Here is a 141,678-nt window from a genome sequence, read left to right as displayed (position 1 = left end):
TTTTTTTTTTGCCCTTTTGGCTCTGGACTCATATTAATGTTGGTAATTTGCTATGTGGATTTTCATGTTTGGGTGAGATGAATGTTCGGAATTTTCTAAATTTTTTTTTAGAAGTTTGAGGGTTCATATTTGTATATGGCTATAGGAACTACAGTGGAGTATAAGATAAAAAGTTTATTTTCTTAAAATTATATAGTGGGGGGAAGGTGAGGATTAGGATTTAGTTGGATCTATTTGTTTTTTTCGGTTATTGACTTATTGTGATATTAAAAGTACAATTTCATTGTTACCCCTAGAACACTGAAATTGTAATTTACTTGATAGTTGTATTTGTGATTCTCTTTGTTTACTGCTTAGGCTTTACGAGGACAAAATAATTCAACACATTGCCTAAAGCGTAGAAAAGTTGTTTTTCATTATCGATTGGCAACCCCTCTTGTTGTTGGTGTTGTTGTTGTCCAGCACTACTATGCCATAGCTGAATAAAGTTTGCTCGATTCATTCCTCATCAAACAGTTTCACAGTATGCAACGCACTATAAAGAACAAGTTACTTGGTGGTTCCAATTGTTTATGTTTTTGATTTTCCATCTCTTACCCTTTTGTTTCTATTTTTCTTTATTTGGTTCCTCATTTTGATCACTTCTTCTTTGTACTTTAATAAATTGAAAATTGTTTCGTTGTTTCTACAGTTGGGCTTAACACTACATCTGATAGTTCTTGGCTTGATTCGGTCGGTAAGTGCTCCTTTCTTTCTACAAAGTAACTTACATACTTCTTTTTTTATTGAACATTTTAGTATGAAAGATAATTGTAAAAAAAAATTCAATGCTACTAGGCATTCAAAGTTTAGAGCTGTGTTTTCCCATGCTAAATTCTAGTGATTGTTTAATTATTGGAGAAATGACAAAGAATATTTTGAAATTTCAAGTCGAAACTGAAAAGCTGAATTAGAAAGAGTGAAAATTGAGTAAATTGCCTGCTGTTAGTTTTTGTTAGCGTTTGTTTATCCTATTTTAGCTTTGTATATTTCACAAGAGAAGAATTGAGTATATCATCTATACACATTATAAATACATGGTAATTGTCGTTGTTTGTAAATGTTCTGTGAGAAAGCATCAAGTGCTTGTTTCATGGTAGCTACGATGTTTACTTGCCTTAAATCTAGTTATGTACTTTATTGTAAATATTTTATTTTAGTCTCTCTTTTTTACGGGTAAGTTTCTCAAGATTACCACACAGATTTTAAATTATTTGGTACAAACTATCTTATTTTTCTTAAAACGATACTAAGAGAGAACATAATGCTCTGCTATATTGTTCTGATCCTCCAAAAATGTTGTTGCAACCATGTCGGATCATAAAAAAGTGTAAAGTTTTTGAAGAATCCGACACACATTCAATGATCTTTTTGAAGAGTACGTCCTAGTAACATAGGTTCTCTGTGCTAAGCAGTAACTGAAAACTAAAAAAACAGCGGAAGTGAACTAACTACACAGTGCAGTTGGCGGCTAGGTAGTATATAAAGAATGACTAGCACTGTTAGTTCTATAGCTGACATGGATTTTAGTGCTTTTTTGGTTTCTCCCATTTTTCAAGTTAATGTCATTTGGGTGATGCATTTATCTTAATAGAGATTTATTTTTCATGTTGAATTCTCTTACTTAACGCAACTACTATTGAATATGGCAAGCTTTTATTTTGTGACATGAAAATAACTGATAATATGAGCATGAAGCTACCGAATTTTATGATAACATATGTTAACTAGTGCATAGAGTTAACAAGCTGAATGGTTGAGTTAGCTAAACCATAAGTGCAGTCAGCTAAACAGAGTGCTGAGCTGGCAATAGTTAGTTACAAAACAGGTTTAGATATTTTTGTATCTGTGAACTATTGTACAAGTATAAAAGGCATAGTGGTACAGATTCAATGTAACAGAGTTCATAATATTCAATACAATTTCTCTTTCTCTTCTATTCTCTCTGTAAATTGATCTAAGAATCAACCTCCTTTCATGGAGTTTTCATGGTATCAGAGCAATCGATCTGGATTCTGAGTTCATAGCAGCAACTATCAGGTGCTCAGATTCACCATATGTTAAAGGTGAATTGAAAGGAAGCATCAAAAGTCAAGCTAGCTCAAATGACGAATGGAACTACAACTGAAGGTACTAGCACTGGAAATGGAGTTACAAGCCCAGTCACATTTCCAGTGATTGATCACAATCATCCACTATTTCTTCAACACACAGACACTCCAGGTAGTTCTCTAATCTCTCTTCAGTTAACAGGTTCGGAGAACTATGCTCTGTGGAGTAGGTCGTTTAGAATTGGTTTAGTTGGGAAAAGCAAGTTAGGTTTCGTAGATGGAAGGTTTCCCAAATCTATGTTTGAACCATTATTGCATGATCAGTGGGAGAAGTGTAATGCAGTAGTGTTAAGTTGGATTATGAATGCAGTAAGGCCAGGACTTCTGAGTTCTGTTGTGTACGCATCTGATGCACGCAAAGTCTGGCTGGATCTAAGAGAAAGGTTTGATACTGTTAATGGATCGAGAATCTTTCAATTGCATAGAGAGATTCATACATTAGTTCAGGGTACTATGTCTATTGCTGAGTATCACTCTAGGTTAAGAGATCTATGGGATGAATATGATTCTCTTATGCCTTGTCCTAGTTGTCCTTGTCCTGAGTCAAAGAAATTTGGGGAGCATTGTGATTATCAGAGGCTATTGCAGTTCTTAATGGGACTGAATGAGTCCTACTCCCCTCCTAGGAGCCAAATACTCATGATGAGCCCTATTCCTACTCTTAACAAGGCTTATGCATTGCTCATTGATCAAGAGAGTCAGAGGACTCTGGCGAGTTCTGTTTCCACGATTTCAGGGCTCATTGAAGGCACAACATTGTATTCTCATAAAAGTAACACCTACACAAGTGGTGCAGGAACTTCTAAAGGTCCTTTTCCTGGTGGATCTGGTGGTTCAGGTGGGGGATATAGTGGTGCTAGTACTTTAGGTGGAGGTTATGCAAGCAACTCAGGAGGTGGATATAAGGCTAAGAAACATCTTCTCATATGTGAACACTGTGGGTGCAGAGGTCATTCCAGGGATCAATGTTATCGAATTGTTGGCTATCCTGCAGACTTCAAATCTAAGAGGAAACCTAGTGTGTATGCAAATCAGGTAGCAGCACCAAATGAGCCTGGACAAGAAATCAGAACAAACTCCAACAGCCATACAGTACCTGTTGCAGGTCCACCTAATGGAGCATTTTTCACTAATGATCAGTATCATCAAGTTCTTCAACTACTCTCAAAACCTGGTGGTGAACCTATCATTGAATCATCTGTCAATATAGCAACTGCTGATGATACAGGTAGCTCTTCTACAACTATGTCTTGTAGTTATGCAAGTAGAAAATGGATAATAGATACTGGAGCCTCTCATCACATCACTTCTAATCTTGATGTACTTGACAAAGCTAAAGTGGCCTCTGATCATATTGCCAGCAGAGTTCACTTACCAAATGGTAAAGCTGTGTCAGTATCTCATATTGGCAACACTAAAGTGTTCAAAGATCAATTTATATCAAATGTCCTATTTCTTCCTGAGTTCAAGTTTAATTTACTCTCGGTCTCTAAAATCACTAAGGAATTACAGTGTATGGTAGGATTCTTCCCTGACTTTTGTGTTTTCCAGGACCTCTCCACTGGTCAGGTGAAGGGGATTGGTAAGGAAGAGCATGGCCTTTACATACTAAATGAAGGACCACCTAGCACTCCAAAGAAGCCGGTTAATGATAGTAGAGCACATGCTAATTCTGTAAAGACTGCATCTAGTCACATCTGGCACAAGAGATTAGGACATGCTCCTATTGATGTAATAAAAAGGCATGAGTCTCTTAGATACTTAAGTAATAAAGATCAGTCTCATTGTACTGTATGTCCTATATCCAAGCAGACTAAACTTCCTTTTGCTTTAAGTACTCATAAGTCCAAGGCTGTATTTGAACTCTTGCATTGTGATCTTTGGGGTCCTTACAAAGTGCCCACTCATAATGGGAAGAGGTTCTTTGTTACTATTGTGGATGACTATAGTAGATACACTTGGATTTTCTTAGTTACTTCTAAAGCTGACACCATCGTTGTAATCAAACACTTTCTTCTTCAAGTACAAAATGTTTTCTCTACCACTGTCAAAACATTCAGGACTGACAATGGTTGTGAGTTTTTCAGTAAAGATTTTCAAACTCTTATGTGTGAAATGGGCATTATACATCAGAGTACTTGTGTGTATACACCACAGCAGAATGGTATTGCTGAAAGAAAGCACAGAACTATTCTTTCTATGGCCAGATCTCTACGGTTTCAGGCATCTATACCTCTGAGGTATTGGGGTGAATGTGTCACCACTGCTGTTTATATCTTAAATAGACTTCCCTCCAAGTTACTAGCCTATAAGTCCTCATTTGAAATGTTGTATCTCCATTCTCCTGCTTTAGCTCATATGAAGGTGTTTGGCTGTTTGTGCTATGCTGCTTGTCCTAAAATACCTGATAAGTTTTCATCAAGAGCCATTCCTGCTGTATTCATGGGCTACTCCTCCACACAAAAGGGTTATATCCTATATGACATTCATGCTCATTCCTTCTTTGTTAATAGACATGTGGTATTTCAGGAAGATATATTCCCGTTTAAACATCTACATGCCTCTACAAATCCAATGTTTCCAGTGGTTGAGTATGTTCCAAGTGCTTCTGAATGTATGCCCTCTCAAACTGAGACCACTGATGTGCCTCTTATGAGCTCTAGTTCATCTTCACCTGATGCTATACCAGTTATGTCAAACCCTGTGGTTCCTGTTTCTCTTCCATCTACTACTGGTGTACCCTCTAGGCGATCAACCAGATCAAGTAAACCACCTTTGTGGTTGCAGGATTTTGTCACAAAGTCTAAGAGCAATACTTGTACCTATTCACTGGCCAATCAGATTTCCTATGATCACTTGTCTCCTGCATACAGACAAGTCTTGAAAGCCTACTCAGCTCTTACTGAACCAGTGTCCTTTCAAGAGGCTGCTACTGATCCTGCATGGGTAAAAGCTATGGAGTTGGAAATTGCAGCGCTAGAGAGTAACAAAACCTGGAGCATAGTTGACTTACCACCTGGCAAGAAGCCCATAGGCTGCAAATGGATTTATAAAATTAAATTTCTAGCTTCAGGAGAGGTTGAGAGGTTTAAGGCCAGGCTGGTAGCTAAAGGTTTTAGTTAACAAGAAGGGTTAGATTATGGGGAAACTTTTAGTCCAGTAGCAAAGATGGTAACTGTGCGATCGGTGGTGGCTCTTGCTGCCTCTAGGGGTTGGTTTATCTATCAAATGGATGTCCACAATGCCTTTCTAAATGGTGACTTACACGAGGAAGTATACATGGTGATTCCTAGTGGGTTTGCTAGACAGGGGGAATGTCAAAAGGTCTGCAAACTACACAAGTTTTTATATGGGTTAAAGCAAGCTCCTAGACAATGGAATATGAAACTAACTGAGGCTCTAGTTCAGATGGGGTTTAAACAAAGTCACTATGATTATTCTCTCTTTACAAAGCAAATTGGTGATGATGTGGTAGTGATATTAGTGTATGTAGATGATCTTCTAATCACTGGAAGCAGTCATGAACTGTTGTGCAGAACCAGACAAGATATTCAGAAAAGGTTCAAGATGAAGGATCTTGGGGAGCTAAAATTCTTCCTAGGAATTGAGTTTTCCAGATCCAGTAAGGGAATATTAATGACACAAAGGAAGTATGCTTTAGAACTTGTGTCTGAAACAGGCCTAGGGGGAGCTAAACCAGTTCACACTCCGTTGGAACTAAACAAGAAACTCACGACTGTGCAATATGATGAACTGGTACCTGGTTCAAAGACTGAAGGTGATGAGCTACTCACTGATCCCACACAGTATCAAAGGTTAGTAGGCAGGCTTCTCTACTTAACTATGACCAGGCCAGACCTTGCATTTACTGCTCAAGTACTCAGCCAATTCATGCATAGTCCTAAGCAATCACATATGGAAGCAGCATTGAGAGCAGTGAGGTATATCAAGGAATCTCCTGGTCTAGGATTATTAATGCCAGCAGAACAGACCACACAACTAACTGCTTATTGCGACTCAGATTGGGGTGCATGTCTAGAAACTAGAAAGTCTGTTACAGGCTATCTAGTGAAGTTTGGAGGAGGTTTAATCTCTTGGAAGTCTAAGAAGCAAGGAACAGTCTCAAGAAGCTCAGCAGAAGCAGAGTTCAGAAGCATGGCTACGTGTGCAGCTGAAGTAACCTGGATAATAGGTCTATACAAAGAACTGGGAGTCAGTTTAACACTTCCTGTCAAGATGGTATGTGATAGCAAGGCAGCCATTCAGATAGCAGCCAATCCTATATTTCATGAAAGAACAAAACACATAGACATTGATTGTCACTTTGTTAGAGAAAGGATTTGTCAAGGGATACTACAAACTGAACATATCAACACCAAACATCAACCTGCTGATCTACTAACTAAGAGTCTAGGACAAGCACAACATGGACTGCTAATGAGCAAGCTTGGAATGAAAAATGCCTTTCAACCATAAGCTTGAGGGGAAGTGTTAACTAGTGCATAGAGTTAACAAGCTGAATGGTTGAGTTAGCTAAACCATAAGTGCAGTCAGCTAAACAGAATGCTGAGCTGGCAATAGTTAGTTACAAAACAGGTTTAGATATTTTTGTATCTGTGAACTATTGTACAAGTATAAAAGGCATAGTGGTACAGATTCAATGTAACAGAGTTCATAATATTCAATACAATTTCTCTTTCTCTTCTATTCTCTCTGTAAATTGATCTAAGAATCAACCTCCTTTCATGGAGTTTTCAACATATTAAGTAGTCTCATGAATGCTTTAAATCAATATCTACGTACAATTATGATCATTGATCCTTGAGTAATCTATAAGGATTTATGAGAAAAATTATATCAAATAGGTATCTTTGAAAATCCAGTGATTGTTTTCTTGGACTAGACATTTTGATTCCTTTTTCACCTTGTGTAACTAATTTATGTATTAATATTGAAGTCTAATTTGTTCTACTTCTTCATTCCACCTGAAATCTTGGTGAGTTTTTTTGTAGCTTTATTAAGCGTCCGCCAAAGTAGATTTTCTTTTTTCATCGTCTCTTTTCACAAAGTTTGGTGAATTATTGTGTATAATTTAGTCTTTTTTGTCATCTTTCTCTTGTTATAGTTTTTGATTCCTTCATATACTTTGTTAAATTTCATTTCTTTTTATATTCTGTTAAGCTTGGAGTAGAAAAATGATTGATTTTTTTGGTATGTGGACTTGGCTAAACTAATTTGTTCAATTTGATTTGATTTTTCTTGTTTAGTTTGGTTTGATCTTTTTCGATTCTTAGGCAAGGACCTATTAGTAATATAAGCAACACTTAATAAAGCTATATTATTGTTCGGACTCTTCAAAATATCAACAGACATATATTTGATACTTTGTGCATCGTGCATTGTACTAAGCTATACTTGTACTGAATTTTTGTTTTGTATTTGCATTTGCTTTGTTTCAGTTTGTTTAGTATATAATCGTGATAATATATGACGATTGTGGCGTGTGTAGTTTTCAGAGAGTTGTACATATGCATTGTAGCACGGCCTAGCTGCGTTGTTTAAAAGTAATATATGTGTGTATCTACTGCATTGTGCTTATTGTCTATAGAAACTTCTAATTTATATGATTACAACCTCACATAGCCACTCTATTTATACTATTTTTTGATAGGTGGATATGTAATTTATAAGAGGGATGAGCATGCATAAAGAAATAGTTACAAATTCGGCAACATTCTTTACATATTGTTATCTCTTCCTATGTAATCTCTTTGTTTTGTTGTCATATTTCATGCACACTGACTAGAGTTTGTGTTTGGAGATGCGAGAGCAGGTTGGGTACGTATAGGGGCTAATGATCGATGATCATATGTACTGTATGGGAGTGATGGCTCTTACTACTGCTTACCTTCCTAGAGTTCATCATGACAAGTACGTATTTTTATTAGTTCCTATTTGTACTTTTAGCTTCTATGGTACTTGGTACATTTCTGTATTGTGTTTTCAGTAAACATTTCTACTTTTTATCTTATTTTATAGCTATATGAAATTAAATAAGACTGATAAATGATATCTTCTAGTAGCATCTTCTCATGGAAATTCACAAAAAAAAGTAGTTATCTTGAAATTGGATTAATTCTCCAATTATTTAGTTTTTTTTTTTTTTTGGCTACTTCCGATTTTTGGACTCAATTTATATGTCATATTGATTAATTAACTTTTGCTTTCACTCTTTTTTTTTTTTGTTGCTCTGAATAAGCATCCCTTGCTACACAATTAATTGATAGTTTCTAAAATGATTTTAATTGATAGTTTCTACTTGTGAAAAAGAAGTCTTAGTTTCTTGAATGAAAGTTGTACATTCTTACTGATAATCATTAACAAGAGTTGTGTTATTCATTAAACTTGAGTTGAAGTTAGTTTTTGATGGATATTGCATGAATTAGTTGTGGTGTTTCAGGTAATAATAGCCCTCTATCTTCTTCTTTTTGTTGAAATGATAAATGGTCAGTATAGATGTATTGTCCAGCTCTCTCTCTTTTATTCTTTATAGTAGTGGTATAAGCTTGCATGTCAAAAGTAATTGATTGGATTAAATTGAGATCATCCTGCATATGATAGTTTTATCCAGGAAGAGATTTTTTTATGCTATATCTTCTGGAATAAAATTTGCCACCAAAGAATACTCAACTTCTTTGTAATTAAAGGTATACCTAGATTTTTGAAGGCCATTTCTTCTAAGGAGAAATCCAATATATATATATATATATATACTTTGTTTCAGTGTAGGGAACACTCTACCAAAGAATACAAGTACTATGTATATGACCAAATGACCTTTCTGCTACAATTTTTAAACAACGTTACAATTCAACTAGTTCAAATGTAACCAATTATGCAAGTCTTACAAATGACAACTGGGTAAGTTTACTTCATAAATTAATTCACTTTTTAGTAAAGTTCTCTACTAGGAGTAATTGTAAAATTTGATTTATATTTGTGTAATTTATAATTTACTTTATTAAATATTTATCTTTTATTTGCAGGATGATCATGCATAATTCAACAATGTTGTAGTACAAGGATTATTGGAAGATTTTTTTTTAAAAAAAAAATTACTAGTAGGATTAGAACATAATGACCATGCTTATATTATTTTTTCTACAAGGTATATGTTGATACACTCAAATTACACCTCCCTAAAGAAGTATAAGCGATCATTATCAAGTAAAGAACCCAACTTGGAGGTTGGGGTCGATTCCACGAGGATTATGGTTTAGACTTAACTTTAACCCACAATTATATTCGTTCAGTCAACGTATTTCCGAAACAAGTAATTAAAGGGGGGGGGGGGGTGTGAAACAAATTCTGGAAATTATGTGTATAATCAGTGAGCAAGATTTAAACTTTAGTTGTTATCAAGATGAGTGAGAAACTGGGGTGTACGTGTTCCCCATAAGCTCATAACGCGGTAATCCTAGTAATAGTAATTCTTTCCTTGTGTATTACATGCAAAGTGATAAGTTAGGTATCTCTAATTCCTTGGTTCAACAACTAGAGAATTTCACCCCGCACCTTGGTCCGACTACGTGTGTATAATTTACTAACCCTTATTTTTACCTCATATTAGACATCGCATCAATGTATGACTTAGTTTTCACCCTCGTACCAAGTGACACTAGATTATTAAATAGTATCACACTAAATCTATGTTGATAATTCTTTTCTTATTAACTACCTCCTTGGTCCGGCAAGTAGCAACAATGCGAGTTTTAACGTTGGCCACCGTTAAAAAGGCTTGTAAACGAAAGAATTATCAATGCATGCAACAACACTATTCGAGAATTACTTAGTTATTATTCATACGTTGTTAATTGCTCATGGTTCTCACAACCCTAGTTGTGGATTTAGTTACTCATAGTAGCAAGAACACAATTAATATTTTTAGATGAAGAAATCATGAACTTACGTAATGAGAAGAATAAACTCAGAATCTCAACTTGAATTTCAAAGCCAAAATCTTCAAAACGAACTTAAGAAATAAAGAATTGCTAAAGTTGCAAGTTTTCTAGCCAAAAACTAGAACAAAAGTAATGAAGTCTAACCCCCAAAAATGCGGTTTACATGCCCTATATATAGAAAAAAAGTCTCAACTAAAAAGGAAACGAAATAAGGAAATAAAGTTTCTGGACGCGGTTGTAGTTGACGACACTGACCTACGGACCGTGGACTTAAGGCAATTTTCCAACTCCAAAAATCAGCACTCTCAGCCAGAATCGACGGACTAGTAGGACGGACCGCGATTCAATCCACAGTCCGTGGTTTCATATTTAGACTTTTGAAATCAAGTACTGGAACACCTTTTTCTGATTGATTTGACGGACTTGCAGGACGGCCCGTAGGTCGACCTACGGTCTGTAGTTTGAGGCTGTGGTTCCACACTTGGTCAAGAATTTTCTGATTTTTTCTTCATGCTTTGCCTGTCCATCTACGATCACCATCTACAGAACGTGACTGGACCTACGGTCCGTGAGTCACTTCCGTAGATGCCCTTTTCTGCACAATTCTTCAACTATGTCTCATGTCCGAACTTATTTCCTGCAAACATGATAAAAAGACACATTAATACCAATACAAAATGTCCCTAGACACACATAACTCTTAAGTGAAATGTATTAAAAATACCGTAAACTCACGGTATATCATAAGTAGAAGTATTTAGTTTTCTGATAGTAAATGTATAGTACATTAATATTATGTATTGACTTTTGCAAATTTTTATAATTTTAAATTAAAACATGTGTACATTTTTAAAAATAAATAAAAAATTGTATTGTTTATGTAGCAATCACTCACAAATTGTTGCTAAAGGTGTATTGAAAATATTTGATTTATTGCAATAAAATTATTGTTGCCAAATGTCTTCCTAACAGATTACTAACTATTGTTTTGTCAAGTGTTTGCAACAACTAATATTGTTGGTAAAAAGCTAATTAGTGGCAACATTAGATTTTGTTGCGAAAATATATATTAGCCACAACTCTACAAATGTAAGGTAACAATTTTTTTTTTTGCATTATTCAGTTTTTGGGAACAATATATTTTGTTGTCGCTAAAACTTTTCCCATCAGCGTATATTGCAACAATATGCAATAATTTTTTTATTGTTATCGAAAGTACTTTTAGCAACAATATCCAATATATGGCAACCAAATTTTTTGTTGGAAAATGTCTTTTTTCTTGTAGTGATGGAGGCACTTTTGTCATAGAGATCTTAATATTTTTTGCCAGACAATTAAAAAGATTTCACCTACATAGCCGCAATTATTTATACATATATATTAATTATATTGACAGAGGCGGATCCACTTTTGAGATAGTGGGTGCACATGTATCTGTTAATTTTGATTTTATATATTCCTAATTAAAGATTATATAATTAAATCTGCACCTTAAAACACATAAACTAAGTTGGTGTAGTGGTTCAATACTGTTTATCGTGTTGCACAACTCGTACGTCTTGAGATTGATCCTGGGTGTTGTATTTTCTTTTTGTCAATTTTCTTTGCAAGATTCAAACTAGCATTCTCAAAGTGGAGTCAAGACCATCAAATAATAGACTGAATTATGTTACATTTTATTTCATTTATATATATATATATATATATTTATTTATTTTTATACTTATTTGACAATATTTTCTGATAAAGTATCGATACTCCAACTAACCTGCATCAGCTTTAGGTAGTGCCCCTATCATTAATATATCCTTGGTTCGACTTTGATATATACCTATTACTATATAATAATTGTAATGATTAAAATTTACTGGGCACTTTGATAGGCTGTGGTATTGAAAGTGCTATCTATACTTTTAAAAGATGAAATTAACATTATTTTCTGTTGAAGTATCGATACTCCAACTAACCTACATCAGCTTTAGGTAGTACCCCTATCGTTTACATATCCTTGGTTCGACTTTGATTATATACCTATTACTATATAGTAATTGTAGTGATTAAAATTTATTGGGCACTTTGATAGGCCGTTGTAATGAAAGTGCTATCTATACTTTTAAAATATGAAATTATATAAATAAGTGAGAATTTTTATGAAGAATATAATGATTTGTATTTTTCAGATAGCTTGCATAAGAAATTTAAAATATCTCGCATAAAAAATTTGAAAGAGCAACCGTATTCATGTACGATTCATACCAAATCGGATAAATTGTCAAAGATGGTCATTGCATACATATAATTTATTTATGAGGAAATTTTAGAAATAACAAACATAATAGACATAATAAGGCTCTGTAGTTTTGATAATTGCGCTTCATAGCTATAGTTATGTTTGCTATGGAGGCTGCAGTTTGTATATTTCTTCCCATTTGTATATCTGGCTTGCGACTATTCAAATAGGATAAGTATATACAATTATCGTATTTATACATTTAGGAATTTTTTCAGAATTCTATTTGTATATTTTGTTTGGCAATATACAAACATGGTAATTTATTATGATTTTTTCATAAATCGTATAAAAGTAGCTAGAGTAAGCATATACAAAATTCTGGATTTACACCATCAAGAACCAAATTATACAAATTCTGGATTTTTATACAAATTAGGCGAATAGCAAGAATTGGAAAAAACTGTAGCCGCGAATTATAATTTTCTTAAACTGTAGCTATAGTACCTAATATGAGCTAAATATTTGTTATTCAGCATAATTTTCCCTTTATTTATTTATTTATTGGCAACAATAATGGAAGACGATACTAATTTGAACTATGCAAATTATCTGTCTCGTTTGGGCCGGATGGCTACGTTCCTTTTCCGCCTTGTCATCATTTATGATATTTCTCATGCCAACTATTTTATGTTCTTAAAAAAACCATATTGAAGTCATAATATATAAGTATATACTTCAATTTAATTTGAATTGGCAAATAAATACTTTAATTTTGATAGTATACGTTTTGAGACCTCTTGAATTTGATTTTTGCTAAGAATTAAACATTACAACTCGTCCTTATTGTGTCTCTTTGACACCCGATGTTCATGTAACACATAAGTTTAGAAGGTATCTAGATAATCATTTTATGAGTTAAATGTGACGTACTTGCCAATTGAGATCAATTAGTTCGAGTGTCTATTTGATAAATAACATGTTTGTCTTGAATTTGTTGGAATTGGCAGTTCATCTATACGATGTTCTTAAAACTAGTGACTCCAGTTGCAATTCGTTTAAGCTTTTTGCTTGAGGAGATCTCTATAAATTTCATTTAGGTTACTCAAATTAAAAACCTTTAACTGAAGTTTTACTCATCCGTTTCTGTGATGCTTTTTTCTTTTTAGTTAGTTTTTTAAAAAATGTCACTTTATTATACTTAAAAACAATTTCACTTTTAAAATTTTCTTTTATTCTTAATAAAATAATATACAAGTATATATCTGAAAATTGTTTTATATTTTTTTTTCTCAAACACTGTGTTAAATATAATAAAAATGTCACATAAATGAGACGAAGAGAAGAAAGTAACATTCAACCACATTTCCCAAAGGAAACTATGTTTGATTAGAACAATGATATTTTTGTACAACAGAAAAGTGTACAACCTAAAAGCTCAGTTTGGATGGCTTTGCCGTACAATGATTTCTGACAATGTCTCATACTCCAGTTACGTAAAATATATGCAGTTTATTTATTTATTGAGAAAATGGTCTAAAACCCTTTCAATCTATACCCAAAATTCTAATTACACACTCCAACTTTATGAGTGTCCTATTATCTCCCTGAACTTCATATTTTTCTATTTTTTACACACTTAAACGCTGACCTCAACACATAAATCAAATACATAATGCAACGTGATTGCACGCGTCGGATCCCCCGCCTCTTCAACTCCCAATTCCTGTTTTTTCCCCATTTACCTCCTAAAACGTAGAAGACCCAAAAATTATCCTTTCAAGTTTTCATTTGCTATTTTTGATGAATTTCGAGAAAATTCAATATTCAAATTAGAGACCTAAATAAGAAATTAGAGCAGATTACAAACCCTAAATTCAAGAATTGAAGTAGAAATGAACATAAACAACTAAACCCTACCTATTTTTGAGAAAAAATCGTGAATTTTTTATACTAGGAACAAGGGTTAATGGTGGGGAAGAAGAAACAATGGTTTATTTAATGGTGGGGAAGATGACCATTGGAGAAAGAGAAAATTTTCGTCAAAATTTAAGGTGTACTCACCTTCTAACGCGCCTAGAGGAGGTGTTCTCACCTCCTATGACATGTCAGCGTTTAAGTATGTAGAAAATAGAGAAATATGAAGTTCAGGGGGGTAATAAGACACTCGTGAAGTTGGAGTATGTAGTTGAGATTTCGAGTATAGGTTGGAAGGATTTTAGACTATTTTCTCTTATTTATTTGATGTCTGTATTTACATTATCATTCGATTAAATATTTTGATTAACTTTTACCTATAACAAATTGTCTATAAAAGTTATATTATGTTATATTAAAAAATAGAATTATTTAAATTATATTAGGATTTTCACAGAGTCGCTATAATAAGAAAATAATTAAAGATATAACTACAGATATATTCCACAAATTTAATTTTGTAATACTGATCTATCCCTTGTGATTTATGTTGTTATACTTACCTCTCTTATTTAGAATAAATACTTTAGAATATATATCCTAAAGTTTGAACCAAAAAAATGAAACTTCACGATAGTGTTCTAAAGTTTGAATTGAAAAAATTGAACTTTAGCACGAAAAATATTGAGGTTCCTGAAATTTGAGGAAGCGGGGTTTTAAGAAGAAGTGGATCTTGCCTCCAATAGTAGCTAAAATGGGCCTTCTGAGCCCAATAACATGTTTTGGGAAAATTACGTGGTAAAGACAGTTTTTAAAATTTAACTACATAAATAATCTTTTTTTTTTAATATTACAGAAATAATTTAATTTAATTTATTTATTCTTAAGTATTTATCAGTTTTAAGAATAGAAGAGATAATTATCATACCTAATATTATTTAGTTTTCATCTCGCTTTTTTCTTGTTATAAGCGTTGCCAACAATCACAAAATGTTCTTTAGTTTTTACAAATTTATAATTTAAATATTTTTCAGATGATATATTTAAGAGTATAAAGTTTAAAGTTATTATTCATTTATTTTCATAAACTTTATATCTAATCTAAGTGAGACCAACAAATTGAAACGAAAGGAGTAAAATTTAGCCAACTTGCTCCATTGAAATTTGAATGAATATGAAATTTAAGAAAGATGAGATTTATTTATAACTTATGATAGTGTTAGAGAAGTGACATGTTCAAACGAGAAGTTTAAAGTTGAATAAGTATTAAATATTTTAAAATATTACTACTTCTTTAAAGCAAATTAAAAAGAAAAGAATATAATAGAGAGACATCGTAAACAGAGTAAATCTACCACCTATCATTTCTTCATAATAGGGAAGGAATAAACTAGAAAAGAAATTGAATCAAAATTTAATTAGTACCTTGTACAAATTACAGTCAACTAAAGATACTGAGGGAACTAATTAATTTGTTTTAACCATTTTTTTTTTATTTTCCTATCAAAATAAAGATACTTAACTAAATTTAAATTTTGAAGACCAGTTTTGAGGCCTAGTGTTTTCAAATCATGTTGAACTTGTGCTCGAAAATCTGCGTAACTGAAGGGGTTGTACTTTGTGCTTTGAATGATAGTATCTTCAGCTGGGAACACAAAATAACCAATTGATATTCTCTCCTTGTGTTTATTCACCTTCACTCTATGCTTCACACTCATATATCTATCATCACTCATTGCCTGCAATTTCACCAAAACCCAAACACAACTTAATAAGAGTTCATGTTTTACACGCAGATAGCAGTAACATAGTCAAATTTTTTATTAAATGGTTCAAAATATAATGAAGAAGACACGTGAAAAAGTCAAGGAGATTCAACATCAATAATATATGGACAACCAAAAAAGAACAGAGGGAGTATAATTTTTTTTTAATGACCATGGAGAGTTCGGGCCAACTTTTGCACACCTTTGAGTAATAAGTTTTTTTTTTGTAATCGTGGTGTCTAAATCAACTTTCGCACATTTCGACTAATTTCACGGGATACTTATCACCTTCCACCAACAAAAAGTACTAGTTAACTCAAGAATTTCCTAATATTTTTTGTCTCTACTTAATTTTGAATTTGAAACCTCGGAATTCTGAACCACTTTATTGACCGTTAGTGCTGGGCAATAAGTTACATTTGCTATCAGCCAAAAAATGTACTAAATGGTCTTTCGCTAATGTAAATTCTGACTCTTAAATCAATAAAAAATTGACAAGTTAGTGTGTTTGGTAAAAACTCTCTTTTCTCAATAATTTTAAGAAAAATATTACTATATGATACAAAACACTCTACTATAGGTTAAATTGCCAGTTCACTAAATTGTACTATAATGAGAAAAGGATTTAATTAATGTTATCATAGTCCGTGAAACTCTCTTTTTAAGGAAAATAATATGATAAAAAAAAGATAAAGGTCTGAAAAATATCTCAACTTTGGTCGGATTTGCTGTTGCGATACTAAACTTTCATGAGGACCTATTACCTCCCTAGACTATTTAATATCGTATTTTAAACATATATATTTGCCTACATGGACATAAAAAATAATGCAAAATTATAAATAGTAATATGTCCATGTGGGCATATATATATACCTTTAAATACACTATTAAATAGTTCAGGGGGTAAAAAATACGGTATTAAATAATCTAGGAAGGTAATAGATCCTCATGAAAGTTTAGTTCGCAACAACAAATCCGACCAAATCACACCCTTATCCAAAAAAAAAAACTGTATAGTATATGTTAAATTGTCAGTCCACTAAATTAATCCATGATGAATACATTAATTAATGAGATCATGGTTTGTAATACTAAATCTCATCGTATTCTGACTTCCTTTTTAATTAATTTCCGGAATGTACTTTATGATTAAAAAAGACTATACAAGTTAAAACGCCAGTCTAATAAATTATACCCTATAAGATGAAAGTTTTCATTTTTTTATACAATATTTTATGATTAAAAAAAAGACTGCAACATAAAATTATAAAACCCAACCGCTCAACTATATAACCTAGTAATTAATGAGGTGAGTCAAGAATTACGAAATCTCATATGTCTAAACCATGATGGAAATAGAGAAATGGAACTATGATTTTTAGGTTATGGATTTATATATATCATAATTTTTGTTGTTTACTCGATTCTTAATGTATTATTTATACATATCACATAATTTAAAAATAATAATAATACAAATACAGGTTAAAACCTAGACTATTAAGCTCTACCAAACCCCTAGCTAAGGTGGTGGCTCCATTCCGGTAGGTATTTATTCATACTTACGCTGGTGGGAGGTACCACCTTAGTAGGTACCTCATGACTAAGTTGTTTAAACTCTCTAAAAATATTGTAGCACTCATGTCGAATCTTTCAAAAATGTACTGCTTTTGAAGAATCGAACACACACCTTATATATGACCTTTTTAAAGAATCCGAGCAACATAGACCTCAAACACTATACGTTTCTTAATAGAAAGACTAAAATGAAATGCATGAAAAATCTAGATTGTAATCAATTAACCAACTCTATTATAATATCTGCATAAACTTCAAATTCTAGATCAGCGATATGAAATGATGAAAGAAATTAGAAGGTACGTACCTGCAACATGTCACCAATATTGACAATAAGAGTATTAGGGAGAGGATTGACATCAATCCATTGATGATCTTTGTAAACTTGAAGTCCACCAACATCATCTTGGTGAATTATAGAAAGTACTGAGCTATCTGTGTGTGTGTCAATTCCCCACGTTCTTTCTGGCTCTAGGCATCTTGGGTAACGATATACCCTTAATAAACCAGTCTCTATGGACATATAATTAGACTCAAATGGTCCCAAAATCTTGAATATTTCTGTAGCCACCCTAGACAGCTCCTTCCCATATTCTTCTAGCAAGCATCTGTTAATGTAACAAATACTTTATTTTAATTAATAATTTATGTACTAATAAGTTTTATCAGGTCAAATTCATGATCTCTAACAATAGATAACTCAGTATATGGTATATTTTTCACTAATCTTGGTGGACATATATAGTTACCTAGTATCTATTGTTAATGGGAAATGGGAAGTGATAGGTATCCGTGAAATTAGTCGATGAGCGTGAAAATAAAACTACTCCTACTATTTTTTCCAATGAAATTTTCTACTGAAAAATGTTTGGTGGATATCCCTCAAATATTTTAATTGAACTAGTAAGAAAATAAAAATATAGTGCTTAACACCAAAAAATTGGAAGCAATCCACTATTTTGTGAAAATATATTTTTTAAAATGTGTTTTTTATTAAATTGATTTGATTAAAAAATCATGTTTGTAGTACCTCCCCTCCCTTTTAGTTGTCATGTTGCGTTTTTGAAAAGTCAATTTAATTAATTTACAAAATTAAATTAAATTATATAGATTTAATTTTTCAAACTAAAAAATTACATATTTTAAAATTATATGAAAAGTACTATCAATATTCTTATCATTTAATTCAAAAAAAATAAAATCATATCAAATAAAAATGGACGAAGTAGCATATAGTTACCGCCAAAGGTAATGAGAAGAGTAAAAAACAACCTTTTTGTTATTTTATTTTTACAAGATATAAATAAGACAGGGCACACGTTACCAAGCAATTACACGATATGTTTGTTGTTGCTTGTAACTTTTGAGTAATATATGGAGAGTGGCTCCGTGAAAAATGGCACTAAGGATAAGGTAAAGGTTTAAATTTAACTCATTTTTAAATATAAAAAATTACTGTATTATTTTGTTACCAGAAATATTAGTGCGAGTATAACTTACAAGTAACTTTGAAAAGGGACAGGCCCACTAGGAAGACCATCTATATTCTATCATTGAAGAGAAAAATAAGGGAAAGTAGTTATAGTTTTTAAAAATTATATAAAAATATTATAAGTTATAATACTTAATATTTTAATATATTTTATAAAAATAAGTACGTACATCTTTTACCTATCCAAACGGTACACCCTCTTTGCGTTTGTGACTGCACACTCTATTTTAATTGGCGACCATCAAATATGTGACACAATGTAGGACAAACAAATCAAACAAATTTAGAAGAATCATACGCTATTGTTATATACATGCATATATCATCAAGTATGATGAAATCGGAGAGGAGAGAAAAGATCAGCTGTATATCAAAGATAAATCGAACAACAACAAGAATTATAATAAAGCGACATATACCTTTTTATTTTTTATTTGAATTTCTCTAAATATAAAACGGTCTTATCTACCATTTTAATTCAGCATATGACAGTAAAAATAATTTCAGATCTTTGATGATAACTATATGATGGTAAAAACATCTACTTTTTAAGTAGAAAATGACAGGCAGAGCCTCATATAAAAAATTAAAGCACAAGTTACGGAGTAGTCGGCCGAAAAAAAGATACGTCCAGAAAAAATGGACGTAACACTATAATTAATTAATTCATTCATTTTTGTCCACTATCAATATTTAAAATTTTGGTTGCGTCCACCACTGTCGTTATCTCAGTCTTTTTCTTCAAAAATTACTGATATCACTTTTTGCGATATTTTTATTGATGGCCCTTGAATTATATCAGAAAACACTTTAATAAAAACAAGGAAAAGGAGGTCGAATGTGAGGGAGGGTTACTCCCTCACATCACAAGCAGGGGCAAACATAACTTTTTTGGCTTTGAATTCATTTGAACTGTGTGCAAGAAAAAATAAAAAAATAAAAAAATTCATTTGAACCTATATAAATAAATATATATAAAAAATATTAAAATTTTAATAAATAAGAGTACTATATCAAAATTTATAATTTTATCATTATAATAAAAATTAACGTTATAATTTTTAAAAATTGAACGCATTATGATATTTAAATGCTGAATCCACGTACGGTCACATGCACAACTTATTTGAGACCGAAAATGAAAATTTGGAGAGAAAAAAAGAGCTACTATAAGTTTCATAAACAAGAATAATACGTATAAAAAATCATTTTCAATATTTCAGCTTGTCTTTAGCTAAAATAGCTGCACCATTCTGTTGGCCGAATTCCGTAATTTTATCTTCAATTCTATAAGCAGCATATGTTTTTAAAAAAATCATACCATTGTCCATATGTGTAAATATTAAATCCAGTAATATGAATTATGATCCATAGTTTTAGTACCATCCCAAACTGGGACGGGCCGTCTATTATTAATTTCTTATATTAAATTTTTTATCAAATACTATATATAAATATTTGATTTTGAACTCGATTGTTATTATATATTCTAAGTAAGAATCATAAACTTCAAATTCAGTTATACGGCCCATCATCATTGAAAAGTCTCACTGATTTAACTAACTGTCAACTAGATCAATAATGCAATATAGTACTCATGTAGGCTTTGATTTTTCTAGAAGTCAAATTTACCCAAAAAGAAAACAAGAAGCAGAAGATGAGAACCTGAAAGTTTCGAGCAATAAATCTTGATAGTGAATATTTGATAATTGAGCTAATGAAACATTGAATCCTTCCATCCATTGTAAGCTCTGGTTATTATTTTCTTGTGCGCCTTTTTTTGGCGCTAGTGCGGCGCCAGAGGGTGATAGAGCAGGGGAGCCCCAAAAATAGGAAATGGGGCTAACAAAATTGCTGCTGCTGGTGCTATTAGCAAAAAAGGCCTTTTTAGTTTCATAGGGCAAAGAAAAGAGTTTTTTAGCATGTTCTTCAACTTGGTTCAATAAAGTAATTGGAATTCCATGGTTCACCAATCGAAATAATCCCCAATCTCTACAAGCTTCACTGATTAAATTTCGATCTTCGTTAACATCTTGATATTTTGTTGTCCTTATCGTTGGAGTTGTGCATTTGAAATAGTCAATAACGGGGATATGAGAGTCTAATAAAAGTGACTCTGTTTCATCAGAGTTGGATTCTTGAATTTGGGGGATGTTTGGTGGTGGTCGAAATAAAGGAGGGTAGGATTCAAAGTAATAAGATTGAGACATATTGTGTTTCTTGTTTAGCCAACTTAATTGCGTAGCATCAAACAGGTATTTTTATAAGCGGATTTTGGAACTTAGGCCATGGTTTTATAGGCGGGGAGGAGTTACCGATACCCTTTGAATTTTAATAAATGGCGTCATATGAAACCGCTAATGAATTCTAGCAATATTGACCGTATTAATAAAAAATCGAAAGAAAGTGTTTAAAATATCTCTTAACTAATTTTTAAAACACTTCTTTACTTGTTTCTTATCTAGATTTTTTATTAAGAACTTTATGCTTCTACAGGAGATTTAAATAGCAATGTTATGCGTGTATCATATATAGGAAAATATCTACGTGAAAATTTAATAACATTTTTTTATCTTAATGGTTAGTTTTAGGGCAATAGACCAAAATGATCATCTTTTGCTATACTTTAAGGACTATTTTAATAAGGTGATATATATAAAGGATCAAAATACTTCAACTCCGACCATTTTGGCCATTTTCTCGCCATTGCTAGGTAGAAAAATGGGTAAATTCTCGACAAAAGTGGACAAGCCTGTCCCATTACATCTACACGTGGACATGGTCCCTAAAAAAAGAATTGTTGTCCTTTTATATAGGACAATTTCCATATAAAAATATCAGAGGTCGTAGAAACAGAATTATTAATTTTTTACAGTGTATGGTTCTGTAACTTCCAACTTGGCGCTCTTAGGTAGCCAGTTAGAATTATACATATATTAATAATATCGGGATGAATTATGAATAAATTTATATATTATTTTATACATATCAATATAAGTTATGAGTGAATTTTATGTATATACATATATCTATGAGTTATTTCAACTCATTTTCTATCCTACATAAAATAAAATGTAGATTTCTCATAACTTATACATGTATTAGTTATGCAAGTTTCTAGATTGTCAATCAAACATCATATTAATTGTATACATGAATAACATATTTTCTATCTACACATCAAACATCGTATAAGTTATATAAAAACAAATATATGAATAATTTATTTCTGATTTAACTACCAAACAAACTCTTACTTCTCGAACTAGTATAAGTTCAAACCAAAGTTAAAGCTTCAAAAGTATTGAGATAAGTTCCTTCTCTTCTGAAGAAAGAGAATCCTTCAACTATTATTTTAAAAGCTCAAAATTTCAGTGAAAGTCACTTGACGATAAGAAGAGAAGTTCTGCCTCTACTTGAGTTAAAGGTTGCTCGTCGCTTCCCCTTTTCTCCCCCTAAAGCTCTTAACTCAAATCTCAATTTAAATGGCACAACTTCTTTTAGTTTGTGAGCTAAAACAAAATACTACTTTTTTATAATTTAGAAACAATTTAATTAATTTTACGATTAATTTCGAATCATATATATTTATAATTTATTTAAATTACAATTTTTTTAATTACTAGTAATTAAATTTATTATTAAATAAAAAGATATCATGTAAATTGAGACGATAGGAGTATCTGTCATTTTATCACAAGTGAATATGTATGTGAGGGAAATTAGAAGTAAGGTCTGTGTTTGTGTGTGTGTTTTGTGGTTTTAATAATTGAGAGTTTCTATGAGTTGTAATTATCAATCTACTCAGCTCTTCCTTTTTCAAGGACTCAGTATATAATGAAAGATTCCGATACGAACACTGAAGTCGACGTGTCCTCTAAATTTGTGCATTCATTTCATCCACATGGGTAAATCAAGTATATGTTCAATGGATTGAAGTAAAACTTTTTCACAGAACTTGTAGTGCTACTGCATCTTATGTGTGGTTCTTTTTTTTTTCATCTTTTGTTTGTACTTTTGGTGTACGTTCAGTAGCGGATCTAAGATTTTAAGGTTGTGGGTGCTCTGAAATTAGCAGAATCAAAAATATAAATTTGTATGTGTCTCTAAGCTACGAGTAAATAGTAAAATTGAGACGGGCTCAAGTCATCACTCTACTATTTTTGTAAGAAGTGATTTTTAGCGATAGTGTATTATCGGTAATTAAGTTTTAGAGATAATTATTAGTGAAAATTATATTTTAGCATTCTTTATTAATATCGTTAAAGTCTATAATGACATTAGATCTAATTATAATTAATTAATATTGATAAAGACTCTAACATTCTTAGTTAATATGCATATTTATTGCCGCTAAAAGTTGTTTTGTTATAGTTAGATCGTATAATATCGTCAGGGGCGGAGCCAGCAGTATGTCAGGGGTTTCATCCGAACCCTTTTCGGCGGAAAATATTACTATTTATACTTGGTTAAAATTATCTTTTATGTATATACAGTAGATGTCGAACCCTCTTCGATTAGTTAGTATGTTTGCTTTTTCAGATTTTAAACCCCCTTATTAAAAATTCTGACTCCGCCACTGAATATCATCTATTTTAAATCACATTTGCACACTTTTCACCAAAAGATCTCACCTTTTTATGAATTTCTACAAGAACTTTATTAGCATATAGTATTACAAAAATAAGATTTTATGATTGATTTAAGAGTGTTAAAGTTCCTGCTTTAGTTTGTCACCTACAGGGGCGGAGTCGACCGTAGAGCTACGAATTCAACAAATATGATTTCAAACGATGTATTTGTATTAATTTAAAAAAACATATATGTATAAATAATTAATTTATAATCGAATAGATAAATAACTCAAAACAAATAAAGTAAAAATTATAATTCCGACTAATCTAGTCCCCTATTCCAATCTCCAATGTGAAAAATGGAGATGAAGAGAACAAAAGAAGAGTAATTTTTTATGGGATAAGAACCGCAAATAGCTATATGATATAATTAAGTTCTAACTATTTGACTATAATTAGAATCTACTTTTTCCCTCTATTACCAAGAGGATCAATTTTTGGATAATTATTGGTCTGAATTATTTGATCGTCTAGTTTATAAAATAAATTATGTATTTTTTTTACTAAATATGCACTTATATACCATATATACACTAATGATGATATTTCATTCATATTGATAAACTAATTGACTGAACGATTCTTTTATTTTTTTTCAAGCAAGTTGATGTAGTTGAATCCCAGATTCTTGGGGTACAATTGTCTAAGTGCAATTAACATGGATTCCAACTAGCTAGCTTAGTGGCCCAATGTTATACATATATGTGTGCTTGGGTTTACCCTACTTTTCATTGAACTTGTCAGAGAGAATCAACTTTTTGGACAATTTTCTCATCTTTAAAGCTAAATGTCCTCCATTTATAAAACAATTGGGACACAGTCCTATATATTATCAAATACATGTATGGATGCTCACAAGGGTTGCTTTAATTTGCTGGAAATAATAGCATTACAAGTCATCAAATTTATTCTTAATATAACAGATAAGGTTACCTAAACTCAGAAGATCAAAATCATTGCATTTCTTTCGATCTTACTTTGATTGTGTTTTATTTTTTGAGTCGATAGTCTCTTGGAAACATCCTTTTCTCTCTAGAACTTATTTATAGAATTATACCGAATATGTTACTATTATATTGTTTTGGTAACAAATTAGACCTGGCTTTGTCTAATTTGCTAACATTTGTATTAATCATATGCCCAAATGAATTAGAACTTTGAAGAAAAATAATGATTAAAGATTTTTATCATTTTGTCCATATTGAGTTGGTCTTGTATAGTTGGCCCACCAATGAATTATTCCTTGCAATATAGACAGGTTTTGTTGGGCTTGAGGTACGTTGTCGGTTTTGATGTTTAATCTTGTTAGAAAAAGTAATTTTGAAAAAAAAAAATTGGAAATACTTTTTAAATGTTGGTCAATTAAAAAATATAATTTTAATATTGGCAAAAGTAATACTATTCTCTAGAAATATCTTTCACATTATAAAAACTTTGTCAAAACGTACTATTAATTTCACTATTTAATTTTACTTATGTTTGTACATCTCCTCCCATATAAAAGAAATTTATTCAATTACTTTGAAGGTTAAAATTAAGTTTAATCGATCAATAACAATAAATTTAAAAAAATAACCTCTCAAAAATGAGCGATTTATTAGAATAATCTTATAAATTGATTGTCTTGCACAATTAACGTCCTTATTCCGCTTGCTGTATGAATTAAATTTCAAGTTTAATAAATTTTGATAATACTTTTCTATGAGATAAGTTGGGTTAAAAGTTTAAAATTACTTATTTCAAGGTTATTAAAGGTAGGCTGTTGATGATAAAGGGCCATAGCGTGCAAATAAATCCGACAAATGATATCCTTTTTAGAAAGGCCAAGTGGCCCAGGCCCACTCAACTCACCTGGTGCGATTCAATTTTGGGTCGGCTAGTAATCCATCACTTTTATGGTGAGAAACTTTCACATATAGCAAACAAAATTTATATTTGTATGCTATAGCAAACTTTGCATAATTGCGCTCTATAGCAAACATAAATATGTATATTTCGCTATACATATACAAAAGAAAGCAGTTGTATAATCTGCTTTGGTATACATATACAAAAAGATCAATTGTATAAAGTGAGAGAGACGAGTGAGCGAGCGAGATCTGGGAGAGTGGCGAGAGAGGGGAGAGGGGAGAGAGGAGAACGAAAATATATGTATATATACAATTTTCACGCATTTTATACATTTGCATTTTTGTATAAAGTGAGAGAGGGAAGTGAGAGAGCGAGATCTGGGAGAGTGGCGAGCGAGATCTAGGAGAGGGGAGAGAGAGGAACGAAAATATATGTATATATACAATTTTCTCTCACTTTATACAAACACAAACGCACTTTATACACTTGCGTTTGTATAAAAAATGAGAGAGGCGAGGGAGAGAACGAGAATGGCGAGGGAGAGAACGAGAATGGCGAGCGAGATTCACCAGGAGAGAGGTTAAATAGCAATAGTTTGCTATGGGGTACAATTAAATCAAACTATATTTATAGCATTTAATTTGAATTAATAGTTTGCTATTATATACAATTTTCCCTTTTATGGTCCCGTGTGCTATAAGAAAAGAGAATTTTACCTAAATTCGATATTGTAAAGAGCTAATTATATTTATTTTTTTAAAAAAAAATTATGATTTTTTAAAATTTAGTAGAATTTGGATACATCCCAAAATGTTCCCGATACATCACATCTAATTTTGAATACGTCGCGTCTCAATTTCAGATATATCACTCAATGTCACGATACATCACGTAAAGTTATGTATCCAAGAATAATAGAGAGTAGGATTTTTTGTGATTTTTTCAAATAGTTAACTTTAAAAAATATGACAAAATAAGTTGTGTATTAGAATAATTTTTCCAGCAAAGGCGAATCTAAGTGAAATCCGATTTTTTTATATGAAGAAGTTAAGATCAACTTTCAATCAGTGCATCGCTCAAATTTTTTTTTTAAAAAAATTTGTAAGTGTCTTCAAATAAAACTAAACATATTTTAAAATTCTATATATAAAATATATGTCTTTAGATAAAACTAAATATATTTTAAAAATTATATATGGAATTTGTCGCAAGGCACTTGTCTATAGTCCAATGTGTATTTAAATATGATTTATGAACTATCACATTATAATGGAAGCATACTTGAAGAATATCAATGGCAAAAAATTTTATTACAAAAAAAAAAACATCAAATTAATGATCTTTTTTGTTAAGATATCTTTTCAAAAAGTATTTCACTCATCAATCAAACATTACAAAACATTTTTAAAAAAAAATACACTTTGTAAAAATGACTCATAATTCCAAAACAAGAGGAAAGACAATGTCCCATGAGACTTCTCTTTATGTTATTTATTTTGAGATTTGAGAGTGTTATTTATTTTTATATGTTTAAGTCTTCACAAACGTGTATATATATATATATATATATAGTTATTTGATTTATATTTATATTGAAAAATAATAAATACCAAAGCAAATTAGTTCAAATAATATAATCATAAAATAAGTTCAAGGAAATGAGAGTCCTAAATACAATTACTAGCTACAACCTTAAATTAACTTTAGTAACATTAATTTGATATAGTCTGTCTACTGTTGTGAAAACTTTTAATATGATGGTGCTTAATTAGTACTCTATTATTCTTATAGTAATATTTTTTATATTTTGCATGAACTACTTTTCCCATTTCTGACTTTTGATTCCTATTATTTAGTTTGCACGTAATGCTCACATGTTCCAATAGCAACCAAAATTTAATTTTATGCATGGAGTATTAATCTATTTTCTTCCAGTTTATGTAACACCTTAATTTGCTGTCTGAAGACATCAAAACAACTTTGGAGCTCTGTTTAATTTTTTTCCACTCTAAATTGAATAAAAAAAGTTTATGACTTAGTGTTGTAGTAACTTGGAATTGAAGCAACGCCCATACTTTTATCACTTACAAAACAAAATTTATGCATGTTTTATCTCATTGTGTCTTGTACATTATATCGAATCTCACATCGATAAAACATGAAAGATATAAAGGATATATAGAAACACTAGTGGCATATTTTAAAATAATGCAGGCACAGGCTCAAAGCTGATATTATCACTAGTGGATTGGACGGTATATATGTATAATGAAAATCATATAGTTGATCCCAATTTATCTGAAATTGAATCGCAATAGTTGTTGTAGTATCATGATATCCCTAAACAATGCCTCTATATACATGCAAAATTTTAAGGAAAGAAAATTTTGTTATAAATATGTAGCTTTCTTTAAAATGAAGAGAAATTTAAATAGATGGTTTTATTTTGAGTAAAGGAAGCTACAACAAACTCGTTGACCCAAATTTGATGGATTAGATAATTAAAACACATTATGATTTCCAAACAAAGTCGTGGCCACGTAAAGCTCACCAGTTGCTAATTTATGTCAACTCTTCAACCAGAGGCGGATGTAGCACATCTATATCAGATACTTCTGAACTCAGTATTTTTGATGCAACGCAAAAATTTATAGGTATAAATAAACCAAAATTATATTAATAAATAGTATTTATGAACTCCTAACTTTAAAGATACGGTGGGTTCAATATTACTAAAAACCTTAAATAATAAACTCATAAAATTTAAATCATGAGTCCGTTCCTGTCTTCAACAGCCTTATAAATAAAGAAGGTTATTTGGGTTCTCATCATCTTGAGATGGCGGCTGGTTTTGGAATTCGACACTACTTGTGTATGATGTTTCTTCTTTCAATTATATTTTGTGTTTCAGCGCGAAATTTCATTTCAATCTCAGGTAATATATATATACACCCCTTCTTTAATTATGATTTATTGAAAAAATAAACTTGCTAGCTTCATTCCAAGCATATTGCATGTAATCGATTGTTAGAATCAATAGGTCTTGAAATAGTTGGTTGAATTTTTTTTGAAATATATCATATCCATCTTATCGGACGGTCATAATTAAAAATTACTCCAACTTTTTCGCCTTAAAACTTTATTTCGGAGCATTTAACGGAAAACCTGACTTCCCCAAAAAAAACCCGAAATTCTTGATTAATGGAGGAACAATATCACTTTTTTGTTCAATCAATATAAGATACCAGATTGAGATTTATTTGAGTCGTATTTTAAAAGCCTGGCCCATGTCTAATCTATTGATGGTATGATTATAAAAGTTTGTCATTTAGGGTAGAAAATAAATTTTTTAATATTAAATTATGATGTTTTCATATATCGTTTGCATGCAGATGATGAGATGACAATGTTACAAGTGCAGATGAAGAGGTCACTGCTTTCAGTGCAGCTAGATGATTATGGTTCACCTTCTGCGAACCGCAATCACTATCCTGGCAAGCCCAGCAAGTCCAAAGGTGGCCGTGGCTAGTTCATGCCCTGAACTATAATATTTAATATATATTTTATATTAGTTTATCTTAACTAGTACAAATAAAATGCCCAAAATTTGTAATGCAAATGTTACTACTATATTATTTCATATTCTGTTACTCCTTATTTATAAATGTTATAATACGGATTTAACTATAATATTTTTAAGTGTTTATGGTACTTATGAGCCTATAAGATTAACAATAAAGTGTCCTATGAGTTATTGAATTGATATGTGAAGATATTTTTTATCACCATGGAAATATTTTTGATTATTAGAATTTAGTTGATAAGTCCATTTCAGGTGTCGGGCTTGGTATTTAATAATAGTATAGTAATCAAAAAACTAGTTTCTATCATGAAATTTTAAATTTTACTGGTGAAATTAAAATACAATATTTTCATAGAATTTTATTTATTGAATTTAAAATTCCAAGATAGTGATTATTTTCAAAAATATGACGGAACTGATGAGTGGGTGCAATTTTACGAATAATGGGCTTAAAGAAGCTTCATGTTTTGGGCCCACTTTAGAGGCCCAAATATGCCTGAAATAGACCCATGCCACTCGTATAATGGGCTCAAAGATTAGCTGGACATTAATCCAGCTGGCCTGTAATTTGTGGAGTAAAAATCAAAGCAGGTGTTCTAAAATTTATTTCCTTAATTAAATTACGAAATTAATGCAATTTCAGAAAATATTTTCCTAACTTTTTAACTCTTATGCGTAACTTCCTAATTTGAAAGATGTATGAATAACAACAACACATTATGTGAAACTTCATAAATAGATATGACAAAATAGAGTGTACGCAGTCTTATTTTTACCTCGTGAGTGAAAAAGTTGGTTTTCCGAAAAAATTATATACACCAAATAAACACGTTAATTTCCGAGTTCCATTTCAAATAATATGGGAGTTCTCACTTTAATTATGTTAGGGCTCAATTGGCTTAGTAGTCCTTAATGAATTTAGGGATTATTTTCATGTATACCCTATTATTTAGAGGAATACAATCTTGTTAAGTTAAGGCACTTAAATATATTATGATACCACAGTAGTGCAATCTTGTTAAGTTAAGGCCGAAAAATCAAGTATCAGAGTAAATCTTATAGAATTAGGTCATTATCAAAGTAAATTCAAGATTAAAAAAATTATACTCTTAATCAACTTAATCAAATATCGTATAAAGTTAACTTTTTGAAATCTCATCTTATCCTATTAAATTTGCAATTACTTTTTCCATCTCTCAAATAAAATAAATTAGTTCAACATTGAGATAATTTAATTTGTGCACAAACACCCTTAGGGGTTGTTTGGTTGAGAATAAGTTATCTCAGAATTAGCTATCCCATCATGTATATGAGATCAATTTATTTCATCACAATAATATAAATAGTGAAATAAGTTATTCTAAACTTAACAACCAAACAAGACATCATAATTTTATTTCAAAACTATTTATCTGGTCCAAAGTCCATATTGCCGGCCATAATTTAGCAAGTAAACGTCAATCCATTATCCAATAGATAGGATCGGGCGGCTCTATTTAATTTCTGTATCTTTTCCTACTTTTGACTTTTGAAGCCAATTGACTAATTAACAAATTGCAACTTGCTTTGAACTGTCTCCAAATATTGCATCACATATTCATTGCACCGCCTTTTCTTACCTTTTCACAATCTCTGAATTGGCCTGCCCTATCTTTTAGCACTTGGAATTTGGCATGATTTTGCACTACAAATTGTCACCTTTCTTCCTGTCCTTTTCTTATCTATTTATTCATCATTCAATATTGATTCACTTAATCCAAACTTATGTTATGTAGGGTTCATATAAAACGATTAATTCAAACTAGTATCGCGTATTGTGTATAAAACATTTCTTACTAGAAATTTGATTTTTTTATTTCTGAGCCCTTGAAATAAGGAGATAAGCTAGTATATAAGTTATAGATTCGACTGAATAAGTACTTTTATCCAAAATTCATCGAATGTGTACAAATCATTAATTTAGAAATCAATAATATAAAATTACTAAAATTTCAAACTCATTGCCTCTGCTTGAAATGAGACCTTTGAGATTGATATTATTCGATGGTTCAATCTTATCTATAATAAATCATAGACTGACAATTATGCTTTCTGAATAATCAAATTTCATCTCATTGTACACTCTTATTCAAACAAATTACAAACCATTCAACTATAAAAAAAAATGTAGGACAGTGTAATTTGATAACTTGGCTTTTGAATCAGAATAATTTCATTTGTATCATTATTCATTGCCATGTTACATAACCTATAGTGATGAGATTAAAGCAGACATTAATCAAAATTCTGAACTTAAAAATAAAAAATAAAAGATACAAATATTTGAAAGAGCAGAATTTTTCCACCCTGCCCAAAGAAAGACCTTTCTCTAGCCCCCTCTCTTTGCTTATCATTAAGAAAAAGAATTCAAAAAATTGCAAAAGAACTTGTTAGATATTACTCCATGAAAGAATGCGCGCGAATCCAATCTTTTTCAGTATCAATGCACAATCTGCTCCTGCTCCATGTATAGCTGGTCTACCCATGTTGGCATCGTCTCAGAACCTCGACTAGTATTCAGACGATACTGTTGATCTTCCATCATAGCCAATTGTCTCGAATCCGGGGACTGAACCCAAGAGACATCAGGCTCAATGGAATAGTCTGAAACTGAGGCTTCACTTGTAGTAGGAAACCTACTGCCACTGCTCCGTAAACCAAACGAAGCAGATTTTCTCAACTTATTGAGCTCTTCCTTCTGGATGCCCCAGTCCAATTTACCATCAGGTGAGCCCCAGCCTGAGAGGTTAGAAGGCACAGCGGATGCATTTGGAAGACGGCCTGCACCACTTCGATCAATGAAACTCTGGCTTCGCCTGGCAAATGCAGCTGCCCTTGAACTCAAAACTGCTGTTGCTGCAGCATTAGATGGATCAATTCCATATGAAGATGATGTCCTAAAAGACGGTGAAGATTGACCGGAAGAATAGCTTGTCATATGTTGCTGGTTCATAGTCTGTCGCATCTGCATAGCTTTGGGAGATTGCAGCTGGGGTGATACAGCATCAAGTGATAGTCCTTGCAGCTGAGACAATATCTTGGCATCAAGGTTTGCTAAGATATCATCAAGATTAGAGGGGTTCAATCCACCATGCCTACTGAATTCACCGTTTCGATCATTTGAAGAAGCTGCAAAAGCAGCAGCTTTGGCTGAAGAACTATTCCACCTGGATGGCAAAGAAAGAGCAGATAACTCATCCATCAGCTGATCTTGCATCAGATAACCATTACCTATCTCCATGTCTCTGGCATTGATTGCGCTTTTTAACCGACTAATAGGCAGCTGCAGGGTTGGAGTTGCAGGGCTGGACTGGCAGGGCCACAAAGATCCACTCACAGAAGAAGCTCCTGCAGAAGGAGACATAGGTGGAGTTGAAGTAGGAGGTATCATAACTGATGGAGAGCCGAGGGCTAGTGGAGTAATTGATGTGATATCCAATGACGATGCGCCACTGGAATATGATCTAGGGGAAAGAACAGCAGACCCCGTGGAAGGATACAAGGGGCGAAGTTCTTCAGGTTTGTGGGCAAAGAAGCATACCCTCCTATTGCAATTTGTTTCATCCTTGCACATACGGGTCCGGTATTGTGCAGGGTGAAGCCAGCACTCAAAAATACCATGTGCATACTCGCAAGAGTCTCCCCTTTGGCATGTCCCCTTGCGAAAGTCTGGACAAGGGACACAACTATAGTGGTATTTACTAGGGTCACGCCTTCTAGCGTTTTCACCAGGGTGAACAAAGGGGCACTCTGTCCAATCATGGGAGTATGCTCTTGAGCATGGTTTCACCTTAAATATGTACATTCTAAAGTCATCAGTCCCATATATCCCATTCTTTATGTCCGGAAGAGAGGGATCGACAGGATATTCTTTCTTCTCGATCCCAAATTTAGATACAGTTGGAGTCAACAACAGTTGTTCCTCTGCTTGTTCAGAAATGATCTGATCAATCACCTCGTCGCTGCTGCATCCTCCGAGCAAGTGCTCCAGTATCTTCCTCCTAGAGTTGAGGCAACAACTCTGACCAGAGATCAGGTCAACAGCTCGTTTCCCGTTTGCATCCACCAAATCCACATCAGCAGAAGCATCAAGCAAGAGCTTGACAACCTCAAGCAAAGCTGCAGAGCCACCAGAAATTGCGCAGTGAAGCGCAGTAGCCCTATCCGAACCACAAGCTTGATTAACATCAACACAACCCTTCTCAAGCATATAATTCAGCACCTGTTTGCAGCCAAAAGTAGCAGCAACCATAAGAGGTGTCCTCTCCTCATATCCCATCCTCTTTACACCAACTCTCCTAACATACCATAATCCCACCTCATTGATGTCATGGCCTTCCTCTTCTACAGCCTTTTGGAAGTTTCTAATATCATCCGAGGCCGACAACTCGAGCAAAAGGGAGAAATCAGGGACAAGTTCTTTTTGCTTCTGAATTTTAGCTTCCATGGCTAATTCAGTAGAACAAACTTGACTCCTAGAACCACTACACATGAATAGGGTCTGTGCTTCTCTACAAAATTTAGTACAAGAGAAATTTAGTACAAAATATTATCAAATTTCACCAATAAAAAGAAATCTGCAGCAAGCATAATCTTCCTACTTGACCAATGGAAATGAAATTTCAAAACCCCATATACTACTACTCAATAACTAATAAAAGCAATAAAAAATCCAAACAACCATAAAAATGTTAATCTAACACATGAGCTGCTCTGAATACTAGTACAGAGGCATGTTTATCAGAATCCAGTTCCAATATTTGAGCAGTAAAGTCCAAACCATGCGAATTTACAGCTACTGCGATCAATAAAGTAAGCAATTTACAAACAAGAATCTCTCTTGAGATCCTAGTCAGGGTGGGTATAATAAAAAAGAGATAATGGTCAAAAACACACCAAACCTGTCATTTTTCAAGAGCTTCACATCCAACCATAAGTTGTTCTCTTTTTCTATCTGAATTATCAAGTTATAGGAATTAAAACACGTCTCGAAGCGGACTAGGCCAACTATCAAAAGTTCCCTTTTTCTTACATGAACCATCACCATCTTCTCGACTAGGTGTATTTTAATACCATAGATAATGATAATTCAATTAGAAAAATGGACCAACTGATAACTGGAGCGTGAATACTAGTTGATCACAAACTCAATAAAAACGAAAAGAAGTCAAGAACTATTACAGACAGGGCCCAGGGGACGGACGAAAAATTAGTTTTCTAAACATGTATACATATTAATTTTTCTCAATTATTAACACTATCAGTCGAAATTTTGACTTCGCCACTAAAAGGTTCCATAAGTAGTTAATACTAATATTTGTATACATAAGAAGAATGAAATAACGAGAAAACATACCTCAAGTCTTGCATAGAGAAATATATAAAGGAGGGTTTAGAACCCCAGATATTGTGGAGAGAGAAAGGAGCAACACACGAACAAGAAATGAGTTGCTAATGAGGCAACTAGAATTCCTCCTTTTAACTACAACAAAAACGTACGAACCGTCAAAGAGTGGGACAGGTGGAGAGAGAGAGAGAACGCAAAAATTGAATGTAAAATTATTAAATAAAGAAATTTGGAAAAAAAATATTTTTTTGTTTTTAAGTAAATAAATAATTTTCAAAAATTGAAGTTGTGTTTGTCGATATATTAGAATTATTTTTTTGATTTTTTATAAGTAATTTGTGAAAACATTAAACACCTTTTTGTTATTTCTAAATTCTTTAAAATCAAGTTTAATTTTAGAATTTTTATGATCAAACTTATCTTGCGAAGTTCAGTGACCTCGTGATCTCACTTTTCCTTCAAATGAAATGAAAATGAAAATAGAGATGAAATGCAAATGCTAAATGAAATGCAAATTCAAAAAAGGTGGGCGTTGGGCTGATGGAAATTGGAAACTAGACTCCCACGTTGACTTCATTCTCACTTTTAAAAACTTTTACAGGTCGTTTGGTAGAGTGTATTAGCAAAAATAATGCATGTATTAACTTTATGTATTAGTTATATTTTGTTTGGTACACTTTTTCATACTATGTATAACTAATGCAAGCATTAGTTATATACTCTATTATGTATTATGGAGTGTATTACTAATACCATGGATCTTTAGGTATTAATAATACAAAAAAAATTTAACACTTGCATTAGATTAACTAATAACAAAACTACCTTCTAAGCCTTTATTGAAACATTTTTCAATACTTTTCCACGGTAAACTAATGCTATTCTCAAAACGTAAGCTTTGCAAATTGCAGTAAAAAGCCTATAGATTATTGCATTTGTTAAGATTTTTGATACAGAGATTATCTTTTTTAATAAAATATTTTTGAAAAATTTAAAAATGTTGCAGCTCCCTGTGTATTTCAAAGTCAAAACACAATTGACAAAAGGGGTTATAAAGGGGCACAATACAATAGAGCAACTGCTTCTAATAATAACTATTATTATTATTATTATTATTATTATTATTATTGTTATTATTATTATTATTGCTCCTAGGGAACGAGTTGATCAAAAATGAATATTGAGAACTTGAAATAACTAGTTTGCTGGTGATTGACTTTGAGGCAAGGTGAGGGTTAAACGATGAGGTATTCAAATGACTTAAATTATCAACGTTAAATGATTATCTTGAAGTGTAATTATGAGTTTCAATTTATTTTTATTACACTTTTGACATACTTCCAATCATAGAGTGTGATGAGTAAAATTATTATAATAAGTTATTGGTTTTGTGACTCGAGTTCGTAATTTATAGATATCATAGAGAACTTTATCATTACTCAAGTGCTTCTCTGGATCCTTTCAATGTCAATATGTGGTGCACACACAAAAATAACAATAAAAGTTTGAGTTTTAAATAAACCTCTTTGCCAATTTTTCTCAAAAATATTTTAAAGTAGTACTAAAAACTATTTATTTTATTTTTTGGGGGAAAAGAAGAACTAATGACGTTTAGCAAAGAATTTTATTGTGATTGTTTTATTAAAGAACCATGTTGCAAAAGAAAGTGCACAAAATAAAAGAATGTGGGGATATTTTTGTAAATAAATATTTTTTTAATAGACTTTATACAAGATTTGCTATTTCCAAAACATCAAACCAAACAATGTATAAGAAATAATGCAACCATAACACAAATATAAATATAATCGAACTCTAATATAGAAAATGAACATGGAACAAAATTTGAAAAACTCAGTTCAATTTTCGATGACTCTAACCGGCCGGATAGGATTGTTAGTTTATTTAGGCGGTCCAGGAGGAAGACGTATGGAACCTTAGTTCCTTAAATAAGAGTATCTATTATCACAATTTAAAAAGAATAATTATCTGAATTTTATATAAGAAAGTCCGATGATATAGATGGGTGATGAAGCACTTTGGAAAAGTAGTACACAAGTAAATTTACGTGGAAGATATATATTGTGTTCATTTGGCATGGTCCACACCTAGTCCCAATTTTGATATGCATGAACACAATTCCAAATTCGAAAGTTTAATCGAGAATTTTAATATGAAATTTTTAAATTTTAAAAAATAATATTTACATATTTAAAATATTCATAAAAATACTAAAAATCATGATAATTATATTTAAAATATTTAAGAGTCCATTTAACTCTCTAAATTTAAAACCTAACATATTATTGAAACGGTGACAGGATGGAGTATATATTCTGACGTACTCCCTCTGTTCACTTTTACTTATTTACTATTTTAAAATATATTTTTATTTTTACTTATCATTTTTCATATAAAAAACAATTATTCTTAACATTCATTTATTACTCAAATTATTTCACAAAATATCTAAGGCTTTTAAATTAATTAATATATTAAAATATTTATATTAATGATTACTTTTTAAAAAAATATATAAAGTTGAAAGTGTACAAATAGTTGCCTCGAGTGGATCATTGTGACAAAGATGCGCACTGCGGAGACGTGGAAATTATCGACACAAACACACAATGACAAACAGATTGTCGACTTTGGAGGCTCCAATTATTTTTTCTTTCTCTAGAACCTCCCTTTATTTTTCAGTTTCGTACAACACTATTAGATTTTTTTTATTAAAAATTTATTTTCCTGAAATTTGGAGAGTAAAAGTTACATTATCATAAAAAAATCTTTATTAAAAATTGATGATAATGATAATAATAGTAAATAGGAAAAACTTGTCGTTTATGATGCGAATTCGGTAGAATTATGTCGTTAACCTTGTATTTGTCTTAAAAAAATATTTTTATAATGTATAAATTACAAATTTAAAACCTAGTAATGTCAAGGGGTTAGAATAATCCATACACTTTTAATTTTAAATCCATCTATGTAATGTTAGCCAATAATATAGTTTCTTTTATGAAATTTTTGGCACGAAAAAATTGATTGTAAATTAATAATAGTGTTTGTTAGAGGTTTAGAGCACTAATCTACTTATAAAAGTTAAAGAGTTGAGACAATTGTAAATATATATAAACGACTTTAGCTCAAAAGTGAATGAAGTTATTATTATTTTTTGCTTTCGCCCGATGTCTAGAGTCCATATTGGAGCTCTAACTAAATTTTGATTGGGTATTATAGAGTTTACTCAAATTCGAGATCTCTGATTAAGGAGGAAGCAGTTCCAGCACTGCACCATAGAAGTGAATGAAGTTATTTTTGTCCAGTTTGAAAAGAAATGTTTTTTTCGTGAAGAATATTATATAGCGATCAAACATTAGAAAATGACTTATTTAGTGAAAAATTAGTTAAGCATTTCTTCCATTTTAATTGACGAGCACAATTAATTTGACTGTCTTGTCAATATCGCATTAATTAATCTAAAATATTAATCTCTGTATTCATCCCTAATATTGTTTTAGATTTAACTGTTTGGAGAGATTTTTTAGCTCAATCGTAAAGTTTGGTTCTACAGGTAATTAACTTTGCATCTTCCAATTAAGGAAAGTGACATTAGCACTAACTAAGCTCCTCCACAAAATCATAGGATATTTATGAACCTACTTTAAAAAGAAGGGCAATAATATTGTTCTCTATCTAAGTTTGGTCGATCTCTTTGTTCTATCGAGTACATATTGGATAAAAATCTAAGTTAGGTCCCTTTGATGCCTAACATATATAATGAGTAGTGAATATGCAAGATTTTTATCAACGAGTTCAACATATATTATATATAAAAAAATTAAATGAAGAAGCTTTTGATGAATTTGACTTTATCTTTATAAACCCTCATCATTATTTCCTTTAAAATAGAAGGGCTATTACATTATTATTTACTAAGATATGTCTTGAATATATATGTATCACCTGTATTTTTATTACTTTGGGTGGAAAAAATCTAATTTTTTTTTGTGGATTGTAGTTGAACAACTGAAGTTCAAACATTTTTATTTATAGGAAGAATCATTTTCTAACCTAACTGTGAGTATATCTTTAAAAAAAAATTGACTTTGCTATTCTTTGTTTCCTATATTGGTGAACTACGAGGAACTGTAAGATCAGTGAGAGTTTTCTACATATAATAATATTTTTAGCACTATGATTAATTATATGATATGATTGGACTATATTAAAGTTCTGGGAAAATTACGCGGTTAAGCAAACTTATACTACTTAATTACTCATCAGAACTATAGTTTGCTATAATTACCACTCGCGACTAATTATACATTAATTACGTGGGCTGACTTTGAGTTTGTATAATTAGCCACGTTTGTATTTGTATAATTCGCCAAAATATACAAATACATATGTATAATATACAATTATCTAACCGATATACATATACAATTCACCTTTCTCCCACTCTCTGCCCTCTCTCGCTCGCCTCTCTCCTCCCTCTCCCAATCTCGCTTGCCATATATACAAATGCATTTGTATAATATACAATTATCTAAACGATATACATATACAATTCACCTCTCTCCCACTCTCTGCCCTCTTTTGCTCGCCTCTCCCAATCTCGCTTGCCATATATACAAATACATATGTATAATATACAATTATTTAACCGATATACATATACAATTCACCTCTCTCCCACTCTTTACCCTCTCTCGCTCGCCTCTCTCCTCTCTCTCCCAGTCTCGCTCGCCTCTCTCCTCCCTCTCCCAGTCTCGCTCGCATCTCTCCTCCCTATAACATGTAGCTATGAATTGTAATTATCAAACTATAGCTATGAAGGGTAATTAGGCTATTTTTGAGTGGCTATATGTGAAAGGTCCTCTATACAATTTGTGTGTATAGGAGAAAGAAGTTGAACCCAATCAATACAGTGCCTTGGATTAGTATTACTGGGCTTTTCATGTTTAAATCCAAAGGAGTGGGAGCACTTAATTCAATTGGGTTTTTTCTAATTTAACCATTTGGCCATATTTTATTGTGAAAATTGAAAAAAGTTGTTTTAATTTTCAAAGTGAAAAATAAAAAACTCCAATTTGTATTCGTGATCATACACATTCACACAATTCTAGTTTCAAATTTTATTTTGAGGAGTGAAAAAAGTGAAAACCACTTTTTGGTGTTTTTCAAATTTCTGAAAATTCCGAAATTCAATTTGAAGTTGAATTTTGAAATTTATGGCAAAACAAAGTATTTCGGAGTTCAACACCGAAAAAAAGTAAGAAATTCTATGGCCAAACACTAAATTGTGAATCTTAGATGAAAAAATTGCAAAAATATTTTTGACCCCGTTTAATAAACTTTTTTTCACTGTCCATCGAGTATAAGTTCTAGTCATAGTATGCACATAAGTTAGTTTTGTCTATGAAACAAAAGATCGGGACATTTCAATGGTATAATGTACGTCTATTAGTCATATTTAACTTGTGAACAATTGAGCAACGTATACAACATTTCTCTATAAGACACAACTTGTTGTCAATTGAGAATGTTCACTCACTCTGCATTCAGTACCTTTTGGTCCATATGTTACAAGTGGTTGATTGACGTTTTTAAAATCTAAAATTAGAGTATAGGGCCAACAATATTATCTATGAGCCACAATTCCATCTATAGTCTTTGCGTTTCCTTAACTATTTACACTAACTTTCAACTTAAACAGATTGGGATTAATTAATTAACGGAGTACTGAAGTCGAAACGCATGAGAAGTTTTACTGATCTGTAGACATCTCCTCTGCGATTATACAATGGAACACATCGAATCCCAGTCCTCAGCTCAGAAACAGGCAAACATGTTTGTCCTGCAAATTCATCTTCACCAGATGGATCATAATCTTTAACATCAATCCGAAGCAATGCTAGTTCTGGTACACGAATTGGAAATTCAAATTCTTCGTTCTCATTCCATATTGGTATCCATTGATCGTTCACTGTCTTTGTTTTGCGCATTTTATTAGTATCCGCAGGTACTCCTACCATTCCAACCTACATAAAAATTATCTCAATTTGTCAATGCAACTTTTGTTACCATGAAGACAAATGTTCTTTTGGACAAATTGTCAATGCAACTAGAAATGTTGTGCTATTGATTTATGCAAAGAGTTTTAACTTATATATACCGAGTTACTAACTATAAAAACTACTCAGAAAAATCAATCTATTTGATATACAACATACATGCTACATTATCACTACGCGTGGGTGAAAAAATTCTACATACTGCTAGTGTAATCAGGAAAAATATCGCAATTGAAATAGCTTACCCTGACATAGAAGTCTGGAGGGGAGCAATAATCAAAGTGTCTAAAGTGGAAATCTGCACGCCAACCTTCTCCCATGTATATTTTTACCTGTTTATAATCAACATGGATATTACACATGAAATTAATTATAGTATATGTTATTCTTCAGCAGAAGCGCCAAAAAAGTGGTATTTGTGTGAATAAGTAGTACAACAACATGAACACAGTATAACCCCACAAGTGGAGTTTGACAAGCTAAGTAAAACTATATATTGAAGTTTATGAACCTTGAGAGTTTTTTTTATTGGCAAGGCCATTGAATTGAAAACTTCGTCACATACTCCATCATTACTTAGTAAGAAATCTGGTTTTTTCACATAGCCACAGCCTCCGTTGGCTCGAAAAAATCCTTGCATCATCCATAGAAACCTACCGTATCCCTGTTAGAATATAAGTCATATTTTATTAAGGTTCTTTTAACAATATAATCTTGACCCTACCAATTCAAAATTTCTTTATTTTTAATTTGAAGGAAATTGATATGGCAAGTGATAGTACTTGACCTGCATGTTAAATGCAACCATCTGTGCTCCACGCAGCCATGCAATTAGAGGATCATAGTTTGATGAATCAACGCGTGCACCCTTTGGGTACACCCTTAGAATATTTCGTTGTGTAAATCTGAAGTATATATCAACATATTATTCATGTATTATGCCTCAACGCAATGATCCCTCATATGTGCTCTGAACGCGTTGAGGGAGGCATAATATAATTTGATGAAACAAGTAGTAGTAAAGAAAGAATCAATGGAGCTGAAGCATTTATATTTACCGGATAAGTTGATGGCTATGTTCAGCTACAGCGTCTTCAAGGGCTAGTTCATTCATGCTACAACGTCCAACTTTATTAGAACTTCCATGGCTTCCAAAATTTTCCATACCACCTTTGTGCTTCGTGGCATGGATTGCAATCAAATCTCTATATTTGGGAACTTCGTCTTCATCTCCCTCCTCTAATTGTATTTGCTGCTGGTACTTTGTAGAATATAAGTATCATAAAGAGATTTCACTGACGTGTATATACTGGCAATGTAAATAATATTTATAATTTTATAACGGCAAGTGTACAGTAGTTAAGAACCTAAAATTTGAACATGTTAAACTTTAAAATTCTGAATTCGCCTGTAACTGTAATAATATTTTGAAGAACTTGACAACATAACTTATTTATACTGGTGATGTATAGAAGTTAAACTCGGAAAAAACTAACCTTGCAAAACAAGAGCAAGAAAATAATATAGGAAGATATTAAACCTGAATATGATTGTTAAGTCCATTCTCTGAACGTCCTCTCTGAGTTGGTGAAATCTTAGAATTGTCTGATTCTTCAGGGTTATTTTTTGGTGGTGGTTTCGTCGAAATTAAGATTCTTTTCATTAACTTGTTTGGTGAAGGGAACACGTCCATATCTGATTTTGGGATGAACAACATCGACCCAAATGTGCTCTTCACCATCTGTATTCTTAAGAAGTGAGCAAAAATCTTAGGATAAACTACTCCCTCCGTCCCAATTTATGTGATACAATTAGAATTTCGATAGTTAACCAAGTTTCTCTAAGACCAGAATTTTTTTATATGTCTTTTTAAATATGTTAAAGTGGTAAAGTAGTTTCAAAAGATTCTATGTTCGAACTCTTGGTCAAAGCTTAGAAGTTTGAATCCTGAAATTTGAACTCACATAATTAAATTGGGACAGAGGGAGTAATATATACGAACCTGATGTAGTAACTTAGGTAGATTGTAGGCATTTATAACATTGAACCAAGAAATGAAATTTTGCAAGTGAAATATATTTATAGAATTAAGTTAATTTTACCTGAGCTACTTTTTCTTGAAGGTATGGGTAAGGATGTAGGTGGTCTTCAAAAGTGAGTATAACAGGATATTCAGAAAATGAGAAGGCATCTTCCTTTATGGCTTTCAAACATTTGCCTAGTTTAACAGGTGTTGTTAGTGTCCTGCAGTTTTTAAATTCAAGAATAAAGTTACTCAATATATGTGTTGGTGGGAGATAACAGATATTCCGTGATTTTTTTTGATTAAATAGTTACCCTCCATGACAAACATCGATATCATCTTTTGTGATATTAGGCCAAAGGTCCAATTCAATCACTCTAACTCCTTTCTTTAAGGCCTTCTTAATTGGTTCAATACTGCAATCACTACTGAGCTGATTTCCAGTTAAATACGAGTTATGGCCTGTGTATATATAATAATGGGATAAGGGAGCATCCATATTTTGATGGACCTGAAGAATCCAATAAATAAATGGAGTTAAAGAGATTCAAATCAAATGGATAGTTAGTTATAACTAATGAAGCATTCCTCTGCTTTCAGCCAAAAGTGAAGACAAAAAATAAGAATCGATCATTCAAGTATTTCAAATTGAATGACAAAATAACAGGAAGCGAGATATATAGATTGGGCATATATCCATCTATATTAAATTGCTGATTCCGAAATGATTAAATCATTTTTGATTGGACAAAAGAAGAAACTGTATGGCGAGTTAACAAGGTTCGGTTCAATCCCAGTGTCATCCAGCAGAAACAGAGAGTTTTCCATTATGAAATAGGAGAAAAAATTATAGAAGAAATAAAATGCAGTAATCAATAGACTGATTTAAGATGTAGCAAAAGTTCAAATATAATGAATATTTTTATTTACATAAAAAATTTGAAATATTTAATTTTAATACCTTAGACTGATGAACAAAATTTTTATCACCAAGAAGAAATTTAAAGAAAGCTTCAAGAGTCAATCCCTTTCTATGAACAACATTGAGATGTTTGCTATTGAATATATTTTGGGCTTTTTTTGTAACATTGATCACCTCATTCTGTTCTTTCTCCAGAAAACTAATCAAATTATCCCTACTCATAATTTCATTCATTGAGTATGATTCAAATACTTTTTTAATATCTTCTGGAATTTCACCTCCCCTCACTTTGAATACTCTTGACCAGCAAAAGCAAACCTTGAAATGTTGCTTACCATTAGACATTATTATTTTTCTCAACTAGTGCAACAGCAATTCCAATTTTTTATCGTATCAAACTTTGTTTAATGTTCAATTTATATGTAGGAATATTAGAAAACGTTTGGTTTCCATATTCTGAGAATTGCTTAGGAATATAATGTCTCTGTTTCAGAAAGAATATATTATGCCTACACGAAAAGTGATGCTTGTAACTTTCAGGAACTTTAGTAAATTGAACAGGAAGATCAAGTTACTTTTCTTGATTGGGATAGGTAAAGAAAATCCCAAGTGGCGAAACCAGAGATTTTAACAATAATTTAAAAAAAAAAAAAAAGTTCATTAGAATTCAAACTTATGACCTAAAACAAAAAAAAATAAAAATAATACTAATTAAAAAAAACTTATGACCTAAAACAATTTTTAAGCTACCTTTACCGCTGCATTAAGATTGTAATTTATGTACAATAAAATTGAAAAAAAAAAGCTATATACTTTGTTTTTACACTATTTCCACGATATAATCATTTGTCAAGGGTCAATAGAAGCATCCTTTCAACTTCACACAAGACAGGAATAAAATTTGCGTACCCCCTATCATCCCCACTAGGTGTGTTTTTGTTGTGGTTGTTGTAATCATTAGATGAAGGGAATTCGATTGAACTCCCATGGAAAATCTTACCCTGAAGACATTTCACCAAGCATTCCAATAGGTTGTAGTCACCTTATAACATGTGATTAACGTCCTGTACTGGACTGTAACTTATGGAGTTGGATGAATATAGATTGTAAACCTAAGTTTCCAAGTTAAATAAGTTAGTTTACTACTGCAATCACATGAACAATTCTTGATAACCTGATTCTGTTCGTAAATGCTAGCAATACTTTTTTCTTTCTTTCCAAGATCGTGAATCGTGATGCAAGTGACATTTCGAATTAACTCTCAAGTGACATGTCAACGATGAACATGGTGGTTGCCCCTTCCAGCATCTGTTGTACATGTTGAATAACTTATTAAGGCATTCAGTAGTCTTCACAAAAAACAAAGGCCAAAGATGTGTGTTACATTAAATTCACGTAGAAGTGAAGGTCTGAAATATTTATTTCAATCAGATTAGATTACAAAATTCTTAAGGAGGAACACAAACATTGATTCTTTGTTCCGTTCGATGACCTATGATATTATTAATCGTTTAATCCAGGTAGTGCTTGGACTCTCGGCTTATTCATACCACAACATATACCTTGATGCATCGACATTGGCTCTAGAAAAAGTTAAATATATCGAACTAGCACTAGTCTTTGTTTCATGAGAACTATAGATAACCAACCTGGAAATCCTATTGTTTCAATCTTGACTCCTTCTAGACAGTCTTTCACGTTGGGTTTTGTACTAGTTCTTACCTTTCTGTTTGCATCCTTTGAAACTCGAGGCCTATGAGCCTATTCAACACACTCTTCAGTGTTTGGAATCAGGTCAAATATGAAGGCTTTGTCTTCGGCTTTCAGAGTACTGAACTAACCTCTTCCTTGGATAGTTTCGGAATATAAAGCCCAACACTGGTTAAGTTGAAAACTAATTAAGCCTACTTGCATTGCCGTGCTAGTCTTTTCCTTTTGCTAGTACAATTTTATTTGGATGTCTCAAAGGGACAACATATGAAGGACAGGACACATATGGTTTATAGTGCCCCTAGTATGTCCATGGAAGGACAGGACCAGTCCACTTTTCATGTCCCTTGCAAAATATAGTTCTTCAATTAAGAGAACCAGAATAGTAATCAAGGAGTCAGCAAGAAGTACGAGAGAAAAGAACTATCCGTGCATGTCCAAAAGTCGAGGGTGAACATATAGCATATTTATTCAAGAAAATCCACAATTTTAAGGCTAAATAGCTCTCCTTGAGCATAGTTAGCTATGCTGCAAAGTCATTTTGTAACAAATTGAGTATTATGATGTAGCTTAAGGCCGGTCAACAACCTAGCCATGGATACAGCATAATCAGGATACACCAAATTCACAAACTGTGCGGACATTTTCACAGCAAAGAAACTTTTTTGGTGCAGAAATTGATTGTAGATCTGGTTAACAAGGCCGAACCCACTGCCAGAAATTGGCATAAACAAATACACTCGTACAAATATACTCGTATCCCTAGGTACATAAGCAATTTCTTTCACACAAATAGATCATCTAAAGCTAGTTATATATAAAACTGCCCCGACTCACTGAATCAAAATATAAACGCGGCATAAACCAACTTCTAATGGAATTTCCAAAGAAAGAAACAAGCTTTATCACGGCTATGATAATTGGAGTCGTCACGAGTTCACAACCTAGACTACCAATAGCAAACAATTTCCTCCTCTGGAGAATCAATTGCAAGAAGCTTTAATAAGTGAACGATGAAACAATACCAAGATGAACAGAACAAGGGTCCCTATAAAATTCACAGATAACTTTAACACACCAGGAATAGACCCAGGGTGCATTTGGAATCAGCACAGTGAATCTGCTTCTGCCAGTAGTAAATAATGAAAGGCAAGTCCCATCATATTGGTACAGACACTACCTCAAAAAACTAAAATCAGGTGTATTCCAACTATCAAATTAGTTGAAAGTTACACTATATGAACTTTCATCTCCTTACCAATCCATTTGACCCGATAATAAATTCATTGTAATACTGTAAACCACGAGGGAGGCCAGTGTGATAGAGCAAAATCTTGGGGTGATGGGGGAAAATCAAACTTATATTATTAACATATGCATCCTCAGAAAATTCATGCATAAACAAGCTAAACAGTAGAAACTTTTCTAGTGCTGAATATCCAAATGCATATAACTGAATCAATCTAATTATCCCATTCCAATAGTTCATAACAGCTGGCCAGAAAATCAAAACTAAAATATACGAACAAACATATCCCAGAGAGTATAACATACTCTCATCCAAGCACAAGATAAAGACTTTCTAAAACTTACAACCATCATCACTCGGAACGATTGGCATACCTCTCCACCTTTTCATCAAGATTAATTCCAACCATAGCCTCACCAAGCCCACAGCTAATTTCAGCCAGCAATTGTGGGTCACTGTAATGAGTCACTGCTTGCACGATTGCGCGTCCCCTCTTTGCAGGGTCACCACTCTTGAAGATACCGGAACCCACGAACACGCCGTCACATCCCAACTGCATCATAAGCGCTGCGTCTGCTGGTGTCGCCACCCCACCTGCTGCAAAGTGAACCACAGGGAGCCTACCCAGTTGCTTTGTTTGCATCACCAGATCGTATGGTGCCTGAATCTTCTTAGCGAAAGTGAAAACCTCATCATCGTCCATGTTTCGCAGCACCCTGATATCACCCATAACGGAACGCACGTGACGAACAGCCTCGATGATGTTTCCGGTACCGGCTTCCCCCTTGGTCCGAATCATGGCAGCACCCTCACGGATACGGCGAAGGGCCTCACCCAAATTACGGCAGCCACAGACAAAAGGGATACGGAAATTGTGCTTGTTGATGTGGTTCTCATCGTCAGCAAGGGTAAGCACCTCCGATTCATCAACGTAATCTACTCCGATAGCCTCAAGGATTTGAGCCTCCACGAAATGACCAATACGAGCCTTGGCCATAACAGGAATAGTCACAGCCTGTTTGATTTCTTTGATAAGCTGGGGATCCGACATACGTGCAACGCCGCCCTGAGCGCGTATATCAGCAGGGACACGCTCAAGAGCCATGACAGCACACGCGCCGGCCTCCTCGGCTATACGAGCCTGTTCAGCATTAACAACGTCCATGATAACGCCGCCGCGAAGCATCTGAGCGAGACCCACTTTCACTGAAAAGGGGGATTGCTTGGTGGTCTCTGTGAGAGCACCATTTCCGTAAACTGTAACGACACCGCTTCCGGCCATAACTGAATTCTCTGTGTAGCAAAAAGAAGAGAGAAAAGGAGAAATGAGAAGATAGGGAAGAAAAGGCGGTGGAGGAGAATTGGGATTTTGTTTCTAAGGATCTCTACGTTTTTATAGGAATATAATATAATACTCCTCCGTCCTATTTTATGTAACACTTTTTATCATAAATTTTTCATAGATTTTTTAAACATTTTCAATTATCAATTATTGTGACTTATAATACTTTTTACGTAATTTACAAATATATAAATTTCATTTCAAAAAAATTGAAGATTTCATGCGCAAATTTTCGATCAAATTTAAATTGTTTCACTCTCAAAAAAACAAAAAATGACACATAAATTGGGACAGAGGGAGTAACTACTACTCTTATTAGTAAAAAATATATTTAATTCGTATAAAATCTGAATTATTTATACACCAAACAAAATCTTTGGAAAAGAAAAATGCACCAAAAAATCAAATACATATTTCATTATCAGTCCACTTTATCCTGGTTTGTTTGTTTGTGATAAACATTTTTTATATGTAGGGCCAGTAGGAATTTATTTTACGTCATTAGGTCCCGTTACTTTTTTGTAATTAGCTAAGATTCATTGTGGGTGAACGAATATACATTATGAATATGTTAATGAATCGTTCAAATCCATAATTCTATTCAAATTTATTTATTTATTAATAATGAGTTATTTTTTTATTAATTTATCAATTAAAATTACAGTTCTTTTTAAAAAATTATTATCGGGTTATTAATTTTGATGGTTTAATCGATAATTTAATAGTAAATTGATCAATTATATTTGTATTATTCGATATATAAAGTTTGTGATGTTGTATCAAATTTTTGGTTATTTTACAATGTGTCAATGTTTCTTTTTAAGCAAGACACGATCTGTCAACGCATCTACATGCTTCAATTTTTTTTTTTTTGTGTGTGTATGTGTGTCAAATTTTAACGGTTAAATCGATAACAATTAATAAGTCAATATCTTAATGCTTTATAACAGTTTAGCATGTCTACAAATCAATAATCAATAAGTCAAATCGATAAATTTTAAAATCGAATCAATCAATATGCAGTCCTTGTGAAAACGATTAAAAAAACTTAAAAAACTTGAAACAAATATAATAAAAGCGTAATACATCATCAACCAGAAAAACTTGTTAGCAAATGCAATTTTAACACTTGAAGAATGTGACTTGTTTCAATGAAGCATCTAAATAGATTATAAAATATTCTTATTAAATATTTTAAATCAAATTTTGAAATTTTTTTCTACACATACTCTCAAATATCATAACATAGATATGGAGTTAATATCTCAGATGATCACCTAACTTTGAATTGTTCACTTAATTTTAAGTTGATCACTTAAAAAGTCACCCAATCAATTTAAATAATTGAGGAAAGTGTGAATAATTAATGAAGATGACATATTTTGATTGGTTACTTTATATACATAAAAAACATTTGAGAACTGGTTCTAAAATAAACTTTTAAATTATTGAAAGTTTAAATATTTTTAAAAAAAAGTATAAATAAATTTTAAAATAATTGATGCATTAAGCCTAAAAAAATAAAACGTCAGAGAATCTGAACTTGAGCTACGAATCGTAGATCATCACGTAAAATAAAAAATATATATTTAGGATTGTGGCGTTATTGTTCATTTGCTTTCAATAAACGAATAGAGAAAATGAATAATTTAAATTAATTGGTTTCAGAAAAAATAAAATCTAAAAGGAAGTAGTCTGTGAAAAGGAAAATGGGGCTCACCAATTGAGGCGGCGAGAGGAAAGGGGTGGTGTTGAATCTTGAAAGTGACTGATGCATTAATTAGGCCAAACACATATACCACTCCTCTAACTTATCCACATTTTTCATTTCGCCACTTTATCTTAGTCTTGTTTCATTTTAATTCTTGAACTCCATTTTTTATGTTCTATTTTAACACGAAATACTATTTTTATGATTTATTTATTTCTATATATATTCTTCAACTTCTTATTTTAAATTGACACGTGTCATTTAATTTTAGTTAAAAAATTAAAAATTAACAAAAAATAATTCTTCTTAAAAAAATAATATTTTCTTTTTAAGAGTGTTATGTATTTTTGTGTGAAAAAAAACCGACGAAATTATGTTGGTTTTATTTCTTTAAAATCACCGACAACCTAACAAAGTCAGTCGAGTTTTAACATTGTTTAGTAGTGTTATTAGCAATGAACAAGAGTCTTTTTTTAGTAGTGTTATTAACAAAGTCAGTCGAGTCTTTTTGAAGATGGGTTTTTTTATTCGTATTGATTTATATTAAAAATTAAAAGTGAGTATATGCGTTAAATTTAGATAGCCTAGATGATAAGAAAAAATAAATAAGTAGTGTTATTTAATTTAATTGAATGTTTAAGAAAGAAAATCAAAGAACTTTCGTCAATTTATTTTCACGCAAAAATACAGAGAAATATCAAAAAATAATATTATTGTTTGAAAATTTTTATGTTCGTTCGCGAATGTTTAATATTTTAAATTAACAGTTACACGTCTATTTTTAAAAAATAAGAAATTGCAATTGAAGAACATAAACAAAAACAAATCATAAAAATTAGTATAAGTGTTTAAATGGTACAGAAAAAATGGAGTTTAAGGGTTAAAATGGAACAAAGTTAAGTTGGAGTACCAAAATGAAAAATGAGGACAAATTTGAGGGGTTGTATATGTGTTTGACCCATTAATTATTTAATACCATTAGAGAAATAATGGGGCCTCCTCACATCACTACTTTAGATTGCGTGAAGTTTTTGATTAAATTTAGAATCACATGGAATATTTCACGTAATTTTCTCTGTTTCAATTTATGTGACTTATTTTTTTTTAGTCAGTCCCAAAAAAAATAACACATTTCTATATTAAGTAAGAATTTAACTATAAAATATCAATTTTACCCTTAATGAAATAATTTACAGTCACACAAATTTCTATTATTCATTTTGAACCACAAGTTTTAAAAGTCTTTTTTTCTTTTTTAAACTCAGTGTTGAGTCAAACTACCTCATATAAAATAGGACGAAAGGAGTAATAAAAATGATTTCGTATTCAAATATATAAAGTGAAGGATTTTGAAATGTGTTGGATGATTCATGTAAGGATGTAAATTGCTTGAAATGCTTTATTTTGAATGAAAATTTATTAAAAACATTCTTTCTATTTTTACTAAGCATATATATAGATTTATGAAACTAAATTATATATATATATACACACTCTATATTCATAGATTTATGAAACTAAGAGGGAGTTTGAATTGACTTAAAAGTTGGTCACACCTATTTTTAAGTCAGTTTTTGACTTCTGAAAGTGTTTGACAAATATAAAAAATAATTTTAAATAAGTCAAAAATGACTTAAAATAAGTTGAGAAGTGTTTGGCAAGGTCAAGAATGACTTAAAATAAGTTTAAAATGACTTAAAATAAGTCAAAAACCAAAACTACGTCTCCCCCTACTTTTTATTTTTTGATTTAAAAAATATTTTAATTTGACTTTTTATTTTTGACTTAAAGCTATTTTTTTAAGTCAATTCAAACGGCTCTAACTTAGATATATTATTATTGTTGTTATTGCATGGCAAATGAACCACTTGAAAAAACAAAAGTTGGAAGACGTAAAAAACCGTGGGTGACCATTTGCTTTCCTCGGCGTAGATAATATACTTTAATATTCTTGGATTTTTGTTTGATATTTTTTTAGCATACTTTATAACCTTGGATTTTTGTTTGATATTTTTTATAAATACTTTTACGAGTTAATAATTCTTCCCTTCGTTTAGTTTATTTTATTTTATTTTAATTCATGAAAAAACAGTGACAACTACTTATCTTTAAAAAAAATTCCCCAGTCCAATACCAACAGCAGGGAAACAAATAAAAAGAGCAGCAGTTCGTAACGTAAGCGGTGAGCGCAGAAGCTACTTTCCAAACTTCTTCGCGGATTCCCAATAAAATCAATCCAATTTCTTTCTTCTTAAAAAAAATATTAACAAATAAATAAAATTGTTATTAAATAAAAAAATATGTGTAATATTTATAGCTAATGATGGTAAAAATAATTTATAGTAGTGGATTATAATAATTCATATTAGTGTGGTGACAGTTGTAACAATAGAGATGATTGTTGTAGCAGTGACTGATATGATGATAATGATTGATAGTGATGATTGAAACGGTGAAATTGAAGATATGAATAATTGGCAGTTTTAATGATGATGTGTTGATGATAGTTGATGTTAGCGTGAGTTGTGATGGTTGAGTAGCTATTGACTGCAATGATGATAATAGTCAATAGTGGTAATGACTAAATAGTGCTTATTGATAATAATGGTAGTTGTAAGTGATCGATAACAAAAGTGGTTGATGGTGCCGACAGGTGGTTGACGATGGTAATGATTGTGATGTCAAAGATGATTAGTGATGGTGGATGATGATTGTTGATAGAGTGATGGTGAAAACTATTGACACAAAAATTCTTTGTTTAAGAGTTAATAAAAGTATGCTCGTCATCTCCATCTTGTAAGTGCCTCTTTCGCTAGTACTTTTTTTGTCTCATCTTTAATACACTTCACTTAACCTATTCCCGAGCCTTCCTCTTTCTTGCTCTATCAAATTTGTACAACTTCTTATCTTCACCTTTGTCCCTTAATTTGACATAAAAATGTTCGAAAAATTGTTGTTTTTCTTGTCATACTTGCTAACTTTGCTTCTTTTTTTTCATTGTCTTGTTCCTTTATGTATTAATCTACTTTTCCTCCACGTCTTTTTTTTCCACTTGTCTTAAACTTCTCCATTCACCACTAATCCTTTTAATGACTATTAAAGTTATTTTTCAAAACTCTTAGCACCACACTAGTTGCTTTCCTAATGCAACTAACTAGTTAATCATGTTATGACCTAAATAAGCAGGTGTAATGCGAAAACTAGCAAAGCAAACCTCGAAAGACCATGAGTAAGAAGACAAACGAGAAACACACCAAAAGAGACAAATTTAATGCGGTTCGGTCAATCGACCTACGTCCACAAAGGAGATGAGCAATCCACTATAAATATGAGAGTACAAATATAGAGAGAAACAACTTCAACCAATTCACTCAGAATACAAGGAGGTACACAAAATTCTCCAGCATAACCGCAACTCTTAAAACCCTAGGACTACATTGTGAATGCTGATTAAGTTAGAAGAAACAGACCTATATTTATAGAGTCCCAAAACCTTTCCTACAAGAAAAGGACTACTCAAAATATTAAAACCTATTTATGGTAAGAAATCAGGGCAAATAAACTCCAACAAATCTCTCCCTTGGCCTGAATTTCTGACAAAATAAATTTGTCCACCCTTCTTCATATAATCTTTAGGATCTTGCATCTCATCTCTTCTCCATAATCTCCTCCATCAAATCTACGTCTCGACACAGAGAACCTCTCTTAAACAATTTCTCCAACAAAATCTTCATTGTTATCAAAAAGATTGCTGCTAGAACTACACCTGACAAGATGAAAACCCATCTCTTTCTAACCTAGCTCATTGAACCATGACTCTGATACCACTTGTTAGGACAAAAAATAATTAGGTGTAATGCAGAAGCTAACAAAGCAAACCTCGAAAGACCATGAGTAAGAAGACAAACGAGAAACACACCAAAAGAGACATATTTAACATGGTTCGGTCAATCAACCTACGTCCACAAAGGAGATGAGCAATCCACTATAATTATGAGAGTACAAAATATAGAGATAAATAATCTCAACCAATTCACTCGAAATACAAGTAGGTTCACAAATTATCCCCCATAACTGAAACTCTCAAAACCCTAGGACTACATTGTGAATGCTGATTAAGTTAGAAGGAACATGCCTATATTTATAGAGTCCTAAAACCTTTCCTACAAGAAAATGACTACTCAAAATATTAAATAATTTTCCTAAAGAAAAACCTATTTATGATAAGAATTCAGGGTAAATAACCCTAACAAATCTCTCCCTTGACCTGAATTTCTGACAAAATAAATTTGTCCACCTTCTTCACATAATCTTTAGGATCTTGTGCATCCCACATGTTGTTCACATTTTCAATATTTCCTTAGCCCCACAGTCGTTAACCTTTCTCCCATTTCCCAAGCTCGAGAGTAACTATCATAATTTTGTAAGCAATGTTTTAAATGCTAAAAAATTTCCCCAGCAAATTAAACTGAATTAAAGATCTTTAGTTTATGAATTTTGAATCTAATTATTTTTGAAATTTGAATAAAATATTTATATGTCTAAATATAAATATTAAATTATTGAGTAAAAGTTTCCAGGCTCTACAAATTCATAAGTCGAAACTATTTTGTATGGATTGTGGTGGGTGGGTGGGTGGGTGGATTTCATTTTGTTACTCATATAGTTCTAGTTTGTGTGACTATATTTTTTTAGTTTTATTTAAGAAAAGAAACTCCTTTTTCAAATTTAAATATAATTTAATGGTCAAAAGTCACATGAAATAAAATGGAGTGGAGTTGGTGGCTCTTTTTGGTGGTGGTGGGAGAGGAAACAACAATGTTAAATGACCAGAAATTTAAAAAGTTTATAATATTTATTTTATTTTAAAATAAATTGATTTTTTTTCTATTTTTAATTAAAATATATTAAAATAAAAAAGGTAAAAATATTCAAAAAGATATGTTATTTTATTTTTCTGATCAAATTCTGATCAATTTTTTTTTGGTCGAAAGGATTTTTCTGAGAGGAAATTGGTTAAGAACCTTGGGAAAAGGCCAATCATGAATTTGTCATGACTTGAAACTACCACAAACCTTTTTTCACCACTTTTTGAATGTTTTTATTTCTCAATACTCATTTATTTATGACAATAATGATAATTGGTTGTGACCCAACCTTCTCCATTTGCCACTAGTTTTCTGTATTACTACTTGGACAATTGGGAACGTCATTTTTTTCTCTCTCAAATTTGGCAAATATCGGTAACGCCTTGATGGCTAATTTCATGCCTTATTTTCTTTCCCATTTTCCTTATCCCACTATCATGAGTCTGCAATATTCCACGCTCATTCAATCTGTCACCTTAAAAAATCATTTTTTTATTCATTACAAATATTACTTTAATTATATAATTTTTATATAAGAATTCATAAATATATAACACATGATATAAATATAAACATAAAAAAAACTTATAAGTCTAAATTTGTTTATTTAAATTATAACGGATCAAACAATAATAACAAACTCAACAAATTTAATTTTGTTTATGTAAACTATAACGGGTCAATAACAAACTCAACATAATCAAATAAGTTTAATTTTGTTTATTCAAATAATGGTGGGTAAAAAAAACAAACTCAGCGTACTCACAATAAGTTTATTTTTTCAAAATTTAAGGGTCAATAACATTAATAACAAACTCAATGTAATCACAATAAATTTAATTTTGTTTATTTAAACTATAACGGGTCAACAAAAGCAAACAACAAACTCAACGTAATCACTATAAGTTTAATTTTGTTTATTTAAATTGTCACAAGTCAACAACGACAATAACAAACTCAACATAATCCAACAAATAAAATCTAAGATAAATTGTACACAAATTTTATCCCTATTTCTAAAAAGATAAAAAAATTATTTATGACACAACAAATTATACTATTAGATAATTTATCTCGTCTCCTGAAATCTAAAAAAGGGAATAAATAGGAAAACACAAAATATGTTGAGAACATCACACTACTATGAGGGCATAAAAGTTTATCGGGTTTACATCAATCTAATAAATACAAAACATATGTTTCTATTTATATTTTTAGAGCTAAATCATAATTAATTAGACATATGTTAATCTTAATTTTTGACTTAACTATGATAGAATAATATGGTTTGATGTAAACAACAAATGCAATAGTGCAATTTTTTTTTGTCACAAAACAACGTTTAATTTCGTCAGTGTACGAAGGTGAAGAAGAGCCCACATTCGGCCTATATTTCGTGTTTAGATAATTTAATCACAGTTCACACTTGCCCTTTCTCTTGAATGATGATTTTTTTTTCCGAAACAGACCTCTTTTTATTATTGCATCAACGAAATACATAGTTTAAACATATCTTTTGCACCAACTTGAGAAAAACTTCTCCCAAAAGATTTCTTTCAACAAAGAGATAGAGTATCTAGCTAAGTTATCATCTATTTTGTTCACATTCAACATAATTGAACATGCTTGAAAGTTTCCAAATGTCTTCACACTTGCCTTTTCTCTTGAATGATGATTAATAAGCTTAAAACTTGCTATTTTTTCCTAATTCAAATGCCTAATCTTTAAAATCCCCTAAACAAGCTTTGAGATCAAAGGGGAAGTATAATCTTCTAGTGATGTAAGTTCAGATATACCTCGGCCCAGAAATTCGCAAACATCAACAATAATTACGCCTCGAGCATACAAAAATAAGATTATAGAAATTAGAATGTGTAATGAGGTAAAATCCCTTTTCTTCTGCATTGGTTTATTCTCAAGTATGACAGAAAATTTCTTGTACAAACAGTGAAGGCAAACCAAATACTGTGTGTATTTCGTCTTCTACATTGTCTTGCTCGTTCCTATGCAACTCTGGTAGGCAGTTGCGCTAATCTAGACTAAACACACACAACGGGTTCAACAGAGTCTAAATTCTGAATTTGTCACTGCTCATAGAATTTCTATCTGGGAAGTGAGCAAGGACTCTCATTTGAAGGGAACACAAGGGATTTTTTGAGGAATTGTTTTTGCTGGTCATCAGCAAAACAAAGAACAGAATCGATACATAGTTCAAGAGCGGAAGAGGGTGGAACAGGTACAAAATCCTGCAGCTTTGCATATTCTGAAATCAAGTGATACATGTAATCATAAATACGATCGATACTCAAACTCTCCATGAAGTCTTGTCCTGCTTTTCCAATCGCTTCAGCCTATTCAACAAAAATAATTCAAGTTAAAAAGTATAAAAACATTGCTAAATGAAAACAACAGTAAATTTAAGAGAGAATCTTAAATCAAACCTACTAGTATACACAACAACAACAACAACATAGCCAGTGAAATCCCACAAGTAGGGTCTAAGAAAGGTAGAATGTATGTAAACCTTATCCCTAGGCCCTATCTCGTGGAGGTAGAAAGACTATTTCTGAAGGACAAACTTACTAGTAAAACAACATAATGCTGGGGGTAAACATACCTCTAATGGATTTGCATTACCCCAATCAACTGCATCTTTTATAGAAGAGCATAAATCAAATGGAGGAAGTGGCCAGTAATTTTTCTTTGGAATCAGACCGCGACTAAAGAAATCCTGATACTGTGGGGTGATTATCAGGGGAAGAGAACCACATGCTAGAATATACTTCAAGCTCACTGACCATGCATATCCTTCTGCATAAATCTTGTACCTGCATTATTAAAAACACAATTTAACATAACGAGTGCAATTTTTTCTGTGTCAGACGATACAGAGAAAATTAATATGACCCCTACATAAGGATGGGAACTCAAGAGTGTTGCAAATCTCACCTATGATTACATTGTTTTGATAGTTTGGACTTCTCAAATCCGACCTTTGCTTCTTCTGTCCAATTCTATGTCCACAGTTTTAAAGATAAAGGAACTCAAATTACCAAAAAGAAAGAACAAACAAAATTATGTACACAACTAGTAAACTAAAAAAAGGAGATTCTGATCATTCAAATGAGTAAGTCATGAACCTGCCGCATGATTTGTGCTCTCCACATTTGAGTGTCGTTGCAATTAAGCAACTCTAAGCGAATAGGAGAAACTACGTCTGGGTTCCCTTTCCAGTATGCTACCGGTATCTTGCTTGTCCAACTTCGAGAGTTTGAACCTTCTTTGATGCTTTTAAATTCTTCATTCCACGGTCTTATGTTTATTTCAGACCTGAAAATATAAACCAGCAAAGACGAAATATGCATGATCAGACAAAAAATGATACCCCAATCCTACACAATAAGATATATGTCTTATTTTCGAGGTAACTAATTCCACTTATTATGAACAATGGCTTCTAGTTCTACTGCAAATTTAGTGTATCGAACTTATACTCTTGGATGGATTTAAGTTCTATGACTATGAAAACATTTTTACGCAATAATATCACTTATAAGGTAATTGTAAGTAATCTCGATAAAAACATTACTAACATGCTATATACAGATTAACAAACTCAACCAGTCAACCATATAACTTCTTATAACATTGTTACATTCTATACTCCTATCCTTCTGTGACATTCTTCGCTTATTGAGAGTCAATTTGACTAATTTTTTAAGCAAAATTAGATTAGCTCAATATAAATATTCAAAATATATACAAAAAGTACTATAAGTTGTACTATTTCTTATCAGTGCCAATATGATGCAAGTTCACATAACTTGAATCTCGAGGAATACCAAATAGTAAACAACCTTAGTTTGCATTTGGATAAATTGAAGGAATGTTCAGGTACTTACCAGCCCCAGAAAGACCAATCTGGAAAAGGTATATCGTAATGGTTCGGTGTGGTACAATATCGAAACAGAGGCAAAGGCATTGAAGAATACTCCGTTCGATTTATGATAGGCTTATCCATGCAATCAAACATTAAATCAACATCTGGTACTTTTCCAGGATATTTCCTGAGTAGCTGCAATATTCCCCAAATTGTGAACATAGCTCTACTCTGCACACAAGCATAGTAAAAATCTACAAATAATTTTCCACCAACAATTACAACTCTAAATGCTGCATTCTTCTGAGCTTCCATTACATGGTTTATAGAAATCCTAGACTTGGCCCATGGCTCGAGATCATAACGTATGCTCTTGAAGAAATCAGGGCACTTGTGGGATTCAGATTGAGGTTTGGTGCTTCGAGGAATATTCGTGACATGACTATTGCTACTGCAAGTAAGATAAGAGCATTGTATGATCGTGGAAGCCTTTGAATAGGTGGATTCTTCATCGAAGGATTTAGCAGGAAATACATGCCACGGCGTTGGCTCTAAGTTGTGACCAACAATTGTTTTTGTCTGAGAAACTAAGTTGTCCACCTATCATCCAGAAAAATAACAAACCAAAATAAATCTAAGAATGTCATCAAAAGTAAAGAAACTATAGAGTGTTCGGAACTAATTCAAAACACGAATAAAGTAAAAATTCAGATAGTCAACCAAGCTACTAAATATTACTTGATCTTATTCTTTTAGCAGTGCCAATAACATAGAAAAATAAGATGAAGAAAAGATCGAGTGTTCAATGATCTTTGGGGTTATAATAAACATGTTATTATTATAGTTATGTAAAAGAGAAAATATTTGATAATGCCATGTGAATCTCTGAAAACATGCAAAAACATATCAATAGCTAATCCAATAAAGAAATTTTATATACATAAAAAAATATTAGAATCTCTTCAAAACAAATATGTATTTTAAATTAAAATAATGAGTTTGATATTACCTCGAAGAATAGGAGAAGAGCAAGGAAGAGAAAAGCAAAGAAGACAACGTAACGAGGGAGAAAAGATGGCCGACGATTATGTCTTGAAAAAATCCCCATTGAATTGAATTAATTATGAATTGTGTTCCTCTCAAATCAATCTATTCGAGCCCTCGGAAGCAGTATAATTTCATGATCGTTGAATTGCATTGTCGATGATCATATTATTTTTTATAATCAGAAGATGAAATTTGACCTTTCGTGTATTACTTCTTGATCTGCTCTTTTCCCTTTCGTTCTCACTTCTCACACACCACAATTGTTTACTTATCCGCACTCCTCTCCTTTTCTCAATGGTTTGGATATATCAGGGTTGTTCCTGCTTTAAAAAAAAAAACAATATAAAAGAAGAAGAAGAAGTTACTCACTAACATATAATGAAACGAGATGTATTTGTGTACCTAATAGGATTTGAACTTCTAAATACAAATATAAAATAATTTTTCTTTTATTACTCCATTTAATAAATCGATAAATATGCCTTTAATATGGTTTTACTTGACATCTATACCCTCCAACTTTGGATATGCATAAATACACGGTTAAACTTGTATAAAAGTTGAATTAATAGATACACTCGTCTCACATGATATAACACACGTTGGACATTAAGTAGGATACCGTGTAGGATGCAAACTGTCACATAAGGACAGGATGCCATGTAGAATACGAATTGCCATGTAGGATATAAGATGTTGAGTATAATGATTGTGTCTATGAATAAGTTTAAGTGCCTATTTGTGTATACCCCAATAGAAAGACATATATGTCAAATAAAGTAAAATTAAATGACACATTTATATAGTATGTCTTTTAACAAAACGACTGTCCACAAGCAATTAAAGATTTCTAACTTTATTTATTTGATTTTTTTTTTACGATGGATTCAAATATAATATTTGTTAACAGAATTTTGAATTTTTATTTAAAAGAAAAAAAAATGAAAGACCAATTCATATGAATGAAAAAATGTGCAATTTTATGGTTCCAAAATATATTAATCAACAGAAGTTCCAAAAAACTTGGAAAATAAATCCTTTAATGAAGTAGGTTTTCCACAGATGAGCTGGGCTTGACGCAGTATATATGTGGGCTTTATTTAGCAAAACTCCTCGTAATAAATTGGGCCCAGAATTATTCAAGAGCTCAATTACATCATCTACAAACACGTCACCAGGTCAACGTGGCTTTCTTCCATTGGCTACTGCCATAGATCTTCTGTTAACTCCGTACTTCCAATAAATTACTCTTCGACACTGAACATTTCATCGAGTCTTCAACTCTCTCACAACTTCGACAACGATTCTCTCACCGGAGATACGAGCAAGTATGGCGGCGACGAGATTTCAACTGTACGTTTTTCTCCTCTGCAGTTTGGCCGTGATCGGAACCCTAGCTCTTGCTCAGGTAATCAATTTTGTGAATCATTTTCCTGTTGATAATCTTATCTCCGGCTTTACGCAGTTTAGGATTAGTTTTCCTTTTGTGATCCTCATCGTATGTACAAATTGAAAGATTATAAAGCACTATTTCGGCTAGTTTAGGACCGATCTGCAATTAACTGATTAATTGAGTGTTATTCATGTTAGGAATAAGCAATTTCGGCGTGATCCAAACTGCTGTTGGATCGATTTGTATGAATCTTCATTTTGCGTTTAGATCGTAATCTTCTGTCGCTTGCTTGATAGACTGCAGTAACTGAAAGACAGCTGATTCAGTACGGAGACTGTTTCTGTATTGATTATTCTAGAGTCTATGGATCCTTTTTTGGAATATAATCTGGTATAAATTAGTATAAGAAGTACTGGATCATACAGAGGAACAATAGATATCTTTGTTGCTAGTCTTCTACACATACACATGGCTGGGCCCCGGATGCAGTGATGGATGCTTTTCCAAAAGTTTTACAACAGCTGTATTATGTTTTTGGACAATAAACATAGCATTATTTTACTTGCAGCTCTGTAAATGAGCTGACAGTATGGAACAAAGCTCGACTCCACTAGTTAAATTCTGATTGAACTCATTGATTTGGTGAACGAGCTGAGCACGAGCTCAATTACTAAATCAGCTGATCTCGCCCAGCTTGGTTCTGCTTGTGTACTGTTAAGAACAAACTTATTATGATTTTTAAATTTTGTTTTGTTTCTTTGCTTATAAGTTTTCTTGAAGCATGCTGCTCTGGCTCCACTATTACTGATCTTTAGCCTCCGTTATGTTTGATCTTTCCTCCGTTTGCTCCCATTATAGTAGACTTCTGTTGGCAGGAAGTCAAAAACACAACCTCAGTCCATTTCAGTAACTATCATTTCCCTCTTCTTTTCTGTTTACGTGGAGCAATTGGTGTTTAAGAGTTCAGAGAAAATGAACATTTCCTTTTTCTTCAGCTGAATCAATCTTCTTTTAAATTTTTTTGTTGGTTCTTTGAATAATTGGCAAACCTGTGAAACATGCACTAAGTGGAAGTTGTTGATTTCATCAGAATTTTTTTTCACTTGAATAAGCTCGTGTTTGAGAATTTGTAAAAATTCATGTTGTCAAGTCGAATGTAGCTTGAGCTATGCAAGAATTTTACAAGCCAAGTTCCGGCATACCTTTGAGCTCATGTGATAACAAGCTTAGCTTGAACATGCAAAGCTTGTTAACACCTTTACACGCAACTATTCGGTTAATGATTGCATCGGCTTAAACGTAGGTTGTAGATAGAGTACTAGATTAGATATAGGTTGCTAAACAGACTACTGATTTATAGGCTCCACAATGTCATAAGATATCAAGCTCTTCTCAAGTTTACTGCTGAAAACATTTTGTGACAATATTCATTTTCCTTTCAGTCTAAAATGCACTAATGACTTGAACATCTCAAAAGGTGATATACGTACTTTCTTTCCTGTATGTGGGGCCATCTATGTGTGTGCATCTTCATTTTACTTTTTATGTTTGTGATGGATAGAGTGAGAAGTTGTGCTACTATTAACTTGAAAGTATTCTCTGCAGGCCAAATCCCAGGAAAATCTGAAAGAAGTAACTCACAAAGTTTACTTTGATGTTGAGATAGATGGTAAACCTGCCGGTATGCTCCTTCCCTTCATTTCACTATATTTTTTTCCTTTATTTATATGGATGCTTGATTTAATGGAATGCTATTTTACCTGATAACAAATATTTGCAACTGAAGAAAGATGATTGCCAAACAATCTAAGATATGCAAATAAAATAAACCGTTATGTACCACAACACAGCTATGCAGATATTTATAGTTTCACTCTATCACTAGCAAATATCTATACATAAACAGTAAATTAAGTAAAATAAAAGAATAATATAGACATGTATTTTGGGTATGTTGTTGCAATATAAACAAGTATTCTTGATATGTTGTTATTTGTTATTATATGAATATCATGTCCTCTTATATATGTCATTCACAACATTTAGGAATCCACCTTTTTCTCTTAAAAGTTGTAATCGTTGATAATTCTTCTGGGCAATGTTTTTGTGTAGATTCTCATTATCTAATTCGCTCCGTTGCATTATTTTCCTTGGATTAGTTTTCAAGTATTTACTTTCTTTCAGGTCGTGTTGTTATGGGTCTCTTTGGTAAAACAGTTCCTAAAACAGCAGGTATGGTTACATATATGAAGGAGAGCTTGTAGATTTTACCATTACTATTCTAGTTGTTCACTATCTTTCTATTCTCTTGCAGAGAACTTCAGAGCATTGTGCACAGGTGCTTCCACCAGACTTTCATATTTATTCTCATGCATTAGATGCTTTGGTCGATTCGCTGCTTAAGCTCACCTGTATTTATATTCTTTTCCCCCCTAGACTTGCTTAAGCAAGTAGTTTTTTTCTCTTAGCTGTCTGGTAATTCAAAAAGATTTTATTGGTCTATCTGAAGTATGGAGAATGGCTTAATAGTAACTGCATTTGCTTTGTTATCTTCACATTCATGATCTTTTTTTCTCTTTCTGTGGTAAATACATTGCAGGGGAAAAGGGAGTTGGAAAGAGTGGCAAGCCTCTTCATTTCAAGGGGAGCAAATTCCATCGAATAATCCCCAGCTTCATGATTCAAGGTGGTGATTTCACCCTTGGTGATGGGCGTGGAGGGGAATCTATTTATGGTGAAAAGTTTGCAGATGAAAATTTCAAGATCAAGCACACTGGACCTGGTAGGATTTTCTCCTTGTGTTGAAGTGACCCATTATTCTCCGTTTTCATGCATGCATGTAAACCTGTTTCTTACATATTTTCCAGGGCTATTGTCAATGGCAAATGCTGGTTCTGACACCAATGGTTCACAATTCTTCATCACAACTGTCACAACTACCTGGTAAGTCCAAGTCTCTTGAAAAACCATATTCACATAACTTTCACCATTCAAAAAAATATTCACTATTAAGAATCTGGAGTTTTATGTACCAGTGTTGTGTTATCTAATCTCGAATGTTTATTGATGTTTGTTTTGCATCATTTAACCCTAGCTGTTTGTGATTTACAACTTCTGATTAGATATAACCTTGTAGGCACTTCTGATTTTTGATTATTTGTAGGTTGGACGGTCGACATGTGGTCTTTGGAAAGGTGTTGTCTGGAATGGATGTCGTTTACAAGATGGAAGCTGAAGGAAGACAAAGTGGAACACCTAAAAGCACAGTTACCATTGCAGACAGCGGTGAACTTCCTCTGTAATAGGTTCTGATATGTGTTCACAATAATCTAAGGTCGTTTTAGCTGCCAATTAAAGTGGTGGACAGTGTTTCTAACTTTTTATCAACCCACGGTTTGTCGTGATATATTATTAGCACTGAAAGTGGAAATTGGGTGAAGGAATGAACAGGATACAGGCCGAGTGACAGTGGCTCATGTTCAATTTATGTCATCAATATGTAGTTAATGACTCTTTTCCTTATTAGTATCTATCAGCTCATGTTTTCTCATACCTTGCTTCCCCATTAGTAGAAATCAATGCACGTTCATTGTAGCTGAGGTTAAAAAAGAGACCAGACATCGAAAGAATATTTGGATTGACATCCACAAGAGTATATTGATATCCCAAATTTCTGTCGTAAAATATTATATACTACTCTTTATGTTCTACGAGTCTAGCTACTCTGCTAATTTGTCACCCATAGTGTAATTACACCTTTTTCACTGCAGCCATAAGCTAGCTTGTTCAATAGGTACTTGTTTTTCTTTTCTCAAAGAAAAGAAATGCTTCTAGTCATAAAAATGTTATAAGATGACTAGAAGCATTTCTTTTGGGAATGTAATATTTTGGGAAGAAATATCAACGGAAATAATATAGATTAGGGGCATTCGTCTTCCCAGTGGCGGGTGATATCACATTCATCTTCATTATTTTTCTTGGGGAAATTTTGATATTTGTACCATTTATTTGAAATTACATCAACCATCCGAAAAGAATTTTATACTGCATTTAAAACCTTGTTTCTTTAAATTGAGCATATCATATGAAAATTGTATCTGTTGCAAACACTTCTATCTCCAAACTCCAAACCGTCTCCCTCCTTGCGTTGTGCATAAATCACAAATAAAGTATCACAAGAAAAATACCAAGGACGAAAGCCGACAGAAGACAGAGGAGAAGATGAACAGAAACATAACATTAGATGATCAGAAATGCCTGAATACATCAAAGTCACTCAACTTTTTATTTTATTTATGAAACTACAATATTCAATCAAAACTACAATATGCAGTTCAAAGATACAATAATCAAACCAAAACAACGATATTCAAATAAAAACTACACTATTCAATTCAATACCACAATATATTTAAATAAAAAGCTAAAGTCCCACACCAGATACCATTCAAGAAACAAGATCCGAGTTGAAGATATAATGAAGGAAGCATAGCTCCACACAAGACATTGTATATAACATACAGTTCATAATTGCGAAGAAGCCGCCGCTACATTATGTAAGTGGTTTTCTCAGTTATCAGCCAGAGGTAATGGACAATCAATTATTGGTCCACTGATCATCTTAAACACTGGATTACACTAAGGAACAACAATTCCACAGCCATCAGCACAAACAATTCAGTGAGATGAAACTGTCTATTTCAAATGCAGAAGCAACTCACAACAGTAATAGAATATACTGTGAGGACAAGATACAACATTTGAAGCACAAGATATGAGACAGTGTTTGTGGGGAAAACATAGATATGCCAGTGGATTCAAGTGAAGATCAAAATGCCACTCAAAAGCAAGATGCGAAGGACCTCTATCCTTACATTTAATGTCAACAATAAGTAAAATCACAAAAGGGCCTTGGCTGCGTTGTTCTTATCTGAAATATCCTAAAACTACTTTTCCAAACCAAATCCTTACCTCGAAAAGAGTGAGCATCATCACCTAAAATTTCCCAGGTGAAGTAAAGATGGTATATAATTTGCATGAATGAAACAAGCTTAAACATGCAGTAAATTAAAAAGCTTCAGCTTCACTGCAAACATATATTATAGATATATGAGAGATGTCTTCCTAACTTTATACGACTGATATAAGTACCAAATGGACTTGATAGTGAAAATCATAAATGGATGAAAGGAGCGACCTCCCTACTGAGGCACTACAGTGTAAAACAAGGCACGAGTTATACCATGTAATGAACTCTACAAGGTTGTACGCTCAGTGGAGCCAAGTACAATTATACCTACGACCAAAATACTGTACACAAGGCTTAATGAAGATCAAATTCACACCGTATCTCAATGATAATGAAGTAGCAAGGTTTCTGCTACGTTTTAAAGAAATCTGTGTGTGTTTACTACTTTTATTTGGCATTTGCTTGGAAATATTGAAAATGTACAGCCTACACGCATACAAAAGCCTACACAAGTCCACTGTCTGGATGAATGAATAGTCACACTTAAATCATAAGTTGACAACAAAACTTTAGCAAAAATTAGAACCACTAAAGTGGCCAAAGCAAGAGATTCTTGGAAAAATTTGCATGACATATATTCCAAAAAAGTTGATTTGTAATTTTAATCATGAATGGATCCTCCAATGCAGCATGCAACACTGAGGAAATCTTATCACACAGGCACAATTGTCCTGTATACCAGTCATCTGTCAGACATGCCTAATGTAATTAGAGATAATGCAAAATCAATGGAATAATGAAGCAACTTTGACAATAATCAATGGCAGATAAAGGTTCATATTCAGAAGCAAATAAAGATCATAACTCAAAAGTAATTGAAACGTTAAGCAACTTTGACAATAACAACCGATGACAATAACAACTTTGACATAACTCAGCACAGTCATGCAAAACACAGAGAATAAACTGCTAGCACTCGCTCGAAGATCAAAATCCAAGAAGTAAGAACTTTGATTAACTATTGCAGTTGAAATAAACATGTCAAGGCCTCTGATCAGCTAAGAGGATCATTTGACTGGAAGATAAAATTGAAAATGACACCAATGATGGGAGATTGAAGACGATAAAGCAGAGGAAATAACATGTTTAAACTGCATAAATACCTTAATCACCTTTCCATAAATAAGCTAAGAGGAACATTTGAAGCTTCAGGAGAATAAATCCCGAAAACAGAGGAAATACTATGCGTAAATGACATAAATACCTCAAAACACAATCACGTTTGCGGGACATCACTCATCAGTGAATGCAGACAAAAGCAGCCTCGCAAATCAGCAATCAATCAACGAATCATTCCTTTACCAAACACAAAAAGATAGACAATAATTACATTCGTCAATTACCATCGATATCACAAGAATTCTTAACCTAAAACAGCACAGTATTTTATTCATCTTATTTCGTCCACAAACAACAAGCATCACAGTACTGATTCAACACAGAGAACTCTAATTTGTTGAGAATAAAGCATATGATGACTCGCATAAACTAGCTAGAGTATATACAGTAATAAAAACCTAAAGTTTATAATTAGGATAGAAGATGATATTACTAGATTTCGATTCACCAAACGAGTTGACTCAGGATTCGGCGGTGTCCACGTTATCATCGCGATTCTTAGATTCAAACAAAGCAAGTTCCCGTCGCCGATGAACGATGTTGCAGAAATCTACGGAGAGATCAGAGTACAGGCGAGAAACTTTGGAGATATTACTATTTATATCTCGAATAAGAGCGACGTTCTTCACCAGATTATCTCGAAGCTTCGATTGATGATTTTCGTTCACCTGTTGAATCAGAGCTCGGTTCTGATCCAGAACTGACTGTACCTCCCGGAAACACTTGGTAATCGTTTCCCAAGCCTCGGTGTCATACCCTTCCTCTTCTTCGCCGTCGACGTCATTTAAACCGTTGAATTCGCCGCCGTTCAACGGGTGGTGACTGAGATTAGAAAGCTCCTTTAGGGCTTGCAAGGTATCGTCCATGATCGGAACCACCCCGTTCAGGTATCGTCAACCAATAATTCCCCCGCTCTTTTTGTTTGTTTTTTTGGGAGCGAAATGATATGTATCATCTTCGTAGTGTAATTCGAGTACCACGCTCGTGACTCGTGAGTGATTTATATCTTGACAAATGCACCTTTTGGTCCCACGATAATAAGAATTCCACACACCGTTTCGTCTTTTTATGATTGAGATACTCACTTTTTAGTCCGTGTCAAAAAGAATAACATATTTTTATATTAAGTAATAATTTAATTATAAAATATTTATTTTATTTTTAATGAAATGGTTTATAGTCACACAAATTTCTATCATTTATTTTGGACAATAAATTTTAAAAAAAATTTCTTTCTTTTTTAAATTTCGTATCGAATCAAACTACCTCTTATCAAATTAGACGAAAGGAGTAAAAAATTGGTGCGAGGATCTGTGAGGAGGTGGCTGAAGAAGAGTGAGATAAAAAAAGAGGTGCGAGGATGTGTCCGTGACGAGGTGGCTAAAGAAGAGAGACCAGTCAAGCGTTGTCATATTTCTAACGAAAAAAGCTCAAAAATACCCTTAAACTATCAGAAATAGCTTAGATTTACCCTTAAACTATATTTCGACTCAAAACTACCCTTCTCGTCAAAGTATTGGATCACACTTACCCTTCTAGTTAACAAAAGTATGTTAAGTGCCACATGTACGCCACATGGACGCCACATAAGCACCAAACATTTTCCACTTCCATGTAAACTAATAAGATCCCTAATATCTAATTGTCCCCTCAATACGATTTCCCCCATTTCCCCTCATTTTCCCCTTAATTACACTGTTACTTAATGTAGTTAATATTAAAAAAACTATAGTGAAAGATGAATTTTTTCCTGCAGAAACTGCTGTGAAAGTACACAAATGAGGCTGCATATGATAAGTTGAAAGCCAGTTGAGTCTCTTTTGGAAAAGCAAGTGTTTCTCCTGGTGCTAAAGAAGCACCAGTTTCCAGAGTTGCCTTCGCAGTTTGGTACTCTTCAAGCTTACCAATTACATTATGAAATCGTTTCTTACCAATGAGGGGAAATGGGTGAAATCGTATTGAGGGAAAAATTAGATATTAGGGATCTTATTAGTCTACGTGGAAGTGGAAAATGTTTGGCGCTTATGTGGAGTCCTTGTGGTGTCCATGTGACGTCCACGTGGCACTTAACATACTTCTGTTAACTAGAAGTAGAGCTGTCAAAAGGGCCGGCCCAAGCCTCGAGGGCCAAGAAATTTGAAAGGCTAGGGCGGGCCGGCCCTTCATTTGGAAGGGCCTGAAAATTCTCAACCCAACCCAACCCTAGAAGGGACGAGAGCTGGGGCGGGATAGCCCCTTTTTTTTTTCAAACTTATAATTCTATAACATCAAGAAAATGAGAAAAATTTTAAATCAAATATGACAAACAATGATGTTGTTTCAATAACACTAGCAAAAAATCTAGTGTAATTAACATGTATCTCGCATACCAGATACGCGAGCGAGATAAGAGAGTGACAAGCAAGATGTGAGTGAAGTGAGGGCGGGAGATTTGTTTATGTATCCTAAATACATGCAATTCTACTTGGATAGAGTGTATCTACAACAAATTAACCTAATTTTGAATCCATATATTCTGAGATACATGTATCTGAACATACCAAATTCTGATAAGATTCATAATATTATTACAACATAGTGTGTATTTAATTAATTAGATTATATACTAGTGAGATTATTGTAAGTTACCCTTAAATAAAAAGTTTTGGCCATGGGCTGACCCTAGCCCGGCCCCAATCAAGTCTCAAGGGTCACGGGCTTATAAGCCCTAGTTTTAAATGGGCTTGGAAAATTCTATCCCAACCTTATCCCAATAACGGGTTGGGTTGGGTCGGCCCCATGGGCTAAGCCCATTTTGACGGCTCTAACTAGAAGGGTAAGTGTGACCCAATACTTTGATGGGAACGGGTAGTTTGAGCTGAAATATAGTTTAAGAGTAAATTTGAGCTATTTCCGATAGTTTAGGAGTATTTTTGAGCCTTTTCCGTACTTCTAATAATATAATTTAGGTATCATATAGTCATCTTTTCCTGGATATGTGTATATATATGTGTGTGTGTGTTTGCTACATTTGTTTTGTATATTTATTATTTATCGTCTCCTTTTCTTTCTTACCTTCTTGCATTTCATTCTTTCCGAACCCCATTATGTGAAAAGTTGAATTAAAGAGTTGTCCTAAAGAATGAGAATCATTTTTTACAAAAACAGACTAAAAACAAAGACAAACAAATTGAAAAGGAGGGAGTAATATTTGTTTTATCTTTCGCTTGAGCGTTATGGCTTCTTCATAGAGATCTTAGGAGTGTACTAATTCAGCAAATTCAAGTTCTTCCTCCATTTTTTGCTGAGAATCACAATTTATCTACTCTAAAAGAAAAACTAAATAATCTGCGCCTCATTTTGTTAAAGCTAATTCTGCAATCACAAGAAAACTTAAAAACTAATGCCCAGTAGAGAGAATATCATGCTTGAACTCTCTTTATTCAGAACTACAACTCTAACCAAATATTCAAGAGCATGGAACAACCCCACACTCGTTATTCAAGGTTTACTATCAACTGATTTAATCGGTTCTTCACAGACAGGGTTAAGTGGTAATCTCCGATGACCATTGCAGGCGGGCTGTTCCAATGCTCCGGGGGTATTATGCAAGTCCCATTTACATTCTTTGATAGGGTATGCTGGTACCACTTTGGCAGCACTGAGAGCTGCTAGGAATTCTTCATGATCTAATGGCTTCAATCTCTTTGGTTCGTCTTCATGTTTCTCATGGGACCCAAAATGTTGCAAACTTCTTTTTAGCACCTCATCCTTCACTTTCTGGAAAAAGATTAAGAACTAAATTAGCAAAAACTTGGCATTCAAAGAACAGGCGATATTCGCATAAGCATGAGAGCAACTCAAATAATAAAATCACAGTCAGTTGTGTTTACATGGTAATTGAACTTGCTTTGTGGAACTGCCTTTGTGAGAGGATCAACAACATGCTGATCTGTGGGGACTCTATCTATCTTTACATCATGACAATAGGTGTAAATTTCTAATTCTCTTCAACATACACATGTCATCACTATCATCATAAGAGGAGAAGAGGAAGCAGGCAAAGAAGAGAAGGTTCAATAAGACAAGCATCCCGATGTTTGTTACTCATTTCATTCTCTAGAAAGACTGCCATGTCAAGATGCTGATTTCTATGGACTTTAAATAACTTAGTGATCCTATTTCATCTCTGGTAGACCCCATGTCAACATTAGAACTGCAGCTGTTTGCAAGTTTCTGCTTACTAGGCTCCGGACACAAAATCCCTATTAAAATAGCTTGATACAGAAAAAAGTATCTATGTATGATGGGGATAAGCTAACAGCATACCTGACTATTATACTGCAGAATATAAATTCTAGTTCTTTGACAGACTGTTATTAAGATAACATTAAGAGAACATCTTCTAATACTAGTGATAGGATAATGATTTTTCTCTTCAGAAGTTCATTCCAGTTCGACTTTTAACTCTCTGTGGTTTCTATGAACGAACTACTGAACTACAAATGGAGTGCAACAATATGTCTAAGAATTTGAGATCTATAGGTAGTCAATGACTAAGCAAATTGCGCTTCTGCTAACACCCACCAACAATACTGCATTTTCTTTCCCACTCTTATCTAAATTGATCCATGTAAGGACAATATCTAAAAATTCCATTAACTTTGTGTATAGAAATATCTTAAACTTCTCTTAAAATGCAACAGAAGGCAAAGGAAATGGATATTAAGTTATCAACTAATAATTGGAACTCCTCTTTTTTAACAAAAGGCAAAAACTAAATGTAGTTACAATTATATATAACTATTAACAGTATAAGGAAGAAAACTTCATCAAAAATGGTATAAGGAAGAAAAGTATAAGATGGAAAAAACATTAATAAAAGAAATTGCAACATTGAGTGACAGGTAAGAAGAAAAACATCATCTTCCTAATAACTTCCATCCCAAAGAGATCACGAAGTCTTATATGTTATTGACTCTCGTTCATTTTATTTATGAACAACAAAGAAGAGAAATGGAAGGTGTCTATCCAAATGGAAGATGTCCAATGGAGTCTGCTTTTGAATGTTACAGAGTCATAATATAGTAGTAGACTTCTCTGTGTTTAAAAGTAACTCAATTAATAACATCACTTGAACTATCTGCAAAATTCAAATTGCATATTCAGGCAGTGGGACAGAGATAGATTAACCACAATTTGACAGTTCAGTTACAAAACTCTCATTCTTCCTCACCCGGACTAAAAAAAAAAAAGGCAAAAATCTTTAGCACAAACAACTATAAACTTTGATCATGATATTCCATAATAAACTTTTGCAGATTTGAAGTTACTTATTTGTATTTGAAGTTATGGCAGCACTTGAATATATTGTAGTAATCTGTGTTTTTTTATGAAATTCTTTGGTTGGTCTTTCAAAAAAAAAGAAGCTCATCTCTTCATATGCATTTTCTTCCAACAACTTATAGAATTAAAATTAGAAAGAAAACTAAACAATGCATGTATGTAATCTGCTAACTTACGTTCACATAGTTCAACTAGTTTGATTGATCTGTCGTAAGAAGCTCATAAAAGCATTCAAGCATTACAAAATTAATAGTTCGGCACACTTAAAACATTGGCAAACAACAAATGACAATCATAATCAATGGGAGTATCTAAACAACCTGTACCATCCGCGAGTCGAACTTGGGAAGCCCAATTTGCCCTACAGTCAGTGATCCGAAAAAGTTTCCCAGCAATGCAGCATCTGGTACTGCCAATCCATCAACAAGCCCTGCAACTAAACCTCCAAGAAAGCTATCCCCAGCTCCTGTTGGATCAACTTGATAAGCTGGAAAAGGCGCAATGGACAATTCTTCATCTTTAGAATACACTGTACACCCATCTTTCCCTTTTGTCACTACCACACAACACCATTTCCTTGCTTCCTCCACATCCACAAATGGTGCCTCATCCGCGGATGCTTTCAAATACCCAATTCTATTCAACAAAGGCCAAAACCCGGTTTGATTCAAATGTACAAGATTCACTGTTCCATCAACCGGGTCAAATACCCGAATCAAAGCTTGGATATCAACAAACACCACCTTACACATCTCAATCATCCGCTCAAGGGTTTCAGGCAAAATCTCTCCACCAACACCTACGGCCAACCCAAAATCAAATTTTGAGTTCGGGAGATCCGAGGGAGTTACCGGGTCACCTACAGTGACCCGTTTTAAGATGCGATCTTGCTGTGTGCTTTCAGTTGAGAAATAGGCGTGGAAAACGGTGGTTTTGGAAGAGGACGAAGTGATCGGGCGGTGATTAACAGAGTACACAAAATCAGGACCCACTTTAGAAATGTAGTCGGAAGAAACAGACAAACCATCAAGCACGGCGGAGATGAACGACGCCGCTCCGCCCAGCGACTCCGCTATTACGACGTCGTCCTTGATCAGAACATCGTGACAGTAATTCCCCACAATTAAACACCGATGGGTTGTGGGTACTGATGAATCTTTCGCTTCCTTCACCATAATTTAAGCTTCTTTTATCAAAATATTCTACTGAGCTCCGATAAAATCGAAAATGGTAGGGTTTCAACTGAATCAAATAATTTGAATACAGAGTTTTTGCATGGTTTCTCAGTTCTCACCAAAAGAGTGAAAAGGGTATTGAAGATTTGGCAAATACGGCGCAAAGACAAATGGCTGAAAGAGCTACGTGCATAAGCAATTCTGTGTATGCTTTACACATGTGTTTTTGTTGTTATATAAAAGGGAGATGGGAGTTAGGAGAAAGAGTTTTCGATGAAAAATGTAAATTAATTAAGCAAAATAGTGAAGGGGGAATATGTGCTTCTATTAAGGCATTGAAGTGCGGACCTTATTGGAAAAGGATTTGATTCTGTGTCGTGTTCAATTAAAAGTTTTGTCCAGATCAATTTACTGCAACTGGTAGATTCATATTTAAATTCGACATTTGAATACATAATAAAGTATTTTACAACACATGTTTCGTTCAAATTTTAAAATTTTATTGTACGTATTTTCAAACGTATAGTAGGTAATAAGTTAGTTACTTAAAATATATCATATCATATGGTTATATGAAGAGATCTCAAGGCAAGTTCCAAATTGAGCCTAACACATATAATTAAACAAAGCAATGTTATTAATTGAAAATGTTTAAATATACCCTCCAACTATTCGAAAAAATTTAAATATACCCTTCATTCATTTATAGGGCTAAAAATACCCCTCAATCCATCTTTTTGGCCTATTTTTACCCTTAAGACTTAACAGATTTTTTAAAATTATTATTATTAGTATTGTTTATTATGTGGCGTGTTCCTATTGGATAAAATAAAATCCCAACTCACCATTTTTTTCCAACTTGTCCGACCCATACTACATTCCCATGACCCAAATCCAACTAAACACAAATGACCCAAATTTAATACCCACCCTCTTTGTCTTTCTTTTTGGAGCAATTCTTTAAAGGAATCCATGAAGTAGAGGTAGACACATAACCCCCAACTTTCCTCGTAGCCGTCGCCATTAATTTTTTATTTTTTAAATAAAGCAGGTATTTTTCGAAGAACAATTGAATTTTAGTGTGATCATAACGAAATCAGAGAATTAAAAGTTTAAATAGATTATGAATTAATTGAAGTATTCAACTAGATCGGATCAAATACGACAAACCAACTATGAATGAGACTGTATTGGGAGTAATATATTATTTAGAGGGATGATAATTATCCATATAAAGTTCAACAAGATGAAAAAAAAAACAAGGGAGAAATAATTTTTCAAAATTCTTCAATGAATTCGTTTTGGGAATGACGATGAATGATGAGGTAGCCTCTGGCCTCTGCTTCATGGATGGTTTGAAAAATTGTTGCTCCAAGAGGAAGACGAAGAGGTGAAAGATGCTGCTCCAAGAAGAAGACGAAGAGGGTGACCATATTAAATTTGGGATTACTTGTGTAATTGTGTTTAATGGAATTTGGGTCATGGAGTCGTGGATATGAATCGGGGCGGGTTGGAAAAAATTGGTGAATTGGGGATTTTATTTTATCCAATAGGAAGACACCACATAATAAGTAATACTAATAATAATAACTTTAAAAAATCTGTTAAGTTTTAAGGGTAAAAATAGGCCAAAAAGGTGGATTGAGAGGTATTTTTAGTCCAATAGATAGATGAAGGGTATATTTAAACCTTTTCGAATAGTTCGAGGGTATTTTTGACCCTTTTCCGTATTTTATATGACTGATTATCTATGTACTGACACTTGAGAAGAGAGAAACACATTATGTCCTAGTTTAATGGTCTAAACAAAATGTATTAATTGAATTATCTCTTCAACATTATGTGCTCAAATACTTAAATGAATTAAGTCATAGTTTAATGGTCTAAACAAAATTTAAAAATAAATTCGAGGAGTTATCAATGTATTAAGCTTAATATGTACCATCCAAGTGGACAACGTGCTCATTGTTTATTGACCCACGGATATAAAGATTAAAGTTCCCTCTCCTTCAGAAGAAATAAAAAAACCAATTGAATATTTTCATCTTCCTCATCTGATTTCGAAAACTATTTATACCAATTCAGTAAATTCAAAATACTTGCTGAACATACATTGTTTTACTTAATCAAAATTAACATACATTATCAATTCACAAAAATAAATTAGTATAGCTTGGTAATGTAAATTTTTTCCTCTTATTACTTCCATTACTTTCAAATCTATTGTACTTCACCTTAAAAAATATGATATCTTTATATTCTTCACTTTTTATTGAGTATAATTTTGATATCATTTTCATAATGTCGAATTTATAAAGAATCTTTGCCAGGAGAATCCCTAAGCACAACACATAAATGAAAGATGTCACATTCAATAGGGGAACAATCAAATATCGTGACAATTTTTATAACCTATAAGAACGACACACTATATGTAGTATAGAGATGTCGCATTAGCAATCATATTTAATCAACAACAAAGTGATTAATAAACCTTACCAGTAAACAAGATGGTTACCAAGAATTAATATTTCATAATACATTTAGGAATTCCAGTGGAGAGTTTATCATCTCATCATAACAATGCATATCTAGTTAGGTCCATAGTTACAATGGAACTTTCAAGATAATAGAACAATATCAAGTTGAACCAATCCCCCCCATGAAGGTCTTTGGATCAGGACAATTCCCGGAGAATTGTGCCTGTGAGAAATCAAAACCAGGATTCTGCAGAGACGAGATTCTTTGTTATCAAAAGGAAGTCGTCAAATAGTAATTTTTAAATCAGTTCTGGCCTCCAATTTAAAACAGTATGTAGAAGATGCAAAACAGCTCAAGGCAGATACAAGGGTAAATAGCAGTACTCCAAGATATTGACAAGACAAGTCTTTCCTTTAGGGACTGTCTACCCGAGTTCAAGCAATATGTCTGGAAGTATATCACTCATTTGCATCTACAAATTACAAATGCAGAGAGAAACTAAAGGAAGCTAAGCTAGATGTCACGGACTTAGAGTCTCACTAAAGCTCCGTGCGGCACTTGACAACTTACTAATCTTTCAAGATCTTGTAAGCCCTTTGAACTAGGATCGCTAAGAGAAGGCAAGAAAGACGTGGAAAGTTTTGGAAGAGGCTTTGTTATTGCTTGGGGAATGTTTTACAACTTGAGTGATGATTTACAAATGGAAGGCCCTCTATTTATACTACTTCCTAGGGCCTTTGTGAAAATAATAATTACAATACAAGTCCCTCTATATTTACACTTTAATCCACATTCTAGAATTCTCTACACTTTCTAGGAAATTCTAAAGCCTTCTTGAAAATATCTAGGGTTCTAGAGTTTTCCATAAGCCTCTCCACAACTCTAGATTCTTCTCGCCTATTCCGGTGCCGAATTTGAACAGTGAAGTGGCAGGACATGACATAGAGGTACTTAATTTAGTCCAATAGATTATAGATAGATTGCTCATGAAGCTTGAAGCAATACAAATACAGATATACACATACAGAAAAGGCGGATGTGTGACACAACACGTCTTAAATAGTTAATGGAAACAAAACCAGACTGTTAGAGAGAGAATGACAAGAAGTAAACCTTAAAGCAATTGAACCTATGTGGGCTATGGCTTTTGACACTAAAATTTCTGTAACAGCCAAAATTGATACGGAATTGCTAAAATTTAATCATGGAGTCTGGCTTATCAATACTCATACATACAATCCAAAGACCCAAAATATGAGAATGATGTCAATATGAACTGTGGAGTATCATTTTCCAAAAAATACAAAAAGTAACTCCACCTAAAAATGCAAAATAAGGGCCAAAACAACAAGACATTTAACAATTTAACCAAATAAAAAATGAAAAGGTACGTCTAATTCCTTAATTTCAATTACGGGGTGATATGTATACGACTAGAATCCAACTGTTAAATCTTAATGTTTAATTATTGCTAAATCCAAATCAAGCGGTTTAAGACACCAAGCTAATTTTCCAGTTCAAAACTTACAAAGGCTCCAGCAATTTCTCAATGACAATAAATTGAAAATGAAGCCAATTGACATTGGATTGAGTGCTATGCTAAAAAGTTCCAACTACTGGTAAAAATCTGAGAAGGTGAGTAGTGATGATATTTCTGAAGCTTAATGAGTGTATTCGTACATTTAAGAAATCTAATTGGGAGGAGATTCATATAAAGCCTTCCAAATAGTCAAAATCTCTCATACCCTGTTGTTTGACTGGCGACTAGGAGGTTAACTCCTAAGAAAAATGAAAGCAGCAATTGAACAAACAATCTGTCAATAGCCTGCAATCGTTGAGCTGGATCTGCTTTGGAATGCCAGTAAGAACTGCCACAGCAGTACAGCATATAGCAAACACGCCAGACTCACAGACTCCAATGTTTAGCGAGTGAGACTTTTAATTTTACACAGTATATGAAGAAGCAAGCATTTGTTGTTCATTAAAAACTTTTCTCTTATTACATCCATTAAAAAAGGTAATTTCATTGCTTTCAGGAATTTTAGAGCTCCTAGAAACTAATAACAATTTAACAACAGAAGATGAACACATGGGAAGTTATGAACCCAGTCCACATGGAAGCCACTTCGTGGAAAATCATCAGATATATTTAAGTCCAAGAAAACGGTCAATTAAAAAAGCAATCCACAAATTAAACATCAATGCGTAGAAAGGGTCAACCAATTCATGAGTATGGCTAGCCAACCAAGAAGGGCACAATGAGTCAACCAACAAAAGAACAGTAAAAAAAGCAAGTAGCAATTTACTCTTCAATGAATCAACATGAATGAACAGTTTGGAAGTAGAAATCGGGTGAACACTTCAACAGAAGCAACCGCAGGTATTCCAAAATGATGGGAGAATGCAACATATGAAACAGAGATTTTAGTAGAGCTTAATCATATTACCTCTTCTTGGAACCTTTGAAGCATGAGCCTTTTCTGTTCAAGATCACTGGCATATGGATCCAACTGCCCTTGGCCCAATATAGGAGAAGACCATGTCTGACCTTTATCCCTCTTCTGTAAGGTTACATGAAGTATATCATCCTCTGTCATTTACCATCTAAGTTAGAACAAATTTATCGGTATACTAGCTATTAGTAGCAATTTATCAATGATCGTTCAAACTAATCATATCTAAACCTCATAAGTTCCATAGAACTGAAAAACACTTCACAAAAATATACCCAACTACAACTTACAACAGCTGATTCTTATAGCTAATAATTGAGCTGACTCGACTAGACTCCGTGTTCTGAACTAATTAAGTTCAAAGCCTTTAACTTTGCTAAGAATTTCAGGGACATTTGACCACTAGTATTTTATATGCTCAAGACTACATGAGTTTCTTCACGCTGTTCACCTAAAAGAGAGACCACTGTACCAAGTGACAATCATCAAAAGCAGTGTGCCAGCAATTGATATCTGTTACCAACAACTACAAAGCAACAATCGCAAACTAGCAAGGTAAGCTATACAAATCCCGTGTATCCATTTTTCCAGTTCCATAGAGATTTTGTTACCAGAATTAAAGAAAATCTTACCCTTATTAAGGAAAATAATAAATTACCTAGAGTCCAGAAGGAACAATCGGTCTTCACTGGGTTCATAAGATCATGCTGCAAAAAAAGAAAAAAAAATTAAAGGTGAAAATACTAAATTATTAGCTTACATAAAACTAAAAGTTGAAGAACTTACATTAAGGTAAGGTGGGTTGCCTTTGATCCCAACTTCCAAATGCTTAGACTCAATCTTGCAATAAAAAAGCTTCTTCGGAACATTTTCTGGAAGAGTTATGTAAATGTTCAATTCTTCAAGCGTTTGGTCCCATTCGAACACCTTCTGGCCTGAAATTCAATTGTCAACTCCACAATCAACCTTATCATTTTTCATATGCACAAAATAGTTAGTAGTAGACGAGGAAAATGAAAAGGAGTTAGAAATACCATTATGGACGAAGCTATGACGTTTCTCAGGGGCCAATTTTTCAGCCATTGATTTTAGGGTTCAGTTTCTGATTTGGGTAATTTTCTCTGATTTTTGTTCTTCCTTGTCGCGGAATTGTTCTTTGTTCCGGGTATCTGTCTTCCTGGCTGGTTCTCGTGGTCACTGGTCTCGAATCTTCTCGACCCGGTCCAACCGGGTAAGGTATGTCTGGACTGTCTTAAGGTATGTTTGGTCAAACTTCTTGAAAGTAATTTTTCTTCAACTAGTATTTCAAGTACGGAAAGTTGCACATCTGATCGGTAGGTCCAAAATAATTATATTTTTTTAGTTAAATATTTATATATATATATATATATATATATATATATGAAAAAAAACGTATATTAAAAAATAAGCATAATACATAATACATAAACATGTTATTTAATTTAGCCTATATTTATGTCTTCTAAATTTAATTGTGCGCAAGCATATAGTCCAACTTTAAACAGTTTGGATGCTTCATTTATTGTGTCAATTATTCCTCATTGATTAAAAAGAGAAATATTATGTATTTATAGACTGACGGACTCTCCCACATACATAGTAGACCAATCCTTTGGGTTGTATTCTCCTAATCAATCTATAATAATTAGTATGAAGTAGGTCAATCAACTCGAATTTAAGTGTCACTAGAGATGTAGATAGAATTTTGAATTTAAGGGTTCTGAAGTTGCGGAACCCATAGACGAGGCAATAGCTCTACGTCTGGATGTCAAGCATGGAAATGGCACGGATCAAAGAAGTTGCTTATTCAACTTATACCACTTTAGGATTGGAGTAGTAGTTACCTAAATATGACTATGTACAAAAGCGGATTTTAAAGTTTAAATCAGTGAATCATTATCACTGCATTCGTATTAATTTAATTGTGACAATGAATATGAATTTAGTGTAAGGTTGATTAATGTATCAAGAAACATCTCACTCAAAAAGATGGAAGGCAAAGGAGTTTATCCTATCCCCTGCAGAAATTCGAGTGACAATGAAAAGAAATTATCATTTAACAAGTGCATTGCATGTGTTTAATCCTGTCTAAGCAATACCCTGCACTAATCATGTGTAATATCCTGCACCAAGGCAAATAAAGTAAATTTTTCTCTACTACAAAGCAAAACCTCTTATCTAGATGAGTTCATAGTTTGAATACAAAGTGGAGCTTCATTCACCATGTAGGGCTTTTCAAGATCAGCAATCTACTCATGCCAAAAAAGCAATAACAATCTCATCATCTTTTTTGGAAGTTGAGAACTTTGACTGATAATGCAAAGACAGTGAAGAAGAGCAAGCAAAATCCAACAAGTATCAGAGCTGACCACCCAATCCATCCAGGTCCAAAACCTAGACTGACCTCCAGGTACTCTTTCACAGTGCCTTGAAATCCAGGTCCTGTCATTATTTCTTCTACATCGCCAAGTTGAGAGCTAATAATGCCCCGCAACGTCCATGCCACTGGGCTGATGTAGTAGAACCATATCCACCATCCAGGGATACTCTACATTGCATAAGATAGAGAAAGACAATGCAAATTATCATAAAAGGATCCAAAAAACTGATTATTTATCCTACTAGCTTTGCAGGAAACCATGCAATCTACTACACTTAAATACAATTGCAGTATCCGAAAAACATGCTCTTATGCAATAGTCCAGAATTTTAACTTAATGAGTCCAACTAATACTTTAGCACTGAACTCCTCGTGCTTCAGAAATTATGAGTTCAAAACTTAATATTTGTCGAAATTTTAGTGATTACTATGTTAAGTTGAACTCATACAAAAGGTCGCATCAGCTTCTGCAATAAGCCACAGTTTAATTGACAAACAAAAACTGGTTCCAAGTTCTTTCCTGCTTTGATAATTACTGTATTTAACAGTTGAGCTAAACTTTCCTATTTCCATTCTTTTACAACAGTTCAAAAAAGGAAAGTATTACGTACTTCTCAAAATCATGATCACCTGTGCGTTAAAGATAATAAAACTAGGTGATTTTAGGACAGGAATTGTAAAATACGAGTAAATTGACCAAATAAACTTAGGTTGATTAAAATATATTATTTAAATTGGACCGTATATATAAAATTATTTGAAAGCTAATGTGGCTCTTCATCATCCAAAACCTCTCTTTTCTAAGAATGTATACTCAAGAGAGTGAACCTACTATTATTTACATTTTTTGGTCTGCAAATGTGTGCATGTATATATCCAATAGTCCCCGACTTAATTCCTATAAGCAGACAAAAGAAATTGGAACAATAATTTTCTTAAGCACGCAAAACTGCTGTAATTTATGATGAGTATATGCTGAGGAAAATAGTACTCACAGGTTTTGGAACAAGAAAGCCAGACATGAGGTTCCACAGCGAATAAAATGCAGATGAAATGACAGCAGCCAAATGTGGAGTTGGCGTAAGACCAACAGCCATCATACCGTAAAAGGTGAAATAGCTGAATGTCAGAAACATGAACACTAGATATAGGAGAAATTTTTCTGCAAAATACCAGCAAAACCACAAGTTAGATTATCTGACAACCAAGTATAAACAGCAAGGAGTTTAACTTAGTTGCTATGAGCACAGTTCATGAGGAAGAACATGGAATAATGTAATAACATATCGGAATTCAAAACGAGTAGCAACAGAAAGATGCATATTAAATACATGAATTGAAGTTGATGGTCCAAATGTCAGAGGAAAGATGTACATCTCAACTAATTTTCATTGATATAGAAAGGGCTGAGATTCCAATGGCTATTGGTTACATATGCATCTTTATTTCTAGGTTAACATGTTAATTAGTGTTACCAAGTTTTCTAGAGATAAACAGAATGTTCACTGGGTAAAACCAAACCTAAATTGCTTACCTCCATGCAAGAAGCACTACTGCATTTTCATGAATTATTTTAATAATTTCTCAACATAAACTGCAGTAATTACTAGAGAAGCAAATCCATGAATCAAAATAAACAGATATAAGCTGCAGACTCCAAACGAAAAGGGAGATCACATTTTGCCCACTGCTTTTGGAACTCTAAATATTTAGGCATGCTTTGAATAGTGCAAAGCAGCATAGTGAATCAACTACTGCTTTACATAAAAAGAGAATATGAATGTATGGTAAGTTCCTGTAAAACATCAGAAAATGATATATGCGATATTGGTCTTTGACATGTTACACAAATACACTTCCATAGAAAAGCAGATGTAATCCTTCAGGGTAATATTCAGCAGAACGGTTTCTAGAAAAAACAACCAGAATGGCAGATGAACCCATTACTTGAAGAACTAAGGATAGGCAAAAGCAAAGAAAATATGGAGTTGATCATGAAAATTAATTCCTTAGGTTCATACCAGCTGTCCTTTCAAAGTTGATCATCAAATATGAAATGATTCCAAATAGTAATGTCTGCATGAAGATGTATGGAATTTCGACTAACCCCTGTTTGCCAAAAAAGAAGAAGTTGGTATTAGTACACAATCTCATCATCTCTTCTAAAAGCAGTTCATATACCATCTTATTGAGTAGTTCAAGAAATACCAACATACTATTATTATATCTGTTGCAACTCGAAGCAATTAAGATGTACTTGATGTGAATGTACTAACCTGAGCTGCTGCATATGGTAGAGGAGAGTACATTCCAGCAGCCTTCTCCCTGTAGAAAACTGTTCTCTCAATGGCAACTATTGGCTGTACAGAAGAAGCATTATTGACCCCCAGGAACAAGCATGAAGAATAAAGTGCACCCATAACAACGAACAAATTTTGAGTGGAGTCCCTGTGGAATCATTTCAAGTGTACTGCCCCAGTTAATAATTTGAGAATTGATCATAAAATTGATACAATCAAGGCTCTAATATTTAATCCAAGTTTGGAAACTGAAACCTTAGAAAGGTCCTTATTGCTAGTTTACTTGCTGGTTTTCTCTCACTGTGTTATTTTGCATAGTTCTGCTCTTTCAATCTGGCAATCCAGCCATTTTGTCCATAGAAGTTACTTCTATATCATTAAATAAAAAAGAAAAAAGAGCAGCAATCTTGTACTGTTCTCATTTATCCTTCTTGAAGAATCCCCAACAAAGAGTATGTAGGGGAAGTTGTTCTACAACTACATTGGAAATAACAAGCAACCAACTGTGTCTGCTTTATAAAGACTGAAAGAATTATCCAATAGTTTGCTCTAGATATTTCATAAGAGAAAAGTTACCTTTTTGAACCGACATCCCAAAATATAGAACCGAGAATCAGAGCACTCAACGTTGTAAAGAACAACCTAACAGCATTATAAGTCGGACTTCTCCAATACACAAGATTTTGCTTCCAGAGACAGATCCTAAACTGAGAAAATGCACCTTGACTGTATGTGCTGGTGAACTTTAGAGGTTCTGAGTTCTCAGGCGGGACGCTCAGTTGCTTAATTAAGGCCTCCACTCCCCTAATTTTAGAAAGAGATACAAGTTCTACAAATTGTCAATAAAGGAAAAATGAAGAGAGCAATAAATAGTATACTTCAGGTGATGAAGACATTTATTAAGATCACCTGAACTGCTCAGAATTTCTGTATATTACTGCAAAATCTTGTCCCATCCTTTCTTCAGCAGCTGGCGTACTTATCTCAAGCATCCAGGTTGCAGGATTGTAACCACTAGGAATTGGGGGTATCCCAGGAATACTCTACAAAATATATTCACAAACACGTGCAGCATGAACAATAGCTTTTGAAAAGTGAGCAACCAAAATATAGGAACTATGCCTCATATAATTGAACTCTAATTGTGTTTTTTTTTTCAATAAGGAAAATGCAATCTGTTTCCTTTTAAGTACAATCAGATTTCAACTGTATTAACAGATGAACAATCCATATACAGAGACCACAATGGAAATATCTTGTGTAATTAAATTAGTAGTAACTACTTCAAGATTAAAATCGACGGCGAAGCAGTGGAATGTGGAGAAATATTAGTGAGGCATCCCCACACCTCTGCACCAAGAAAAGGGCTAGAAGAATCTTCTTCTTAATTTTAAAGTTGTAACACACACTTTGTATCTCTTGAAAATCGAGCACAGTTGAATTAATTATACTAAGTGAATGGTGGAGGCACAAGCCCGTACCTGAAAGTAGTCAACCATAGTTTGTGACTTCTCCCCAAGCTTCCCCCCATATATCACTTGTCCTCCACGTTTCATAAGAAGAAGCTACATGTTGTAACATCACATGAGCGGATGCCCTGGCGGTCATGTAACCTATCTATTATAGAAATGCCTTGATAAACATACCTCATCAAATGCTTCAAAAATTTCGATACTTGGCTGATGGATTGTGCAAACAACAGTTCTGCCAGTGTCTACAGTATTGCGAACAGTTCGCATTACAATGGCTGCTGCTCGTGCATCAAGCCCAGATGTAGGCTCATCCATGAAAATTATCGAAGGATTTGCCACAAGTTCTACTGCAATTGTCAAGCGCTTTCTTTGTTCTGTTGATAAGCCAGAACTTCCAGGCAAGCCTACCAAAGCATTCTTTAGAGAGTCAAGTTCCACCAAATCCATTACCTCCTTAACAAACTCCTGCAGAATAAGGAAGTCAAATGAGTTTAGCATTTAATCCAAAAGATCAAACATATTGAAGTTCAGAAGATAAAAAAGTAAAACGGCAAGCCAGTTGCTACTACCTCTCTTTGTTCCTTATTCACTTCTTTGGGAAGACGCAGATAAGAAGAAAACCATAGGGATTCAAAAACTGTGACTTGAGGAGAATGTATATCATTTTGTTCAACATATCCTGAAACTCTAGCAAAAGTCTCTTGTTGTTTCAGGTATCCTGATATCTTAATGTCACCCTCTATATATCCAGAAGTTTTCCTTCCAGCTAGGCAATCCATCAATGTGGTTTTTCCTGCTCCGCTCGAACCAACCAATGCGGTAAGAACACCAGGAGAGAATACTCCACTAACACTCGACAGTAGTTGCAGCTTCTTTTCAGGTATTCCTTCTGAACTCATTTCCTGAAACAGTACATGTCTTCTGCTAGAAATGATACGATTCAACATGTACAGGTAAACAAATTTTCAGTATAGATACCTTTGGCATGTCAACAAAGTATTTGACATTATGGAAAGTCATTGCCAGTGGTTGGAATGGCAGTATCATCCCCTTTTTTTTAGTCATCCCCGGGTCAGGGTCCCCATTTGACTCAGAAGTCTTACTAACTCCTGCCAAACATATCATAAATGGGTAAGATGTACACATTCCATTCATCCATGAGAAGAGGGGATAATTTACCATCTGTACCCACTGCTTCTGGTGAGACAACTGCCCCGGATTTTCTTATTGCTGAAAGAGAAAAAAGAGAAAAACAAAGTCTAGTAAATACTGGCAACTATGTGTTGGCAATTCTAAATCTATAATACAAGAGTTCAATATCACTTACGGTTGAGAATAGCCAAGGCTAGAGTCAGAATAGCGTTGAAAAACACAATGTAGAGCAATAAAACACCTACTCCCAGCCAATACCAGCTATTGGTTGTTGGCAGGCTGTGCGATCGCAGAACGGCATTCCCAAGAGTTATGTTTCCAATGGTTATCTTCTACAAAATTTCAATTTAAATGATCCAACTGATTAAGCTTCTAGAATATATTATTGCTCATTCCATTTATTTGTTTTATCTATAACTAACACATCCAGCATTCCCACGGTATAGAGAGCACACCTCCGTCCATCGTGTGGCAGTAAATTCATTAACTGAAATAGCTCGTTGTCCATATGTCAATGGTGAAATCCAAAAGGCCCATTCCCACCATGGCTTGATCATTCCTGCAAGGATAGAGACTCCATTTCAATAAATGAATTCCTGCTACAAACTAAAGAAAAGTTCAACCTTACCTTTTGGCACGATAAAACCGCCCGATAAAAATGTGATCAGCAGTGCAGCTGATGCAAATGTATTTGAGACAACCAAAACTCGTGCAATAGAAGCTATTGATCGAAAGAGACCCATTCCCATCTGGTGTACTACAAAGAGTGTAAACATGTAGCGGAAAAACCTGGAACATTTAAAAGGGGATATAAGTAGAATAAACAATCTACTGTAGCCTTGTCTGTATGTCTGGTGAAAAAAAAAACTCAACATGCCAATTATCCAAAAAAATATAAAAGAAGAAGAAGAAAACAGAAACTGAACATACCTCCCAGCACCAGGTGCGAAACCTACACTCCAGTACACAACAAAAGACCATACGACAGCTTCAATTACAGAGTAAGGTAAACGCAGGATCCAACTACACAAGGACCATGACCATGCAGGATAAAACATATTATCTCTTTGCTTATAGAAGACTGGGAGGCGAAATATTAAGAGAGGCAGTTCTGAAAATCCGTTGAACATCATATGAATCAAGGCGAAAAACAAACAAGAAAGATACAAGTTGCCGTTCGTCAAATCCGTGGGATGTATCCGTGTTTTTAGAAACATTGTGCATGTTACAAATCCAACAAAAGCAACCTGTAAAAACACATGTATGAAAAGTCTGTGATACATCAAAATTAAGAGACTAACAACTCTATAGATATGCTGAATCTGAGAAGCTATGGATGGAGGGGCCGCTATGGAGTTTAAGAAATAACTTGATGAACTAATCAAAATCATTTGAAGAATTGGAAGTGGCACAAATGACATGTTCTTGGAAGCTTCCATTTATACATCCACTTCTATACTGGCCTGAAGGACCAAATGCATACTTGAATACGAGGTACAATTGAGACTTCAACTCTCTAACAGCTCAAATACACTGATAGTTTTCTCCCTCGCATTCTCAATCATAGAACTTCACGATGGACAGAGTTACATTATTAGCTACGGGTTTAGATGAAACCAATAGTTTTTGCTTAGAGAGTATACTCGTATCATAAAATCTATGAAATATGTATAAATATTAAATTGCAAAGCCAAAAATTAAAACAAGCTATTGGATAAACTTCAAATCTTGCTCCGCCTCTAATGCATTTGAATCTTCTTGAGAAATCCCTTGATCGAATTTAGATGGTCTTATTTGACCAGCTTGGAGATTTAAAAATAAAATTTAGATGTGTAAATGATGAGTAGGTGAAGCAGAAAGACCAATACTTTAAAGAAAAAAGGAACAAAAGTCTCAGTTTACGTTATTTTTAATTTTGAAATTGAAGGCAGAAAATGAAAAAAATGTGAATCAGATTGGTATAAAGAATGTAAACTTACAGGCATACCTGAAACGTTCTGAAGATATAAAGAAAACTATGCCTAGTCATTAGAAGCCACTCTCTCTCGAAACAAGCTTTAAAGAGATCCCATCTGGGAATAGCAAACTTTGTTGTAGATAGAGCTGAGGGATGACCTTTGGATCTATCATATGGAGTAGAAAGGAAGGACTTTATATCCTGACCATATCTGGAGTTCCTAAACGCTTCGGCAATTGCATGAACAGGAATGAATTCATATGGTCTGGAATTATCAGCCCAGTATTGTGCCTGATCCTTTCTTGAGGTAACCTGCGAAGAGACCAGTTAAAGTACCAAATACACCTTGGGGCTATAAAGCACCAAATGAAAAGTACCTCTTGAAGGAAATCTGCAACGCCCTTACGGGGTGGCAATCGAAATCCTAATGATTCAAAGAATTCAATAACATCTGCTTGGGGACCATGGTACACGACATAACCTTCAGAGAGTAATACCAGATCATCAAACAATTCAAAAGTCTCAGGTGCAGGTTGAAGAAGAGCAATCATCAACGTTGCGTCCATTAAATGAACAAAATTTCTTAAGCACTTGACAATTTGGTACGTCGTGGAGCTATCAAGTCCAGTAGATATTTCATCCATGAAAAGTGTTTTCCTGGGTCCGACAATCATTTCTCCTGTGTATGGAAACCATTATTAGCAACTATTTATGTAGCCACATTTTTCTCCCTTCACTCGTCCAGAAAAAAGAGACTGGTGGGTGAATTCTGATATTTCAGGCTATCTCACTTAGTTCAAGCACCCCAACTATTATAAGGAAACATGCCAGCTCATAAACAAACAAAATTTATGCATAGGTTACTTTAATTTGCCTTACAATTAACACCAAAATTATGAATAATCTCTGGAGGTCAATATTTGCTCCATTACAACCAGAATTATTTAAGAGAGTGAGGATATACCTGTCGTAACTCGCTTCCTTTGTCCACCTGAAACTCCTCTTATCATGTCATTGCCAACAATTGTATCTGAACATACATCTAAACCAAGAACTTTCAAGACGTAATCTGTAGACACGCTGTGCTTCTTACCACCAACAGAAGATGCCTGACCAGTCATTGATTGCAACAAATACCAACATGAAAATTACATAAAACATCATGAGATCCCATATAACATGGGTGAACTAGCCTGGCAGATAGAGAAACTCAAATCAAACCTTCATATATGCGTCTATTTCAGAGTTTGGACGTATACTTCTTTCCTTCTCTAAACGATCAAGGTCTTTCATATATTCTGCAAAAGAAATTAACAGGGCAGGTTTGGGAATGAAAGATGTTATGTCATATTAGATAAACCTTAATTGGTTCTGATTAAGCAGGCAAAATGGGATATATATCAATCACTAATTACATGAGAAGAAACATATTTCCTTTGCTCAAAAATAGATTAGGAAGATAATATCTGGAAACTTAATGCTCTTAAGTCTTAACACACTGCTTATTTGTCCACAGAATACGCCCTGGGTGTGGCAAGGTATTAGCTAAGACTCCTACCTATATTTCCCCACTAGACTAAGTTATGGAACTAGATAAAAGGCTTCATTAATAACATGCCCAAAAACAGCAGAGGAATTCCAAAAGTACCTATATATTCAATTCCATTTTGCTTTGGTCTTATCTTATTTCTGTAAAACCTTCACAAAAAAAATGTTGCAATAGTCCTTTTATTCTTTTATCTATCTCATTGTCAAATGACAATGAAGAAAGGATAACATCTTGACTTCCAGAAATTAGGACATTTTGCTGTTCAGTGCTATATATTTCCTAAGCTTTTTGTTTAGGAAGTAATTTCCTGGGCATCTTTTCCCTTTGTGTTGTTTCTATTCAAGACATAAGGTTGTCAGATACAGTTCTCTCAATTTTGATTTCTTTTTTTCTAGTTAAGTTGGGGGAGCAGGGAAGGGCTTTGATTTTTTTGCTTATGCGAATGGGTTCTGCTTAGTTCATTTTTCTTCCTCAAAGCCAGCTAATAATAGTACATGTAAATGCAGAGAGAACATGATATAACATGGTTCAGCAAGCTTACTTGTGCAGCATAACACATCTGTTTACTAAGTGATACTCGCATTACAATTAAAATATGAAAGATTTCATGAAAGCTGTGACAGACATCTGCACAAGTAAAGAGGAAACCCATGCCTTGTAAAAGGAAAACTGGTCAAGTACATGAAGTGGAAATGTTTAGACAAACCTCCAAATCCTTGACTTGCACCTTGGCATCTAGCAGCAAAATCTACAGTTTCTCTTACAGTTAACTCAGCAATATGATTATCTGTCTGACTTATGTAAGCTGAAGTTCTTTGCACACAAAATTCATCCAGCTTATGTCCATTATACGTGATAATCCCTCTTTTCTGTAACAAAGAGTTATGTAATTATATTTGGTATTGTTTTTTATTATTGTAGTTCAATGGAACACAATGTCTCCAGAGATCTTCTTGAAAGAAGTAAACTGAAGTGAAGGTAATTAAATACATGGCGCAAGTTAGAAAGGATAGGCAATGCAGTGAAATTATCAAAGAAAAGACATAACGTTAAATTAAGCTAACAAAATACTTAATATCTGATCAGGATTCATATTTGCCTCTTTTTGCAATATTCCCAGAACTCCTACCTTTTAATGCCCTAGTTACACAGCATTTCAAGGACATATGTTATTAGGCTGATTAAACAAAAAATGGAGCCACTAATGTTCCCAAGATGATGATTTGAGATAATTATCTTGAATGTCAGATGTATAAATCAATAAAAGAGCTTATAGAATCATTGAATCTTTTTAGAAGAACTCCACGTCTATTAAGGAAGACAAGGATTATGAATCCAAAGGCAATACAAGAGAAAGGCTGGTACTCACCTTTAAGCTATTATCAAGCTTCCCTGAAAGAGCTAAAAGCAATGAAGTTTTACCAGAACCAGGAGGTCCAAGGAGCAGTGTCATCCTAGCAAGAGCAATAAAACAATGTTTCATTATATGCAACTGTTTGGCAATCTAATTACTACTAACTATAAGTTGCGGAGTATATTTGACTATGTTTAGGACTAAGCTGTTTTTACTTTCAGTAGGTGAAATATTTAATTTTTTTCTGTTAGATAGGTAGTATAAATTGTCAAAAGGTGCAGTATTGTACACATTAGTGTCCAACATTGATCAAGCCAGTAACCGCTTTCAAAGAAAACATGACCACTATCGATCCTATCCTGGTGAACTTGACACAGTGGGGGACCAGGTTTTGGCTAGTTCGATATTCCTACATTGGATGAATTGTTTTCCCGCTTACTACATCTTACTGCTCCAAGCTAGTCATACACTGATCCCCTAACCAGCGGTCAATTCTTCTGTTCTAGCATCTTAAGATATCGATTCCATCAACCAGACACATAATATCCAGGCTGAATAACCTTCCAGACTTCCATTTTTAAAAAATGGGGGTAGGGGAAGGGGAAATGTGAAGCAACAAGGTGAATGTTTAGGTAGTCAACCAACTGAGTTACTACGATTCTCCCTTCCAGATTTCCGGCGCATATGTAGGTAATAGCAAATTTGAAATATGTTTGTTAAATATATAATTAAAAGCTACCAACATAACAGCAACACTTCTTTCATACACAAGTTAGTTATCAGAAGTAAGAAAAAAAAGAAACAAAGCTTACCTCCCAGGTTTTATAACACCACTCACGTTGTTCAAAATGGTAAGAGAGTTTCTCTTAGGACGGAATATCCTCAGTCCAGTCAATATACTCTGTAATTCATAAAAATACATTTAGAGAAACTATCATAAGCTATAGTCTAAGGTAGAAGAATAACATAGAGACTTGGTGTGGCCTAGTGGTCACTAAGGTGGTTGAAAACTGAGATCTCAGGTTCAAAACTCAGTAGCTATAAAACACACTAAGTGATTCTTCTTATTTGTCCTAGTCTTGGTGGACAAAATTACTAATACCTATTGGTCATGGAAGGTGGCAGGTATCCATGGAATTAGTCTGCAAAAGATGGCCCGGACACTGCAGTTAAAAGAATAACGTAAGAGAATTAGTTGCACGATTGAATGATTTACCTCGATGACATCACGGACTGAATTCACCAAAGTAGGCAAAGCTCTGGAGCCAACAGTCACATTTGCTGTGAGTGTTATATCCTCATATCGAACTTCAACTTTCGGAACCTCCAATCCCACACTTTTTCCAGAATGAAAATTTTAAGCCATTATTAATTAGATATAAATTTTAAAATTGCTAGTTATGAAAATTAGAAAAAAGAATAGTAAGAACGCTACTTTACATTTAATTCCTTAAGATTATGCCATCTACGAGTAGACTACAAGTTTATACTTTATAATCTACTACTTTACAATAATTTTGTGTCTACTGTATGAATCTCAATTCTCTATATAAATCTCAATTCGTGTCATTATTATTATATCAAATAAAAATGAAAAATCCATACAATGATGTTCCTCGCCATAAACAGAATATCTAATAACAACGGTGTAAATTAAATCTACTTTATTTGGAAACATGCATAGTAATTAAAAAAATAATTTAAGGATTAGAATTGTTAATTAATCAAGACTAATCTAGAAAAAAGAAATTATTTTATTATTTATAATTTTATAGTTCTGCAGGTTCAATTTAATGTTCTAAATTTAATTCAAGTGCATTCAAGCAAACTGTTATTTTACGTATATTTTGCTTCAAGTGATTATATAAATCTTCCTCTAAGTTAGATGCATAGACTATAAAATTGTACTGGTAATTTTCATGCTTTTTGTTTATGTGAATTGTGATCTAATAATTTTTAAGAGCATTACAACTTCAAGATTAATAGTTACGTTAACTATCCTGATTTTATTGTCTATTTATTTATGAACAGTTTATAACTTTTATTTTGTACTATTATATATGTGATCGAACATTATTTGATTTTGTATTGGGTTAATTAGCCTAACTCAACTGTAAAATTAGGTCTTGGTAACAATTCACGCTCCAAAAGCTAGCTCAAATATGTTGGGTAACAAACCTATCCCACATCGGATGGAGAAAAAGAAATGTACCAATATATAAGTGCTCACCCAACTCTATTAGTATGAGGCCTTTTGGGATGTGCCCAAAAACAAATCCGTGAGGGCTTGACCCAAAGCGAACAATATCATACTAATGTGGAGTTAGGGTGGTGGTACGCGCGGTCCCAACAAAATAAAGGAGAATTGCATAAGTCAGAGATCACGCATTTCATTAACCGTGAGCCTTATAATTAGTTCTTTCATGCCCAATGTTGCATGTGCATGTGCAATTTTTAGTTTAGAGCTCAACAATGGATGATATGAAACCTGAATTAAGTGTTGAATCTACCTCACATTTCAAAAAGTTAGCTCACCAAGTGGAAAATTATCAAAATCTTATAAAGACAACCCCCATCTCACATTTCGTTTTTTAACAAACTCAGGTTGGCCCACGGCCTAATGCTCGATTCAACTTTGCCAACTAAAAGTGAGTTAGTTTCATAAAACTGGGACTTCACCAACACGAATCAAGCAGCAAAATTTGCAGAAATATTTCACTATCTAGTAAAAAAAAATCAAAGAAGTGAAATAAAGAATATGAAACACACATTGCGATTCCTGTATCTACAAAATTTCAGAAGAAAAATCCTTTTAAAATAATTGAACTCAAAATAAAAGAAATCTGAATTACATTAGATTCATGCAGAGATAAACTTAATTGTATGCACATTCGCAACATCAATAGAGAGAGGTATGAGTTGAAAATTACCTATCGAGGCGCTCTTTTACGCCGGCAAGCAACTTATAATTATCCTGTTCAGTAGTCGCCATTGCTCTATCGACGACAAGCTGTCGAGTGTTCCGATCAAGATTTCTCACATCGACGGTGTCATGACTCCTCCCTGCGCTAGATTCCTCCTCATTCCGCTTCACCAAAGCGAAATTCGTTCTCTTCCGCGTCGGCAATTTCTCTAACGCTGCCCACATCAACTCATGCTCGTCTTCCTCCACCGACTCCGCATTCGACCGGCGACCAAAACTCTCATTTTGTGCCTCCACATCTAAATCAAAAAACTCACTCCCGTTCGATGCCGCCATTTCAAACAAATTAATCAACTACAGTTTATAAACAATATCCTCCGATCACAGTCTCGATCGACCTCCGATCAAGCTGAATATGAGTGATCAAACCTATTCCTCTTACGACTATTTTCGTGTAATCGTATTGTTGTTATGCAGTTATGCATGTTCTCCCAGTGGGCAATGTGAAGCAGGAAGAGTTTTGGACGAATTTTGAAGTCCGATCCTTTTCCCTAGCATTTATTTCCTCTTTGTACTCTGACGAATACGAGTCTTTCTGTTAAAGCGGGACATTGTCACTCTTCACCTACATTTATGGGATTTCGAAGGAGTTCAGAATTACAAATATGTCCAATCGGCGAAGGAAGCATGACTTTCCTCCTGACGTCTGTATGGGTAGTTACCGGTTGTTTTAATTTTGACCTCTTCTTGCGATCACCAGTAGTATGACACGTGGCTATCTGCATTCGCGTTTTCTCAGTTACTACTTTTTAATTTTTTTCTAAAAAGTTAGGAGGCATGATAACCGATTCAGTTTTGCAGCATACTCCCTCCCTTTCTTTTCCCCCCATTTATGTGATATACTGTCTAATCATTTCATATAAAATTTGAAAAATAAGATTTCTAAAATACATACTGATCATTCGTATGGTTATGAATTATAAAAATGTAGCATTTTTGGAGAAGGTACCAAAAAAATATCACATTAACTTAAATTTATATATTGGATGAGTAAAAAAGAAATGAAATGTATAAGAAACAACAAAAATCAATGGTTTATGTTAAAGAATGACAAAAGTCCCATACATATTGGTGGTAAATGAGATGGATAGACTCCTTATAAGGTTTGGCCAATCCTCCTCCCTTTGAGCTACCTTTTGGGGTGTGAGTTAGACCCAAAACTTAATTTAATAGTTTACTATCAAAGAATGTGGCGTGGATGAGACTGTTTCTTCCTTAATCAGAGGTAGCGCTTCCACTCGAATGGAGTCCTAGCTCCTGCAATGTCTGTCTATCCAGTGTGAATCCAGAATAGTCGAGCTTCTATGTGGATACAGGACACAAATTGGAAAATAAAAAAATAAAAAGGTTTCAATGATTTTACTCAAATTAGATATACCTACATATGTATAACTACCTACCGAGTGAGTGTATATTTTTCAAAATGTAAATAGATTTTAGTCAAAATTCACACATGCAATTTTTGTATACATGTTTTTCAAGTTTTGATTATGTGAACGTGCATTGTATGTTAGTATTGTGGTAATTATTGGAAATTTTCATCCAGAAAGGAAGAATGGTTATAGAAAGGTAACTAATAATGTTACAATATTAATGATAGGTACGTGTATTGAATCGTGACGTGTTGTAAAAATATCAAAGGCAATAATAACAACTAAAAGAAATTTGCATATTAACCAACTTAATTACAATAAGTTTTGGTCCTTTAAATTAATTATGCATTACAGTGTTTGAATTTCACTGATTTCAATTTAATACTACATCAAATACAATAGGCTCAGGCAGAAATTACATGATTCATAGAATCACTACATTTGAGGTCAATCTTTGCATAAATCGTAATAATAATAACAATATATTAATTAATGATTTAAGAATATAAAAAGAAAAGGTACGTGTACCATGCATCATAAATGCGGTGTTTATTTAGAACTCTAATTCTAGACAAGAAATTAATATACTACCAAAATAAAAAAGAGTAAATCACCAATTTAAATTTAAGGGAATTATTATACATTTAAGATCACTTCTCACAATCCATCTACACCCTAAGAGGTCGTTTGGTAGAGTGTATAAGAATAATGCTAAATAGAGTGTATTAGTAATGCTTGTATTAGTAATGCATGTATTAGTTATGCTTGCATTAATTATACATAGATTATTTTAATCCATTGTTTGGTTTGATGCATTAAAAAAATTATTTACAAAGATACCCTCCACTTTCATGGTGGAAAAGATGTAAAAAAAGTTTTGAGGGACAATTGAGTCTTTTATCATTTTAATGCACGCATTAAAACTATTGCATTGCTAATACCTAGAAATCCATGGTATTAGCAATGCACACCTTATACATAGGTTGAAAAAGAGTACCAAGAAAGGTACTAGTAATAAACAAGGCTAATACATGCATTATTTTTCCTAATACGCTCTACCAAACGACCCCTAAAGGTGTAGATTAAATGGAGGCATTGATGAAGATCGTGACAATATATTATTTGATGATAAGTCCTCCAAATTGCTACTCTCTTGCTAGATGGTCTACTTTATCCACCATCTTTACTAAACATAGATGGTCCAAAATAATTATTATTTTAAAAAATTTAGATATAAGTAATATATCTCTATTCATTTTTACTTGTTCATTATACTAAAAATATATGTCTATTTTATTTGTCTAGTTTTTTTCCTCCAAATTTTTGGCTTTATTTGTCTAGGTTGAAAAAATCAAGAGACAATTTACCATTCTATACCTCTATTTTATCCTTATTATTAAATACACCTCTAATTCATAGTAAGTGAATTGTTGTGACTTTTTCATAGTTCAAAAGAAGGGGACTATTTAAAGTTCAAGAAAATTGTTGGAACATATATATATATATGCCTTCATTTAACAAGGGTTTAACTACGTTACATTTTCTAAGAGACTTGTTTGGAAATAATCAAAATGATGATAGTAAACATAGCATTTGATTTATATCCTTAAATATTTTCTTAAAGAGTGTGTCATACCCCCCAACAATTCATAACCCATAAGTTATGCCTACTTGGTTCCTGTAGAGCTTATGCGATAAAAGCATAAGTTCAATTTCAAAATATTATGCATGAAGTTTATAATCCACAAGTTATATCCTTACAAGACATAGCTAATGTGGTTAGCGGCATAAGTTTAATTTCAAAACCTACATATAACTTATTTCTAAAAAAAAAACTATCCTGAAAAAATAAAAAAAAATTAAACTTATGACATGCAAATCACAATTAAGTATACTTTGACTCAAAAAATTTCATTAAATAAATAAATAAAAATTAAAGATCACCCCAAATAAGGCAATTGTGCAAAAACTTGAAGTGATATTGGAGATGAATTCGAATTGGCCCAGCTGGCCCACCATTAACTCCAAAGTCTGGAGCCCAACTCTAAAACAGCCCCCGTCCAAGGATCCCTAATAAAAAAAAATTATTTCTATTTATTATTATGTCGTGATGCATATGTATTTACATTTGGACCTTCTAGAATAAGCTTAAGATATTCATTTTTTTTTCTTTTTCTTCACGAACACGAAATATCGACCCATTTTTTCTATACTAAAAATTTGGAAAATAGAGACTTACTCCCTCTATTTCAAAAAGAATGACATACTTTTCTTTTTAATTTGTTTAAAAGAGAATGACCTGTTTTTTTTCTGGTAATATTTTAATTTCAGTTTTCCACGTGACATGTTTAAGGCCACAAGATTAAAGGACAATTTAATACAATTGACATAACTTTAATTTAGGACCACAAGATTCAAAAGTCTTCTTTATTATCTTAAACTCCGTGTCAAGTCAAACTAGATCACTCTTTTAGAAACTGAAGGGTATTTGATGTCGAGAATTTTTTATTTATTTTTTCATTTTCTCTCGATCTCCGGTTATATTTCTCATGCTTTTAATCGAACTAAGCCCCAGAACTTGTTTGCGGAAATCAGGATCTTATGAATTCTTATAATTAATAATCTCAAGTGAATATACAATATATAATTAACTGAGTGCATGGTCAAATTATATAGAGACTTTAGGTAATTAATATGGAAAATTGTACATTATAACAGACTAGTAATTTAAAATAAATATTATAGCTATAGTTTCATTTAATTCCAATTCGCATCAAACTTCTTGTCATTGCCTCTCTTTCCTCTCTGGAATCTCGCTCGCTACTCTCAGTCATCTCTCCCTCGCCTCTCTCACTTTATACAAACACAAATGTATAATTTGTGTTTATATAAAGTGAGAGAGACTGTATATACAAACACAAATACATATCTCTCCGTCCTATACACCTATAATTATACAAATACAAATCTTACCCTGCCCAATTCTCTTTTGCCTTTCTCTCTCTTTTTCGCTTTATACAAACACAAATTATACAAATATAATGTATAATTTGTGTTTGTATAAAGCGAGAGAGATTTGATAAACAAATACAATGTTTTAACTCGATTCAATTGTATACGCATTCAAATTTTATGCAGATATACAAACATAATCATTGATACATATACATAGTAGTTACATATATACAATTATCTAACCAATATACATATACATATGTATAATTTGTGTTTGTATAAAGCGAGAGAGACTGTTATATGCTTTTTGCTGTGTTCTCGGATGATTATTTTCTTTCAATTTGCTTACATTGCAACATGTAAAGCATATAATAAGAAAATAAAAATACCTTCTATCTAATAATTAGTAACTAACTTATTATGCTTTCACATACTTCAATATAATATTAATATTAGAGCTATAATGAAATAATCACCCAGTGTCATGTGCCTAGGCAGAATATCTGGGTCAATGCTCTAGATCAGCACGACAAAGAAACGGAAATATCAGGTAAGCGAAAGTGTACACGTTACATTATGAATTTATGATTGAAAATTCACGAGCTTCATGCAAGCTTAATTTTTAAATCTATAATGCGCGCATCTAGGAATTTAACTACTACTTCTATTAAGAGGTGTGCTTGGTAAGATGCCTAGAATGCATTTTGAAATAGAGAAAAACGTACAACAAGCATGTTATCGCTGCGAGTCTCACTTTCCCCTAATTCCAATATTACACTTACCAACAGATCAAACCAATATAATTTTCGTACCAAGGTTCTTGCAACTACTACTAATAGTAGTTCAAACAGTTATAATGCTGCAGCTATGGAGCTTGGCCGAGGGCCGGCAGTGGCACTGCCGGAGGGCCTCAAGCTAGAATTAATGCCGAAGCACGTGGCGGTGATTATGGATGGTCACAGAAGGTGGGCAAGACAAAAAGGTTTGAGCGTAGAGCAAGGTCACCGCGCTGGTGGAGAGAAAATGAAAGTCCTCACTCGCCTTTGTAACCAGTGGGGAATCAAAGTTCTCACTCTCTTTGCTTTTTCTACTGAAAACTGGACTCGCCCTAAAGTAAGTCATTCTTTTACACCAGCTTGTTGTTACCCCTTCTGTTGCATTATTGTATAATTAGTTTAAATACAATATTTATTTTGATTATTATTTAAATTTTATTGTAACATATCACTCAAATTCCTGATGTATGACATTAATATGTAATGATAATGAATGATACAGTCTATCCAAATATTCTATTCACTAAAACGATACTATACGATACAATACATTTAACAACCATCCAAACAAAGGTGTAAAGTTTTACGATGAAAATCATCACCTTTTTTTTATTTATCATGTAAAATCATTAAAAAGAAAAAACTACAAATGTGGGATAAGGCGTAGTTGAAGCATGAATTTCAGATAAACAAACTAAGTAGTATATCGTTATCTTTTTCAACAACGGATAATAATATTTCCATAATATTTTCTGATTTGTTGACCAATCTTATACATAAAATATTATACATAATTTATTTATTTCTAATACATTGATATATGTTATTATCAAAATACAAAATATTACAGTTGAAAATAAAATGACAAAAATAAATAAACAAATCTTTAGGTTGAGGCGCGAATATCTCGTTTTCTTTAAGGAGATTCAAGCTCACTACGGCATAAGCTACATCGATCCAGCAGTATCACTCTTGACTTGTCCCCTCCAGGGTACAACAATCCAACAACGTCGTACAACTCAAACAACTCCGGATTAGTTAAAGGGTCCAAAGCTCCACAAAAAGAACACTTTCCTTCAACATATAATACTCTCTTTTGTATAGTAAATATAGTTGAAGACTTAAACTATTTTCTTTGTCTCAACTCTCTCTTTCACTACACTAACCTCAATATAAACTTCTCATCATTTCTAACATTATTCTCTTCATCTCATCTTCTTGAGATACTTCACAAAGAAAGAAATACCACTATTTATAAGTGAAGAAGACTTCCATATAATCAATAGGAAAAATGAGGGGTAGTAATGTGGGTAGATAAATGTGATATATGTTACATGAGTTACAAGAACCAATGGTCATATAAGTTACAAGAACCAATAGTCATCTTCTACCACAATTTATACCCACTAACTTATGCACTTAATATTTTATTTTAATAATAAAATGCAGAGAAAATGACATAAATAGTCCGTAACTATAGTAGTAGGTCTAAAATGGTTCCTTAACTATACACTTAACGGATTTAGTCCTTTAACTATTCAAAAACTTATCAGTTTTGGTCCCTTAACTATACACTTACCGGTTTTAGTCCCTTAACTATAAACTTACCGATTTTAGTCCTTTAAGTATTCAAAAACTTATCAGGTTTGGTCTTTGTCCATTTTTGTAATACAAAAAGCTTAGGTTTATATTGACGGAATCCATGCCTCGAGAAATTAAATCCTTTAGCAACTTTTTCTGTTGTTTCTCTCTCTCCGCTACTTTTTCTTCAAATTAACCTTATGCGAAAAACCTTAACCTCAACGATTTAAAATAAAATTCACGAGTAAAGAAAATATAAGTCATAATTTTATTCAAAAGAGGATAAAATGAAGCATATTATTGGTACTAATGACTTGAATATGCTAAACTTTATTATAGAAAGAAAAAAATTATCACCCGTTAAATCCAAAGTTTGTACTCCAACGACTTCCTTGAACAAAATTTATTTAATTTTTTAGAAATTGAAATTTATAAAATGGTAGATTTTCAATTTTTTTCAATTTTTTTTAAATAGATAAATTTTATTATTCTATTCATTTTATTTTACGTAAAGAAATTTGAGTAAATTAAATAAAATCCGCATTGATTAGCATATTCAAGTGCGGATTCAAGTCATTAACAACAATTATATGCTTAATTTTATTCTCCATTGAATAAAATTAGGACTTATATCTTCTTTACTCGTTAATTTTATTTTGGATCGTTGACGTTATTGTTCTTTTCATAAGAATAGTTTCAAGAAAAAAGGTCAGGGGTAGAGAAACAATTTTAAAAATGGGTTAAAGATTTAATTTCACGAAGATTTCGGTTAATATAAATCTAAGTTATTTGTATTAAAAAATGGACAAAGACCAAACCTGATAAGTTTTTGAATACTTAAAGGACTAATAGTTAAAGGAATAAAATTGATAAGTGTATAGTTAAGGGACTAAAGCTGATAAGCTTTTGAATAGTTAAAGGACTAAATTTGTTAATTATATAATTAAGGGACCATTTTAGACCTACTCTAATAGTTTTAGACTATTTATGTCATTTTCTCATAAAATGCATAAATACACCAACAATATATATACACCATAATCTCATGATAAAAACCATCAAGGTGAAAAAGAAAAATGAGATTCTCTATTTTATCTGTTAACGAATCTAAATAATTGGGCGATGCAGGAGGAGGTTGACTTTCTCATGGAGTTGTGTTTAGATCTGGCAAGCTCACAAGAAAACTTGGATGAGTGGACAAGGTAAGCAAGCTCTTTTCAAAAATGTTTGCCTATATAATCATTAGTGTTTTCCCGTTACTATCCATCACCAGTACTCATTCTTGATTATTTACAATATATATAATCATGTGTGTGATAGGGATAATATACGATTTTCATTTATTGGAGATAAATCAATCCTTTCCAAGTCTCTACGGGAAGCTCTTATTCTGAGGGAGGAGACGACGAAATCTAATTCGGGACTGCATGTTATGGTAGCGCTCAATTACAGTGGACGACAAGATATATTACAAGCAACCAAAAGCATTGCCAGTAAAGTAAATAATGGACATTTAGCTGTAACAGACATTGACAACAACATCTTTGAACAAGAACTGGAAACTCATCGCGCCGAATTTCCTGAACCAGATTTGTTAATTCGAACAAGTGGAGAGCAAAGAATTAGCAACTTCATGTTATGGCAATTAGCTTATACTGAACTCTATTTTGCAAAGAAGTTGTTCCCTGACATGGAACAAGAAGATTTTATCGACGCTTTAAAGTCGTTTCAGCCAAGAGAAAGACGTTATGGTGGATCACAAAAAATCTAATATTCAATAGTTGAGAACTAATAATATGTGAATTTCCTATTGTTAGGATTAATAATAAGTACTGGTTACAGTAGTAAGAAATAAGTATGACTCATCCTTGGGAAGTTATGTGGATTGATTTGTGTACTTTTCAGGCATAATTAATATGTGTTACTAACACGACTTTGTCATCTATGTCTCTTATTATGCTCTTTATTTTTTTGTAACAAACTATTTTTCTCTTGGTACTGTTTGCGATATCTCACTCTTGTTTCTGATACATCAAATAACAAATACTAGTAATTAATATCATCGATTAATCAACATGATTTCTTTGATTCGTTTTATTTGTTAAATTGAAATTTATACATTTCTACTATCAAGGAGAAAACGAAAAAACATAATTAATTTTATTTGAACTTATAAAATAGTAACAAATAATTTAAGATAGTTATTATTTTAAAATTGCAAAAATAAATTGAGGTAAGGGAGTATAGAATGGACCCCCCACTTAGTGTGCAATATTTAGCCTCAAGCAAAAAAAATAGATAGAGGTGCACCAAGATTGAAATTTCATGAGATTCAAGTAAATTATTCACTTCCTACCTTTCAATTTATGTGATAAGTTTCGAGCAAACTATTTATTCTATTCACGAGATAGGTGCGCTATGATTGAAAATGGGTGAACTACTTTTCAATTTATGTGATACATTTTGAGCAAACTATTTATTTTATTGATCACGAGATAGGTGCGCTATGATTGAAAATGGGTGAGCTACTTTTCAATTTATGTGATACATTTTGAGCAAACTATTTACTTTATTGATCACGAGATAGGTGCGCTATGATTGAAAATGGGTGAGTTACTTACATTTAATATATGAGTAAGGAATTTAACTTCTATATGAACAGTGGGAGTGGTAGAAGCTTAAAATCAACTACGAATTGGGAAGAATTTAATTAATAAGTATAGTTCAGTAATTTTGATTAAATCCTAAAAATCTAATTTAATTTGATAACTCAATATCCCATTTCAAATTTGAAACTTTAGAGTACTTTTCAAAGAGGAAATGACTTAAAAACATTTTCTTTTAAAAATTAATTTTGTACGATAAAAATGAAATATGATTAGAGAATACTAAATCGCCAGTAAAATGCACGTGAATAATTTTTTCGTGCAACTACTTAGGGTAACTTATTACTTTTTCCAAATATATTTGGGAAACTTACATAAACCCCGCTATACAGTTTAGGAGCTAATTTCTTAGATACACTTTAGTTTGTAATATTAGATATCTTACCATATTTTTGTTTGTTCAAATACATCCAGATACATGTATTTCATGATACATGAGGTCAAAATTGTTCTAGATATATTGTATCCAAGTGAATTCGCATGTATCTGAGATACATAACAAATTTCGCTCGCCACTCTCGCATGTATCTGGTAGCTCACATGCGAATCACACCAGTCGCCAAATACATACATATGCATGTATCTAGTATGTATTTAGTGTGATTTGCATATAGCTGGGATACATATGAATCTCGCTTGCCTCCCTCTCATATTCCTCGCCTCTCTTCCTATTTTAGTGTATCTGATAGCAAAAATAATTAGTGATAAGATACATAATATTTTCAAAATATAGATAGTAATAATAAATATGATGCTAGTAAAGTATGTGTTATTATGTAGTTTTTCCAAATATTTATACGCACATGTCCATTACCATCTAGTAGTAGTATAGGATTCCCCCACTAATTGCTGTACAATGCAATTAGCCACAAAAGGAAAAAATAGAGATTGCAAATTTGATCCATCCCTAAATTTGTATTCTTTCTTTCTCTCTTTATAAACTTTGTGTGAAGTTAATTAAATTTGGGCGAACGAGAGAGTACTAATTCAAATCGGCGAGATTTGAAACCAGAACGCACACTACAACATGCTATCCCTGGGATTCTCACTTCCTCATCCTTCCAATAATAAACTAATTATTACCAACAAAAACCAATATAATTTTCGTACCAATTTAGCCAAGGTTTGTTCTAATAACGTTAATGCAGCTGGGGATCAATTAGTGACACTGCCTGAGGGCCTCAAACATGTTGCAGTGATCATGGATGGTCATAGAAGGTGGGCAAAAAACAAAGGCTTGACCGTAAAGCAAGGTCACCGCGCTGGCGGAGAGAAAATTCAAGTCCTCACCCGCCTTTGTAGCCAGTGGGGAGTCAAAGTTCTCACCGTTTTTGCATTCTCTACAGAAAATTGGGCTCGCCTCAAAGTAAGTCATTGTATTTCTTCCGTCCCAATGTACATGACACCGTTTGAATTTCGAGGGTAAAATAGTATAACTTTGATTTCTAACTTTTTGAAATAAAATTTACATATTTGAAAACTAGGTTAAAACTACTATAAGTCACCATAATTCATAATTCAAGATGTTTACATGATATATGAAAAATTTCGGTCAAATAAAACTTTTTTGACTCTCAAAATTCAAAATTAGGTATCACATAAATGGGATGAAGGGAGTATACTATAGTTTACGACCGATCTATCAATTAAGCATGTTAAATATAGGGAATCAAGAAAATAAATTAGAGAAACCACAGCGACAATAACATGTATACTCAATATAATTCTATAGGTAGGTATGAAAAGAGTATAGTGTAAGACTGTTAGGAGACTTAATCCCTATCTCAAAAAGAAAGAAAGTTGTTTTTGAAGACCATCGACCCAAATATAATGTACAAAATAAATTAGATAAAACGTAATAGAATATCAACACCGTTATGAAGCAAGATATATATATGAATTTCAGAGAAAGTGACTTTCTTTTCTAACAATGAAATTAATTATACAAGAAATGAATCATATGTCTGATTATATTTAACTATATATAATTATAATTACATATGATTTATTAATTTAATTTCTAATACACCAATGTTTTGTTTTATTTGTTGACAACGCAACTCTAAACTTGAGTGCCGCAGGAGGAAGTTGACTTTCTTATGAAGTTGTTTTTAGAGCTGATAGGCTCACAAGAAAACTTGGATGAGTGGACAAGGTATTCTATATATTATCTATATGTGATAAATAAAAATATTTTTGTGTGATCAGCTATCCGACTATATATCTATATAAGAAGATCGTTAATTCCACCATTTTAATGCAAAATGGCTCCCGAAACTAACTCCTCATGGTTTAGTAAATGAAAGGTGGTGTTTGATATTCATTTTGAAATTCAACTTATTCAAATTAAATTATATTATGTGATAGGGATGGTAGACGAGTATCATTTATTGGGGATAAATCAATCCTTTCCAAGTCTTTACAGAAAGCTCTTGCGGTAATGGAGGAGAGAACAAAATGTAATTCTGGACTACATGTTATTATAGCAATCAATTACAGTGGACGACATGATATATTACAAGCAACCAAAAGCATTGCCAGTAAAGTGAAAAATGGAAATTTAACTGTAAAAGACATTGATCAGAGCCTATTTGAGCAAGAACTGGAAACTCATTGCACCGAATTTCCTGAACCAGATTTGTTAATTAGAACAAGTGGAGAGAAAAGAGTTAGCAATTTCATGTTATGGCAATTAGCTTATACTGAATTCTATTTCGCGAATAAGTTATTTCCTGACATGGAAGAAGCTGATTTTATGGAGGCTTTAATGTCGTTTAAGTCGAGACAGAGACGTTATGGTGGACAAAATATCTAGTAATATTTTCAAGAACTTCCATTACTGAGAATTAAACCTAGCTCGACATATGAAGAATTATTGATTAGATCTCTTGAATTTCCTCTTGCTATTAGTACTATTAAATAATTTTATGGTGGTCGATTGTATCTATACCAGCACTATATAAGCATGAAATATCGTCATGCTAGTTATGTGGTTTGTGCTGAGTTTTTTTTTTTCTTTTCCCACCGGCCCCATTAAATTTGAATCGCACACGAAAGGACAGGTGGCACTCCCAACAAGACTTCAAAGTTATATGCTTCCAAGATGTCAATCACATCACCATCATTCATCTTTTACATCACATTTGATTTTTGCTAGACTATGACATAGTAAATTAAATTATAAAATTGAGGCGAAAAATATAGTATATTAATTAACTATCAATAATAATATCATATATTAATTGAATTAGTATTAAATCGTAACTTGTCTTTTTAGCAAATCCTTAAATTGATTTTAGATGAGGGTCGTAAGTCAAATGTCAACTCATTAGTCATTACTCATCTCATTATTCAAAGATCCTTGGAAAATAAAAAGATTTGACAAACAAATAAGAAACTCATTGGTCTTCTCCTTTCTCTTAAAGGGAGAGCCGTTTACCTATACAAGTCTATATTTGTCGAACACTTAAAGTCATTGGCCATACTTTTACTCAAGGGATGGTATCCTGTTTGATTGGTAAATCTAGAACCTTTATATTATTATTATTATTATTATTATTATTATAGTCGTGGTATTCAAATCAACTTATAAGCATCTTGATTAATTTCACAGGATATGTTACCTTCTATTAACACAAGTACCGAGTAAGATTTGCTAAGAAAGTGTCCTTTCCCTTCACATGATCTTTTTTTAGTACAAGTTATATGCACTAATTGAGTCAAAATAACTCACAACCATGTCACTTGTAAAATAATTCATGTAAATATCACAATATAACCCGATAAAAATAATATCTAATCTGATAAAATAGGTTAAATTACACTGAAAATGGTTGTAAAAAATTTGTACACTACCATTGTGTATAACTTTAAGCCCTTTTTCTCAAACACTTTGGTACCCCACATAAGGAATAATGAACTCATTATAATTAGCAGAATCAAATGTCACTCAGTATTATCCCCTTCTCCACATATCACCTAACCTTCTCAATCCCCAAATGGAGCTTCAAACTACTTTTGTTCATTCAAGCTCTCTTTTTTTTCTGTCATTCCATGCTATTCTCTTCATGTTCCTATACTTATCTTTTCCAGAGTGTGCTTCAGCAGGCATACTTGGGAATCAAACAGACAAACTTGCATTACTTGATCTTAAGTCTCAAATAACTGAAGATCCACAAGGACTCATGGATTCTTGGAATGCCACTCTCAATGTCTGCCAATGGCCTGGTGTTACATGTGGCCATAAACATCAAAGGGTCATTTCTTTAGATCTCAAAGACCATAGATTGGCTGGCACTATATCACCTAGCATTGGCAATCTTTCATTTCTTCGAATTCTTGACATCTCGGATAACTCCTTTCACGGTGTAATCCCTCCAGAGCTTGCCAACTGATCAGACTTCAAACCATGAACTTAAGCTTCAACTTCTTGAGAGGTGAAATCCCGTTTACCCTGTCTCGTTGCGTTAACGTTGTTAACCTTATTCTAGACCATAATATCCTTGAAGGACACATTCCTACTGAACTTGGTTCATTGACAAAGCTGGAAATGTTGTACCTCAAGAACAACAATCTCACAGGAAATGTTCCGAATTCTGTTGGAAATCTTACATCTCTAAGAGAGCTTTACATTTCCTACAATGACTTGGAAGGTGAATTACCTGAAACAATGGCCAATATGAGAAGCTTGATTGAGTTAGGTGTTTCAGTGAACTCTCTGTCCGGAGAATTTCCCCCTGCACTCTACAATCTTTCATCTCTTACACTTTTAAGCTTGTCATTTAACAAGTTCAAAGGCAGACTTAGACCAGATATTGGCCTTGCCTTCCCAAATCTTCAGAGACTGTATTTGGCCAACAATTACTTCACTGGTTCAATACCAGCTTCATTGTCCAATTGTTCAGATCTTCTGCGGCTTGATATTCCTCTAAACAATTTCACAGGAAATATACCGTTGAGTTTTGGAAACCTCAAGAATCTCTTATGGCTAAATGTTCTCGATAACCAGCTTGGAATTGGTGCACCTGATGATCTAAATTTCATAAATTATTTAACCAATTGCAAAATGCTTGAGTTCCTGGACATTGCAAACAACAAATTTGGAGGTATGTTGCCTTACTCTATATCTAATCTCTCAACAACTTTGACAAAGCTACTGATTGGATACAACAGGATAAGTGGAACCATACCTAGAGAGATCTCCAACCTTGTCAACTTGGATATGCTTAGCATCCAAGGAACTCTTATCAATGGTAGCATTCCTGATTCTATTGGAATGTTATCAAACTTGAAAAATCTGCACATGGAATCGAATCAGTTGACAGGAAATATCCCCTCTTCCTTAGGAAACATTAGAGGATTGCTGTACATTTATTTGCAAGATAATAGCTTGGAGGGAACCATACCTTCAAGTTTAGGAAATTGTACATCTCTCCAAACCTTAGACATCGCTCAGAATAAACTCAGCGGTAGTATACCCAAACAAGTCATTGCACTCTCCTCCCTTTCGGTACTCCTTAATATGTCTTACAACTCTTTGAGTGGTCCCTTGCCTGTTGAAATAGGTAACCTGACCAATCTTGCTGCACTTGACATATCGAACAACAAACTGTCTGGTGAAATTCCACACTCACTGGAGAGTTGTTCATCCCTTGAAATACTCTACCTGCAAGGAAACATCATTGAAGGAACAATTCCTCCTCTGGATGATTTGAAAAACATTCAGTATCTTGATCTTTCACGTAATAACTTGTCAGGCAACATTCCTAGGAGTATCACCAAGCATGTTTCATTACAGAACCTCAATTTGTCGTTTAACCACCTTGATGGAGAGGTGCCAGTTCAAGGTGTTTTTTCTGATGCAAGTAGAATTCAAGTGATGGGAAATATGAATCTTTGTGGGGGAATTGAAGAGCTGCATTTGCATCCATGTCTCAAGCATGCAAATAAAAGGCCCCAGAAGCACATTGCCCTCATTTTGGTGCTGGCACTGGGTACTAGTGCTGCATGTTTAACCTTGTTGCTGCTAGTTTCATATTGCTGCATGAAAAAGGGGAAGCATAGGCCTAGCACAGCATCTTCATTCAGGAAAGGATACACCCAAGTTTCCTATGAAGATCTCTTAAATGCAACTGGTGGGTTCTCTTCAAATAACTTGATAGGATCAGGAAGTTTTGGCTCCGTTTACAGAGGAAATCTTTCTCCAGAAGGAACAATTGCAGTAAAGGTACTAAAACTTGAAAAACAGGGTGCTTCGAAAAGCTTTTTGGTTGAATGTGAAGCCTTGGGGAACATAAGGCACCGGAACCTGGTGAAGATCTCAACTGTTTGCTCAAGTGTTGATTTTGATGGCAATGATTTCAAAGCTCTCATTTATCCATTTATGGAAAATGGGAGCCTAGACGAGTGGTTGCACCCGAAGGAGGGACAGATGCTGCAGAAGAGATTGACTATCTTAGACAGATTAAACATCACAATAGATGTGGTTTCAGCATTGCATTATCTTCACAGTCAATGCCATACATCTATAGTTCACTGTGATCTTAAGCCAAGCAATGTTCTACTGGACAATGATCTGACTGCTCTTGTTAGCGACTTTGGTTTGGCAAAGTTCCTGTCTGACTCGGGTCAAAATGCCGATGTAAATCAGTTCAGCACAAGTGGGATTAAAGGCACAGTAGGTTATGCTGCTCCAGGTAAATATTATAGTGGGGATCTTAGTCTAAATATTGTCTGAACTCTGAAATCCATTTTTTTCTCCATAAGACCATAACATTTGAACAATTTAAGCAATTACATACTTCCTTGAGAGACTCCGGATGCTCCTTGTCCTAAGCCCCATGCATCCGTTACCTTTGCAGATCACTACCTCATGATTTTACGCTATTGATTCTTATAACCAGAGGCAGAGGCAGCTTAAGTTTAATGGATTCAACCAAATCTAGTATTTTCGACACTGAATATGGATATATAAGTTAAAAAAACTACTTAAATTTCAATAAATATCATATTTTGAACCCATAATTTCAGAAGTACAATGAGTTAAGTTCTAAGAATCTTAGACGTTGAACCCATCAAATTTAAATCCTGGATGTCTCTTCTCTCAGATATAATTCCTGACTAGTCATAGTTTTTCTAAGGACCTTAATAAGAGGTTTCAGCTTTCTAGGGCATTTTACATAACGTTCTCTATTGGAAAATCGATACAAGTGATCTGTGTTACTTAGGCATTGTTGACAAATGTTTCGGATCCCTAATATTACTATAAAACACCTTCTCTGATACATCAAATTTTTCAGAATATGGCATGGGTGGTCAGGTATCATGTCAAGGAGATGTCTATAGCTTTGGGATTCTTCTATTAGAGATTTTCACTGGACGAAGACCAACCAGTGAACTATTTGAGGACAATGAAACTCTTCACAGTTTTGTTAAGCAAGCATTGCCCGGTCAAGTGATGGATGTTGTGGATCAATCTGCTTTGTACGAGACAGAGCCAGGGGATCTTATGGATATACTCAGCTGCAGAAGTGACTTCTCGGATGAATTTGTTGAATGCTTAGTTTCTATTCTTACTGCTGGAGTTTCTTGTTCAGAGGAAACTCCACAAGCCAGAATAAGCATGGGTCAAGTTATTTTGGATCTCATTTCCATCAGAAACAAATTGAGCAGAATTTTAGTTCATTCAGAGAAAGTGAAGATCTCAAGAAAAGGTGAATCATAATGTAGTTAGGGTTTGTAACTGGACTTATCTGACCACATCTTCCACATGAATAGAGATCTGTCCAGGGTAAAGACACAATTCACCTATGCTAATAGCTTTGCCTTCATTGGTACTTTTCTTTTCTTGTTTCTCTTTGCGTCAACATGAATGTCATGTTACTCAGAAAAGTTAACAATTTCCCATGCTAACGTTTCTTTTGTAATAAGTGAAATAAATAAATAAGTTTGATGGCTTACTATTACAGTTTCTATCTTGGTGTCTCTAGTCTACATCATGTTTCATCTACATGCTAATTAACAACATGTCTGCAATCATCAGCACATCCTACCTGATCTATTAGTTCCATAGGGAGGCAAAATATAAAAAGTAACATCCTCTCTCTATAGCACAATGAAATGAATTTTAACACTCACCAGTAGTCCTTACATGAGCAATTCCCCTCTTTAAAATGATGGAAGCGGTAACGATCCCTCAATATTATTTCTCGATTATACAACTTAGATAGAAGCTTGGCAACAGCGTGGCAGTCTGCACAAACACGTAAATTCTTCACAATACGAATTGGTTGAGATGGAGCCACACTGATAAGTCCAAATGCCATGGCTAGCTTTTCACTGTGAAGATTTAGCGCCTGCTCCTGCATATCTTCTTCTTCAACAAGTTGCAGTATCTGGGACTTGTTGGAAACATAGCCTACATGCTTCAGTCTAGCTGCAATCTCATCCAATTTTGCATAGATTTTCTGTGACTGAGGGTGAGAATTATCTCCCACTAGAAACTCATGAACAATACTGTGGACTTCAATTGAGCTACAACCTGGTTCTTTCTTCAATCCACATTCTCTCATACGCTTCCTTAACATGGAAACCTCGTCCCATTTCCCTGATTTCGCATAAATATTGGATAAAAGCACATACGCACCATGATTTTCAGGTTCCAACTCAACTAAACGGTTACAAGCTTGTTCAGCTAGTTCAAGATTGCCGTGTAATTTACATGCCCCAAGTAGAGCACCCCAAACTGATGGACCAGGGGTTACTGGCATATTATTTATCAGTTCTTCAGCTTCTTCCAGTTCACCTGCACGGCCAAGTATATCAACTAAGCAAGCGTAATGTTTTACCCCTGGCACAATCCCATAAATGTTCTCCATTTGGTTAAAGATTGCCCGCCCCTCCTCCACCAACCCTGAGTGGCTGCAAGCACATAATACGTTTATGAGTGTAACGGAATTAGGCTTGACCTTGTGTTCTTGCATTTTCAAGAACAAACTTATTGCTTCCTTGCCACGCCCATGCATTGCTAAGCCAGCAACCATAGCACTCCATACAAACACATCTCTAAAGTTGACAGAATCGAACATCTCAAGTGCTTTTTCCACATCCCCACACTTGGAATACATGTCGATCAATGCAGTAGTGAGGTGACAATTCAACTTTATTCCTTGCTTCTTTATATACACATGGATCCACCCACCTAAATCAATTGCACCCAACTGAGCACACGCAGATAGCGCACATACAAGTGTCACCTCATCAGGTTCTGCCTTCTTGATGAGCTGCAACTCATTGAAAACAGACAAAGCCTCCTTCGGCTTACCACTCTGCTCATAAGCTGAGATAAGAGCATTCCATGCAGCAATATCTTGGCTAGGCATAGTATTCAGAATACTTCTTGCTGCATTAAAATTTCCCGCCCTTGCATACCCAACAAGCATAGTTGTCCAAGAAACAATATCCTTCTCCCCCATCTTGTGAAACAATCTCTCAGCATCCTCAATGCTCCCACATTTCATATACATATCAAGAATCGCATTATCTAAAATTAAGCTCTCCCTAATCCCATTCCTCTTGATAAACGCGTGCACCCATCTACCAAACTCCAAATCCAACTTCTTACCACAAGCAGACAAAACTGCCATCATTGTCACATCGTTAGGCCTCACATTCTCCTCCCCCATCCTATGAAACATCTTCAATGCCTCATCTGCATAACCCCCTTCAGCAAAACCCAATATCATTGTATTCCAAGAAACAACATCCCTTGTCTGCATATTCTCAAAAACCAAGTATGCCTCGTCCAAACATCCACAATCAGCATAAAAATGAATCAAAGAATTAAGAACAAAGACATCAAGACCAACTTCCCTCCCTTTAACTACCATCCCATGAAGTCCTCTCCCAAATCGTAAAGCTTTCATCTTGGCAGATGCTTTGAACACAAATGGGTAAGTAAATTTACTGGGAAACTCACGACCCTCACAAAGCATATTAACAAACATCAAGATACTTTGAATTGGGTCCTGGCTAGAAGAATAGGCACGAATAAGCGCATTCCAAGAGAAAAGATTTGGTTGAGGAATTTCATCAAACACTTTGTGGGCATAATCAAGACTTGAGAAATGCGATAGAGAAGAAGCTTCTATGAGTTTGCTAGCTGAAAATGGGTCGGAAAAAAGGCCAATACGGAGCATGTAAGCATGAATTTGTTTGAGCTGCTTGATGCTCTGGCATTTATCGATGAGTAAAACTAGCGGGTGATTTTCGAAATACCGGTCGTTGATGACAGTTTTGGAAATCGGGTTCGGTTTTGGAAAGTGTTGGTGACGTGGAAGGGGAAGAACCTGGGTGTATGGAGTCACCATAATCTCCTCGTCAATGCTGAAATCTAATACAGTATAAGTATATATACTTTCCTTTAAATTTGTTTGTATTATCATTGATATAAAGTTTAATTGTCGTATCAAATTAAAAATATTCTTTAATTTTGTAGATATATTATATGAAAAGTTAAAATTAAAGAATAATCGATTAAGAAAAATATACTTATTTTTTAAAATTGATTAAAAGGAAAAATAGCATAAACAAATTGAAACGAAAAGGTACATAAAAATAAAGATATTAACGCAAAGCCACTTTTATTTTCTTCACTTGTAAATAATTCTCTAATATTTATAAGTGTTTTTATTAAAACTTCATCTGTTTACTTTTATTTATCACATGTTCTTCTCAAGAGTCAAATTGTATAAATTTTGATCAAGATATTTTATTACATTATAATATTAATATGAAAAAAATTGCAACTTATAGTATTTTTCGTATAGTTTTTAAAAATTTATCAAATTAACTCTTATTCCATAAAACAAAATGTGACAACTAAAAGAAAAGGAAACAAACAAAGAAACAAACCAATAATTGGGAGCGCTTCCCTCCAAATGGAAACCTACACAACGTAAATTCGAAATAGTCTGGCTCGCACACCGGATGAAATTAAAAAACAAAACAACAACTGGGAGGCTGCTTTGAAGTTCGAATTTGTCACTTGCATAGCCTAATTAATCCTTTTTACACACTCTTTCAAAATTGTTTGGAAAAAATTAAGGGAGAGGTCCATATTCTAATTCAACTTTCATTTCTAAAAATCATCGACGTCGACAATTTGAAGATATTATCCTGCTTTAGTGTTGTGGTTGCGGAAAACTTGTTTGTGGAGAAGTTCTTATTTTCTTTTGTCTTTAACATATGTATTTATCCATTTGTCAAATTCTCTCTAAAATGGCTGTGTTCTTTTGTGCAAGTCATTTGCTATAGAGAAAACTCCCTGAAAGACGGAAGAAAATTGAAAATTCTAGAAAAAATAAAAGGAATGGGAAAAAATAGCAACTATGTACTATGTCATCAATCAAAATAAAAGACAAGCCTGGAAAAATTGAAAGAAATGAATAAAACACAAGGAAAAAAAGAAGAGGACGAAGTAGAAGAAGGGAGAGGGATAACTATAACCAATTTGGCCGAGTACCGTCTCCCTCCGTTGTTAATCAATCAACGAACTGACATGCAAATACACAGAAGGAAATAATCTCGGAGGGTGAATACTGAATACCTACTGATGTTTTAAACCTCGTCAACTTGATTGTTTAAGACAGGTAAGAATTCCCTGACCGGGCAGCAGCATTTCAAAGGCTCTTAAAGCTACCAAGTGTTTATATAGAAATCAAGAATTCACAGGGGGGATACCATTTTCAGATAGCAACTTCTGCTTGAGCTAGCTGGTAATTGACCCAAATCTTGTAGATGTACCAGAACTGCAGTTGAAGCCCTGGACTGCTCAAATACTAACAAGGCCAGAAGCAAAATGCTGAAGAGTTGATGTACATTTTCTACCAATGGCTCTGACTTTGGTTATCATTTGCTGCATTGAGCTAGAAAGGTGAAGAATAAAAAAACACATCACACCTATAGGCAATATATTAACCAGTGATCAGTTCAGGTCATTTTGAATTCATATACTAAGGTATTACACTCAGTCAAGATGAAACATTTGTTTGAAAGTTGAGGTACAAACACTGGCACTACGGAGGTTTCCAAAGTATCTTGGCTGATTGCCAAGCTGTAAAGACTGTCTCAAACTGCTATCTTCTCAAGGTATGAACTGCTTGCTCAACTAAAAAATTTGAGACCAAGGATCTCATGCCAACAGCTAGGACAGTTGGTTGCACCTAAACGAGGGTCAAATCAATCAATCTTTGTGCCACAATCCCAAACTTGTTGAGATCGGCAACATGAATCCTGTATACATCTTCTATATCCTCCTCTTAAAGAAAGTAAACAAGTAGAATCACATTACCATGTAGACTTTGCTTTTCAGTGGATGATCATAGAACACTTAGGCACTCATTTAGATAAAAAAAAATTGGAAGAAAATCAAGTGCCAACTTGAAGAGTACTACTAGCACAAGTCAGCAGCCGACGTAGGCAGTGGCCTGCTACTCATTCCCAATCGAGTTTTCTATAGTCATTAGTTAGCTCCTTTTTTATTTTTGTACGATGGTTAGGAATAAGTGTGGGGTCGTTCCGACCCTCTTTGGTTGAAGAATTGTGCACTAAGTAATAAATGCTTTATGTGGTCTAGGTAATAGGTTGATCAAAAGGAAACAATGTTGCCTCCTCTTCCGCTGGCCCCTTTTGCCAAGTCAAAGAATGAGGGAAGAGTTGGTACAAGAAATTCAAATCAATGAGGTTCTTGCATGAAAGGGATGTTGATGAGGCCGCTTTCCAAAGAAACTTCCCCCTCATCCACCAAACAATACATTCTATGTGGTGGTCTCAGGTGGTTCCAGCAAATATTGATCTTGTCTTGGAATTGTATGCCAACTCACAGTCCAGGGTATTACCATCATGGTGACAGTGAGGGACACTTCTCTTGGGGTGAACAAGACATCCTTGTGTTCACTCCTTGGTTGCTATGTAAGTGACTTCGTTTTGCAAGAACCCCTCAGGATCAGAATCAGACAAAGATTTGAGTCAGTTCAGCTCTACTGATATTAAGGGAACCACAAGACAAGCAGCTGGTACACACTATGAGTCAGTTCAGCACTACTGATATTTAGGGAACCAAAGGACATGCAGCTCCAGGTACACAACTTCTCAAGGAAAAAAATAATGTAAGAAAAAGAGCTCAATGGTTTCTCCTTTGTTTAGATCTTACCCTCCAAATTCAATAATTCATTCTATTGCATGAAATCAAAGTGATAATTTTCCAAATCTCCGGAGTATGAATAGGTCTGAGGCACCGAAACAATGGGATGTTTAAGGCACACATCATTTTACTGGGTTTGTTAATAGGAAAGAGACCAGCTGTTGAACCATTTCAAGACGGTCTGATACTCGAGATGGCATTACATGATATGCAGATCTGGGATACATACAAGCTACTTGACTAAATCTAGGGACAGAATTTTCTGGTCCAAATGGAATAGACTTCATTAGAACTGAAAGTCTATCCCGTTTGGACCAGAAAATTCCGTCCCTAAAAGTTGTGCCATACATGGAAGACTTTCCCTAGTAGCTTTTGGGTGGGTTATTTGACCCACCCATTTGACACCTCTACTAAAAGCCTTCCATGTATGGTACAACTTTCAGGTATAAAATGAATATTCCAATTTCCATACATAAAGTTAGGAATACTGACTATATGAGAAAGTTTCTTGGAACTACAAGAAGTTATAACGGTTTTCCCTACTGGTGAAGATTGAAGAGAGAACAGAGCCTGAAATAAATTATTTAGAACTTCTGCTTCAAGCAAAAGTAACTGACATATCTCTTTGCTCGCGCTTTCTTATCATCTTTTTCTTCCTTTTACGTGCAGTGGTCTATAAATTGCCCTTCTCCAGTGACAGATATAGTTTATGTAGACCACCTTTATACACTTCAAAAGGATAACTTAGAAATAGAAGCCAGCCAATAGACATGAAGGTACTATTCATTTACAAGTGCAGTTAGCTCCCTAACAGATAAATCAAAGGGTCACACTCACAAAGTAAATAGAGTACTATTCAAACTCTGATCTCTGCCAAAAGGAAAAGTTAGACTCATCAATTCTGCACAGTTAACACACCGGAGCACTTCATCTCAGAGGTTCTCCCTACAAATGAAATGAAAATGTTTCCCAAAAGCACTTGATCGAATTGCGCACAAGGAACCCTATGAATCAAAATCAATCAACTACACCTCAATCTCAAACATTGTTGTGATCGGCTCTATAAATCCTCTATGTCTATTACAGCTCTATTCAAATTCATTATATCCAAATTACAATTGAAATAAATATCTTTTAAGTTAAATATCAAGTGATTAAACCAAACTTTTTCATTGAACATACACTCATACAACTATATGAAAGCTTCATATGAACCAGAAGTTACAACAGAGTTTGCAGAATACAACATGAAAAGAGAAACACAACAAGAGTACAAATAGTTATAGGACATGCACCTCACATATAACTACGGCCTGCTATCATAATCAACAACTTCAGAATCGGTAACAGACCGCGAGTGCTGAACAATGGATCGGCCAATTGAATTAATCCATTCCTCTTTCTCCTTCTCAGTATCGGCGATGAAAAACATAGTATCACGCCTTGTGGAGAGCTCAAAGGCGAAAGGCTTATTGATTACATCCTCAGCTCCTTTAACAGTGAGGCATTCAGCAACGGAGACAACTCCACGCGGAACGGCGGCGGATGTGACGGACGAAGGGTCTTTGAACCAGAGAAGCTTGCCTTGTTTAAGAATGAACCATCGACGGCGCCAGGTCTTGATATACTCTCCTTGCTTCGTCAGCCATCCGTCTCGCTCAGGGTTTAACCAAAATTCGATTTCCTCGTAGTCTGAGGGGTTAGGGTTTGCGCCGGTCACTGATCGGAATAGACTCTCCATTTTAGATGGCTCTTGGGCTTCGAATTGGGCGGAATTCTGTGATGTGTATCTTTATTTATCGCAGGCGAAACGACGGATTAGAGATCGTAGTGCTTCGCTGTCACTGCTAATGGATTTTTTTCCTCATTTATATGTCGAATCTTTTTCTTTTTTTTTTGTCTCGGAGCCCATATTAGAGCTCCAATTATATCTGGATCGCGCACTGTAGGGCTCATTCGGGATGGCACTCCCAACAAAATTTTCTTCATATCCAAGGCTATTGTAATGCGATTAGTTCGAATTTATGTGAGACATTTCAAATTCAAACGTAATTAATATTTTAAAATATATTTTAATCATATTGATATAAGATACATTACACTTGCATAAATATTTTTATATGGTTTTTAGAGGTATAAATTTTTGTTTTAAAATATTAAATTTAATTTTAATTTAACTTATTTTTTATAAATTAATTAAATTGACTCAAAAAAAAAAAAAATGTCATATAATTTAAGATGAAGAGACAGAGTACTTATTATTTTGATATATATATATATATACTTAGACATCGGAGCCCGTACTAGCACGGGCCCAATATGTATCATTTTTTGTTTCAATTTATGTGACAAAAACAAAATTAAAGAGTTAATCAAATTTTAATATTAATTTAAAACAGTGTAAATTTTTAATTATTGTTAACTATGGTAAAAAAAAATTTATGTCTTTTAACATTCTAAATTGCTAATTATTGTTATATAATTTGTAATATCTTTTACACAATTTTGAAATAATAAAGGTTATTTCTTCTTTCTCAATTTATGTGGTACTAATAAAATTTCGAAATTCAATCAATTTTTTTTGTCTTTAAAATATTCTATTGTTAATTACTGTAAATTATTGTACTTTTTAAGTAATTTTCAAATAATATATATTATTTCATTTGTCCAATTTATGTGTCACCGATAAAATTTGAAGAGTTAATCATATCTTTTACATATTTTTATATCTTTTGAATATTTAAGTAAATAATTACTGTGATTTATAATATTTTATACTATTATTTTTAAAAAATTAAACAACAAACAAAACGAATTCATCATAGGAAAATTACCAAAGCATCCTTGAATACATCAATAATGGGTCCCACTTTTTGTTTAAAAAAATATGCATATTGGGAGGATATTTTTGTCCAAAGTGGAAATAAAATAAGTATAAAGCATTAAAGTCTTTTAAAATTTTAAATTGTTAATTTTTATTGTATGATTTGTAATACTTTTACGCCATTTTCAAATAATAGAGGTCATTTCTTCTTTCTCAATTTATGTAGTACTAAAAAAAATTTGGGATTCAATCATTTTTTTTTGTCTTTGAAATATTTCTAGCTGTTAATTACTGTAATTTATAGTACTTGAGTTGAGGGTCTTTCGGAAACAGCCTCTCTACCTCCACGAGATAGTGGCAAGGTCTGCGTACACTCTACCCTCCCCAGACCCCACCTAGTGGGATTTCACTGGGTATGTTGTTGTTGTAATTACTGTAATTTATAGTACTTTCTAAGAAATTTTCAAATAATATATATTATTTCATTTGTCCCAATTTATGTGTCACCGGTAAAATTTGAAGAGTCAATCAGATCTTTTATATATTTTTATATCTTTTAAATATTTAAGTAATTAATTATCGTGATTCATAATATTTTATACAATTATTTAGTATAGTAAAACAAATTTAAAAGAAACAAACAAAACGATTCATCATAGGAAATTACCAAAGCATCCTTCAATACATCAATAATGGGTTCGACTTTTTGTTTTTAAGAAATTGCACATTCGAAGGATATTTTTGTCCAAAGTGGAAATATTGTGTAAAAAATGTGTATTTATTGTGATTTTGAATGTTTTGTGGGGTAATAGGACGCACGCAAAGTTAAGGTGTCTTTTTGAAAATCTAGGACAACTTCAAGTATCACTTAATGTTTTTTCTCAAAATCTAATTTACTTTTGTAAACTATGTGTCAGATCAAAATCAGATTAACAAATTCAAAAGGAATGAGTAATAAATAACTCATATAATGACATATTTATTATTTAACTAAATAATAAATATGTAACTAAAAATCTTGTTAGCTTTTGGTTGAAAGCTAACAAGATAGTTACAATATATATGTTATAAATATAGTGAATTAATATCTTTCCGAAATTGCTAGCATTAGTTCCATTTTGTCGGGGTCTCAAAATGATCAATACTTTTCTTTTTAATTTTTTTCAAAAAACATTACAGTATAATATTAAATGGTTGATATGATCTTTGTGATGATCTCACTATAAAATACCTAACACTTTTGTATTTTAGATAAATTAAACTTATTACTCCTTTGATGTGTCTTCTTTATTATTTAGAGAGTTCAATAATATTTTTGTATTATATAATTTTTTAACATTTTCAAAATATTTTGAATCAATAAAATTATAATCAATTTATATAAAAGAGAACTTTAGGCTCGTCTACGTGACGCCACCACAAATCAGGATTCCCTTTTAATCTATTTATTTTCAAAATTAGTCTTCTCCTTTCATGAAAAGTTGTGACTTTATGTAAAGTTGTGACTTTTATTAAAAGTTGCGGTTTTTATGAAAAATTGTGACTTTTATGAACAGTTGCGACTTTTATGAAAAGTTGTGACTTAAATGAAAGGTTGTGACCTTTTCAAAAGGTTACAACTTTTCCAAATAGTTGTGACCTTTTCGATAAGGCACAATAAACAATTGTTCACACTACTCTTTGTTGTCTATAAATAGTGGGATTTCCTCTCATTTTAAAACAACAAAAATTTTGAACTTCTTCTTCTTCTTCTGCACAATTAAATATTCGTGTGCTTTGCTCCTGTTGAGTGGTTCGCTAACACAACTGTTTTTGTATCAATACACTGGTGAATAAAATTGTTCTATCCTAAGAGAATCTATTCCTTTAAACATCGGGTAATAGAGGGGAGTAATTTCCATAAAGGGACATTGTGCATTCAGTGAACTCGATTTTTTCCTTTCTGTTTCATTCTATTGTTACAGATACTGGTATATTTTTTTACAGTCATTAATTTATGCTTGTGTTATTAAGGATAAATGATAAAATGTTATAATTTTCATTTTTCTTTACATTATTAATGTTCGTTACTACGTAATCTTGTACTCCCTCTGTCCCTAATTACTCGTCCACTTTTGAATTGACACACCTATTAAGAAAGCAATTATTGACATAATGAGTTTACCATTTTACCCCTATTAATTATGAAGTGGATGAATTAAAAACTTAAGGTTTTCAAGAAGTTCTACCTTTTTCAAAGTAGTTAATTGAGGGTTTAATAGGTAAAAATATTTTGTCTTTTCTTGGTTTGTCAAAATGTACAAGTAATTAGGGACAACTAAAAAAGGAAAAGTGGATAAGGAATTAGGACAGAGGGAGTATGTAAGATAATATAGTGTTTTAGTTTTAATGACTGGTAGGTTTTAAGTATTGTTTTATAAATTCCGTGAATCTGCAAATTTAATATCACGGAATTTATAAAACAATACTAGTTTATAATATTTTATGAACTTGTAAATCTGCAAATTTTATTTTAAGCAAATAAAAATCTCTACATCCAAATATTAATAATTAGATCCTCGTGTTTTAAATTCAGCCACATAAATTAATGCCACATTTTTAGAAGAATTGATAATGGAAATATAATTATCAAGTATTATTTTTTTTTCTCTTAGAACATATTGGGTTCTATTTTCGCTTCTTAAATTTTTATATAATATGATAGAAAAAGGAACCATTAGGCCACATAGGCTTATTGGAGAAAGCATATGGGCAGGTAATTAAATTTTACATAGAGGATCAATTTACATTTCAGTTAACAAATTAACAGGTAGAAGATCAATTACTTTCTGGTGCGCACAGGTAAAACCCGCTATAGTATAATAGCCAACAAATCATAGGAGAGGTAAATCGCACTAGGCAAATCTTGTGCAACGAGCTAAATAGAGAAAACATGTGAAGGGTTTCAAACCTGAGATCCCTTGCTCAACAAACTCAGCTACTCTCGTGGGTTAGAGTAGAGCATCAATTAACGCGAACAGAATATAAGCATAGTTTACAGAGTAAAAAGGCTTATACAATTGATGTACATTTGTAGACAGAGTTTACTTTTCTGGACTTCCCATTTCAGTGATAGATTGCTAATATGTCTTGATTGTATTTTAACTTTCTCTTTTTGCTCTTTTGTTCTGTGATCAATTACTTGAGTTTCTTTGTAATTTCAGCAGTATATTTACCCTGATGGAAGGCTTGTTGAAGTTCCAGTTCTGTGGGCTGACGAGAACCGTCTGCAGCATAAGTTCCAGCTCCATAGGAAGATCCACCTTTCACCTCATCCATCTCAAACATTCCTTTACCAAAAGTATATCCAAGAGGAACAAATATCATGCCATGATGTGCCAATTGAGTTACAGCTGTTAGTCTGCAATCAACATGAGTTCGTGTCAATGAAAGAACTGTAACAAAAAACACTCAATAAAAAGAGAGGATATGAATATACGAAACAGTAGTGACAACAAATAGTATTCTCCAAATGATATAACAATCCATGAGAAACTTCATGTATCTGTCTACGTTGCGTTTGGGTTTATCAGCCAAAATGCTGGATTTGGACCTTTAGTCTTACAATGATAGAAAGATATTGCATGATTCATCCCAAAATAAGAAAAAGAGTAAGAGGAAAGAAAACTATTGCATGTTCTTTTCAGGAGCGTTGATCAATCTGGAAATAGACATTTGAATCAAAAATCACTCTCAAGACTATAATAACAAGATCTTAAACGCGACTTATTCAGTTTCATGAAGTATGTGTCCTGCTCGGGAAACGTGAGTAATTGATTTCTTATGTTCTTATTTGTGGCCTTGGTTTTTATGCAATATCAAGATCAAAATGAACAAGGGGATGGTAATGCAAACTGTGTTTTTGGGAGTAGACGGATAGTTGATGGTACAACTATATTTCTTGTAAGATCAAAAAGTTTTTGATGTGTCAAAGCGAGTCCTTTAAGTATTGTAAGAACTTCGGAAATTGGAAATTATTCGATGAAATAACAGCAAAGCCATGAACTTCCCCCACTATGGTTGGTTAACACAATTCTAGGCTTCAATCCACTTGCCACTAGAAAAAAATTTCAAATTACTTCTATGGATCTCGTCAAGCGCTAATCCTCATACTGTTTATACAGTTACTGATGAAAGATCTCTAACTTCATACGTATACCGAGTTGAAGTACTTAGGTAACTAGAAATTCTTCAGTCCCTTATACTACAGTCTACAGTCTAAGTCTTGCAGGATAGTTAGTCCTAAAAACTCAATACAATACAAGTCAAGAACTCTATTTTGATGGTCAATTTATACAGGTGAAAGCAACAACAGCACAGAGTAAACAAAGCAGAGAACGGATAATGAAGTACTCACGCACTAAGCTCTTGGCCACCTCCATGAAAACCAGTACTCCAAAAGATTCCAGCAGGTTTACCAGCTAACGCTTGAGTTGCCCATATCTCATCGGAGGCATCAAAAAAGGCTTTGAATTGGGCAGCCATCACACCAAAACGAGAAGGGAAACCAAAGATGAAACCATCAGCTTCCAAGAGCTGCTCAGGTGTGATCTCAGGCACATCATCAGGCTTTTTAGGAGCCTTCATCTTCTCCAATATCTTCTCAGGAAGCGTCTCCGGAACCTACATGTCTACGGATCAAATTCATGGAACTAGTAATAAATAGAATTTAACCTTTATCAACTTGATTAAAAGCCGATTATAGCATGCCGCAGAGCCAAGAATTCTAACAAAGAAATTCCATAAAATGCAAGACCTTGGCACACCTATAATTCAAACTCGCCACCTTAAGTAATTTTTGAACCACCTGTTAAACTCTACTAAAACCTCATCTTCCCTAAATGAAATTCAAGACTTCCTATATAAACACAAAAAAAAGAAAAAAAAAATGTTTTTGTCCTGCTTGCACATATTAAAATTGAACCGCCTACATCAACAATGAATTATTATTTTTTACAAAATCAGTATATATAACTTAAATTCAAGTAAAAATTGAAACCCATAAAGCTAAAGCAGAAACTTCTATGCTCATAAGGTCCGCTCCTCCCGCCTCGGCAGGGAGCGCTTCCCCCCAAAAAAAAAGGTTACGTGCAGCGTGAATTTAAATTAATCGGACTTCAATACGGGAATCGAAGCCCGGAGCGATTACCTGCCAAAGTGTTGCTTCGACGCCCTTAACTGAATTGACTCCCCGTTGTATTTCTCGTGCCATAGTCTCCACATGGCCATAAAGTGAGTAATACCTACCATTCAAATTATGAAAAACAAAAGATTGATTAACACAGAGAAGACAGATGCTATTGCAAATTCATTCAGTTGAATAAGGAGGCGATCACTTACACTACGTAGACCTTAGTTGTTGCCATAGTTTGATGATCAAATTAAACCCTCAATTGGAAATTTCCCCAAAAATAATTGGCTTAGAAATTAACAACAGCTTCTTCCGATCCCCAAAATCTATATATTATATAATAATGCTGGATATGAAAACGGTGACGTGGTTTGATTCTTATTTTATTTTTTTTGTGGTTTTTTTTGGCATTCTTCTCTTATTTCTTTCAATTATTTTATTTTCATACCTCTTCAATTACATAAATATTAATAATGTCCATAATTCCTAATCTTTCATATTCATAACCTTCAAATAATTTAATATACAAATTTATGTCATCTTAAAATCACACTTATAAAAACCTATTTTGAGACATATATGATGATTATTAGTTTTTTACATTTTTCCTCATTCTTTATCTTTTATCTCTTTTGTTGGTTAATTTTTTGTCTTCTTTAATCTAATTTTGCAGGAGAGATCTATAATGAAGGTTGTTAGATATTTTTATGCAGTTCGCTTTAACAAGGTAAAACTATTTGATGTGCCTAATATAGTTATCACTTTTTCTCTTTCGCAATTATACATTCAATATTATTATTTTTGAATTCATGATAATATGAATCACAAAGTTTTTTTGGACAAAACTGTTTGATTTTTTCTTTTTGCTTCTCTTTGTAGTCTATAGAGAATTTCTTGTTTTCTTCTTTTTGTTGTTTTTGAAGCATTAGGTTTTGTTATATTGATAAAAAAAATCCTTCCTTTATCTTTAACTCATAATTAAATATTCTTTAAAGTTTTTATTTGATTAGTTAACTTCATTTTTATATTTTGTTGTTGTTGTAATGTTAACTTATTTCGTTTTCATGTCAGGATATTATTGAAAATAGAAGCGAAAAAGAAAGCAAGACATACATGTATGCTACTCAATAAAGCATGTGTATATAGTTTTGTAGTCATGTAAATCAACTATTAATTTATGATGGAACACGAGAATGTTAAGTTAATTCATAATTTTAAAATATTGTATAATTTATAAAAAGATGTTTATTGATATGGAACTTTATAGTCTTCATATTTTTTGTTTATTTATTTATTTATTATTATTATTAATAATAATAATAATAATATTAGAAGTTCTCAAGTTTTTGAGATTTTCAGAGATCACTATTACAATATGTTTGGTCAGAATTGATATACAAAAGTATTTATTTAGGATAAAAATGATTTAGTGAAGATGTTCACTCTCAATCTACTTTTTGTACCAACATAAGAATTATCTAGATATAAAAAAGTGGTGTAGCACATTTCTTTGGCCAAGAATCTTATTTATTTTATTTTTTTGAACAATTCTTCTATTTATTTATTTCTTACTATTGTACAAAAATGAATGTATCAATTACTACTCCTTCATTGATTCATATGTTTAATATAAAAATTTAAGTATCTTTATTTTTCATACTTTAATGACTTTTGATGATCATAACTCTTAAATTATATTAATAATCATGTTCATGATATCATTTGATATTTCATATTGTTGTCCTATAAATAACGGTATTAATTTTTTTTTATTAAAAAAATGATAAAATTTATATGTGTAGTAAAACTAGGAATTATATACATATAAATAAATAAATAACTAAAAACATAATTTCCTTAACTCTCTTTTATTTTTGAGAAAAACTTTAAATTCCATCACTTAATTTTTTCAATAACAAATTTATGTTAAAAGTGTTAAACAATCATATATAAAAATTAATTTTATTCTTAACTTCATAAATGGGGTGTATATAAGGATAATAAGAGTCATTTTTTTCTTTTTCCCATAATAAATGTGAATAAATGATTAATGTGTATTAAATTGATTATTATTGAAAGCAAATAAAAGCTTCTTTTATTTTTTCTACATCAAAGGAGGAGTTATCTTTTGGAGAGTTATTACTTCAATTTATTTAAAATAATTACCACGATAATATTTTAATGAAAAAAATAATTATATTAATGTTGTCAAACTTTTTATTGTCCTATCTTCAACATTGCATACACGTATTACTTTAAAAAACTATTTCTTTGTCGCTCTTTGATAATCTCTATACAATTGGATTAGGTAAATATCACACCAAGTCTCTAAATGATATCATGACTTATATTTTTTATCTCAATTTATGTTATGTGTTTAATTTTTTTATTTTTTATTGTAAAAATATAACTTCAATCGTAATGTTGCACTATTGCAATTTAATTCTCCCTTCTTGCAATGTCTCTACAAAAATGGGAGTTTAAATACACAAAATTTAATATTAATGAATTTTATGAGACACAAATTGCATTAGATGAGTGTCAATATTAACATCAAAAAAATATGTCACTAACATTTGAATTTCGTGCACAACTATGTTAGAATATAATACAAGTATTTTTCTTTCTCACTATGATTTACCATAAATGTATCTTTATTTATTTATTTGCATTATTGTGTCACTTATAAAATATAAAGTCACGTAATTTATGATCGAGTAGATTTAATATTGTTGATTGAACCAATAATGTTTCTATAAAAATTATTGAATTTAGTATGAAACTATGATAATTAGATTGTCAATTAACTGAAGCTTTTCATATCAACATTTATATTTTCAACTCTTTTATCAGTATAAAAATTTATATTTAGCGATTTTTCTGAATAAGTAATATCAAAATCGTATTTTAATTTATTTCTCTCTTTTATTATATTATTTATTAAAACATTTATCAAATAGTGACATTAATTATTTAAAAATATATTAAAATTTTTCTTATAACCGTGCGAAGCGCGGATAGGTACACTAGTTACTCATACACTTCAACACGCAAGTGATTTAGTTCACTAGTATATGAACTTCTATTAAAGGAGGTATTCGAAAGTTTCAGCCACGTGGCAAGACGTTATCATTTTGTTTGGTTATTGCTAGGTGTCCGTGACCCTAGTTGTGTCCGTATTTAATTAGAATTGAAAATTTTATTTTTTCTGCTCGCGCTTTCAAAGATACAAATTTATATATTCTAGCATACGTGTTTTAAAACATGATCATATGTGTATTCTAACATAAACTTATATGTTATCTATTATTCATGTAAATATTACGTCTCTGATATGCAATAAGGTTTTTACGTAATTTGTAAGTTATCAAGAAGGTAAGCTGTATCCATCTTTAGTTTTGGTTTTGCCCGCAATGACCTGGCAATTTGTCTTTTTGCAAATTGAATAGGACTTATAAATATGGAGGTATTATTTTATTAAAAAAAATTAATATTAATTATGCGAGTAAATATTAATATACGTGTTAAATGATAAAAAAAATTAACACTATAAATAATGCACTTATTCATGATGCAATGCATATACAAGTATGAATTATAACTAATGCACTTATTCATGATGCAATGCATATACAAGCATGAACTAATGTATCTTTTCTTACGTACAAAACTTATACACGTTGGTGCACAAATTATTAATAAGCTATCTGATTTGAAACAGAGGAAGGGTAGTACTTCAAATTAAAATAGGAAGTGTAATTTCTCTTATATAGAAGAGACAGTTTTTTGATTTTCAACATGGCTGTTTTTTGTCATATTTAGGAAAACTTAAGGGCAATTTGGTTCAACTTTTAATATTTTTCTAATGAATAATATTGTACTTCACTTTTTTGTAGTTGTACTTTTAAAATTTGGGACATAAAAGCCCTTCTACATTTTACTTTTCAACCGCAAAAAAAATTGTCTACTTTCCATGCATGTGGCCATTCTTTTTCTCCACTTTCGTTCTATTAATTAATGCATGTAATATAGGTCCCAAGTCTTATTTCCCTTCCTTTATTTATACCTCATAACTTCTTTCATTTTATTTTTTATGGTAAAATCATTTTTAAAAATAATAATTACTTTATTTATTTACCAAATATGGAAAAATTATGTCTTTTTTTTAGTTTGTTATATATCTAAAAATTGTATAAATATAAATAATACTATAAATCATAGTAATTAACAAATTAAATATTTAAAAGTTATATAAAAAATTTAATTGACTCTCGAAATTCTATTGGTATCAATTTATAAATCACAATAATTAACAATTTAAAAAGTATAAAATACATATAAAAAATCACTTGACTCTAAAAAAATCTTATCAGTGCTACATAAATTGGGACAGGAGAAGTAACATATATAATATGAAAATTACGTTAAATATTTAAAAGACATATAAAAAATGATTAATTTTTGAAATTCTATATATGCCACGTAAATTGAAACAAAGAGAGTAATATATATTATTTTTAAAATTATATAAAAAGTACTAACAACTTAAAATCATATAAAAATTTGGCTAACTTTTCAAGTTCTATGGCACTCCCTTCGTCCCATATTAATTGACTATTATTCTAAAAACAGTTGTCTCATATTAGTTGATCATCTTACTAAATCAACAAAACATTATTTAAAATTTTCCTATAATACCCTTGCCGTTAATTCCTTTTGAAAGTATCACATTTGTTTGTAAAATTCTCACAAAGTTTTTTAAGGGTTGAATTAGTAAAGTTATTTTTTTATTTATAATTTCTTCAGTATCGTGCAAAATGAAAAGTAATCAATTAATATGAGACGAATGGATATTGGGCCCCGTGCTGGCACGGGATCGTGTATCTAGTACTTTAAAGGTACGAAAGAGGTTGGTCGTCGAAAAATTACATTATGTAAATATAATAAAATGTTTTTTAAATTATATGTAAATCAAAAAATATAATTTTAATAAAAGAGAAATAAATGTAGTAGTAGTCATAAAAGGAGTTCAAAAAGTTACTTTAAAATACAAGTTTGAATCCTAATTATATATCGCATTTTATTATATTAGAAGGCAGAAGCCATAATTCTCTAATGTATGTATAAGTCAAACAAATTATGATTATGGAATATTGGCTTATATATTGTACAACTTGAAATCGAACTTAAAACTATTGAACCATATCTGGCTAATTCAATATGATTAGAATAAGCTAAGTATTTCGAAAAATCGAAAACTAAAATTATTGAATGGAAATTTTCAAAAATTGTATTATATCATAGCATAAAAGAACGCCCTAATTATAATAAGAAAAAATATGAAACTAGTCAAAATTAACAATTTGTTAATGAAAAACAGTTATAATTTAAAAATATTATTAAAAAGATCAATATGTTATGTTCCTAACAAATTAAAGGTACCCTAAAATACATTCTAGTTTTGCTCCCCTCAAACTCACTTTCTTAATTAAAAGAAAAAACAAAAGAATAACTCTACTTTCTTTCTCTATTCATTCCTTTTCTTTTAGCAAATTTTGGCGAGTTTGGAGCTAAAAAATAACTTTTTTTCCTCCAAAAACATAAATGGTATATCAATTTTTTTTAACCTAAACGACAAAATTGCTACTGAGGGAGTGATATCTTTTAATTCCGTTCATGCAGTTAAAAACTTCAATTGAAGATTTTTAGAAGATAAATGATTTAGAAGATTTTTATTTTAATTGAAGTTTTTAACGGCGTGAACAAAGTTAAAAAATATCACTCCCTCAGTAGCGATTTTGTTGTTTTGATTAAAAAAAAATTGATATACCACTTATGTTTTTTGAAGAAAAAAAATTGTCCTTTCCTAAAAAGAATTATGTTGCTATTAGTACTAGAATTAAATAGATATAGATAATACAACAATATATTACGAGAATAACAAATAAACAGATAAGTAACTTTGAATCTTTTTCAGTGAGAAACAACAGCCAGCTGAAAATGCACATGAATAGGACAAACTAGTACTGGTAACTTTTATTTACGACTGCCCAAGAAATTCACTATTTAAACTCAAAATTAAATTAATAAACCACAAAGAAAATCTCTTCTTTTTTTTTCAGTGGCTTTTGGTTGCATGTTCCACGAAATTCAATATTTTAATATAAAATATAAATTAATTAAATTTTAATAAATATTAAATTTTCAATTTATAATTTCTGACCTTTTGAACAAAATAATTCAAATGAATAAAATGTAAGTCCCATTTCAAATAAAAAAAACTGGAAACAAATTAGCTAGAGTGAAGGAAAACCCATTTGATATAAGTCATAGAAGGCTTCACGTCACCTGAAAATTTTCCTGATCCGTGTCTTTCTCGCTATTCGTCCATGAATGACGATCAAAAGTTGTTAGAAATTAATTTTCACCCAACATTTTTTTTACAATATCGATATATTTTGACCTATTATATTAGATAAAATATCTAAACAATACTTTGTTAGGTGTACTTAATTAAAGGTTCTAAAGGTCCTGAATTCAAGCCATACAAATAGAATCACTTTTAATCGTGAAAATTTTACTTCCACAGTACGTCCTAACCGGAAATTTGGATTGGTTAATGAAAGAGTGAAAACAAATAAAATAATGGCTTGTCATGAACTAATTACTCGTGATAAAAAATAATTTTTTAGGTGACTTGAAATTGCCTAATCTAATAAAGAAATTATACTAATTACTGAAATCAAAATATAAATTTTAAGACTTTTAGTTCCCCATTTAGGAATTTTTCTAACTGTTTCTGTGAACGTATATCCATTTACGTACAAGCACCAGTCTCCCTGCACCTGCGAACCTGACCACCTTTTCCATATATATTGAGCTTTAGGGTTCCCATTTTTCACTCTTCTCTCACCATTTTTCTTAGCTCTCTCTTTGTTCTCTCATTTTCTTCGCAAAAAACAAAAGCAATGGCGGTGAAGGTAACAAAAGCTGAGAAGAAGGCTAGCTATGACAAGAAGCTATGTAAGCTTCTCGATACGTATCAACAGATCCTGATTGTAGGAGCAGATAATGTGGGTTCAAATCAGCTACAGATGATTCGAAAGGGATTACGTGGTGACTCCATCGTATTGATGGGAAAAAACACGATGATGAAGAGATCTATCAGGATCCATGCAGAGAAGACCGGAAATAATGCGTTTCTCGCTCTCATTGAATGCCTTGTGGTTTGTTTTTACATTTCTTCTTCATTATACTATTATATTGTTGCTCATATTTCTTCATTTTTTATCATATTACTATATCATAGCAGTACTGATTTGTTAGGTTATATTTCTGCGTCTTCGCTGTTTTGTTTTTGTTTCGTATAATATGTATTCTAACTTTTTCATCTTCAAAAAAATCGGAAATGTATGTTCAAAATCACACTAGAAGCTTTCATTATTTCCTCATTGTTTTTGAGCTCCACTATTTTTTTTTCGGATAAAGGAGGAGTTCTTATTTTTTGAGGTCTTTATATTTTGTTTTGTTGAATGCTTGGAACAAAAGGAATCGGAAGTTTTAGCTATTTTTTGTTAAATAATGTTCTTATATGTAGTTATGTACTGTAATCTTTTTAAACAAAAATATTACTGGAAAATGGAAATGGATGTTCAAAGTCACGATAGAAATTTATTAAAATGTACTATTTCTTTCCTTCTTTTGTTTGAGTTTTGAGATTCAGATCTGGTTAATGATTCTGGGATATCCTTATATGTCAGAATGGTGATCCATTTTTTCTCCCATTCCTCTTTCAATCACTGTTACTGTATTTTGGTTGCTTGGGACGAAAGAAATGGTACTATTTTTTTCCCTAAGAGGTAAGGGGTGAAGGACTTTAGCTGGAATTTGGCAAGTTTAATTTATTGTTGGTGTACTATTAACAGCATTGTCTGTGACTTGTTATATTTGAACAAAAATTGAGTCTAAACAGATAGAGAATTTATATTATTAATTCAACTAGCTTATTTGGGATTGATGTGTAGTTGATTTAATTAGTCAACAATGGCATTTGCCTTAACCCCATTTGTAATATTGTAACAGGGTAATGTGGGACTAATCTTCACCAAAGGAGATTTGAAAGAAGTCAGTGATGAAGTTTCCAAGTACAAGGTAAAATATGTTAATGTCTTACTTTTTTGTTCTCCGTTTTTCTTCCTTTACGTAAAAAACTCTTTGTGTATCATCAGTGGATGTGTAAAAGAGATTAATACTAAATCAACTTGTCCCTGAAATGAACTTCTGGAACAAGAACCTATTATTTGCATTCAAGGACTAGCTAGCCTTTTGCTTTGTTTACCGTTTAAAAATGTGCAGATCAATCATCTGATCTGAGTGTACCAATCCTCACCTGTTGTTTTTGAGTTTATGATGTGAAGTATGAGAATATTAACTTTAACATTTAATGAAAAAGGTTGGAGCACCTGCTCGCGTTGGCCTAGTTGCTCCAATTGATGTGGTTGTTCCTCCTGGAAACACTGGACTTGATCCTTCCCAGACCAGTTTCTTTCAGGTTCAGTTCTTTCAAGATATGCTTCTTAAGCTGCTAATGCTTTTGTTTATTATATATGATCTTACTTCCCGGTGTATTTTAGGTACTAAATATCCCAACAAAAATCAACAAAGGCACAGTTGAGATCATCACCCCTGTGGAGATTATTAAGAAGGGAGAGAAAGTGGGCTCATCTGAGTCTGCCCTTCTGTCTAAGTTGCTCATTAAGCCATTCTCTTATGGCCTGATAGTCCAGTCTGTCTACGACAATGGCTCAGTTTTCAGTCCTGAGGTTCTTGAACTCACAGATAATGATCTTGTCGCTAGGTTTGCTGCTGGACTGACAAATGTTGTTGGTCTCTCCATGACTCTCGATTATCCTACTCTTGCTGCTATTCCACACATGTTCATCAACTCGTACAAGAATGTTCTGTCATTTGCCATTGCAACAGAGTACTCATTCCCTCAGGCTGAAAAAGTGAAAGAGTACTTGAAGGTTTGCACTAACTATGAATTCCGAAAGACCTTTAATTAATATAAACCTGCTCTTCTTGACATTATCTTAACAAAATTCTTTAACTTGCAGAACCCAAGCAAGTTTGCTGTTGCTGCTCCAGTTGCAGCTGCTCCTTCTGCTAAAGCTAAAGCAGCTCCTGCTAAGGAGGAAAAGAAAGAAGAACCGGAAGAGGATGAGGATGACTTTGTTGGTGGATTGTTTGATTGAATTGTTTAATCATCAACCTGTTTGCTTGTTACCTATCAGGTCCTAAGATTTGGTACTAGTTATGATGAATGCTATTTTTGGTGTCTCTTTTAGGATACTTTTGAACAATTTCCATTTGGTTTGCTTTCGTTCAGATGTTTTGTGCACTGAAGATATTAGTTCATTTTGTTTCAGTGGAGTTCTAACTTAAAATTTGAGCTATCCTTAAGTATTTTGTTCCTCTTATTAGCTTTGATTGTTGTATTTGCACATCTCTATGATTATTTGCATTGCTTTATAAGTGGAGAATCAGTGTGAAATATTGCTTTTCAGGTTCATAGGAATCATAACGAGAATCAATTTTTTCTGATCTGCAATATTTTCATCATGCAGAAGGACCAATGAATGCTTTATATTTGCTTGGGTGATAGCAATGTTCAGTTAATTTTTTATAGTGATTTGTTTAGATACTTAAGGCTCTATAAATCTCCTTTTCCCTTCTTTTGTGACAACTCAGAAGATGAACCACTTCCTTCACAAAATATCACCGCAGGCGGTACCGTTCATAAGCTGAGTTTAGTATGGAACCTAGTACAAAGGGTATTGGGACTTCTAAAGATAAAAGAAACTAGGGATAAAGTTATTCACCTTATTTGTTTTCTTTCACTATAGAACAGAAAAATAATGTAATATGTTGAAGTTTTTTTTTTTCCATTGATTCTTGAAGATGAGAATCAGCATCTGATAATAATACGATAAAGTTTACAGGTCAAAATTTGTTTCCAGAAATTCTTGAAATTGAAAGACATTCAATGTTGTATTACCGTATACATCCACAACTCTCTTAGTTGATAGTCTCTTCCTATAATGTACTGTATTTTTCTCTTTGAGAACTAAAAGTATGATAAGGGAGCCACATGGAAATTCCAACATTTAATGGAGAACCCATATGTTCCTGTTCCATTCATCCGTAAGTCATATATAGCCACTTTGACCAAGTTTGATTTCTGTTTTCACACACAACAAACGAGTTAACATATATCCCGTTCCAATAGCATCAACCGAAATACAAGGGAAAAAACGTACCTTCATGTTTGGACCATAAACTGGCAATTTATTTGAGCAACGGAATAAATAATAGAGAAACACAATATTGTTTAAGTCAGTCATCAAGATTGTTGAAGACAATTTCGAAAGAAGCGTATTCCCTGATCCAAAATCAGTGTCAAATATTAGTACAATCACTACATGATCCTTGAAAATTATACAACTATGATTAGCAGGTGTCTCCAAGAAACCAGATCAGAAAAAAGAGCAAAGACATAAATTTGTACCTGCAATGCAAAGGTGATGTCTGCTTCATCTACCTTTAGAGTTACTCTACTTAATTTTTCTTCCCTAGCCTTCCCCAGTTTTAGGATCCCCTGCATTTTTATGTACACCTTGAGTTATTCTTCTTCCCAGTCTTTAATAAAGCACTCATGATTGAAAAAGAGAAAAGTAGACCGAAATGGAGCAACATGTAAGTTTATTTAACACTTTACCTGGTCTCCTAGCACTCTACACATGCTTGATAGCTCCATGATTCCTGCTGGTGGTATTAAAGTTGATTTACAGATATCAAGGTAAGAGATGTTCAGCTGCAATAGATTACAAATTGTTTCAAATCTCGTTTCTCCTTATGCCTACTTAGATCTCACAATTATAGTTACAAATAGAAATTACCTCGCCTATAGTGGCATCCTTCTTCTTCCCCCTGAATAGCTTGACAGCAGAGCAAAGAATAATCTGCAGTGCAGTATACTAAGCATTACTCACCACCATGATATTTTTAAATGCCATACAACATTAATGTTGAAGAACATCATAAAGAAGTGGCACCATCATTGAAAGCATTCAATTCTATTTTTGATTCTAGCTCTTGCATTCAATTCTGCCATCACAAATATTTGGATACTTAAAGGTGTTTCAATACTTTCATCAATGTCTGGATACTTCAACCATAATCCAATAGCTTTCCTTTTTCGTTAATTGGTTTTTATATTCTCCTTTTCTTTCTTCTTTGGTGGAGGGTCAAGAATTCTCTTATAACTAGAAACTTACTAGGAAATGAAACCAAATGAACAGTAGATATCTTCTTATTTCAAGTAACTTGGGAACATTTACCTGTTGATGTTGTGGAAGTGATTGTATAGTATCCACCACTGGCGATCTATATGCCTTTGATAAAGCAATAGCCACATGATCAACCCTAACCTGTTAAGGGGTTCCAACTTTTGAGAAAACACAACATGCTATGTAAAGCGAAAAAGCAAATGAGGATACACAATTCATGAAATTACAGCTAAGACCTTACTGGAGATTAAGGGACCAAGAAAATATAAAAGATACAGATTGCTGAACAAAGTGTTCATTGAAAAGGAAAAATTTAGTAATTGGTGACAGCCTCTTTATCTCTACAAGGTTGGGGTAAGGTCTGTGTTCCACCCTCCCCAAACCCCACCTGTATGTTGGTGAAAAATTCAGTAATAAGCAGCTGAGACTAGTACTGACCCTTACTAGCAGATTCATAAGGGAGAATATAAAACGGTAGGTTTGCAAGCTGGAATAATGCTGGTGTGTTTTTATCATATACGAACAATGAGGTCGAGTATTATAGTTGTTTATAATTCTCAAATACTTATACATCATATTTTGCTTCGGCTCCATTAGTGTAGAATTTGATATCTCAAGGGAGCAAACAAGCACAAATGTGAAGCAACAGAAGTTCAACACTATCTTTATTCTGCTGTTCTGTTACCCTTCAATCCATACTTTCAAATTCTAGATTTGATTAATATCTACAGAAAATTTAATAATATGGAATCAGAGGAAAAGAAGTAATGAGAAGAAACCTATGCAGATGCTGAAGTTGGGATCACACTATGACTTGGCTATAGAAATCAGAGGTACCCTCTCAATTGTAGATCCTCCAGAATGACTAGTTTACAAACTCAAAAACATTAACGAGTGAAAATGACATCAATACTCACAACATTGCTCTCGTGTATAAGTGCTTTATCACAAGCACAATCCCTCTGTTGATCAGAAACTCCTCCATGTAATGATGGTAAATCAAGGCTGTTGATAGAATCTCTTATGTCAGATTCTAACATCTCAATTGCACTCCTGAAACAACAATGAAGGAAAAAAATTACTTATAATCAAGGGAAAGCTGTACAACTAGCTCTTGAAAAATCCATGATCTAGGATTAATACTCTCAAGTGCTCAATGGAGAACTTAAGCATCACTTCTGCTAAAAATACTTCAGCGAATTAGCAAGAAAAATTAATCTCCTTATGCCTTTCTTTTTTTCGCCAGTAACTCACACTACCAGTCATAAACTCCATGACTAAATGCCAGCTCCTCAAATTAAATTACAAAGCTGTTAGGCCATTACAAAGTTGCAGGAATATTCACAAACCTGCATATCCATAGAGCCTTCCTCATATCTCCAGATGCAGAAGCAACTTTCTGCCATTTTAGAAGCACTTATATTAGGAAACAGTGGATTGTGAAATAAATAATTCATGGATCAGAAGTCTGAAGTAGCAATGGGCAAATGTGTAGTCTCACTGCATATATAGAAAGGGCAGAAATAAAACCAAGCAAAATGCAGATGTTAATGTACCTACCCGTGCACAAAGTTCCAATGCTTGAGGCTGGAAGACTGTGTAAGGAAATGCCTGTTCAGCAGTAAAATTATTAGTCACTCTATTAACCATAAGAAATGATTTGCACCAGGTTTAGGGTTTAGGGTCATGCTTTATGCAGATAACATAAAACAGGCTGCAAATATCATCAGCAGACTTCACATTTTCAATTAAACTTATAGACAAAAAGGAAGCAGATAAGTTACTGTAGTAGTATGCAAGTTAAGTGGAGCAATTTCTAATGGCTTCTAGGTTCTGACATTAGAATCAATTGATTCGACAACAAAGCGTCAGTAACATATCATTGGAAGCACTTGAGTTCAAACTTTAGATACGTATGAGTTATGACACCAATCATTGAACTTGTCCTCATATCCTGAGCCCATACCCACTCACGATATAGAGATAACTTGCATTAAATAAATATATCCATTTGGTAGAACTATCACATTTTTCTCACAGGAAGAAGAAGAGAGTATTAGCCATGGAGTTACCTTTAATCTTTGCTGAAGAATGGAGATGATCTGGTCCTTAGAATAGGCACGAAATGTTACCACTGCTGGCTTGCCTGAAAAGTAATGTATAAGTCAGATCAAATACTATTCTACATACAATAAGTAATCTAGCATAAGCTGCATTAAGAGGTGAATTGGCAAATAGGTGCTTTGTACCAAATAACTTTGTTTTATGAAACTACAGAAAATCAAAGAACCCATAACCAAAGCTAGTTGACATTCTCTGTCCAATTGCTTGTGTTGCCACATATTTGGACAACTCTTTGGTGCAGTCATTAAGCAGGGTTCAACAATTTTAAAAATATCTTCTGTGGTAACATTATGAAGCTTGGTGCGAAAAACTTATTAACAGCTTAAATACTTAGATCCACAAGCTAAGACCTGTTTAACCTCTCTGCCTAAACTAGATGAAGTCAGAGAAGATAGAATATGATTTAGAAAGAAACAATCTTACAGAAAGGGAAATACTCACAATTCAAGGATTGTAGTTTTGGAAGAAATTTTTCTGCTAGGTCTATTGCATTAGCAATTCCTGTCAAAGCAGAGTCCCAATTAGGAGCAATCATTAGCAGAATAATAGCTTCTTTTGACAATATCAAAACTAGTCATATTAGAAAAACATAAAATGATTAGACCAAGAAAGTTTGACGTTTGCAGTCCAAGAGCTCCAGTACCTATCAGAATAAATCTGGAGAACGGGAGCGTTGTTAGCATGAACAGCTCATGAAGCACAGCTCTGTCTTTTGTGATCAAGTAATCCAACTCATCAGCAACTATTAACCTGTTCAACGCATTACATTATTAAGCAGAGAAATAGTTTGAATAAAAAACCTAACAAGCACTATCAATGCTTCTTCGAGTTACCATTTTAGGCATCAAGGGTTTCACTTGAAATACCATGGAATCTTGAAAGGAAAAAAGGGAGGCCCAATTGTAAAAATTACTAAAACATCTAGAAGAAAACTCACAACATCTTTGTGACTGCTGACTGCTGCTTGTCAGAAAACATTTTCTGAAGATACTGCAATGGTGATGTGCAACTATTTATCTTTCTCCGTAGTTTAATTTTGTCAAGTATCTGCAATTGTTACCAAAGCATAAGCATGCAGAAATGACTTATTTAGCAGCTGAATCAGTATAATAGCAATGTACCTTGCCAAAAATGTCAGATGTGTTTGACAGAGAACTGCAGTTGAGTGATAATGTGTCTGGAGCCTGAAAACCAGACTGCAATGGACAAAAAAAAAAGGGATGATTAAAATTTTTAGAGTAGTTGGATATACATCTTTGGAAGATTGTTGATGAAGAAAATCTTTTGAAAACCCTTTCACCACTTGCAGAACTCTCATATGAAGATGCTCTCTATGAAACTATTTAATATCACTATATCAGTAAGTAAATACTATAACAATTCTTGCACTTGATGAAGAATCAAACTCAAATTGAAGCATTGATATAGCACTTAAACTTCCCCTGAGCCCTTTATCATGAGGACTTTAATAGTATGACCAAAAGAAACACGATCGAGTCTGGACAACTCCAGTCATGTCTCTTTGCATGTTACAGCATGAAAATTTATCCTTGAAGAACCTCAGATAATCAAACAAGTAGAAGATACAGAAAAAGTAAAAATTTCACCAACAAATATATCGCTAATCTGACAGATGAACTCCTATAATTCAACAACCTACACCGTGTAGTTCAACAAAGTGGGGCCTAGAGTATATGCAGACCTTACCCCAACCTCAAAATTAGAGAGGTAGTTTCCAATAGACCCTTGGTTGAAGGAAAAGCAGTCCAAAGCAGACCATAAACAGAAGTAACGGAAGTACAAGAACTAGAATAATTCATTCAAAAATATTTAAGATAACATTATCACAATAAAGAACATACTAAGAGTCTCAAAAATGCATTACTTGCATATTATATGGTCAAATGAAATCCATTCCAAGCTTAAATCTCAGGAAACAGAATAAATTACCTCTTCCTTGTAAAATTATTTCAAGTGTTCTGTAGCGACTACAATAGCAAACTTTTATTTGAAGCTCCAATTCCTTTCATTTAACATATCTCAATCCTAGTGAAGCACGGTAATTTGTTAAAGTTAGTAGTAAGTAATTCACTACAACATAAAGTGTTAGTTAGTAATTTGACAGCATCTTTTACATGGTTTAGGCCAATAGCACTACAAACTTTAGAATACTGCAAATGGAAATATAGTTCATGAAGTGGATGGATGAACTTGTTTGACTAAGGAAATACAGTTCATTAAAGTATTCACATCATTCCTTAAAAAGCATTAATCTCAAACTAACAAATCAAGTTTCGAAACACACCAAGCAACAAGCTATACCTCTTCTGCCCAATTAACCAGGACCTTGTTAACCTTCTCCATTGATAGAGACTTTCCAGTCCCTGGGCAGCCGCAGATATACAAACTTCCAGCCTTCTCTTGTTCCACTGCTTGCTTACAGAACTCCAGAATTCTATTGTTCTCAACTTCTCGACACACCAAATTTGATGGAGCCCTAGACACATGCAATGCCTCTTTCACTCCATTTAACTGCTCCATATCTACAGATAGAGACGGCATAGAGCACATCTTGAAATTAAAAAATGGCATGACACTAGATATAATGTGAAGATCCTATCCGTTTAACAAAATTAAAATAGATTTTAACGAAATAAGAACAACTATAACAACTAAATCCCAGAGTAGTCGAGATATGCTATATGAATAAATATGTCCATTCTGCTCCAATTGGACTATGATAGTTTATTCAGACAACACATTTGTCAATTTCAATGCTAGAGATTCTCGACATTATCAAACGAATACACAGATCTCTAGAGACAAATTAATAGAACTCCGGGCAAACACTGACCTATTTAGTAAACAGACTCGATTTGAGGAATTAACTAAACCAAATAATCAAACTAACCTTTTGGATTCCACATAGGCTTCTCTAGAAAACTTTCCGATAATCTCCTTTTCACAGGCGATTTGCTCAGATTTACTGCTTTAGCTCCTCGATTTGCCTGAATTCCACAAAAAACAGAAGATCAAATAACATGAATCAGCTAAACATATAATGAAATCATAACATAGTCGGAGAAGTTGAATTACATTTGGAGTACTCTTAGGGCTGTCATTGACACATCGGCGCGGCGATTTCCATTTGCTCGGAGAGCTTTTCAAGGGTGACGGAGTTAAATCCGAAGTTACTCTACTGTCTTCAGTAGTGGAACTGGATCTGAGTTTGCGTTTTTGAGGAGTGGAGTCAATCTCACCGTTGATGGCGATTGGATCGGCGACTTTACTCCCACCGGAGACACGTGTTGAACGACGGTCAACGATTGTCGGCATTTTGAACTTCCGATGAGATGAATAGTGCTTGCAGTGTTCGACTGAAGTGAACGTCTCTGTAGATTAAAAATAATTATTTGCTATTTATATAGGATATATATTGTGTGCTCAGATTCAATTCGTTTCGCGCGAAAGAGGAAACTGCACTAGTGCATTTCCCGCCGTTTCGTAGTGGTTTTTGAAGTGATGAGTTTCTATTGGTGGCCTTTGCAATTGCAATCAATCGGCCCATTAAATAAATCACGGCCCAAATATAAGAAACTAAACACACCTATATGATGGGCTTTTGCATGGATTTCTCCTATTTCGCTGTGATCTTTAATTTTTATCTTCAAATATTATAGTTTTTAATTTTGTTTTTGTTACCCATTTAATGAAATTTTGTGAATCAAAGTATCTTTATTTATGACCTAATTCGTTCAGTAAAGGTTTAGAGAACTTTTGTCTTAATCGGAATAAGTTTGGTAGGAATTAATTTATGTGGCATAAGTTGCATATTGATTCTATGACCAAATTCGCTAGGCATAAGTTTAGAGAGTTTTTGCCTCTTACGACATTTGCTTTGTATGAATTAAGTTATACCTCTAATGACACAATGTGTGAGTTTTGAAACTAAACTTTTGCCTCTTACGACATAAGTTTTGTATGCATTAAGTTATACCTCTGGAGGCATAAGGTGTGAATATTGAAATTAAATTTTTGCCTCTTCCGATACAAGTTCTGTAAGAATTAAGTTATGTGGTATAACTTGCATGATTTTGAAACTGAACTTTTGCCTCTTACAACATGAATTTT

The 141,678-nt window shown here is 33.1% G+C and overlaps 19 protein-coding genes across 20 annotated transcripts; 6 read left to right on the top strand and 13 right to left on the bottom strand.

Moving 5' to 3' along the window:
• Window positions 1-15,681: 15,681 nt before the first annotated feature.
• On the bottom strand, window positions 15,682-21,338 carry LOC125807584 (gibberellin 2-beta-dioxygenase 8). Its single transcript, XM_049487321.1, has 3 exons — window positions 20,763-21,338; window positions 17,913-18,213; window positions 15,682-15,997 (listed from the first exon to the last, which is right to left on the bottom strand). The coding sequence occupies exons 1-3, from the start codon at window positions 21,305-21,307 to the stop codon at window positions 15,722-15,724; spliced, it is 1,122 nt and encodes a 373-aa protein (XP_049343278.1). The 5' UTR covers window positions 21,308-21,338; the 3' UTR covers window positions 15,682-15,721.
• Window positions 21,339-28,420: 7,082 nt separating this feature from the next.
• LOC125807618 (protein PSY1) lies at window positions 28,421-29,130 on the top strand. The gene is made up of 2 exons (XM_049487355.1): window positions 28,421-28,517; window positions 28,975-29,130. Exons 1-2 carry the CDS (start codon window positions 28,421-28,423, stop codon window positions 29,109-29,111), a joined length of 234 nt encoding a protein of 77 aa, XP_049343312.1. The 3' UTR covers window positions 29,112-29,130.
• Window positions 29,131-31,362: 2,232 nt separating this feature from the next.
• LOC125807561 (zinc finger CCCH domain-containing protein 66-like) lies at window positions 31,363-34,726 on the bottom strand. The gene is made up of 2 exons (XM_049487295.1): window positions 34,561-34,726; window positions 31,363-33,715 (listed from the first exon to the last, which is right to left on the bottom strand). Exons 1-2 carry the CDS (start codon window positions 34,572-34,574, stop codon window positions 31,645-31,647), a joined length of 2,085 nt encoding a protein of 694 aa, XP_049343252.1. The 5' UTR covers window positions 34,575-34,726; the 3' UTR covers window positions 31,363-31,644.
• A 5,557-nt stretch (window positions 34,727-40,283) lies between these two features.
• Window positions 40,284-43,997, bottom strand: LOC125807767 (phosphoinositide phospholipase C 2-like). Its single transcript, XM_049487507.1, has 9 exons — window positions 43,619-43,997; window positions 42,972-43,168; window positions 42,737-42,878; window positions 42,175-42,375; window positions 41,693-41,895; window positions 41,422-41,539; window positions 41,146-41,298; window positions 40,880-40,966; window positions 40,284-40,601 (listed from the first exon to the last, which is right to left on the bottom strand). The coding sequence occupies exons 1-9, from the start codon at window positions 43,922-43,924 to the stop codon at window positions 40,284-40,286; spliced, it is 1,725 nt and encodes a 574-aa protein (XP_049343464.1). The 5' UTR covers window positions 43,925-43,997.
• A 2,826-nt stretch (window positions 43,998-46,823) lies between these two features.
• LOC125807589 (probable pyridoxal 5'-phosphate synthase subunit PDX1) lies at window positions 46,824-47,941 on the bottom strand. The gene has a single exon (XM_049487326.1). It carries the CDS (start codon window positions 47,818-47,820, stop codon window positions 46,891-46,893), a length of 930 nt encoding a protein of 309 aa, XP_049343283.1. The 5' UTR covers window positions 47,821-47,941; the 3' UTR covers window positions 46,824-46,890.
• Window positions 47,942-56,542: 8,601 nt separating this feature from the next.
• On the bottom strand, window positions 56,543-59,703 carry LOC125807572 (uncharacterized). The gene is made up of 6 exons (XM_049487310.1): window positions 59,349-59,703; window positions 58,362-58,939; window positions 57,600-57,789; window positions 57,409-57,473; window positions 57,077-57,287; window positions 56,543-56,810 (listed from the first exon to the last, which is right to left on the bottom strand). Exons 1-6 carry the CDS (start codon window positions 59,445-59,447, stop codon window positions 56,562-56,564), a joined length of 1,392 nt encoding a protein of 463 aa, XP_049343267.1. The 5' UTR covers window positions 59,448-59,703; the 3' UTR covers window positions 56,543-56,561.
• Window positions 59,704-60,640: 937 nt separating this feature from the next.
• On the top strand, window positions 60,641-64,304 carry LOC125807605 (peptidyl-prolyl cis-trans isomerase CYP19-4). Its single transcript, XM_049487343.1, has 7 exons — window positions 60,641-60,794; window positions 62,385-62,460; window positions 62,964-63,011; window positions 63,094-63,117; window positions 63,379-63,561; window positions 63,647-63,722; window positions 63,943-64,304. Exons 1-7 carry the CDS (start codon window positions 60,717-60,719, stop codon window positions 64,079-64,081), a joined length of 624 nt encoding a protein of 207 aa, XP_049343300.1. The 5' UTR covers window positions 60,641-60,716; the 3' UTR covers window positions 64,082-64,304.
• Window positions 64,305-67,171: 2,867 nt separating this feature from the next.
• Window positions 67,172-67,877, bottom strand: LOC125807615 (protein EARLY FLOWERING 4-like). The gene has a single exon (XM_049487352.1). The coding sequence runs from the start codon at window positions 67,791-67,793 to the stop codon at window positions 67,389-67,391; it is 405 nt and encodes a 134-aa protein (XP_049343309.1). The 5' UTR covers window positions 67,794-67,877; the 3' UTR covers window positions 67,172-67,388.
• A 2,459-nt stretch (window positions 67,878-70,336) lies between these two features.
• On the bottom strand, window positions 70,337-73,674 carry LOC125807583 (inositol 3-kinase). Its single transcript, XM_049487320.1, has 2 exons — window positions 72,573-73,674; window positions 70,337-70,686 (listed from the first exon to the last, which is right to left on the bottom strand). Exons 1-2 carry the CDS (start codon window positions 73,425-73,427, stop codon window positions 70,408-70,410), a joined length of 1,134 nt encoding a protein of 377 aa, XP_049343277.1. The 5' UTR covers window positions 73,428-73,674; the 3' UTR covers window positions 70,337-70,407.
• Window positions 73,675-75,879: 2,205 nt separating this feature from the next.
• Window positions 75,880-79,603, bottom strand: LOC125807611 (uncharacterized). Its single transcript, XM_049487347.1, has 5 exons — window positions 79,396-79,603; window positions 79,148-79,296; window positions 79,020-79,068; window positions 78,356-78,498; window positions 75,880-76,154 (listed from the first exon to the last, which is right to left on the bottom strand). The coding sequence occupies exons 1-5, from the start codon at window positions 79,442-79,444 to the stop codon at window positions 76,068-76,070; spliced, it is 477 nt and encodes a 158-aa protein (XP_049343304.1). The 5' UTR covers window positions 79,445-79,603; the 3' UTR covers window positions 75,880-76,067.
• A 1,035-nt stretch (window positions 79,604-80,638) lies between these two features.
• On the bottom strand, window positions 80,639-93,812 carry LOC125807555 (ABC transporter G family member 31-like). Its single transcript, XM_049487285.1, has 24 exons — window positions 93,477-93,812; window positions 91,763-91,883; window positions 91,359-91,447; window positions 90,562-90,646; window positions 89,899-90,061; window positions 88,865-88,941; window positions 88,608-88,752; window positions 88,021-88,322; window positions 87,674-87,955; window positions 86,617-86,933; window positions 86,315-86,475; window positions 86,142-86,245; window positions 85,862-86,018; window positions 85,714-85,764; window positions 85,513-85,643; window positions 85,104-85,436; window positions 84,709-84,999; window positions 84,544-84,627; window positions 83,972-84,105; window positions 83,639-83,866; window positions 83,039-83,210; window positions 82,784-82,871; window positions 81,758-81,924; window positions 80,639-80,930 (listed from the first exon to the last, which is right to left on the bottom strand). Exons 1-24 carry the CDS (start codon window positions 93,803-93,805, stop codon window positions 80,664-80,666), a joined length of 4,278 nt encoding a protein of 1,425 aa, XP_049343242.1. The 5' UTR covers window positions 93,806-93,812; the 3' UTR covers window positions 80,639-80,663.
• A 4,904-nt stretch (window positions 93,813-98,716) lies between these two features.
• On the top strand, window positions 98,717-101,985 carry LOC125807596 (cis-prenyltransferase 7, chloroplastic-like). Its single transcript, XM_049487334.1, has 3 exons — window positions 98,717-98,970; window positions 101,343-101,416; window positions 101,535-101,985. Exons 1-3 carry the CDS (start codon window positions 98,725-98,727, stop codon window positions 101,983-101,985), a joined length of 771 nt encoding a protein of 256 aa, XP_049343291.1. The 5' UTR covers window positions 98,717-98,724.
• Window positions 101,986-103,796: 1,811 nt separating this feature from the next.
• On the top strand, window positions 103,797-105,718 carry LOC125807591 (cis-prenyltransferase 7, chloroplastic). The gene is made up of 3 exons (XM_049487328.1): window positions 103,797-104,246; window positions 104,962-105,035; window positions 105,248-105,718. Exons 1-3 carry the CDS (start codon window positions 103,908-103,910, stop codon window positions 105,693-105,695), a joined length of 861 nt encoding a protein of 286 aa, XP_049343285.1. The 5' UTR covers window positions 103,797-103,907; the 3' UTR covers window positions 105,696-105,718.
• A 1,570-nt stretch (window positions 105,719-107,288) lies between these two features.
• LOC125807766 (putative receptor-like protein kinase At3g47110) lies at window positions 107,289-110,686 on the top strand. The gene is made up of 2 exons (XM_049487506.1): window positions 107,289-109,575; window positions 110,179-110,686. Exons 1-2 carry the CDS (start codon window positions 107,289-107,291, stop codon window positions 110,601-110,603), a joined length of 2,712 nt encoding a protein of 903 aa, XP_049343463.1. The 3' UTR covers window positions 110,604-110,686.
• A 110-nt stretch (window positions 110,687-110,796) lies between these two features.
• Window positions 110,797-113,275, bottom strand: LOC125807560 (pentatricopeptide repeat-containing protein At2g29760, chloroplastic). The gene has a single exon (XM_049487294.1). It carries the CDS (start codon window positions 113,245-113,247, stop codon window positions 111,013-111,015), a length of 2,235 nt encoding a protein of 744 aa, XP_049343251.1. The 5' UTR covers window positions 113,248-113,275; the 3' UTR covers window positions 110,797-111,012.
• Window positions 113,276-117,213: 3,938 nt separating this feature from the next.
• On the bottom strand, window positions 117,214-117,927 carry LOC125807614 (pleckstrin homology domain-containing protein 1). The gene has a single exon (XM_049487351.1). The coding sequence runs from the start codon at window positions 117,820-117,822 to the stop codon at window positions 117,388-117,390; it is 435 nt and encodes a 144-aa protein (XP_049343308.1). The 5' UTR covers window positions 117,823-117,927; the 3' UTR covers window positions 117,214-117,387.
• Window positions 117,928-121,938: 4,011 nt separating this feature from the next.
• LOC125807606 (probable NAD(P)H dehydrogenase (quinone) FQR1-like 3) lies at window positions 121,939-124,401 on the bottom strand. The gene is made up of 4 exons (XM_049487344.1): window positions 124,285-124,401; window positions 124,094-124,187; window positions 123,302-123,567; window positions 121,939-122,305 (listed from the first exon to the last, which is right to left on the bottom strand). The coding sequence occupies exons 1-4, from the start codon at window positions 124,308-124,310 to the stop codon at window positions 122,083-122,085; spliced, it is 609 nt and encodes a 202-aa protein (XP_049343301.1). The 5' UTR covers window positions 124,311-124,401; the 3' UTR covers window positions 121,939-122,082.
• A 6,610-nt stretch (window positions 124,402-131,011) lies between these two features.
• Window positions 131,012-133,482, top strand: LOC125807588 (60S acidic ribosomal protein P0-like). The gene is made up of 5 exons (XM_049487325.1): window positions 131,012-131,301; window positions 132,158-132,226; window positions 132,528-132,626; window positions 132,709-133,101; window positions 133,192-133,482. The coding sequence occupies exons 1-5, from the start codon at window positions 131,044-131,046 to the stop codon at window positions 133,327-133,329; spliced, it is 957 nt and encodes a 318-aa protein (XP_049343282.1). The 5' UTR covers window positions 131,012-131,043; the 3' UTR covers window positions 133,330-133,482.
• Window positions 133,483-134,076: 594 nt separating this feature from the next.
• On the bottom strand, window positions 134,077-140,937 carry LOC125807569 (cell division control protein 6 homolog B). Of its 2 annotated transcripts, XR_007441668.1 has the most exons (17): window positions 140,644-140,937; window positions 140,459-140,555; window positions 139,870-140,090; window positions 138,669-138,743; window positions 138,485-138,594; window positions 138,191-138,297; window positions 137,989-138,048; window positions 137,496-137,569; window positions 136,984-137,034; window positions 136,773-136,822; window positions 136,341-136,476; window positions 135,475-135,564; window positions 135,034-135,096; window positions 134,853-134,948; window positions 134,643-134,732; window positions 134,395-134,516; window positions 134,077-134,315 (listed from the first exon to the last, which is right to left on the bottom strand). XR_007441668.1 is itself a non-coding variant. In XM_049487307.1 (16 exons), the coding sequence occupies exons 1-16, from the start codon at window positions 140,881-140,883 to the stop codon at window positions 134,478-134,480; spliced, it is 1,599 nt and encodes a 532-aa protein (XP_049343264.1). In that variant the 5' UTR covers window positions 140,884-140,935; the 3' UTR covers window positions 134,300-134,477. The 2 variants fall into 2 exon arrangements, 1 of the variants encoding a protein (XP_049343264.1); XM_049487307.1 differs by having other exon boundaries at window positions 134,300-134,516; window positions 140,644-140,935.
• Between the last annotated feature and the right edge of the window lie 741 nt (window positions 140,938-141,678).

Source organism: Solanum verrucosum, unplaced genomic scaffold (genome assembly GCF_900185275.1).
Source record: "Solanum verrucosum unplaced genomic scaffold, falcon-dt-bn FXZP01000183.1, whole genome shotgun sequence".
Taxonomy (NCBI): Eukaryota; Viridiplantae; Streptophyta; class Magnoliopsida; order Solanales; family Solanaceae; genus Solanum; species Solanum verrucosum.
This window is presented reverse-complemented; position numbering and strand designations above follow the sequence as displayed.

What these genes read in the sequence shown, in the direction of transcription:
- LOC125807584 (XM_049487321.1), bottom strand. Translation starts at nt 21,307, where the DNA reads ATGTCTCAATCTTATTACTTTGAATCCTACCCTCCTTTATTTCGACCA. An exon ending in TTATTGCTCGAAACTTTCAG is followed by an intron (nt 18,214 to 20,762) that starts GTTCTCATCTTC and finishes TTACATTAACAG; the next exon opens with ATGCTTGCTAGAAGAATATG. An exon ending in ATATTGGTGACATGTTGCAG is followed by an intron (nt 15,998 to 17,912) that starts GTACGTACCTTC and finishes GTGAAATTGCAG; the next exon opens with GCAATGAGTGATGATAGATA.
- LOC125807618 (XM_049487355.1), top strand. Translation starts at nt 28,421, where the DNA reads ATGGCGGCTGGTTTTGGAATTCGACACTACTTGTGTATGATGTTTCTT. An exon ending in AAATTTCATTTCAATCTCAG is followed by an intron (nt 28,518 to 28,974) that starts GTAATATATATA and finishes GTTTGCATGCAG; the next exon opens with ATGATGAGATGACAATGTTA.
- LOC125807767 (XM_049487507.1), bottom strand. Translation starts at nt 43,924, where the DNA reads ATGTCTAATGGTAAGCAACATTTCAAGGTTTGCTTTTGCTGGTCAAGA. An exon ending in TGGTTGCATTTAACATGCAG is followed by an intron (nt 41,299 to 41,421) that starts GTCAAGTACTAT and finishes ATATTCTAACAG; the next exon opens with GGATACGGTAGGTTTCTATG. An exon ending in CAATAAAAAAAACTCTCAAG is followed by an intron (nt 40,967 to 41,145) that starts GTTCATAAACTT and finishes GATTATAAACAG; the next exon opens with GTAAAAATATACATGGGAGA.
- LOC125807589 (XM_049487326.1), bottom strand. Translation starts at nt 47,820, where the DNA reads ATGGCCGGAAGCGGTGTCGTTACAGTTTACGGAAATGGTGCTCTCACA.
- LOC125807572 (XM_049487310.1), bottom strand. Translation starts at nt 59,447, where the DNA reads ATGGGGATTTTTTCAAGACATAATCGTCGGCCATCTTTTCTCCCTCGT. An exon ending in GAGCACAAATCATGCGGCAG is followed by an intron (nt 57,474 to 57,599) that starts GTTCATGACTTA and finishes CTGTGGACATAG; the next exon opens with AATTGGACAGAAGAAGCAAA. An exon ending in GTAATGCAAATCCATTAGAG is followed by an intron (nt 56,811 to 57,076) that starts GTATGTTTACCC and finishes TTTGTTGAATAG; the next exon opens with GCTGAAGCGATTGGAAAAGC.
- LOC125807605 (XM_049487343.1), top strand. Translation starts at nt 60,717, where the DNA reads ATGGCGGCGACGAGATTTCAACTGTACGTTTTTCTCCTCTGCAGTTTG. An exon ending in GATAGATGGTAAACCTGCCG is followed by an intron (nt 62,461 to 62,963) that starts GTATGCTCCTTC and finishes ACTTTCTTTCAG; the next exon opens with GTCGTGTTGTTATGGGTCTC. An exon ending in ACAACTGTCACAACTACCTG is followed by an intron (nt 63,723 to 63,942) that starts GTAAGTCCAAGT and finishes GATTATTTGTAG; the next exon opens with GTTGGACGGTCGACATGTGG.
- LOC125807615 (XM_049487352.1), bottom strand. Translation starts at nt 67,793, where the DNA reads ATGGACGATACCTTGCAAGCCCTAAAGGAGCTTTCTAATCTCAGTCAC.
- LOC125807583 (XM_049487320.1), bottom strand. Translation starts at nt 73,427, where the DNA reads ATGGTGAAGGAAGCGAAAGATTCATCAGTACCCACAACCCATCGGTGT. An exon ending in TCGACTCGCGGATGGTACAG is followed by an intron (nt 70,687 to 72,572) that starts GTTGTTTAGATA and finishes ATCTTTTTCCAG; the next exon opens with AAAGTGAAGGATGAGGTGCT.
- LOC125807611 (XM_049487347.1), bottom strand. Translation starts at nt 79,444, where the DNA reads ATGGCTGAAAAATTGGCCCCTGAGAAACGTCATAGCTTCGTCCATAAT. An exon ending in TTGTTCCTTCTGGACTCTAG is followed by an intron (nt 78,499 to 79,019) that starts GTAATTTATTAT and finishes GGTAAATGACAG; the next exon opens with AGGATGATATACTTCATGTA. An exon ending in TTCAAAGGTTCCAAGAAGAG is followed by an intron (nt 76,155 to 78,355) that starts GTAATATGATTA and finishes TCGTCTCTGCAG; the next exon opens with AATCCTGGTTTTGATTTCTC.
- LOC125807555 (XM_049487285.1), bottom strand. Translation starts at nt 93,805, where the DNA reads ATGGCGGCATCGAACGGGAGTGAGTTTTTTGATTTAGATGTGGAGGCA. An exon ending in AGCCTTGGCTATTCTCAACC is followed by an intron (nt 85,765 to 85,861) that starts GTAAGTGATATT and finishes TTTCTCTTTCAG; the next exon opens with CAATAAGAAAATCCGGGGCA. An exon ending in TTTTTGAAGCATTTGATGAG is followed by an intron (nt 84,628 to 84,708) that starts GTATGTTTATCA and finishes TACAACATGTAG; the next exon opens with CTTCTTCTTATGAAACGTGG.
- LOC125807596 (XM_049487334.1), top strand. Translation starts at nt 98,725, where the DNA reads ATGGAGCTTGGCCGAGGGCCGGCAGTGGCACTGCCGGAGGGCCTCAAG. An exon ending in AAAACTGGACTCGCCCTAAA is followed by an intron (nt 98,971 to 101,342) that starts GTAAGTCATTCT and finishes TGGGCGATGCAG; the next exon opens with GAGGAGGTTGACTTTCTCAT. An exon ending in AACTTGGATGAGTGGACAAG is followed by an intron (nt 101,417 to 101,534) that starts GTAAGCAAGCTC and finishes TGTGTGTGATAG; the next exon opens with GGATAATATACGATTTTCAT.
- LOC125807591 (XM_049487328.1), top strand. Translation starts at nt 103,908, where the DNA reads ATGCTATCCCTGGGATTCTCACTTCCTCATCCTTCCAATAATAAACTA. An exon ending in AAAATTGGGCTCGCCTCAAA is followed by an intron (nt 104,247 to 104,961) that starts GTAAGTCATTGT and finishes TGAGTGCCGCAG; the next exon opens with GAGGAAGTTGACTTTCTTAT. An exon ending in AACTTGGATGAGTGGACAAG is followed by an intron (nt 105,036 to 105,247) that starts GTATTCTATATA and finishes ATTATGTGATAG; the next exon opens with GGATGGTAGACGAGTATCAT.
- LOC125807766 (XM_049487506.1), top strand. Translation starts at nt 107,289, where the DNA reads ATGAACTTAAGCTTCAACTTCTTGAGAGGTGAAATCCCGTTTACCCTG. An exon ending in AGTAGGTTATGCTGCTCCAG is followed by an intron (nt 109,576 to 110,178) that starts GTAAATATTATA and finishes CAAATTTTTCAG; the next exon opens with AATATGGCATGGGTGGTCAG.
- LOC125807560 (XM_049487294.1), bottom strand. Translation starts at nt 113,247, where the DNA reads ATGGTGACTCCATACACCCAGGTTCTTCCCCTTCCACGTCACCAACAC.
- LOC125807614 (XM_049487351.1), bottom strand. Translation starts at nt 117,822, where the DNA reads ATGGAGAGTCTATTCCGATCAGTGACCGGCGCAAACCCTAACCCCTCA.
- LOC125807606 (XM_049487344.1), bottom strand. Translation starts at nt 124,310, where the DNA reads ATGGCAACAACTAAGGTCTACGTAGT. An exon ending in ACAACTAAGGTCTACGTAGT is followed by an intron (nt 124,188 to 124,284) that starts GTAAGTGATCGC and finishes TTTGAATGGTAG; the next exon opens with GTATTACTCACTTTATGGCC. An exon ending in TCGAAGCAACACTTTGGCAG is followed by an intron (nt 123,568 to 124,093) that starts GTAATCGCTCCG and finishes GTAGACATGTAG; the next exon opens with GTTCCGGAGACGCTTCCTGA.
- LOC125807588 (XM_049487325.1), top strand. Translation starts at nt 131,044, where the DNA reads ATGGCGGTGAAGGTAACAAAAGCTGAGAAGAAGGCTAGCTATGACAAG. An exon ending in CCCAGACCAGTTTCTTTCAG is followed by an intron (nt 132,627 to 132,708) that starts GTTCAGTTCTTT and finishes GGTGTATTTTAG; the next exon opens with GTACTAAATATCCCAACAAA. An exon ending in AAGTGAAAGAGTACTTGAAG is followed by an intron (nt 133,102 to 133,191) that starts GTTTGCACTAAC and finishes TTTAACTTGCAG; the next exon opens with AACCCAAGCAAGTTTGCTGT.
- LOC125807569 (XM_049487307.1), bottom strand. Translation starts at nt 140,883, where the DNA reads ATGCCGACAATCGTTGACCGTCGTTCAACACGTGTCTCCGGTGGGAGT. An exon ending in CATCTGACATTTTTGGCAAG is followed by an intron (nt 138,595 to 138,668) that starts GTACATTGCTAT and finishes TAACAATTGCAG; the next exon opens with ATACTTGACAAAATTAAACT. An exon ending in TTATACACGAGAGCAATGTT is followed by an intron (nt 135,565 to 136,340) that starts GTGAGTATTGAT and finishes ACCCCTTAACAG; the next exon opens with GTTAGGGTTGATCATGTGGC.